This window comes from Pyxicephalus adspersus, chromosome 2 (genome assembly GCF_032062135.1).
Source record: "Pyxicephalus adspersus chromosome 2, UCB_Pads_2.0, whole genome shotgun sequence".
Classification (NCBI taxonomy): Eukaryota; Metazoa; Chordata; class Amphibia; order Anura; family Pyxicephalidae; genus Pyxicephalus; species Pyxicephalus adspersus.
Genome location: NC_092859.1, coordinates 14,483,826 through 14,587,552, shown reverse-complemented (window position 1 = coordinate 14,587,552; position 103,727 = coordinate 14,483,826). Strand labels below are relative to the sequence as shown.

The 103,727-nt window shown below is 40.5% G+C and overlaps 4 protein-coding genes across 10 annotated transcripts; 2 read left to right on the top strand and 2 right to left on the bottom strand.

Moving 5' to 3' along the window:
• The first annotated feature begins 3,442 nt into the window (after positions 1 to 3,442).
• On the top strand, positions 3,443 to 15,106 carry PPAN (peter pan homolog). The gene is made up of 12 exons (XM_072399629.1): positions 3,443 to 3,531; positions 4,521 to 4,691; positions 6,146 to 6,247; positions 6,645 to 6,695; positions 7,671 to 7,841; positions 9,142 to 9,218; positions 10,653 to 10,760; positions 11,647 to 11,770; positions 11,848 to 11,926; positions 12,805 to 12,934; positions 13,481 to 13,641; positions 14,613 to 15,106. The coding sequence occupies exons 1-12, from the start codon at positions 3,517 to 3,519 to the stop codon at positions 14,999 to 15,001; spliced, it is 1,578 nt and encodes a 525-aa protein (XP_072255730.1). The 5' UTR covers positions 3,443 to 3,516; the 3' UTR covers positions 15,002 to 15,106.
• A 4,082-nt stretch (positions 15,107 to 19,188) lies between these two features.
• On the top strand, positions 19,189 to 49,340 carry P2RY11 (purinergic receptor P2Y11). 7 transcript variants are annotated; one of them, XM_072399634.1, is made up of 3 exons: positions 32,599 to 32,820; positions 40,568 to 40,653; positions 47,700 to 49,340. In XM_072399634.1, exon 3 carries the CDS (start codon positions 47,747 to 47,749, stop codon positions 48,686 to 48,688), a length of 942 nt encoding a protein of 313 aa, XP_072255735.1. In that variant the 5' UTR covers positions 32,599 to 32,820; positions 40,568 to 40,653; positions 47,700 to 47,746; the 3' UTR covers positions 48,689 to 49,340. The 7 variants fall into 7 exon arrangements, with proteins under 7 accessions (XP_072255733.1, XP_072255734.1, XP_072255735.1 ...); XM_072399632.1 differs by lacking the exons at positions 32,599 to 32,820; positions 40,568 to 40,653 and adding an exon at positions 19,189 to 19,307; XM_072399633.1 differs by lacking the exons at positions 32,599 to 32,820; positions 40,568 to 40,653 and adding an exon at positions 19,525 to 20,185.
• Positions 49,341 to 52,940: 3,600 nt separating this feature from the next.
• EIF3G (eukaryotic translation initiation factor 3 subunit G) lies at positions 52,941 to 63,855 on the bottom strand. The gene is made up of 10 exons (XM_072399628.1): positions 63,720 to 63,855; positions 59,022 to 59,116; positions 58,846 to 58,934; positions 57,536 to 57,595; positions 56,622 to 56,726; positions 55,716 to 55,908; positions 55,515 to 55,622; positions 54,194 to 54,330; positions 53,840 to 53,946; positions 52,941 to 53,042 (listed from the first exon to the last, which is right to left on the bottom strand). The coding sequence occupies exons 1-10, from the start codon at positions 63,737 to 63,739 to the stop codon at positions 53,027 to 53,029; spliced, it is 930 nt and encodes a 309-aa protein (XP_072255729.1). The 5' UTR covers positions 63,740 to 63,855; the 3' UTR covers positions 52,941 to 53,026.
• A 1,890-nt stretch (positions 63,856 to 65,745) lies between these two features.
• DNMT1 (DNA methyltransferase 1) lies at positions 65,746 to 90,048 on the bottom strand. Its single transcript, XM_072399627.1, has 34 exons — positions 89,633 to 90,048; positions 83,967 to 84,009; positions 82,726 to 82,833; positions 81,513 to 81,714; positions 81,176 to 81,248; positions 80,423 to 80,510; positions 80,176 to 80,222; positions 79,532 to 79,580; positions 79,350 to 79,433; positions 78,670 to 78,779; positions 78,462 to 78,580; positions 78,239 to 78,331; positions 77,687 to 77,838; positions 77,422 to 77,609; positions 76,741 to 76,918; positions 75,883 to 75,980; positions 75,633 to 75,783; positions 74,872 to 74,987; positions 73,837 to 74,038; positions 73,582 to 73,715; positions 73,282 to 73,455; positions 72,950 to 73,174; positions 72,616 to 72,808; positions 72,306 to 72,396; positions 72,107 to 72,226; positions 70,793 to 71,075; positions 70,566 to 70,707; positions 69,633 to 69,799; positions 69,078 to 69,255; positions 68,348 to 68,543; positions 68,075 to 68,238; positions 67,372 to 67,488; positions 66,605 to 66,695; positions 65,746 to 66,049 (listed from the first exon to the last, which is right to left on the bottom strand). Exons 1-34 carry the CDS (start codon positions 89,680 to 89,682, stop codon positions 66,015 to 66,017), a joined length of 4,461 nt encoding a protein of 1,486 aa, XP_072255728.1. The 5' UTR covers positions 89,683 to 90,048; the 3' UTR covers positions 65,746 to 66,014.
• Between the last annotated feature and the right edge of the window lie 13,679 nt (positions 90,049 to 103,727).

The following is a 103,727-nucleotide window of genomic DNA, read 5'->3' as shown; positions in this document are numbered from 1 at the left end:
GCTGTTCTGTATACAAAATGTGTAATGTTATAATGTTACCTAATAAGAGTGGTGTTGATGATGATGATTTTGTCAGTAGAAGACATAGATTATAGGGACATATTGGATAATCAATTGGAGGATTTATTAAAAAAAGAGATAGGGAACCCCAAAACTAGACATTAAGGAGCTCAAAAATAGTATCAATGTTTGGGGTTTTTTATGCTCCTACATGCTATACAATGGAGGTAAAAACATTAGTGTTTAACCTTGTCCTATATGTATTGACACCCATCATGACACATTTAGAAAACATTGTCCAGAGATGGATTAGATGCACCCTTATAATAAAACTTACCAACACCCTTAGATTTCTTACATACTGAACCTTAATAACAAAGTGATTCTGTAAAGGGCCACCTTATATATCTGTACATCACCTGAACTTGCTAACACAGATTTCTAAAATTAGTCATATACTATTTGTTTTTCTCCTAATGTTATTTTAAATATCTATCCCAATTTCAATCAAATAAAATCAATGCTTGTGGTTAACAATAACAATTTTATGAATGATGGACTTGTTGGATCTTCAAACACTACAACAAATATTTTCACCATTACATCTCGTTGAAAAATCGATTGTGACACAATAGGCCTGAATTATTAAAGCTCTCCAAGACTGGAGAAGGACGATCATGGGAGAACATGGGTAATTAAGCATACCTGGAATGGATTTCTGAAAAATCATTCACTATTCGCTTATTTCTGTTTTCAGATGTTTTTAATCCTGAACCAGATTCATTCCAGGTTTGTTGTGTCACCCAGTTTCACCCATAATAGTCTATCATCAATCTTTGAGAGTTTTAAAAAATCAGTCTCAAAACAGGTTTACTAAAAGCATAAAGACTGCTCACTTATGAAGGTGAATTATCTCTGTGCAAGGAAACCTAATATGAAGTACAAATTATGAGGTGGAAATTTGCTTAAGCCAAACTTTCACAAAAAAAATCCCTCCATCCCTCCACAAACTGGCCCCTGTTAGTGCCGTGCCTTCTTCCTTCTTTCAGGCACAAATGGAACAGTGGGCAGGGCCATCTTTTCTATATTTTGGTTTCTTGTCATATAACCCAAACTCGCACTGCTCAGGCGCCAATTTGGGCAACGTGCTTCGTGCAAATGTAAAAAATAAAGTGCCAATCTCGTTGCGCATGCGTAACATTGAGCACTTTTTTTACGTTATGGGAAAGACCCTGATGATGCATGCCTGATTTCAGCATGCTCAGAGGGAGCAGCCTTAGGTTCTTGGGATATTTGACAAATGTATCCCAGAAGGCTGCTGGTTTCCTCTTCAATCTTTATGGAAGATTTTTAAAAAAAGGGTTTAAATAGTCTAAAAAATTAAATTTGTTTCAATACATAAAAGGGATACCCACTCTTTACGATGTTAAAAATGTCATAATAAGTCTGCTTTAACAAAAATACCCAATCATGTACAAGTAAATATAAAAAATGGGATTTTTCCCACATAATTGGATGGTTGAAGTCACAGAATAATAATTCACTTTTGGAAAATCAGCCCCAAAATGTACAGACCAGAAAAACCCTTACCAGATCATTTCTTGATTCACATTTTACCCAAATATTGATTGTAAATATGAATAATTTGATATATGTTTTTCATTGTGTCTCCAACAAAGATTCCTCCAGAGGTTGCTAGAGATTCCCAAGGCAGTTTGAGGCTCCCAGGTCAGCTCAAGTGACCCCCCCCCCTGATGATCTTTTTGGCTATCTGTAAGGATGACATTTTATCCTACTGACCACCAAACTAATGTACTGTAATACAGTAATTATAGGAGTGCCTTGAAGACGTGAAATTTATTTCAAGGGTTCACCTATGTTAAAAATGTCAAGAAACAGTGATTAAACGTTAAATCGTTTAAACAATTGAATATATTGCTTGGTGTATGGCCACCCGACTCACCGTCTCTAGGAAAGCAGGAAGGAACCGAATGTGAGCTGAGCCAGTCCATTGGGAGAATGAAACCAGAAACAGGTGCGGGTCCTGCTGCTGTCAGATGATGGAGTGATTCCTGGGTGATATCGGGTTCTCTTGCCAGATTAGTTAATCCTACAAGAAAAAAACACAATATATAAAATTTTTGCCCAGCATTCGCCCGTTTTGCACGTAGGATTTTTTAAGACTAATAGGTGAACGTAGTGTGAAGTGAAAACACTGACACATTCATAAGCTGCATACACACATTCAAATAATGTCACTAAAAATGATCTTTCGTGATCATTTCTAACAACAAAATAATAACAGATGAACAAAGAAATTTGTAAACACAGTTCTGTTTCATAGAGCGGGAGAACGAGTGAGCGGCACCCCACTGTGTTCTTCTCCATTGACTGGTATTGCGGTCATTGACTATTGGTAGCTCATGGATTCTTTAGGACGGATCCATAAACAACGCCGGGCAACCTTTATACACATCAGATTCTGGCCTGAGATGAGCCCGACCATTCGTATCGGGGGAGAATCATCTGACATATGTACACAGCCTTAGGGCTCTATTTATAAACCAGGGAATCTGACATTCCCTGGTGGGAATCAATTGCTGCCATTGAAACTTATGGCCTTTGAAGATTCATACACGGGAAAGTTTGAGGGAATGTCTGATTCCCTGTTTTATAGAGTTTGTTCTTCCTGGAAACATTTGTGAAGAACAAAACAAAGCTCCTGTCAATCCCTGGTAGGGTTACCACCTAACGATAAAAAAGAATGTAAAATAAGTTGCAACCAATATTAATATTAGGACATTGAGGCTGTTTCAGTCCCACAGTGAGCATCTGCATTTTGTTGTGGGCTTACCCACAAGTTGGGAACCATGTCTTTGCATGTGGCGTGCACGGATGGTTCACCGATGTTTGGTTTGCAGCTCTCGGGTGCACAGCTGCAGTTTGCTGGGTGCCTGGGGCCTGCCAACTTTGCAGTACAAAGACTTTAGGTGTAAACAGGCCCTAAGGGAGGTGAGCAGAGGGGTTGTGCTCACTAGTGCATTGGGGGTAAGGTACAAGACAAAGCCAGGTGTGTTGGGTTGCCATTTATTCCCTATGACACCCCAAACACACCTTACCAGTGCACTTCATGCATTGCGTTTCAGGTGCAATGGGCTGCCCAAATTCATGGCTATTAAACTCAGGACATGGCAACTCATGTACACGGCCATAGTGTAAACAGGCCTCTAAATCCAAGATGGCAGATCTTTTAACATTTAGTATGTCCCATTTTGTAATAACTAAACTCATGAATATGACTGTCCAACCGGTCAGCCGCCATGCCCATCACTACATGAACAGTGCCTGACATTTGCCACAGCTCAGTGACATTTCTATAGTACTCCACTAGGCGGAACTGAATGGCACCGGAACTGAAGACTCGGGATTAGCGGACAGCTTTCTGCGTGTCGCACCAAAGCGGAAGTGTGTGTGTTGCCGCACGTGGGTAGAAGTTGGAGCGGCGCAGCGGATAACATGGGGAAGGATAAGGTGAGATGTGGGAAGAATTGTGTTAGGAGCGGCGTGGGAAGACAGATTTAGGGGGTGATTTATGTAGGAAAGGGTGGAGGTGACATTAGTTGGGGTTTCTGCTGTACTTAGTGAAAGGAATTAGATGGGGTAGCTGCTGTGTGTAATAGAAGAGATTGTCATCAGTTGGGGTCTCTGTGGAGAAGGGAGGGGGACATTAGTGGGGGTCTGTTCTATATGCAGTAGAGGGGTAATGGTAATGGGGTCTCTGCTATATGTAGAAGAGGGTAATAATAATTAGTTTCTGCTATATGTAATGAAAGGAGGGTAACATTATTCCAGAACTCTGCTGTGTGCAGTGAGGGGGGGGGGGGTCATTATTTGAGGTCTGTAATTTGTGTGGGGGAGGGGGTAGATGACATTAGTCGGGGTCTCTGTTGTATTGGAGTGGGGGAGATATTAGTTGGGGTTTCTAGTGGAAGGGAGAAGATGTCATCATTGGGGTCCCTTACCTCTGTGAACTCATGCATTATCTTCTCATACTGTATAGTAATTGTACATATAAAGGTGGCCACACACCTTACAACCTGGCTGTACAATCTCCATCAGACTTCTCAGCATATTAGAATCATTTGAGGTAGATTTTTATGGAGTGTTCACAATCGTATCCTCATCCAATCCTCATACAAAGGTTCTTCACATGCGATAATATAAATGACCAATGGCAGAAAAATCAGTCAGCAGAGCTGAGAATCTTCTGTGTTTATTTCCTTTGATAAATAATTGTTTCACACCTTTATATACAATGGCTCTAATTAGACTCATTTACATTATTTCTATATTAACTGACACGTGCAGCTGCATTTTTCTAGTGGATTCACTGCTATTATTTTGTTCACCTGCATAGGGGAGATTTTGTAGGAATTGTCAGTGGATCTATATCTCTACTGTATAATGTTTTCTGGAGTACAGAAGGTAATTTGTGTCATTGCTTTGTGTTTCTTCTCCAGACAAAGAATCAGAAGAAGTTGCGGGCAACAGCCAACCACAATGCAGAGGAAGATTATTCCACTGTCCCCCACTCCTTTGTCTTCCATCGCGGTCAGATTGGAAAGAACGTGCAGCAGCTGATCTTAGATGTCCGTCGGGCAATGGAGCCATTCACAGCCACCTCTCTCAAGGTAACAAACCCTATAGGTATACATGTGCAGTGTTCTCCCCAGATGGGAGACCCAACTTTTCAGTAACCATTTAAAAGCAGTCTGGTGGTTACTGAGAAGTGTCAGGTGGCACACCCGGCTAAAAGGCCAAAGGGAAGAACACTGCCATGTGTACGGTTTGTGCTTTGGGTTGCTGGCTTTTTTTGTTTCTTTTTGTGATCATTATATATTGAAGTTTTATCTGTCATTACAGAGTCAGATGTTCATGTACATAGGCCTGTATTATGAACATGTGAAGTGAATTGTCTGCACAATAAACCTGTGTGAGAAGCACTTTTTTAAGCCCTGTACAGGTGTCCAATCAACATCCGAGGGTTGTTGCTGAAAACAATCTTTCTTGATCATTTCCATTGATAGGTGATTTAATCACCACTCTACTCACAGCAGTGTTCTGTTCTATAGAGTGGGGAGGAAGAGCGAGCAGTACCCCCCTGTGCTGTCCTCCATAGGAGTGAACAGTTGTCATTCCCAAAAAGTCATTCATCATTCCACCATAGTGGATTGATCAACAACGCCGGGAGACCACTGTACACATGTCAGATTTTCGTGCAAGAGGAGTACAACGGTTTGTCTCGGGCAAAAATCATTTGGCATGTGTACTTGGTCTTACTGTGTCTACCTTTTTACAGCTGTCCAGATAAGAAACCCACCTTTTTTTTTTTTAATCTAATGGCCATTTTTATAATACCAAATTTATCAAATATCGTTTGGATTTCTTACGGTGACGATCATTCCTTCAATTGCTCTGCTGCTTTTATACTAAAGCAGTAATCAGAAACTCCATTTACTTGATTGGAGACATTAATCGCCCTTTTTAAAAATTGCCTGCCCGGTCCATTCCTGTTTTCCCACCAGAAACAGCCGGGTGGTTATTGAAAAGTGCCAAGTGGTGCACACGGCTGAAACAGGCTGGAGAGAACGCTACATTCACTTTCATTGGTGATGATCAATTTAAAAAAAAAATCAGAGCATTGTAAACACAATCAATCAAATTGTTTAACTCTTTCTGGAGTTCTGTAAAGTGAATATTACTCAATTGATGATCAGATTAGCTGATTGCCACTTTTATAACCCTTATGTGCAAAATTACCGGGGTTTTTTGGGAGATCGGCATTGCTAGCTAAAAAAATAGGCCTCATTAACATACATTTTGAGAAAGAGTAGAAAAAACACTATTGTTTGCACTTCTAAACAAGAAACATAATGTTCATATGTAAAGTCCAAATATATTCTCCCCCCCTATGCTCTTATATAATTACACATAGGAACAGGACATAGAAGAATGTTACACCCTGATAACATTTACATCATGCAAATCATTCACACTTGTATCTAAAAATCATTAAAGAAATGGTAATGGTTAGACTTGTAACGTGTCTTTATGAAAATCCTGAACATTATGAATTGTGTTCTAGGTTCGAAAGAATAATAGCCTGAAAGATTTTGTCGCTGTGGCCGGCCCCCTAGGAGTCACACATTTCCTGATCTTCAGCAAGACAGAAACCTATGTCAACTTTGTAAGTATTGTATTATAAGTATGTTTTCAGCTGTTTGTTTTGGGTCCTGTTTCATAGGTTCTATATATGATATGACAGTGAACTGTAAAGCGCATATTGATGGAAAGCGCTTCTGGACAGGGTCCTCTCCTCCTGTGTCACTGTCTGTATCTGTCAGTCATTAGCATCCCCTAATGTACAGAACTGTGTAATATGTTGGCGCTATATAAATCCTGTTTAATAATCATAATAATAATATGTCAGTGCTTTATAAATGCATGTTGATAATAACATTTTCCTTTGTTATATCTAAAATTTATGTGAAACACAACATGTTATCCCTGTGTATGAGTTCTAGTTATGGTTGTAGATTGTTCTAATTACTATTATCTTTTTTTTTTTTCTTTTTTTCTTTAAGAAATTTGTCCGTTTGCCTAGAGGACCCACACTGCATTTCAAAGTGAACCAGGTGAGTGCCAAAGCTACATTCTACCTCATCCTATATGAATGAGAGGGATAAAATGGTGGGGAGGGGAATGGAAGTTTAGGTTCTCCACATTGACTCTAATGGGATCTCATAACTGGGCTTGGTGTAATATTTAAGTTTCTAAATCTCAGTCATGTAAAAAATGGTTCAAAGGAAGCTGCAGGCTCAAAACAAACAGGCTCAACAACAATATAGACAAAATCTTCATCTCTTCTTCTGGTGTTTGGGGAAAAAGAACAAAAAAACTTCCTGCTAGGGACTAAGCTGCTGTAGCCCATAGATCTGTAATTTATGATCAATGGTTACACTTTCTAAATGTTTAAAGTTTATCTGGAAGCTGTTGTTGATGTTTCTTAGCTTTGCATGTTTAAATATCTGATGTCCTAGAGATCCATGATTGTTTGTTTATTTTGTGCAGAGTTCATTTTTTGGTAGGAATAGTCAGCATCTGTGCTAAATGGCTATTAAAATAAAGGTTTACTATAAATTAATAATAATAATAAATTGCTTTGTTGTTTTTGTTCTGCTTTACAAACAAAAAGCTTAAACCAAACAAGTGAGGAGCATTGTGCGCAGCATGATCACATTGATAGGATTATCTAAATCCAAGAATAAATATGTATTATATTGCAGCTTGCCAGTCTTTGGAAGTAATTGTCTTTTTGCAGTCTAAATATTTTTCAATGTAATGGAAAATACTTTTAAAACCTGCTGAAAATGTAGAATTCATCATCTATTTTGTTTGATTGGCAGGATCTGACCCACACTGTATGACCTAGGAGGAAGAATTTACACTCCCCTGTCTCATTCAGTTGTGTGTATTGTGATTAGATCTAAATGGGGCAATTCGTAAAGCAGTACATAGCTGAGCAGAGGTGGTACAGAGTGGCACCATCAATTTACCTCTCCCAGCAGAAATCAGATCTCTCTGTAATATATATTTCTCTCGTTTGGCAGTACTCGTTGGTGAAGGATGTCATCTCCTCTCTAAAGCGACATCGGATGCACGAGGAGCAGTTTTCTCACCCACCTCTGCTGGTGCTCAACAATTTTGGCACACAGGGAATGCACGTGAAGGTGATGGCCACCATGTTCCAGAACATGTTCCCTTCCATTAATGTTCATAAGGTAAGAGCATCTCTGGAAGAATATGAATTCCAAGCAGTAAATATAATGACGCTTAGACTACCTACACACGTTAGATGATTCTTGTCCAATTATCACTCCAGGGCTAGTATTGGACGAGATAAGATCTGGTGTGTTTACAGCACTCATCAACGTCATTCATGGATATGTCCTGGCAGATCCACGAACAATTGTAATACAAGTGAAGGGGAAAGAGCGCAGCAAGGTACTGCTCTGTTGTTCTCCCCCCTCTATAGAGCAGCTGTATGTACAGCACTCATTTATGTGCAGTCTTGTCGTTGGATCGGATTGTTTCCAATGACAAAAATCTAACGTGTACACAGCCTTAGACCTAAAAAAGAAAGCCAGGAAAAATGCTAAACACACAGATGAAATATTTAAAAATATTTTATAATTCATTACCATTAATTAGTGCAGAAACACTCCTAAATTATTTGGTTATGAGAAATATGGATACCACCAATACTTATTATCTACCTGGCACTGGCTTTTAAGCATTTCAGGTTACTGACTTCTGAACTAGTTTTAGGAGCCATCATCAATGGCTGCCTTCATGTCTCTCTCATTTGAAACATTTACTTTGTCCAAATTTTGGTTTTGGCCAGAACAGTAGGCAGAAACTCTTTCGGATGTCAATGATGACAGTATAGTCTTCTGAGGGTTTCCCATGAACCTTTGCTTAGTAAACGCTCTGAGACATCCATTCTTTCCTGGCTTGGTTGATCTACATTGAATAGTTAGTTGCTGTGAACATCCAGTGCTTATTAAATTAAATCTTTCATTCTCACTAAAGTATAAAAAGCATAAATGAATGCAGTCACATATTTTTAGTTTAATACTGCCTATTATAGAGGATATGAAAACATTGACCTACCCAAGTTCAAACAATACAAAAAAAGGAGTTCTTAAGCAGTCATGTCATGTATGTTGATGTTAGCCTTTGGTAATCACCTGTTACAGTAGAGAAAAGTCAGGTCACCTGGCTAACTGGCTGTGTTGTTCATCACAAACTAGATGGACAGAAATACTATATATCTGCAGTATTCTCCCCAGAATTTTTTTAAGCTTGGTGGGAAGAAACTGAAAGCAGGTGGCAACCCCTTGGTACACCTGCTGGTTGTTGACTCCCAAAAGTGGCCCTCATTCTCAGGTAGTCATGACTATATATATGTGTGTAAATAAATATATATATATATATATATATATATATATATATATATGGGCACCTTTCATTTCCTAATTGATGTTTATTCACATGTTATTTTTTTTTTCCCCCACTTAGGTCAACCTGAATACAATTCGTAGATGCATTCTTATTAACTATAACGAGGACACCCAGACGCTGGACTTCAGACATTAGTAAGTGCTTGCAGATCTTTTCTTTGCAATTTAGACAATAGTTAATAGTCCGGTCGGGGGTTTGCTCTTAAGATTAATAATCTACAAGACATGCTCAGGCACCTAACACTTTTACGTGGTGGAAGAAAGAGTCCTGAGCAAGTCTTGAAATCCAAATTCTATATTAGTATTCTTCCCAGGAATTTTTAAGCTGGGTAGCAGCCTCTGTATCGTTAACCAGCTTTTAGTAACCATCAAAAGCAACCAGATGTTTACTGAAAAGAAGCTGGGGAGAACACTGTATATGATCAAACCTCTGACCAGTCTCGTGGAGGAAAGAGAGGCATGTTGCTCATACACAGAAGTAATGGTAGTTGCTTTTCACTCCCAATGGCTAAACAAAGTCTAAGTGCAGACTTTGCATTGGGAAAACGGGTTCATATAAAACTAAATTATTACATATGTGAAAACTGCATTTTTTTTCCAGTGAAATACTCAAAGCGAACCATAACCATCATTAAAAAACATAAAATAATTTTGCTGTCCTCTTCTTGAACAAAGCCAAGGTGGCGACTCCTATACATGGCTTTCTATGTAGTTTTTTTACTAATGTGAGGAGAGCTCATCTAGTGACCTAATGTACTTCTAAGCCTTTTTTAATTGTAGTGATCAAAACAGATTTGCTTTACTTGTTTTGTTAGAGGTGCAGTGTCTAGTGTCAAGCTATAGGGGGTGCAGTTGTGTAAGCCTAGATTGGCTCTGTTTTCTATAGGAGTTTTGTATGAAGATCTGATATCTTCCCATTTGCACTCCTTTATTATTAATATTATTATTATTACCGGTAATAAAAATATTATTATTAAACAGTACTTATATGACGCCAACATAATATGCAGCGCTGTACATTAAATATGGATTGCAAATGACAGACAAATATAAACAGTGATGCAGGAGGAGAGGACCCTGTCCAACATTATTAGAACTCAGTGGCTGTCTGCTGACTTATGTTTATTTTTATAATGTACAGAAGTTACTGTAGAGAATGATGGTCCACTATTATTAATAATATTAGTAAACATTATTTTTATAGCGCCAACATATTACGCAGCACTGTACATTTAATAGGGATCAGCAAACTGACAAAGTTATATCCATTTGTTTAAATGAGTGGATTTGTGTTGACATGCGCTGTGCCCTGCAGTAAGCACCAAACTGCACGGAGGCAATGAATTGGATGGACTGCTGTGGAACGCAGGGCATTTCTTTGTCTCCATTGAAAAGATCTTCTTCCACTTCTTGTGTGGTCACTAGGACAGGCAGTGAGGGGAATCTCTTCAAGTGGAATGAATAATATAAATCCCTGTGTGTTTTCTATTATTGTGGAAGGAGTTAGAACTATACCTTATTGCATTTTGTACACCTAAAACTGAGATAAGCTTTCTTTTGTTTCTGCAGCAGTGTAAAGGTGGTTCCAGTAGGAATGAGCAAAGGTGTAAAGAAGCTTCTTCAGGAGAAGTTCCCCAATATGAGCCGCTGGGAAGACATCAGTGAGCTGCTGGTCAAGTGAGTATATGACGAGGCAAAGTATCTCCGTGTTCTGGGATTGATTCCAATGCTTGTAGAGCATGCATTCTTCAACTTTTTTTCCAGATAAAATTACCATTATCAAATAGTATTAAAGTCATTAGCAGATCCCAGGCAACCCCTACTACAACTAATGGGAAAAAAATGCCCCCTACACTGGTAATGGTGGTACGAATGCCTCCCATACAAACAGCTTAGCAGTTTATTGGTGTCCTTCAGCTGTGGCAGGAGCAACAACAGATGAGAGGTCAATCAGCCACAGCTTAAAGAACCCCTCAGAACCCTAAATGAGAAGAGCAGAGAGCCACTGGTTGTGTTTAGGGTAGTGATGGAATGTCTTTAAACTCCCTAACAACTTTGATAAATTTGTAACCATAAATAACAAATTTTATTTGTTAGTAAAATTAAAGGGGAAGTAAAGTTAGATGGTTAAAGTTGTTTCTACATTGAGGTAGGTGAGAATTTCATTGTCGGACAATAGCAGACCCCTATAGTAAAAAATATAAAAGCAGTTGTCTCCCCAGTAATTGTTTGAAACTGGGTGGGAAGAAGATGTAGTTGGTGGCTGCCTCTGTATTGTGACCGAATTCTTTAGTAACACCCCCCCCCCCAGTACTGAAAAGTGTCAGGTGGTGCATCCGGCTAAAAGGGTCTGGGGAGATCACTGTTATGGCGAGATATGGGCAAGTTCAAATAATACAATATAACAAAAATATATCAAAAAGTGATGAAGTGTAATTACCCATGGGAACATGCTTTTATTATCTTAGTGACGTAGGGTTACTATAAACTGTTTGTTCACTGCTAAACAGAAAGCTGCAAAGTACCTCCAACTAACAGACATTTAAAAACTTTTACCCTTCAGAGGAGCCAACCTCTCAGAGAGCGAAGCGGAGCAGGATGGAGACCACAACATCACAGAGTTGCCCCAGGCCTACGCTGGCAGAGGCAACATGAAGTCCCAGCAGAGTGCTGTGCGTCTGACGGAGGTCAGTCTTATTAAAGTTAATTGTCTTTTTTTCTTCTAGTAAAGTACCTGTTTGTGATAACTGTCCTCTTTCCACAGATTGGACCACGCATGACGCTACAGTTGGTTAAGATAGAAGAAGGCTTAAGTGACGGCAAAGTCCTGTATCACAACTTTAGTAAGTTAGAGGTGTCACCCTAGTACTGAAATTAATTTGGGTTTTTAGAAAAGGATTGAATATGTAGAAATGGCAACAGCCTATCTAAAATTATCTTATGTCAGTCAATTGTTTAGTTTAGTATTGCCATGTACAGTCAATGTTTAAACCAGACACTTATGTCTTTCTCTAATGCTGCCGAGGAGATTTCCTATCACTTCCTGTGACACCTGAAAAAGTGCATATGTCACTCACAGTGCACATATTACTGGGACAGGAGGACAAGAGCTCAATATTAATGAAAAGTGTATAGCGTCAACATATTATGCAGTGCTGTACATTAAATAGGGGTTGCAAATGACACAGTGACACAGGAGGAAGAGAGGACCCTGCCCTGAAGAGCTTACCTTCTAGGAGGTGGAAGAAGTCTCACACAATAGGAGGGGAGATATGGAGTGATTGCAAATAGTGAGGGTTTTAAGAGACCGGAGAAGACGGTTAGGCAAGTTTGGGAAAAAATGGCTTTTGAGTGCTCTTTTAAATGAGCAGAACGTAGGAGCATGCTGAATAGTGTGAGGAAGACGTATGTAACATTTTTCGAATAATCTCAAACTTGTATATTCTGAAGACACCATATACCTCCTTAGCCTATTAGATACGGGTCATCCCCTAACGTAAACTTCCTCTTTGACTATAGGAATTCAAATGCCAATAACTACCAATTGTAACCCCATGAATCCATCAGGCTCCCGCACAGCATCTCATAGCAGGGCCGCTTTCCAATCTGATGATTCCAATCTGAATGTTGTAGAATTGTCTTGCCTTTTCCTCACAAATGCCATTCTTCATTGTTGGCTTCTTTCATATATATGACAGATATTTTGTGGCTTTCTTTTCAGTTAAAAAAACAGAGGAGGAGATTAAGGCAATGTTGGAGCGCAAAGAAAAGAAGCTGAAGCTAAAGAATGAGCGGAAGCAGAAACAGGAGCAGAATGTGCTGAAGAAAAATCAGCAGAAGGAAGAGAATAAGTATGTCATCCATAGATAGGGAGGCCACTGGTTTGTTGTAAAACACATAAGCACAACACTGTCACTAATGCTGCAGATGATTCTTCCTAATGTTAAATATTAGAATCTAGTAAATGGCAAGGTACACCTGAACTGAGCAAAACCCCAGAATATTCACAATTGGCAGAAATGTTATTTTGCTTTGTTAAACTTCCACAGAAAACTAAGTAATTAGACAGTGGAAGGTTTTATATTGTCTGGGCTCTACTTCATAGCACAAATTTTTGTATCAAGCTGTACTCCATAGCATTGCTTTGTTAAAAGATAAATCCTGCCTATGGTTACTTTGTCATGTAGAGCAGCTATACAATTTGCTAAGAACATTTGTGAGTTCAGCCAGCCATCAGCTCTGGTGTCACAGTATGGTCTGCCTACAATAAACAGGAATCTACTTGGTTTCTTATAATGTACTCTGCACTGTCTTACTGAATGCAGACAGTATTGTATGTACATGGAGGTGGCTGACCACGCAGTGTGATATGGCTACTGACAAGTTATTTCGCACAGGAAGCGCAGTTTGGCTGGTATGAAGCGGAAGACAGGTGATGGCGAAGAGGACAGCGAGGTGGAGGATCCTGGAATGTCAGGTGAACAAGATCCAGCTGACATATCAGAAGACGACGATGCCGAATATTACAGACAGCAAGTTGGGGAAGAGCCAGATCAAGGTACCGTATTCCTTAGGGCTGTATTGCATTCTTCTCTCTTGCTGAAGGCTTTCTGTGGTTTTATTATACACCAGACTTTAGTATAAGTCCCTTTCTGTAATGATATTTTGCTCTTAAAGGTAATTTGTCAGTCTTTAAGACTATTGGTTGTAAATCATTTACATGATCTGAATGTTTCATTTGAGATCTCTTTGATCCCCGGAGAATTGAGCAGTTTAAGGATAAAAACCATAATGGTTTATTCATTGTCCAGTCTGCTGACAGGGATTTATTTCTCCTTGCTTGAGTTATGGTCCCTTGTCTGTGGGACCCTAGATGACTGATCTGAGGTTTGTTATATGCCACATTCCATTTCTGACTGCTCAGCTCTCTGCAATATGATTCCACTAATTCATTCAGAGAAAAAAAACAGATTCTATCCTATGCAATAAGGAATATATATCCCAAAAACAGTTATTTAGCTTATTGCATGATGTTACAAGTCCTTCTTTTCCAGCAATGCTTTATCCTTTCTCTTCAGTTTAATATTGCAGAACTACTCTGAGCCCAGGAAGTGGGTTCAGTTATGCTGGGTGTCCTACAGCCTAGAAAGGGCTGCCATTGTCTACTGCAAGCAATGCTGCAGAATACCTGAACAACATCTGTTCAGTTTTTTTTCTCCAAAGGGAGGAGATGAGAATGAAATGTAACTAAAAGATTAGGCTGATTGTAGAACTGCAGTTTTTTTTTTGTACTGTTTGTAACACAGTTCAGTCTCAAGTCCAAAAATGTCAATATGAAAAATGGGAAAAATGCATGGTATGAACTTTGTTAGGCTGAATAGACAAAAAATGTAACACTGAAAGAACTATTTATGAACAATAAAAATAAATTATTGAATGATAAAATTATAACTTTACTGAATAGGAAATAATAGTTTGTAAACACTATAAGGATTGAGAAGTGACTGCTTTTATCTATCCATCTTTCAGACTTGTTTCTCCATGGAAAAAGGAAGCCTTTTGCCGGTGGGAAGTTTGGACCTCCCAGAAAGAAGTTTAAAGGACCCCCCAATAAAAAGCAGGACTCTGGTCCTCAGGGTGGACATCACAAAGGCAAATTCTCCTTACAAGACAAGAAAAAATTCCAGAAAGGACAGTCACCCCGACCTGGAAATAAGGAACATAGGTTTCATAAAAACAAGGAAGGGAAAGCAGCACACCACAAAAACCCCTCTGCTCAGAGCAAGAAGGGCTTCAAGAAGCAAGGGGGGTTTGGCCCTAAGGGCACAAAGATGGGGAAGCACGGAAAAACGAACATCAAGCATAAAATGGGAGGGCCAAAAGGAAAGGCGTTTAAACAGAAGAAAAAGTCACATTAATTGGACAATTGTTCAGACATCTTCTGTAAATATGTGTAATTATCACCTAGATATCCAACTATGGTATGTTTGCCAACTAAATAAAATATATTTCCTTTTCATAAATCGTATTTGAAATATCTCTACAACAAGAGGGAGAAACATAGTCTAACAAAGATGGACATGAAATTTGTGGCTTCTGGAGGTTTATTGTTGTATTCTATATACCTAGGTTTTACCTTCTTCCCCTCTCCTGTCAAAACTTACTAAATCTGGAAAGATGTTTTTCTTTATCATAGTGCACACTCCTAATATTTAAACCAAACCCTACAGTGTGTATATAAAGCTGAACATATCTTCAGTCTTGCACAGTTGTACCAGTTCCTGTACTGAAATGGCTTGAAGCCGTGCGTTGGAATCTTCAGTAAGTCAGATGTAGCTTGGCCTATTTCCTGACTGATGTCCAGCATTATCTGTGCCTCTCCTCTCCAGTTTAACTGTCCCTAGCCCACCTTTTTCATTCACCAGATTTCAGTTCTTCAAACTATGAAGGTTTAGCATAATATGTGAGCGTTACATAGGGCATTCTGCCTACAAATACAGCTTGTCTGCTCCAATCTGACACACATCCATCAATTAATCTTGGTATTTGCATAACGTCTACCCAAAGCCATCCCACTGCTTGCATCATTGTAAAGAGATCTTGGGAGAGGTGTTGAAGCGGGGGGGAGTGATAATTCAATAGGAAGCTATGTATAAAAAAGAAAAACCTTGTCCCTCCCTCCAAACAGCCATGATCCATCTGCATTCCAGAAGAAGCATATATGCCCAGTGGTGACATCTAAAATAATAGCTTGTTGATTGGAGTGGAAGAACCTAGGAAATACAAATATAAACTTTGTCTAGGCTAAACCACATACTTGCCAGCACTGAAACTCTTAAGACCTAAAATGTGTGCCTTACACCAATGCTTCATCTGCATGCAAGTTTTTCATACAATAGAAACACATTAAAAGTACAAAAAAAGTTATTTAGTTTTTTCTTTTCCTAAGTTTACCAGATAAAATCCTGAGATGTGAGCATCTCTAGACCTGGGGTGAAAATCTTGAGTTTAATAACGCACAGCTATAAAGATGTTGCTGGACAAAATGATCTTTCACCCAGTAAATAACTTCATAAAACCTATACATCGTACAGCCCAGTTGGGAGCTGCATGGGGACCTGTGCAACTTTTCTATTGGGAAGTAACCACAATAATCTATTTCTAAGTGTCCATCAATTCAACTTGTAAGTCAGTTACTGTTTATGTCTAGTTCTTTTGCAATGCAACATTTCTACTACTCTGCATTTTGCTACTCCATTATGTTCTTTAAAAAATCACTGTGAAGGGATATCATGCTACATCTCTTTAGATGTGTGGGCAAGTGTTTCCACCTTACAGCGAAACACGTATCAGGTGGTAGAAAGGAAATACCATGTTGTTACAGGTAAAAAATCTTTCACTTCCTCTTATGTTATTCTTCAAAAGAATACATTTACAAAGCAATATTATGTGTGTAATATATACAAAATTGCATATATTTTCTTATACAATTGTACCTATAGTATTACTTTTCAGGAAGCCTTCCTAAATAAGTATCTCTTTCTTCTCAGAATCTGGTGATGCCTCCTATCGGAAGAAGGCTTCTGTAGGAATTATAGAATGTACTCTCATTATCTTGGGATGCTCACAATCCATATGCATAAGTAAAGCTAGGTACACACTTACAATAGTTCTTGCCCGATAATCAGCTCAGGACCGATTTCCGGTGAGAATCTAAGTGTGTACAGCGCTGGCGGCTCCACAGACAATGAACGACAAACGATCGTAATGCAAGGGAAGGGGTAGAGCGCCCAGCAGGGTGCCACTCCGTCGCTCCCCCTTCCATAGAGCAGAACGGTGATGTATGTACAGTACTCATTCATGCACCCTGCAGTGCTTAGTCGTTGGAAAGGATTGTGAAAGGTCCTTTCCAACGACTATAATTGGTAGTGTGTACGTGCCTTATGTTTGTGAAGGTTACCTCCTTTCTAGAGATCAAGATAAGTGCTAACCTCCCAAGATTACTATTCCAACAACAATAACAAAAAAAATTGGCATTTCTATGTATTCTATATATTTACATAATTTTTGGACTAAACTTGCATAGGACAAAGGGTTTCTTCCATAGAAAAATATAAGTCCATAACCCACTTGAAGAAGCCTGTGCTAGACAGTTCTATTACAAAAGTTGTTGACCTGTAACTCACATGATGTGTGGACAATTATTAAAGTAAACTGGAAAAAGAAGTCTCGCTTCTTGATGCATTTCGCCCTTGAAGAAGCTCTTCTGGGGATACACACTTATGTTTTTCAATGGAAGAAACCCTTAGTCCCATATATGTTTAATACAAACATTTTTGTAAGATCGTATTCATCAATAGATTGCCTCCCTTCATTTAGGAGCTTACCAAGAAATAAACTCACTCATTGTTTTGTCAATGATATCCGTCTATAACCCTGAAAGGACTTCTTTAAGTGTGAAATGTGTTTTTTGCTATCACATTCAGTGTGTAAAACACAATCAATCTGAATATTCAGCACTCTTGTTCTCACTCAGTCAAGAAGCTCTGTATTGCTAAAGATACAAATGAGCAGTGTAATGGAATAAATAAATGGAGATTTTGTATTCTAAAGTTACACCTGTAAACTTGGATCAAGATTTCCAAGCACTGTTCACATTCAGGTTTCAAAACCTAAATTTGATCTAATGCTAAAACAAAGTTTAACAAAAAAGAAGTGAGGTAATACAATGAGTGAGTTTATTTGTTGCTATATATATTCATTTATACGCTCTTACATACATAGGTAGGAGCCACTCATCACGGCTTTATATGTTTCACCTGCTGGGTGCGTGACATTATATTTATGGGTTCTAAAATGATGGGAAAGGTAAGAACTGATAGTCCATGTGATGAGTAAGGAATATCTCAGTTTCCGACGCATTTCACCATTTTATTCAGGGAAGTAATAGAGACATGAGGCCAATAGCGTATCCAATGATTGGTAGATCAGATTTATGAAGGGAATTCCTGTTCAGTTTTTCAGCATTTCATGTAGTGATTGCATTAGAGAAGTCCTTAACACCAAAAGGAATCAGACTGATTCACTTATTCCTTCTTTTCTTTTTAATATGCTGGTGGTGTTTACTACACAGCTAAGCTATTGATATAGCAAATATTAGGGGTTCATGGCAAACTGGAGCTAGAAGGGGCTCTTCCTGATAGTTACTATAGAGTATAATGCTGTGTTATTGCACAAATGTTACACACACACACACACACAAATAAATAATATCCTCCAAGTGATACTAAGTAGTGCATAGCGGTCAGCCACATAAATGATCAATATTGAGAAGATTTCTATATTTGAACTGATTATGCACAATCCGGTTAGTGTATGGCCAGCTTAAGTGAGAATGAGTCTTTTGGACATGCCCATATACCTTAAATCAATGTTAGAGGTGAGAAAATCAAATAAAATCATGGTGGCATCATAATTTTGAGTTTGCATATATTTAAATACATAATTGTTATTATTAAACTCAATTTATAAAGCACCAACATATTTCTTGGTGCTGAACATTAAAAGGCGTTTGCAAATGACAGACAGATACAATAATGAGGCAGGAGGAGGAGAGAACTCTGCCCAGAAGAACTTATAATGTAACTTTTCTTTCTAATAATAAAAGTTTCTGAGATCATTGATGTTGTGGCCCTTGCAGCAGAAGAATTTTTTTATGTCTTATTAACTGTGAGTCTATTGTGGCTCGAATTGCCATCAAATGTTGAATATAATGGTGCCTGTTTGGAAATTTCTTTTGTCCTCCATTGCACGGTAATCACAGACGGTCTCATTCTAATAACAGAACGAATAAATCGATTCCACCATTTTTGGCAATACTGGCTGTCCAAAGTAGTGAACTTTTCACAGCTCTATGAGAAAATTGATATCTTGTCTTAAAGTTTCCTGTTTGGTATAAGTCCCTGGCAGGATTTAATTGCAAGATAATTATTTTTTTCTGTAGAATACCAGTCGCAGCTGTAATCATCCCATCAGTCACATGTGATTACTGTTACTAAATATGTAACCACTTTGTACCCGGATGGTTCCTCTTTCTGGAGGATCCGTTTACTTTAGGACAGTTGCTTACTAACCACATCAGGGCTTGGTGTCTGGGCACAGTACAAGCTTCTTATTCTTAAAAACCTGGAGGGTGCTCATTGATAGCATGAGCTCAGCATGAAGGTAAGTCATTGCAGACAATTTTCTGTTGGCATTTATTTACAACTGAATCTGGCTGTGGTTTGAAATTAAATGAATTGTTTTAATTGAAGCTGAGCACCTTAAAAGTACCCTCAAACCTCCCTCTCCTCCTCCTATATAGTGTCCCTAGGCACTTATAATACCTTTGATCCTGTGCAATGTAATATCTTCCTTGTGATGTCATTACAGAGGCTGCAGAACAACCATTCCTGAGGAGTGCAAAGTTTCTGCCGGTCTCTGTGATTAGTCAGAGGCAAGGGGCATCTTAGTGCAAGGAAGATAGGGACCGGGGCCCCTACTTCTCCTACAGCTTATCTCTAGTGCCATACAGGGCTCTTATACTCGAGTACCAGACTGTATGACTGTGAATGTATCAAAATTTACATACACCTGCTGTCCACACCTTGTCTGTTATGCAAATACAACAACAATGTAACTTTATGGAAAAGCCTGGTAGTGCAGAGACCTATCAGTTAGGGTCCAAGAATCGTAGTGGTCTTATAACTGACCAGAGCCAGACTTGACAGAATAGCAGGGTGTCCAGAGAGGAGGAAAGCTGGGTATTTGGGGCTCCCACTTTATTTTTGCTCAGGTCCCATTTTTTTCTAAAACTGTGATAGTGATCAGGCAGGTGTTTTTTTTTCAGAAAGGGACAGGCGATGTCCCTGGCAAAAAAAAACTTGACCTACTTATACCCAAAAATCCTGGCTTTCCTTGTATGTGCTGGGAATGAATGAATGAACGCCAACACACCAGCACAGTAGTTACATCATCTCAACCTAGCCAATCAAAATGGACAAAGATCATTTTCAGGACGATGAAGATGAAGATGGTGGCGCCCTGCAACAGAACAGGGGCAGGTGAATATTTTGAATTTAGTTCTGCTTTAATCATTTTGATCTGTCCATATTGTACTGGTTCTGACAAGTGTAGAAGATCCTTGTTAGGAATTTACGTATAGCAATCCATCAGCAACCCATTTATTCTTATGTTCAAAGTCATAATTCATAGCCTGGCATGTGTGCTACCAAATCCTTCCATCCTAATGGTCAAAGCTGGGAGGGGCCACACTTCTAATCTCTAAAGGTATAAATAGGATGAGATCAACCAAAAAATTGGTGGCAAACCATTTGGCTATTGGAAAAGAAAGTGGTGGACATCGGTGCCGAACTGACTTGGGGCACCTGTTGGCTGAAGAGGGTCCTGGGCCTTTGTTGAATGGCACACTTCCCAGCATGGGTCCCATTTAATTGGGAGTAAGTTCCATGTTATTCCATCCTACCCTAGAAGCGGGATAAATACTGTTTTTGTACTAAAGGATTGTATCAATTTTTATTTTCAATCCTTCTTCCAATGTCTGCTTTTGTAAGGTTTGTGTTTTGAAACTTCCTGTAACTTTGGGCATTGCCCCAATAGAGATAATAAATATACAATTATTACAAACTCACAAATCTATGTATCCTTTCTTGATAAAAGGGGCCCCTGTGCCACCTAAATGTCTTTAGGTTCAGAACTCCAGTAAAGCTGCACTGGAACCTGGATTAGCTGACTTTCCATGTCTACAGTCTGATTATGATGCCAGCGTTGTTGCACAGCCCAACAATCAGTGTGCTTGCCGAAAATAGCTGGTCAGGGGAAGTTTTTCTGCACCCTTTGAAAAAAAAAAGCCAAGCCAGGCAATACCAATGTTAAGTGTCGCTTTATAACTTAACCTCTCCTGGCACACGTAACGCATGCTGCCTGGTTCCTCTCTTTCTTCATATCTGTGTTTTTCTACAAAAAAGGAACCACAAATCACCTAAAGGAAACCCAATCACTAAAATCTCACCCTGTTTGGGATCGTTTTAAATCTGCAGCTTTTGTTAATAAGAACATCTGGTGATCCTGCAACAAGGGATCTTCAAGCATTTCCTGTAATGGGGTGACAACTGTCTCCCAATTATATTCCTGCATTGTAACATTATCACATGCAGCCCCCATAGAGAATTTAGATTGTGGTGTTGGCAAAGTGCACAGCAATGGTCCGACATGAAACTAGTCTACAGCATTGGCCTGCATTCAGCATCTCCAGTCTTGGAGAGCTTTAATTAATCAAGACCTATGGCAGATTTACCTGCTAAAAGCAACCCCTATGGGGCTGGGATGTACAAGCTCCCCTCCTCTAATGGCACTTCCACTTTTTTTTTACATTCTTTCTTATTGGGTGTGTTGGAATGCCCTGACTTTGATGCATGCCCATGGGAGTTACCCCATCCCAGCACACAACTGTATGTATGGTGAAGATGTAAATGTGGACGAGTTTGGGATAGATGTCATGGTAGTACAATTGTTTTTGGCGGGCCCAGTAAAGGACTGATTGTATTGGCTAAATATTACAATAGGTTTGGTTTTCTGCTAGCCACCCAGAATGCCCATATTGTAATCCACTATTTAAAAAAATTACCAAGTTTATGGGACTGGTGGAGCAATAGATGAATAATTTTGAGATTTTTCTTTTTGTTGCTTTATTTAGCTGCAATTCTCTACTTTCTCCTCCTTTTCAACCAGACTTAGTTCTAGATAATGTTCAAATGATTCTTTAACTTTATGTTCTGAAATCTCAATAGATTCATTGTGCTACCGGACCTACTATGCACAACCCGATTTTCTTCTATAACTTTGTACTTTTTCAGTTGTTTTGTTATGCTTCATAGGCTTTTCTTCTGTAAGATGACTGCCTTGTTTGTATTGTAATATTGTGTTAATAAAACAGATTTAATCTTATTGTAACTAGACAGGAACTAGGCAGTCATCTGACTTATATTCTGGGCAGATAGCACTTTTATAATGCTTCCTCTGGGCCAGGATGAAGAATCAAGGATGGCGCGGGACGGAATCGAGGCCAGATGTGGGTAGATCCAGGCATGATTCCGCTTTAAAGCAGAACTTAACCTTGTGATACTCACCTGTCCCTATTCCATTATGAATGCCACCATCTTCTCCCTCGTTCCAATCTTCACTCATGAAAAAACATTGATCTGCATTCAGTCCCAGCCCTCGCATGCTCAGCTCAACAAATTTTGCCGGAAGAGCTGGCAATCAGACAGGTAAGAAAACATATTTCAGAAGGGACATCACCTATCCTTTTCTGCACCAAAGCCCTTCCTGATGCCACATTTTTCCAGTTGAACTTTAGTTCCACTTTTAATTTAGTGGTGCCGAAGCAAAAGCAGCGCAATAATTTAAAGAGTGAACTCTAACAATGTTGCATGCAATAAAAGCATGGCTGATAGTTACCCAGCCTGTTGATTTATGCAGATTTATTTTTAGAAATGTATTAATACAAAATCATCATCAGCCCTAAAAAGGATTGGGATGATTGTGTTCAACAATAGGAACCAATAGACACAACTGTGGCTGGAAAGCTGTAGTAGAATCATTAGGGAGAAGCAGGTTTAGCAGACAGCATTGCATAAATATTAAGGTCGCTTTTGCTTTACCCTTGCGTAGTAGTTGCAGATGGAAAAGTACTTTTACTCTAAATATTTATTGATACTTTGTGATTGCTGTAGCTGTACCTGTGGTTCACATTGCACAAAACAATCACTTATTATGTAGAATTGCTTAAAGCGTTTGTTCCTTGATCTTGCATCATGCTTGTAGACTAAAAAATAGAAGTTAAAGACTTCTCGTAGGAAGAGGAAGTGCAGGCCTACTTGTAAGTAGTAATTACATCACTATAAATCTAGGGTCAGGATGAAAACAAAACACCAAAGCCAATCAATTTAAACAGGTAGGGGAATAAAAAAACAATTATCTCTATATGGAACATTTATATATTTATCCTGGGTGATCATATCCCTCCTTATACTTCTCAAGGGAGAATAGATTCAGTTCAGCTAATCTCTCCTCATAGCTGGGCTCCTCCATTCCTTTTATTAGTTTAGTTGCTCTTCTCTGAACTTCCTCCAATTTTGCAATGTCCTTTTTGTGAATTGGTGTAGATATCAAACATGGTGGGATTGCTCTGCTGATCTTTGTTACCGACAAAGGCGTTTTCTTGCGTTCAGATCACTTGGGTGCTTACTCTGATTTCAATGTTTAGTTTTTGAATTAGAACGCTTGGCATCACTTGTGGGCACAATACAGCTTCTTGTTTTCATGACTCTATGTACACCGTCCTGCCAAAACTTTCCACCAGCCATGATCTGCTGCATTGCACAAATACCTAGTGGTGGTGTTATTGGTTCTAAACATATGTAATGAAACCGAAAGGATTATTTGATTATTTAATTTGCATGATGGGGTGATGCAAAGAGCAGGTATGTCTCCATAGCACAGAAAATGTATTACAGCAGGATCACCAGATGAAAATTAAGAAAAAAAGATAACATTGCAAACACATCTTAGAAATGGATAGGCTTCAATATATTACATATTTCTGTGTGTAGATACAGTATATCCTAATGGCTTATTTGTAGTTTGGCTTAGTAGTAGTTAGTTACTTACCTACTGCTCCATTTGGCTGCTGAGAATGAAATGAAATAGCCTGTTCTTCCACGAATGGAGGAGTGTTTGACTTAATAGGCCTGATTTCATAAAGCTCTCCAAAGCTAGAGAGGATACACTTTTATCAGTAAAGCTGGGTGATCCAGCAAACCCAAAATGGATTTCTTAAATGTCATTTTCTATCTGCTAGCAAATGTCTTGAAGCAAGGACTAGATCTATTTCAGGTTTGCTGGATCACCCAGCTTCACTAATAAAAGTGTATCCTCTCCAGCCTTGGAGAGCTTTAGGAAATCAACAATCCATTGTGAGAGAGATAGTACCCGGCTGGCTAGATCTATCACTTTGACATTGGGATGGAGCATCCCCACCCCTATTCCTCAGTTTGGTCTGTACCCAATGGAGATGTAGGTATTTCGATCAGCCTTTCTCAACCTTTTTACCCGTAGGGAAACCTTAAAATAATTTTCAAGCCTTGAGGATCCCTCAAAATTATTTTATTGAGGGGTCAGTGGGAAAGAAAGCATCTTAAATTGGAGGCCAATGCAAAAAATGCCCCCTACAGTGGTGGCTATCTCCTTATATCACCTAAAAACATCATAAGAGTCGTGCAGCTGGCTTTACCAAATAGTGTTTGCTCCAGAACTCTACTGGTATCATGAAATTGGATTTACTGATTTTGAATCTTCTTTAGAAGGGAGATCTTTGAGTTTGTCTTTGAATCTTTGGTAATTTTTGCATCACACATGGATACATCTCTGTTATGTTCTATGTAATTATTGGGAAGAAAATGAAAAAAAATGAAAAAGGTGCACTATGCTCATGCAAGAATGTACTTTTATTATTATCTGTTAATATATCAGGAGATGTATCCACGTGTGGTACAAACAATACCAAAAACTCAAATATCTCCCTTCCAAAGAAGACTCTAACTCTCAATAAGGGTTCCATAGAATCTCAGGGTACCTCCAGAGCTTCCTAGGGGTTCCTTGAACTGAGACTGTTTGACCTCCCATTGGTGATGACGGCATAGTTCTGGGGCCATCACCACTTGGTACAGCAAGCTGCATACCATATTGATGTTTTTAGTGTATATTATTATTATTATTATTATTATTATTAAACAGGATTTATATAGCGCCAACATATTACGCAGCGCTGTACATTAAATAGGGATTGCAAATGACAGACTAATACAGACAGTGATACAGGAGGAGAGGACCCTGCCCCGAAGAGCTTACAATCTAGTATATAAAAGAGATATCCCCCTCTGTATGGTGGAATTCTTTACACTGGTCACCCATTTAGGAGTTTTTATTTCCCACGGATCCCCCAAGGATTTGAATTTAGCAGGGGTTCCCTGGGGACTGAAAATTGTTGTGCTTTTGTAGCTATACGGGAACACCTCCGAAAGCTGCTAACCTAATAAGTATGAGAATCCCCATCATGCTTTCAAATATCAGTTCTGAATCAAGGCTGAAACCATGGTTTATGTGGAAAATTATCTTAAGCCATGTGTATCCACAAGCTAGTTTTGCAGCAATATCAGGGCCACAATGCAGAATACTAACCACTATACAATGATGGTGCCAGGCAAGTCAGGCATTGAACCTACAATCTTCTGATCCGTAGTCAGACATAATATTCATTACACCACTGGCTCTGTGGTTTACCCTCTTCTGCAAGCACGTACAAAAGCCAGATCCATAATATGTACCACATTCTCTAAAATGATATTTTTGTTAATCTGCCTTTTCCTGGCTAAACTTCTTGTTTGTGTCCACTGAATATAAGTATTTCTGCCACCACGATATGGTACCATCTATGCCTGACTTACTAGTGCAAGCAGCACCTCAGGAACAATTCCCACTGCTCAGAGCATGTTCCCTATTTGAACCCTGAACTCTTACTGTTTAGGAAAAGTTCCCTTATGGAACTCAGAACTCCTTGGGAGAGTACTTTCCTTCATGTGCCAAAAATATCAGTGCTAGCTTCCTTTGGGAAAATCTCCTAAGCCATTGGCTTCCAAAAGCAAAACGAAATCCTTGGCCCTTGTAGTCTAGCCCAGTGTCTACGGTAAATCTGTACCATTGGGTCCTAACCTCCTCTGAAGAAGCCCGGATGGCACATAAGGAATGGACACATATGTACTTGGATATGTAACAGAGACTTATTTCTAAAACCTGCAATAGGACCACTATGAACAGACCCTTTATATCACAGGGCCATAGTTATCAATATTGGTTGTTGAACATATATTTATGTTAGTAACACATGTATGTTGTATATGACACATGTACAATTCATCAACTAATCTAACTGTTTAAATGCCAGAAAGCCCCCCTAAAGCTTCAGATCAGGAATACAACCTATTGATCCCGACATGCATTGTCTACATCTACCTGGGACCCAACTTACAGCCCAAGGAACACATGCAAGCCTTTGCTATGTATTATGCAGTCTTTGGACCCCGTACTCTGCAGTGGCAGTGAAGGCAATGATTTGGAATAAGAAACATCAGTGAATTCTTCTAGCCTCAGATAACATATCCCTAATCTCTCATGGTCTTCTGCAGCTTTGATGCTTTGATCTTGACTCATGCATCATTTACACATCTTATCACTTTCTGTCTATAGCTCTGTACACATGTTGGACTTCTGTATCTGGAAACAATCTTTTGTCATTGTAGAGACAGTGCTGTTTTATGTAAAGTGGAGGGTGGAGAACAAGCGAGTGGCACCCCGCTGTGATGTCCATCATAGGAAAGATAGGTCCATACTGGTAATTTATTGATCACCCACGACAGATCAGTGAAATACATTAGGGGACAGTGTGCACATGCTACATTTTTATCCAAGATGATCACAATTATTCATCATCTAGCATGTGCACATAGCCTGTCACAGCGGTGAATGAAACATACAGAGGTTGATTCTCAGATGATACGAATGGTCTTGCTCATTGAACGAGAATCTTAAAAAAGTACAGAAGTTGCCCAACTTCATTCCTGGATTGATCAGGGCAGATCCATGAATGACCAAAGGGGAATGACCTTTATATAATTCTACTAGATTGTAAGCTCTTCGGGGCAGGGTCCTCTCCTCCTGTATCACTGTCTGTATTAGTCTGTCATTTGCAACCCCTATTTATTGTACAGTGCTGCGTAATATGTTGGCGCTATAAAAATCCTGTTTATTAATAATAATCACTGTATGTATCAGTCTGTCATTTGCAATCCCTATTTAATGTACAGCGCTGCGTAATATGTTGGCGCTATATAAATCCTGTTTATTAATAATAATAATATTAATAATATTAATAATATAAGTCAAGGGAGGAGAGCACAGCGAGGTGCTGCTCTCTCGTTCTCCCCTCCCCATAGAACAGAACGCGCTGATGTACAAGTTAAATTTGTTTATTTGTCACTCTTCATTGCTGGAAATGATTCCAGCATCAAAAATTACACATGTATATGCAGCCTAATTCCCAGAATGGAACACAGAGTAAAAAAATCCTAACATCAATTCTAACCCCTCATCCACAGCTGGAAAAAAAAAATTGGGTATATAGGAAAATATTGTTTCTTCAAACAACATAAAAACATAAAAAAAGTTATGCAAAATTCTAACTCTGAAGTAAAACAAAACCCAAGAACAAAACTATATTGTAGTTTACCAGTCCTTGGGTGTGGTAGCTGGATTATCTTATTTTTCGTTTCTGCGAGTACAGTAAATACCTGTTGATCCTTACAATAAATATTCTCTTGTGATAATAATATGCGAGCCAAAAATGATATAAATACATGTGTCATAAATACAATATTCTTCTTTTTACTGAATAGTAGGAAACAGAAAAACAGTTACCAACAAGTGAGGATAATAAATTGTATATTTATGCAGGAAACTACTGGAGACTTATCTACAAAGTTTTAAGTATCGGGGAACTTTTACATTTTTTCACCAGAGCGAAAGTTCATATCGGCTCATGTTTGGTCAGACAGTTTATTTTGGAAGTTCGCAAGGAGAACATTTTATCTTGGACACCATCACCACCATCCACAGTCCTAAAAACATTTTAGTAGGATGTTTTACAAAAAAGGAAATGAGAGGCATAAGGAGAAGGAAATGTGTGTTATGTTCTTCAAGTTTCTTGATGTATTACATGTCAGCACCAAGTTTTCTGTTATGTCATGGAAGTGGTATGTACTGACTGCAAAGATGTTCAAAAATAATCATGCCTTTTGGCACTCGGCCATCATAAAGTACGAACATGTTCTCAGTAATCATGTTTTCAAGCTTAATTCCAGTTTTTACAAAATATATATAAATGGGCCAACAGTTCGTAAAATAAAAAGCAGGGCTCAAATCTAATTTGCCGCAGATTCACCATCCAGTGCTGGTTGTCCTGCAGCTTGAAGGATGCCCAGTGTCATTTTCTCCACTATGAGCCCAAGGTGTCAAGGGCTCAGCCCCAGGGGAAGCATCAAAGCACATCATTATATTAAAGTTTTAAAGTAAAGATAACAAAGGACTGTTGATCCAGGGAACATCCAATTGCCTCATGAGATCAGGAAGGAATGTTTTTCCCCTGTTGGTGCAAATTGTAGAAGGGTTTTTTTCTTTGCCTTCCTCTGGATCAACTATGTCCATAGGGTTTTATATCTGGGATGTGTTTATTTCCCTAGTGGTTGAACTTGATGGACCTTTGTCTTTTTTCAACTTAACTATGTATCTATATGTTACCATTTAATGATGGGAGAGTAAAGGACCTGCTAAAGTGTAAAAAATATTTTTCATTTGGCAAATTTAATATAGCCCCCCCTGACATCCAAAGCAATTGGGTGATAATACTACATTCAGGGGCTTTGCAAATAAGTCAGAGATCAGCAATACCCTACACTTTAAATTCTTTTTTTTTCTAGGGCATGGTCCCGTGGGTTATCCAGACACCCCTGCAATTATGGCGACAATCAAACCCCAAATACTATAAAATTCTGTCTTTCCTATTGACTGACAATTTGGAACATGCAAGAGAAAGCCAGAATTTAGATTTACAAAGAATATAGTAATCCTGATCATCGCTATTTGTTTAATGTCACTTACCGTATTTTTCGCCGTATAAGACGCACTTTTTCTCCCCCAAAACTTGGGGGGGGGGAAGGGGGTGCGTCTTATACGGCAAATGCCGTTTTAAAAAGTAATTAAAACAACATACTCACCCGATACCCCGATCCTGCGTGCGTCTCGTCTCCTCTCCTTGATGCTGGCTGCAGCGCGTCTCCTCCTCCAGTCTCCTCCTTCCTGCAGAGCACAGCGAGAAGCCGGCACACACGCCCCCGAGAAGCACGGAACCCGGAAGCACGCTGGAAACAAGCTGATCACTGCCCTAACGGAGTTCCCCGACGGGTACCGTACCAATAAGTGAAGAAGGGGAATTTAAATTGGCACAGGGTGATCAGAAGGGGAATTTACATTGGCACAGGGTGATCAGAAGGGGAATTTAAATTGGCACAGGGTGATCAGAAGGGGAATTTAAGTTGGCACAGAGTGATCAGAAGGGGAATTTAAGTTGGCACAGAGTGATCAGAAGGGATTGGCACAGAGTGATCAGAAGGGGAATAGTACAGTATTTGGTTCAGAATCTTTTTTTTTCTAGATTTTCCTCCTTTAAAATTGGGTGCGTCTTATATGCCGGAGCGTCCTTTACGGCAAAAAATACGGTAGATATATTATATTAATAAGGTCCTCTGTATATCAGGGAATACGATGGGAGATCCTGGAGTCTTCAGGTGGAGTCCATTTTTTGCCTTTTCTTTGCTTGCATGGTGTGACTGTACAAGAAATGATCTAAGTATGCCATTTAAATTATGTGGCTGGATTTAGACTTTGGAGTATCAATATAAAGTTTATGTGCATACTTTGGAGTGTCAAATAGAACTGCAGTGAGAAGAAGATGAACAGTAAGGGTCTTTGCAGACCTTCAGTGTAATGTCAGATGGTAAATTGCTGGTAAGTTAAAGGCAACGACCATGGAGCAAATCTCCAAGAAACAACCAAAAGTAACATTACACTGCTTCATACAGCTGCATGCAAAGAATGGTTCCCAGCCTCCCCCATTCACTTGACTGGGGTTGAGCCCATGGCAGAACATTGCAGCTCATTGCAGGTCAGAAATGGCCCTGAGGTATAACTCCTGCAGCACAGTGATGCTGTCACTTGTACATTTACAAGGTATTAACTGGGTTTGTAAAGTTATTCAAAGCCCCAGGTGTATTTCTAGCATTTGGATTATAATGAATATAGCTAGATAAATGTTCTGGATGTGAATAAATGTTCTCCATCAAAATAAAAAGAATCAGCTGTTGGATTATATTTGCATGGTGTGACTGTACATAAAATATTCTAAATTTGCCATTTAAATTCTGTGGCTAGATTTAGACTTTGGAGTATCATTATAAAGTTTGTGTGCATGACTTTGTGTACAGGATCACATGTGCTGTATGCAGATGGATTCATTACAATTCTGATGTGGAGTGCAAAGAACTCAAGAGACAGCAAACATGAAACCCATAGAAAATGTTGTGCACATTTGTGCAGGATTGTTCTGTAATATATTTGCAAATGCAGTATGTCCTGCAAAACCCCACTACCTGTCACCCCTATCAGCCACCACTATACCTGTGTGACCCCTAAGCAGGCATTTTGTCATTGTTTTTGCCATATACCCAAATGTTTGATTGGGCCCAGAATAGCAAACAGATGGCCTGGGTTTGACTGCCTTCATACTCTGCATCTAACATATCCCCAAAATGGACAGATTGCAGTGCAGGATGATGACAGAAGTGTGGGCTGCTCTGGGAAGCATAGGGGTACGTCATCACACTAGCAGTATAGGAATACAGGGAGAGTCAAAAGTGAGAAACCACCAGGGTGGAAGTGAGTGTGTAGCTCAGGGAATAGGCATTGGAGGTACAATATCCAGGGGGCTGACCACCAGTGTCCCCTGCAACATTAACCTTTAATACCCCACACACACTGGTTCTGTCCATCATCATTGACAAAGGCGCATGTTTTTCTTCCCAGTGGAGTCTGTTCTGTTCAGTCAGATCTGCTCTGAGGATTCTGTTACAGAGGTCTGCACTGGGGGTCTTTCATTGAAGGGTCTGTTACATATCTAACTGTCTGTGGTCTGCCATACATATCTAACATTATGAGTAATATTAAAAGCTGCACTGGGGCTCCCTTACTGAGGTTTGCATTAGGGGTCTGGTATAAAGATCTGCACAGGGGGTCTCTTAATGATCAGGGGTCTGTTACTCAGGTATGCATTGGGGGTCTGTAATGGAGGTTGTAGAAGCTGTCCATTAGGGATCTGTCACTAAGGCCTGCACTTGGGTTCTGTTCATAAGGTCTACTCTGGGGACCTGCACCTGAGGTCTACACTGTGGGTGTGTTACTGAGGTCTGCATGAAGGTCTGTTACTAAGTTCTACATAGGGGGCTGTTACTGGAGTCTGCACTAGCAGGTGTTTCTGAGGTCTGCATGGGGGTCTACTTTTAAGGGCTGCATGGAGGTCTGTTACTGCTGGGTCCACAGTGAGGGGTCGCTTACTGAGATCTGCATTGGGGGTTTGTTACTGAGCTTTATATTGGGGGTCTGTTACAGTGACCTACACTCCTCGGGTTCTGTTCTTGAGGTTCTACATTACAGGTCTGTTATTGAAGTCTATTAGGTGTACTAAGGGGTCTGAACTGGGGGGTCTATCACTAAAGTCTGCCTCAGGAGTCTGTTATTGTGAGGTCTGTAGTGGGAGATGTATCACAGGACTGGGGGTCTGATGCTATTCAGCACTGTTTTAGCTATACCCATATGTTGGTGTGGTGCATTATACACGCTGCATTATCAATTCTTTTAGCGATCCCTGCAAGTTTAAAGTTGGGAGGTTTGCTCTTTGTCCAATCACAGGCTTAAGGCAAGTTGGTGATCAAACTGGAATGCTTCACTATATTGGAAGAAACAAGGTCCCCATACACCAACAATGTCAAATATTTTAGCAAGTAAGATATAAATTGCGTGTTTAGCTGTTCAATAGTAGGTAACAACTTTTGAGTTCCATTGAGATGGAAAATACATTTTATATTGAGAGATAAAAAACATTTTCTTACTTCAATAAACCACACAGGGAATGCATTGAGAAATACACATTTTACATACCGCCTAAAATCCATCATTGTAATTATCTCCTCCAGATGCCAATAATTTAATTTGGAGTGAGGGGTGTGGGGGCATCCTGTGTGAAAACTCTAAATGTATTTCATTCACCCCCCTGGCTGTTTTCAAGAAATAAGTGAGTTCATGTCATGCAATGTTTGTGGTGTGGTCAGCACACTTCTGAAAAGGGACGCATTAAAGCCTAAAATATCCAGCCCGATGACGCTTCCCTGCCACACCCCATTTTGCAGAGCATAAAAAATAAATATGATTGGGTAAATGGATGAGTGTTTTTTTTTTCAAAATTGCATTTACTTTATTTTAGCTTTTTAAAAGAACCAACTGAAGAATTTATAAGCTGCATGAAGGTTTAGTGCAAAATAACACTTGTAAGGATTTATATTATAATGGAGGAGTATATATCCACCCATGAAGAGGGACAACCGAGAAGGACAGAGACACTCGGATCTGAAAGAGGGACAAGTTGGGAAATATAAGATAGGGATATACATATGTGCTCCAGGTCTGATTGCTATTTTTGAAATTTTTTTAAAATCTGGTCTTTATTGCAGAAAGGGACAAGCAAATTCTGCACTTACCTGTCAATACTTACCTGTCCAATCGCTATTTTCTTCACCTTGTGCATATTCTTCTGGCATGTGCAGCTCAACGTAGAATGCCGTAATGTGCCCGGTCTACTGGGTTCTGATTGAACTTTATCAACCCCGCCAATCATTATGGTCAAAAAGTGGAAGCAGCAAAGAAAAGAAGATGGTGGTGACCCAAAAAATGGGCCCAGGTGAGTGTATTTATGAATTTTAACCTGGCAGGTAAGGTTATTGTATTACAGAGGGGACATCACCTGCCCCTTCTGCAATATAGGACCTGTCTGATTTTGTTTTTATTCACTTAGAGTTTAGGTGATTTATTGTACAGTGCTCCGTATTATGTTGGTGCTTTAGAAAACATATTACAATATTTGGCAAGGAAGAAATAGGCAGGACGGAAGAAATAAATGGTTAGAATCTATGGCTATTCGTTCTTCATCATGCAGAGGAATTATTATTATTATTACACAGTATTTATATAGCGCACTAGCTGTCCCTTAAAGTGGCTCACAATCTAATGTCCCTACTATAGTCATGTTTTTCATAAAGTCCAAGATTAATATATTTTTGGGGGAAGCCAATTAACCAAACTGCATGTTTTTGGAATGTAGGAGGAAACCCACACATAGACAACCTGCAAACTCCATGCAGATATTGCCCTGGCCGAGATTTGAACCTGGGACCTAGTGCTGTAAAAGCCAAAGAATTTACCTCCGAGCCACAATTTTCACCATTATCATTGCACCTAAGACAAAAAATGATGCTGTGCTTTATATATATTTATATTTTTTATATTTTATATTTTTTTGCATTTTTCTGCCTCCTTTTGACTTAATAAATTTTGACTCACAATAGAATAGACTCTCTGCTCCTTTTTCTCTTACCCAGCTGTTTTTTTTTTCTGCCACCTTTCAGGGACATCTGGTTTGTGTAAGGAGATATGATGTTGGGGGTAGGAAGCTAAGTAAACATTGCTAGGGGGATGGGGCCCTAGGGAGTAAAATATGCCAGGAATTCACCCCCCCCCCCCCTTACCGGTGATGTCTCCATTGATCCTCTTCTATAAAGTAGCCCCTCTTCTTCTAATCCAAGCTAAATAGGAACAAATGAACCCATGGAGGGGTGCATGACCCATGCCAAGTAATGATGGACCCGATCAGTCGCAGTGCGCAGCCTCTACAGAAACATTTCTTCTGTGCTGCAAAATAAAATGCAAAGCATAGAATAAAGAAGGGTTTATGTCCTGACAAATCTTTTATTGCTGTGTAAGGCAGGGAAGGGTTAGATTCCCCAGCAGGTTGTTTTCTGATGTGGGCAGCATGGTGGCCTTTGCAGCGCTAGGTCCCGGGTTCGAATCTCGGCCAGTTGCATGGAGTTCGCAGTTTCTCCCCGTGTCTGCGTGGCTTTCCTCCCACTTCCCAAAAAACATGCAGTAAAATTAATTGGCTTCCCCTCAAAAAAAATACATTAATGACATATGACTATGGTAGGGACATTAGATTGTGAGCTCCTTTCAGGGACAGCTAGTGACATGACTATGGACTTTGTACAGCACTGTGTAATATGATGGTGCTATATAAATACTGCATATTAATAATGTCTAAATGCCTAAAATCTTGTTAGGGAGATTTACCTTCCATTCCTGTCCCAAAGAAAGAGGAAGAGGAAATTTCTCTGTATCATTCAAGGAGTTTGTCCCTGGAATATGTCTCCCCATTGGAGGATTTTTCCCCTTACCTATTGCTCTGACAACTTCAAATGATGGATTTTCCATTTTTCTCTTAGTATCACCAAGAAATATATAGGAGATGAATCTCAAACCTCAATAAAACATGACAGAAGGACTAACTTCTTCCTCCTATTTATCAAAAACTAAAAAAAAAAACTGCTAAATACACAGATAAAATACATAGAGAACTGTTTTACCTGCATTTTTATTTCTGCATGTCCAGTCCTGAGATTAGCACAACTCTGCTACAAAGTCCTGTCTGGCAAGGTAAGAGACCTGATTTGTCTCTGCTGCAGATAGGTGACATTTATAGGTCTTGTCCCTCCCCCAGCCTGTGACTGGACAATGGAAGGAGAAGCAGAAGACTTTGTGAGCTCATCTGTTACCATGTTCTCTTCACCTATTATTAATATTAAACACTATTTATAGCGCCAACATATTACGCAGCGCTGTGTATTTTAAATAGGAGTTGCAAATGACGGATACTGACAGTGACACAGGAGGAGGAGAGCACCCTGCCCTGAAGAGCTTACAATCTATGAGATGAGTAGGAGAGGGAGATATGTAATGGTGATTGAGTAGTAAGGGTTTTAGGAGATAGAAGACAACACAATGGCACCCAATTCATGAGAATGTCTTTCACTTCCTGTCCCTGTGACACCCATACAGGAAAAGGAAGAAGCAATGTTACTGCCATAGAAAGGAATAGTCAGCAATAAAATCTTTCTGAAGTGTCCCTGCCAAGTTTTCATTTCTATGTCCATGTTGGGAGAATCTTTCCTTATTGGTGACAGTGTGAGAAATAAAAACCAATGCTTCAACCTTTCTCCATTGTATGCAAATAAAATAAAAGTTTTGGCATACATTTACTGTGATCCTGTGCAAGAAAAAGGGGTGATTATTTCCTCTATTCATGGAGGTGCTGATTGCTATTTGGGGTTCATTTTGGTCCTGCACTCATCACCATGAAAATAAGGATCATCTGGAATCTGGTGATTTGGAAAGTGATCATCAAAGTAAATTATATGATTATCCCTTCTTTATCAATAGGCCCCTGAATGTGCAAAGACATCACATGATCATTATTAGATCATGGGGAATAAACTAAAAAGTCGATGGGGCATCCGAAGTCTGTGGGATTGGACAAGGCAATTGTGTGCAATTCTTTTTAATTATCATTATCATAATTGTGTGGAAACAGAACTTCTAGGAGTGAGAAGGAGTAATGCATGTATCAGTGCACAGTAACATGCGTTATGCAGGCTGGTGCAACACGATGCTATTTAACCTTTTTAGTGCACTTATATGTACTCTGATGAAAATGCTGCATGCACCTTGTGAATTAGGCTACATACACACCTGCAATAATTGTCATTGGAAAGGATCTTTCACGATCCTTTCCAACGACTGCACGATGAATGAACGAGCGCTGTACATACAGCATAGTTCTGCTCTATAGAGAAAGGAGAATGACTGAGCGGCACCCCGCTGTGCTCTCTCCCCTTCACTTGTATTACGATCATTCGTCATCCATGGATCAGCCAGGACAGTCGTTCGGACAATGGATGAGGAGCATGTACGCACGCCAAATTTCACGTCTACTATCGCCAATTATCAGACGAGAACCATTGCACGTGTGTACCCAGCCTTAGGCAGGCCACTCCAATGAATGCAATATCCTAAAACTGTGCACCCTAATGCGCCCCATTGTGCACGCCACCCCAGAGCCATTGTGTGAATAGGTCCATGTGTAGTTGGTGGCATGCGAAGCTCTGTAGATCTTTTGTAAAACTTAAGGTGTTTCCATGTCTGACCTTCACAAAGTTAATAATAAAGAGTTCATTTATACACAGTGCATGGAGCCATGCAAATCACTCCATTCACCCTGAGGCCAAAAGTGCATAGAGATATTGTCCCATGTGGTGCCAGCACTCTCCATTGATGTCAGTGTGCAGATTTCCTGGGGAATGAGATTAGTCTGGGGAGGAGGACAGCTCTGAGAAATGGTGCTGGGAGGGGTGGGAATCACACTAATACACAAAGAGGTGGAGGAAGGCAGACAGATTCTTACAGGACTGACTGGAGGAGAGAGGGGAACAACTGGTGGCCTTGGGGTTAGTAACATGTGTGATATTGTACATGGAATTGTGCGGTTGGTTCTGCTGGGAAAACTTTACTCAACAAAGAGAAACTTAAAGTGAAGCTTTATACTGAGAAGTGATGGAAGCTGCCATTGCTGAACTCTCCTGCACAATGCTGATTGCCTGGATGTAAGGCTGAGCTATTGCTTTCTGTAGTTGCTGCCACACACAGGAAACAAGCAGATGGCTGACAAATATCTGAACATCTGAGCTGTATATTCTGGCTGGGTGGATCACATTAGTGGCAAGTATTAATGGATCAGAACACCAACCAGGCAAGGTGTGTATTATAGTACTTTACATAATACCTTAGTGACAGGTCCACTTTATAAAAGCAACAAAACTGAATGCATGAAGTCAGCTTTGCAAATTTCAAACAGGTTACCATAGGTTACTGCACCGATGGCTGCAAGGACAGACATTGGGATTAGAGATTTCTCCTTAATCAGGTGTGTCCCTGGAATTGTCTCTGACTTCCAAATCTATATATTAAAAGTTCTTTTCTTCTTTGTTTCCCCCCTCTCTCTCTCTCTTCTTTCCTTCTTCTCTCTTTTCTTTCTTGCCCTCTCTATCACTTCATTTTCTCTCTCTCGCCTCTCTCTTATCTCCTCTTTTCTCTATCTCTCTCTCTTCTTTCCCTCCTTCTCTCTCTCCCCTCCATCTCTCTCTCCTCTCTCTCTCCTCTCTCTCTCTCTCTCTCTCCCCTCCATCTCTCTCCTCTCTCCCCTCCCCCTCTCTCTCCCCTCCCTCTCTCTCTCTCCCCTCTCTCCTCTCTCTCTCCCCTCTCTCCTCTCTCTCTCCGTGTTCTCTCTTTCTCTCTCTCTTCTTTCCCTCCTTCTCTCTTTCCCCTGTCTCTCTCCCCTCCATCTCTCTCTCCTCTCTCTCTCCTCTCGCTCTCTCTCTCCCCTCCCTCTCTCTCCTCTCTCTCTCTCTCTCTCTCTCTCTCGTCTCTCTCCTCTCTCACTCCGTGTTCTCTCTCTCTCTCTCTCTCCCCTCCCTCTCTCTCCTCTCTATCTCTCTCCTCTCTTCTTTCTTTCTCTCTCTCCCCCCTCTGCAGAGTATACAATCTTGTGTGACTATTCTGTGTACAATCTATAGCTGACAATACATGTCTATACAACTACAAATTGCTGGAGTGCCATAAGCAGCTGCATTGGATGATGAAGCCGCCTCTAGCTGTAACATTTGTTCAGCCACCAAGCTACAGATCAGGGGAAGCGGAGTAATAGAATGGAATAAGAGTTGGGACAGAGTACTGGTGCCATTATCAGAGGAAGGGTCCAATTAGGGCCCAAATGGCAGATTTACCAGGGGTGGTTTTCATTGGTTGACATTTTGGAAATGATTTGTGAATGATAATAACATGTTAAAGCTTATATTGAATGTTGCGGTTGGTTTTACATGTGAAGGGGAGAGAGCACAGCGGGGTGCCGCTCTCTCGTTCTCCCCCTCTCCTCTCCATAGAGCAGAATGGTTCTGTATGTACATCGCCTGTTCATGCATCGAGCAGTCTTTTGTCGTAACAACAAAACTCTAACGTGTACACAGCCTTACAAGAATTCATAATCCAGCAGTCAGTTTATGTTTTGCTGTCCGGCCATTTGTTTGGTAGTGATGGTGAGCAGGATGCACACATGGCTTATCCTGGGTTAGAGAAGAGTGAATAGCAATCAGATAAGATTGTGAATCCACTCAATGTCTTTCAAGCTGAGATCTAATAAGCAGGGATAGTCAATGAGATGCAAACTTTCACTTTTGCGTGCAAATAACACTGACTTGAATTAGAGCCACTCAGACTCTGCATACAGAAGTGTTATTTCCATACAAAACTCACATTTTCTGCAAATCTTTAAGCATCTGTATGGATGACTAAAGAAATTGTCCCTGGAAATTATATTTTGTGATTATTTCAGGTGACTGATGAATGTATGAGCACTGTACACATTGTGTCATTCTGTTCTATAGAGAGGACAAGCAAGCAGCACCGTTCTTAGAAGTGGACAGCGGTTGTTCCTGATTGGTTGTTTTATCAATCTGCTGGGGTGGATTGATGAATGACTGCTGTACATATGTCAGATTTTCAATCCGAGGGCGATTGTTCATTTTGGATGATGATTATTTCATGTGTGTACATGGATTTAAATGCCAACAGTTATCATTAACATAACTGTTTCTTGTCTATGGTGAGTAAGCACTCTTTTAGCTCCATTAAAGCTAAGCTTGTTACCAATCTGAAACAAAATGTACAAAATTAAGCCTTTGGGTAGGACGGTAGCTTATTCATTTTAATGTAAGTACTTCAGCTGGCAATTCATGTGGTTGACTTTTTGAAAGTCAGTATTTGCATAGTTATGCTTGCCTCCTATGTGACTGCAATTGGGGGTCTATTTAAAAGCAGTGAATCTGACATTCATAGTTATGGTGAAAAAGAAATAGGTCCATCAAGTGCAAGCACTAGGGAAATAAACATATCCCAAATATAAAACCTATAAGACATAGTTTATCCAGAGGAAGGCAAAATAAAACACTAATTCAATTATATCCTACAGGGGAATAAATTCCTTCCTGATCCCATGAGGCAATCAGATGTTCCCTTGATCAACAGTCTCTGTTATCTTTACTTTAAAGCAGGGGTCGGCAAACTCCAGTCTTTAGGCCAGATATGGCCTAGCCGGTAGTTCGTTCCGGCCTAACACCCCCCTTGCCAATCCGGCCTAATGCCGGCCGGCAACCCGTGGCTCCAGAGCATTAGAGCATTAGAAACTACTGGAGCCGCCGGAGCTCCAGAGCCTCTGGAGCTCTGGTGCCGCCTCCTTGCTGTTGCTCCCCTATTTACCGTGGCCCATGTTGATACTTTTGCCGCCGCGGTAAATAGGGAAGGCTCCCTGAAGGGAAATCACTCTCCTCTGCAATGCATACGGAGGAGAAAGATTTCACTTCAGAGGGCGTTCCTAGTGGGGGGGGGGGGGACTCAGAGTCCGGCCTAGTGTGCTCCCGCCCACCCCTAAAAAAAGTTTTCCGACCCCTGCTTTAAAGCTTTAATCCCCAGTTATGTTCTGAGAATCTTCCAAATCCATTCTTTTATCTCCTAGATTGTAAGCTCTTCTGGGCAGGGTGCTCTCCTCCTCCTGTGTCACTGTCTGTATCTGTCATTTGCAACCCCTATTTAATGTACAGCGCTGTGTAATGTTGGCGCTATATAAGTACTGTTTATTATTAATAATAATAATAATAATAATAATAATAATAATAATAATTGGTAGTATTTGATTCTCCACCAGGAAATGTTTCGGTGAATGTCCTATTCACTGCTTTAGACCTTGGTGGTTGGTCATTCAGACATCATACATATTCACTTGATATGTTATAAAGGTTAAGAGTTAAGTTTTTGTTTTTTTAAATAATTAAATGCACATTTTTCAATACTGCAAGTCTTTGTAGGTGAAATCTATCTGTATGTACGGAAACTTTTATAACCCCTGAACAGTAGAGTACAGGAGGAGGAAGCCATGGTCGATGCTGGGCTTTGTTCATATGGACACCAATACAGGACACTTACCCTGAAATTCTGAAGCCAAAGGAATACTGAGTAGGATGCATCATCCACATTTTGCACAGGCGATGCAAAATTAGCAATGTGTTCAGATAAGTTGTTTAGAAGTTTTTTTTCCTGCTTCCTACTAAATAAACAGGAAGCTTCCCAGAATAAGATCAAAGAGCTGCTGCTGGGCAATAGAAATGCTACTAAAAAAGCCAACCACTACACTTATAATGTGTTGGTGACTTTTTGGCAATGGTCATTTTTTTTCTATTTCTGAGTCTAAACATAACCTTATAGTGCACGGGATTAGTGTGTTAACCACATAAGTGGCTGAAATAATAATATATTAAATACTTAAAAATGTAAAATGTGGTTTCCCCACAGCTTACACTTTGGTTTCCCCGGCACTGCACGGCAACCTTTTCACTCCTGAGTTTGCCTGCTGAACCTGATAAGAATCCTGGTAATTTTGTAATTAGAATCTCTAACAATGTTATCAGCTTTTCACTTCTCTTCTTTCTCCCCAGGACATTGAGATAAGCAGATTAGGGAGTGTTTGTAGTCCAAGTGATGAGAGAAGGCTGGATAACACTGCACCTCCATAGGTGGAACTGTAAGGATTATTTTAAACTTGTCTTGCCTGTTTTTTTTCTGTGTTTAGGAGTGGAATTACCCCACAATCTTTGTATTGGAGATGGCAATTGTATATTACCCTGAATGATATAATGGGGGACCAAATGGATTGCTTTGTAAGGGGATAGACCTGGGTTTAACTCCTCTGGTGGACAGGACAGAGGAGACCCTGGGACTTCCAGATAGACGATGCCAAGTGTCTCCTGATAGGAACCCTTGGTCTGACTAGAGGGCCTGGAAGAGCTGAAGCCATGGTGTTTCTTCCCCCTTGGGTGGCAGGAGCTGGTCTTATAATTAGTTCTTGTAGGCAATTTTTAAACCTTATCCAATGTGTTATGCTCTAAGCACATTTTTATTCTCATTGTGTCATTATGTGTGTTGTTTCTTACTGTTCAAGTAACAGAGGGTGCAGGTAACTTTGGGGCCTGCCCTGAAGTTTTGGGGGAATTTATTGGCCCTATGGTCAGTTGTTCGCCTTTAGCTGAAGACCTTCTGAGAACTTCCAACCTAGTACTCGTTGGACTGGTTCGGGGGGGTCCGAGAGCATTGGAATCCACCAGCTTTTGACCACTTAGGTCAAGTGGACCTAGACCCTTGTCTGACGCATTATGCTCCTGGGGATCAGGGCAGTGAGGCTCTTGCTCTCTAGAGTTGGACCAGAAGCACACTAGAGCTCACCTTTTGTTCATCAGGATTTTTGTTTCAGTAGCATGCACTGCCAAAATCTGTTCCTATCAGTTCTGGGTGAAGAAACCCAGGTGCATTTGAGTGTGGAGGGGTGCCTGTGGTCAGTACTGCTTGGATTAAAAGGCTGGAGTATGGGAGGTTGCAGAGGATGATCTCTCATCTCCATCGGCTGATGGGGACAGGTACTGCCTGGTCTGGCTGAGGGGCCAGTAGATAGAAGTTTGCAGTGATAGTACTCCTGGTTTGGGTAGTCCAGGAGTGCTTTGTATACATGTGGACTGGGTTGCACACAACATCTGCCTCTTGGACCGGGCCTTTTGGCCAGACCAGATGATTTTTTATTTCCAGCCAAACGATAAGCTGCTGTCTTACACTTTGCACTTATTTAGGCACTTTTTCATGTTATGTTTGTCCACTTCAATATGCATTAAGCAGAAGAAGAGTAAAGTGCTTGTCCTTCCAGACCTGAGCCTGAAAGTCTAGTAATAGTCATTTGTCTGTCCTAATTCTTACGATCTTCCTTCTGGAAAACACGTTCCAGTTACCAAGGAGAATTTGACTCCAAAATATTCTGGCCACTTGGATTCGGCTGAGTGGGCCAAGTATTGGAAGATGGAACCCTACTTGAAGCATTACTCCCCTGGAGTTTAGGTAACGAGGCCATGGTCTCTTTAGGAACCTAGTGCATGTTTTGTGTGGTTCACTGGTTGCACCAGGTGTTTGTTTTAGATTCACAGATGTGCTTCACGCACAACGGACCTTTATTTTCATTGTTCAGGGGGGGACTACAGCACTGGGGATGGGGTTATTATTATTAGGGGTTGCAAATGACAGACGAATACAGACAGTGACACAGGAGAAGAGGACCCTGCCCCGAAGAGCCTAGGGTTGATAAAGAACTGTACCTGATATGATGGGGGACCAGGTGGATCGCTCCGTAAGGGATTACACCTGAGTTTATCTCCTCCAGTGAAGAGGGCATGGGTCATCAAAGGAGTCCAGCGACTCTGGACAAAGAACCATGCCATAATTTCAAGGACAACACTTGCAAACGTGTTGACCTGTGATGAAGTTTGCAACTAATGCAACCCCTACATACCAAAATTGCCACCCTTTACCCCTCTTCATTCTATGAAAGGTACCCAGACCAGTGATCTGCATTTGTCTATAGGTTTCTGGCCCAGGTGTAACTGTGGCGGCCATCTGTGGAATTTATGAGCATGTAAAGTACATATTCCTATATGTGAACGTTTTCTCCGGAGCTCTCAGGAAAAAGAAAAATGTTAAAACCGAAGCGGTAAAATTGAAACTTATTCTGCTTAGTATTTTTTTCATCTTTAGGTTTACCAACAACTATGCAATGTAGTGAGTGTTAGAATGGAAATGGTGGCAAGGAACCCAGCACGGGTCTGGCAGTTTGTAATGTAGTGATATGTAGCCCTGTGACATTTCAGCAAACATTGGAAAGGTGCTTGGCCACTGCCTTCTACCTTCAGAGAGAACCTGGGGGTTGTTTACAGAGATAATGTCATTGCTTTTACATGGATTATATTATCACGTAAAATTAGTATGTATTAAGTATAATGGGCACCATTGGCAGCTCCGGTGAACCCAACTTTTGTTACCTTGATGAGTTTAAGAATCGTAACAGTTTGACAGATTACAAGTAATCCCTGTGCCCCTTTAATTTGGATCTTACATTCCCTTTATGTGCTAGCCCCCCATTACTGAATACAAAAAGTGGGTAGGGTGATCCAAAATAAATGGGAATTCTGTCCCCTTTAACATCGCTAGTGCTTACTTAGAAAAGAAATAAAATTGGCACACCTCAGGCTACAGCAAATTTTCTTGCTTCTTTTATATTATTGGGGGACATTTGAGAATCTTTGAGATGCTGGAGAAGACTTTACAGAGCGGTCCGACTCTCCCATCATCAATACAAGATCTTGGTAAAACAACATACAACTCTGGTTAGAAATAAATGTTGTGACATTGCATAAGCTAATTAAAACAATACCAAGGCAAATGCGTGCCATAATCAAAGCTAAATGTGGCCCCCCGAAATACTAGAAGGCCGGTTGCAATGATAGACAAATACCAGGTGCTCAATAAAAAAACAGAACAGTGTGCAACTGAAAGTTCACTTACTTTTTTTTTGTATTTCATAACCCGAAGGCAGATCTAAAACCAGAAGGTGTGACTGATTAGCAGGCTATGCTGTTATGTAAAGGTGTGACTTTTTACATCTTGACATAACGGAACTCACATGCTGCCTCTGATATAACTTCACATTTGTATGACTCAATCAGCAGCACAAAGTGTGCACAAGAAGCTGATCAGCCAAGGGTATTCTCAGAGCTTTGCACTGCTTAGGATTTTTGGTAGCGGTGTCTCGGGGCTGTGGGATTTTGGTGAGAGATTGGCAGATTTTAGCACTGCTTAGGAGCAGAACTGGGTGAGTATAATATGAAAGTGTTATGTTTAGTGATATTTATTATAATATTGGGGCAAGAATAGATTGTTTTTGCTGCTGAAGTTAACCATCCTACTGGAATACTGAATCTCTGAAAAAACAAAAATGTGATTTACAAAGCAAGTTTCCAGTTCTTGGATGGGCTAGTTTTCAAATTTTAGAACATTTTCCAAGTACAGAAGTACCTGTTGATCTTTTCAGATTTACAGGATCATTGTGACTCCATCAGAGCAGCTACCAATCCCATCTTTTTCTATGTAATGGAGATGTACAAGGGGGTGACATGTATGAAGTCCAGGAAGGTAATGGTATAGTTTGCAGGATTGCCTGGTAAAAAAATAAAAATAATGCATTTGCCCATCTAAGAAATAGAAAGCTGCAATATATGTCATTTTTTTAGATACAATTAAGGACCACATGGGTTTCATTTTGCATGTAGATCTCTATTACATTTTCCACCAGTTAGAACCAATCTAATCTTTTCAGTTCATGTTCAGTTAGGTAAATCTCAAGCTTCGTACAGGTGTCCAATGGACTTCAGAAAATTCCCAACAATGGACCAACAGTTTGATCACAAAAAAAAGCTATAGTAAGGTCAGTTATGATCACAGTGTCTAAGGCAGCCTTTCTCAACCAATTTTTAATTTTTTTTTATTTTTTAAAAGCAACCAACAATAAAATACAATACAGAAAAATAAATGCTAACATAGGACACTAAACCAGCAAATCGCATATTACAGAGCATATGAGAAGCACTAACATATTGAGTACCGGCCGACACATATCATCACAAACAGTATCAAACAGTTTGGTACAAAAGGAAGTGACCCTCAACCAATTTAACATAGGGGAACTTGTGCAAAACTTTTCAGGGAAGCCTAGCTATAATTACTATATCCATATTCAGTAGGAAGAATGCCTTTGAAGAATGACGTTGCAGGCCAAAAACATTGAGAAACATTGATCTAAGGACTGATTGAATTGGTTAAGTTAGTTGAGTGCAATGTGCAGCAGCCCCAAGTGTGCAACCTTAAGGCTGGATACACACGTGCAATAATTGTCGTTAGAAAAAGAACGACTAACAGATCAACGAATATGCACGATTATTTTCAACGATTGTATTGCGCACAATTCTGTACATGCTGTAACGATACGATCGTTCATATATAATCCAACATGATACGATCGTTCATATATAACGTACACGCTGGATACAATCATTTGAACGATGCATGAAGTGACATGTACAGGAGAAAGTGTACCACAGAACAATCCACGATCACTGAACGACTGTACACACAATAGATAGCGAACGATCATCACCCCTGCCTGGACGGTCGTTCGTTTCCAGTGACATTACTCATTAATGGGCGTCGTTGGTCAGTTTTTGTGCGCTTTTTTTGTTAACAATTATCAGACAAACGGTCGTTAGTCATTTGTTTCCAATGATATTTATTGCACGTGTGTACGTACCCTTAGTTCTATACCACCTATCAGCTCAACAATGTTGTCCGAATCTTTCTGTATGTCAAATATTGTTAAGGCGTCATTTTGTTAAACTTTTTTTACTGAATCTAAAATTTTAGGTTATAGTTTGTTGCCAATGCTTTTGTTCTGCTCAGTAATTATTTCGTAAAGTTTAGTCTTTGGCATCCTATTACATATATAAGAAGTCTGTCCATACTGTATGTAGGTAGATATAGCAAAAGCCCTGGACCACCAAGCTACATATGGCTTGTTGTAAGTATATTTATATATATATATTTGTATATATTGTATCAGCATACAATAAAAAATACATTGGGGGTCCCCTGTAAACTTTTAAGTTAACCGGCATGCCTGAACCTATCCATTTCAACTACTAATTGAGAAAATTTTTGGTTGCATACATGTGGAAGTCATACTACGGCATGAAGTCTCCTCTAATAAGAGTTCCCATTTACCGGGCAAATACAGCAATGGACACATAGGACCAGATTTAGCTCCCAAAGGCTGGAGAGGATACACTTTCATCGGTGAAGCTGGGTGATCCAGCAAACCTGGAATGGATTTCCTAAAAGTAATTTGCTATTTATTAGAAAATGTTTCCAATCCTGGATTCTAGGTTTGCTGGATCACCCAGCATCACTGGTGAAAGCGTATCTGCTCCACCCTTGGAGAGCTTTAATAAATCAGGCCCATAGAGCTCATTTGGACCCAACCAGGGGGAAATGACCAGTTGGTGCAGACACACACTGGATGCCTCCAGCTGCCTTTTAAAGGTGATATCATGGCTTTTGGTGGGCTTCTGTATCTCCAGGACATCACCTTTAATGGCAGCTGTCTTCTAGTGTGTCTGCACCAAATGGTCATCATAAATGGAGCAGTCTGTATTCTGTAATATGGGTGGTCTGCTCCTTGGACCATGTTCACCACAGGAAATGTTTCATATACTACTCGGGCATTTAGACAACTGAACAATGGTCCTAGCTGTCATTGACAGGATGTCCTGTGAGTAATCTAACTTACAGGAAACTGGTTTTAGTTGGCCTGGCAGTGCCAGACAGGGAATTGCATGCAAATTTAGGATGTGAATATAGTGTAGGCACTCCGTTATATTTTTAAAGGAATTCTGCATTGTCCTATTCATTAAAGCTATTTTGCCTCTTGAAACAAGTGTAAGGTAAGTCTTTACAACTCCTTTTATATAACAGATGCCTTTTTCACCTTGTTTTTTGTGCTGGCCCAATGTGACTATTGTGGGAAATTGGATGATGAACATCCATTAAATGTTGGGGGCCATTGTCACGCAAGAAACCCATAGATACATAGTACTGATATCATTCTTTAAAGTTTGCATCTGTGCCAGCCATGATCTCTGTTGGCCTTTGAAGTTTAAACAATCTGCATAAAATGATCATTGGTAGAGAAGATCTAATTATATATTTCCACAGTCAGTGGATTGATGAGTCTCATTATTGATCACTGTCTTATCAATGGTCAGAAAATTTCCCACCTTCTCTTGTTTTGATGACAGCCCTACTTTTCAGATTTCCCTTAACTTTCTATTCTGAAAGCAAGAATGTCCAGGCCTGGAAGTATAAATGATTCTCTCAAATGAGACCAAAGAGAAGAAAACCTCATAAATGTTCTAACCATTACCCAGTCTGTCCAAGACTAGAAGAAGATTTATGACTTGGCTTCTTCTGCAAAGTCAAAAAATAAAGTTTTTTTGAGTGTTGCCTTTATTGGAGATGATCTTTCAGAAAAAAGTGCCATTATATACATTGCATTGGTGGATCTGCAATGTATTAGGTCGGTGTTTCTTAACCAGGGTTCCATGGAACCAAAAGATTCTTTCAGAGGTTTCTAGGGGCTCCTTAAACAATTTGTGCATCTTAGATCAGTTTATTGGAAACCAATGATCTATTTGGCTATCTGCAAGAGTGACATTTTTACCAATGGTCAGCAATGTAAGAGGCATTCTATTGACCACCACACTAATATCCCGTGATCTGTGTGTATAGCAAATATAGCAGGGGTTCCTTGAAGACCCAAAATAATTTCAAGAGTTCCCCAAGGTAAAAAGCTCAGTAAAGGCTGAATTAGAGCATGTAATGGTCATGTAATAATAATAAACATGTAATAGTCAATTATTTATTGTTTTTATTTTGGTTTCCTGACGGTAAATTAATAATCAGATTATTGACCAGATTGATTGGTTGAGCACAAAGTTGGCTCTTGTATATCAGGATTTAGGTAGAGATTTTAGATTTTAGGCTCCCGGGGCACTGACTAACGTGAATGATTCTACGTATTCTGTAGAGATATGAGCAATATAATAGAATAAATTGTATTCCAGTAACAGGTATTTCTCTTTATTTCAGGTCTCACCACTAACGAACCAGATTTTCATTCGGTGGAGCATTAATCCATGGCGAATATCAGCTGTAACTTTTCCTTTGATTATGTTCAAAAGACCTACCTGGCCCCGGTATATACGGTGGAGTTTGTTATAGCCATCTTAGGAAATGGTTTTGCCATCTGGTTGCTGGGGCCAAAAGCATCCAAAAACCGTCATGCTGGAATTATCTTCTCTCTCAACCTGGCTGTGAGTGACTTGGCCTACGCCTTGTCCCTGCCTCTCCTTGTGGCCTACTATTCAATGGATAAAAACTGGATCTTTGGTACTGCCCTTTGTAAAGTAGAACGATTTCTATTTCACTGTAATCTTTACGGAAGCATCTTTTTCATAACTTGCATTAGCGTCAATCGCTGCATTGGAGTTGTGTACCCATTTTATGCTAGGGGTAGGGTGGAGAGTAAACATGCCAAGCTGGCAAGTGTGGTCGTGTGGCTTATAGTTGCCGCCATTTCTTGTCCGGTGTTTAAATTCTCAACAATCAAGGTAGATAAACTCAAGAAAGAGTGCTTAGGAACAGCAATAGATAGCGAACTGAAGCCATACTTTCCATATAGCCTGTTTCTTGCTGGATTTGGCTGTGGCCTTCCATTTCTCATCACTTTCATATCTTATATGGGGATTGCACGAGCTGTATGGAAAAGTCACGGACTGGAATCAAAGGAAAAGCGGAAAGTGGTGACCATGGTCGTGGTGGTGGTGGCACTGTACTGCATCTCCTTCTTGCCCTACCACATCTTTAGAAACCTCAACCTTGCAAGCAGAATGTGGCCAAAGAATTGCAAGAACTCCGGCTTTTTACATTCTGCTTTTCAAATCACCCGAGGGCTGGTGGCACTGAACCCTTGTATCCACCCGTTACTGTACACTTCCGTTATGGACAACGTAAGGGCAAAACTTGGCTGCTGCAAAAAACAGGAAGAAGAGAAACCACCTGAGAGTATTCGACTTTGATCTGCACGGCGATTGCACTAAACCAGTATTAAGAGTATAAAAATAAAAGGGAGCCTGGCAAGTCTAAAGGAAGGAGTCTTGTAAGGAAATGAACCCAGACAATAAAGATTACATCATAGGCATCTGTGTCTAAGGAGACATAAAAGAATTTTATGGAAAAAGTGACTGTGGTGCAACCAACCAAAACTTTCTACATCACATAAAGTGGAAGTTCATTTCCCCGCTTTCTTAAGCTCTTGCTGAAGTGAAATTGAGATTTTCCTATGCAACCAACGAGCTCACTTTATAGCTCCCCTTTGGGGCGTCTTTTTTGTTGACCTGTATGATGTAAAAGTTCAATGTGTAAACTCTTGGAGGATCTGGTTGGGGTTTACCTGTGATGGTGCCTGGGGCTGCATCATGGGAGGTATAGGAGAGAGTCTCCATACTGAAAATAATGAATATTTTCCATCATTGTAGCAGGCAAACCACTGGAGACTATGAAGAACTCACTGGTGGGTTACAATGAAGCGCGCCAATGACTTACTCTGCTTGGATAAGATGCGGGTTTATATTAGGCTTATCTTACTATGTTCAGGATGAGCGGACAGACAATACCTTGTAATGTTTTGTGATTTTAAAGAAAGTGAAAAAATAAAAAAATCTAAGTATACCTGGTCTAACCCTTTTCTAAAAATGGCAATGTCTGCCATTTTTTAAGTTACACTATATGGCCTACATTTTGGGTCTGATTTATTAAAGCTCCCCAAGACTGGAGATGATAGACAATTATGGGAGAAAATGGGAGATGTAGCCAACCTGGAATGAATCTGGTTTAGGATTGAAAACATTTGCAACTAGTAGCAAATGACTTTTTAGGAAAACAATTCCAAGTTTGCTGAATCAACCAGGTCCTCCCACGAAGTCATCTTCTCTAGTCTTGGAGAGCTTTAATATATCAGACCCCATTGTTTTTTAACACCTGAACATTACACCTATATGAGCTTGTGGGATGTCCCATTCCATTTCAAACCTATCATTCCTTCCCCCTTTGCATCTACAACAGACCTCCCTTTACTGGAAAACATCCCACAAGAGTTTGAAGTGTTTTTTTTGAATTTGTACTAATTTAGCCAAAAGAAAGTAAAGTGATTCCCTACTAGAGGTGTTATTATTCCTCCCTGCCACAGGTGGTGCTAGGTCTTTTCTTAGAAGGGTGGGTTTTCCAAGGTACGGTGAGTAACACTGGAGGGGCCGTCGTTTTGGTTCTGTTTAGGAATGTGAGAAGGGGGTAAGATTTGTGATTCTGGTGTTAAAAGAAGGGCACCGCTATGTAGAAGTTTTGGTAATCCAGCTTGGTTTGTGTGCCGTGTTCCAAAGTCCTTTTGGAGAAGATGTAATTGGTTCCTAAACTTTTTTTAGGAATTTGAATTTTAATAAATAATTCCTTTTATTTATTCATTGGCTTGAACATTCCTCTCCTATTGGGAACTATCAAATAACCCAATGGTGAAGGCATGGAATGTGTCATAGTGGTCTGGGGATTCTGCCCAGGCCATGAAGAGTCTGTGTGGACTATAACACCCTCCGTGCATAATCCAACTTCTTCCTGAAGAAAGTGGAAGCTGGACAACTAATAAGCACATTTCAAGAATTTCCTTGAACATGTGGGCCACTTAATGGCTGACTCCGGGGTAATGACAAAACTATCTTGAAGTGGTGCTTCCCGTGCCAGCAGAGAGTCAAATGCTAATTTTTTATCTATGGCACCAGTACAAAAACAGTGTAAGGTTATCCTAGTGCAGTGATGGGTGAGGAAGGAAGGGACTCTGCTTTATAAGGATAACCTTGTCACTTCCCTAAAGTTAAGCTTTCAGTTCCTCAACAACAAGCTCCTCAGACCAAATCTTTTTACACGGGCAAATTCATGCCTGATCAGAAAAGGAATTTCCACAAACTCATGCCACAAGATATAAACAAGTGTCTAAAATAACTTTATACAATGGAGCATCAACAATACCGAGCACTGAAAACTAATGACTTAGTATGTCCCATTTTCTATCATCTTTGTATTATGCCCCAACTGTCCAGTGCCCCATTATTTTGACCTTACTTTTTAGTAACCATCTGAAAATAGATGGTTACTAAAAAGTGCTGGGTGGTGCGCCCAGCTAAAAGGGGCTAGAGAGAACACTGGATACCACTGTGTCTGTACGTAACCTAATGCTTACCCCGTCTAAACGTGCAGTTGGAGGTTTTTATCACCCTTGATTAGCAAATCTGCCTAGGTTTGCTTTACAATAGGTTCAGATAATCTTGTTTTCTACAGTGGGAAGAGAATGCTTTTACTGAATTTGACTTATATACATTTTTTTTTTCAAATGAAATGCAACTACAAACAAAAAACATCCTTAGAAGTTGCACTTGAGCACACCAGAAACTAAAATCCCATTTATTTTGTTAATCATGCAGCAAAAAAATCCCAATTGCTACAGGCAGGAGAAAATCTAAAACACTACCCTCAAACTGAATTTAAAGAACAAAACAGAAGCAAGGAGCTGAAACAGATTCTAGCGCTAATAATGTATTCAGGAGAAACTGATCTGTGCCTCTCCCCCTTAACCCTTTGTATTATAGGGGCTGGATTATCTAAAGTTCCTTTATTTGGCTCTTAGCCTGCTGGTCATGGTTTTAAGGATATACAGTAAGTTGGTGGACATTTTCTTCAGAAGAGCTACTGCAAACCAAAACCTCACCTTAAGGTATTACAGCATGTTAATAAACAACAACAAAAAAAAAGACTGCACCATACTCATGAATTTTACATGTATATAGGGAATGAAGGTTTACCAAGCACTATTTACATGAACAGACTCGGTCTAGGCAGACTTGATTGTTTAAAGTCAGCAATCTAAAAAAAAGCACTGGCTTTTCACTAAAAACCACCCACCTTCAGGGGAACTTCTGACATCTCCAAGCTAAGCACTTTGTACTTTTTCAAGGTAATTCTGCACCTTATCCCCATACCATGTCCCCATATGAAAGAATCTGACTGTAATCTGCATGCCTGGGGTCTCATTTCTCTCCTGTACTCCTTGTTTCCTGGACCTAACGCCCCCCCACCCCCACCTATGTCTCCATTTGGGGAAGACTTAAAAACATCATTCTCCATGGATATAATACAACAAATATGGTCACCTCCAGAAGTCTTGCTGGCCCAATGTGAGCACCTAAGGAACAAGCTGCAAATTCTATTAAGGTGGTATCTGGTTCCCACCAAGCCCTCCACATTCTTTCCTAATTGTTACCCTCTGTTTCTACAGGTGGCCCCATCCTGGCTCATCTTATATAAATGGTGGCAATGCCCAATTGTGTCCACTTCTTGGTCTAAAGTTTGCGGCCTCATAGCTGCATTATTCCCCTGATCACTTGTATAAGCTTCCCCAAAAGACCCGCACTGTTGTGTAGGAAAAACGAACTTGTCAACTTTGCGACACCATGCCTAAGTTCACTTCCATCTGGTCGCCTTGGGTGGAAAAGTTCCTGCCACCTTCGTTTACTTAGCGCTTGTTAACAATTTAAACTTTAGGAATCATCTTTCAATACCCCTTGCCACCCATTTTGTGAGCCATCCTTGCCTATCACATCCTGACTACCTTTGCACTTGGTGGCCACCCATAGCATTTCCCTAAAAGGGTGCAGCACCTCCCCTTTCATTCTTGATAACCGAATGGGAGTGCAGAGCCTCCCAGCCTTTTTTCCACTAAGGGGAAAGAGATGCCAATATCACTCATGCTCAGTGAGATTGGTTCTCTTTTTTTCACCTTTACAGCAGCTACGTCACCTGATCTCGCAGATGCGCAGTGCAAGATCGGGTGACGTAGCAAGAAGACAATGGAAGAGAAGATTGAAGATGGCGGTGCCAGACGCTTCCTCCGCACTTGGACGAAGATGAATTCTAGGATGACGCGGGACCGGATCAAGGGAGGGTCCAGCGCCAAGGGACTGGCTTGGGGAGCAATTAAAAAGCAGGCAGTTTTCACCTTCCTTTTGTTTGCAGCATGCAGTCTGCCAGGAAACTAGGGGGGGGGGGGGGGGGGTACCAGCAGGAAGTGTGGGCAGACCCAGGTTCTCTGAGCCCCTGGCTGCCCTACCCAAACCACTGAGATTAGATCAGCGCTGAGGATTGCATAACTGACTTAACCACCTGATCTGGTTTACTGAAAGAGTAAAAAGCAGAAGTAAAACGTGTGGACAGAAATAAAAGCTCTGATTTGATGTTCAAATATTTTATTAGCATTAAGGAGACATAAGAAATAGTTTCCATTTTGCAATCATGTGGTGTAGATTTTTTTCTGCTCAGTTGGTTGAGGGCCTGCAGGGAAAAGAAAGAAAAAAAAGTGTATTTAAGAAAAGCTTTTATGGTTAGGAGTCATTTTCAATTTTTACAAGTTTTGTTATTTATGTGTTTTAAAGTTTTGGTGAAGAATTACAGCAGCAACTGACATTTCTGGGAACTTTCTGTACATTACCAATGTACACCTCAAGGGGGGCCCATATGGAAATAAAATTTTTGACAGACTGAAATGAACAGAATTGTGATTTAAATATATATATATATATATATATATATATATATATATATATATATATATATATATATATATTTTACATGGAGTTACCCTGAAGTATAAATGCTGATGTATATTACTTACACTCAGAACTACATAGAAAGGTTTGAAAAGGTCTTTAGCGTGACTTTTCACCTGTTGTTAACCAATGTGGCAATGTCACAAGGTACATCAGTAGAGTGCGTTTCATTTCATTTTAAGTCACAAAATGAGTTTTCAATCAGCGGAAGAGGAACAGACACATAGAACTGGTAAGGTGTGTGGTTTCTTGAACGTACAAGGTTTCTTTCTGATCATTCTCCTGATAATATGCTTGTCCCTCTTTAGTGTCTTTTATGCTTCCCATGGCCCAATAAAATTACGTGCTTTACTGTGCTGGTGAACCTTGTGCCACTTAGTTCTTTTATTTTCAGCTGACAAATGCCTATTCTCAGTTTAGTCTAGACACAGAAAGGGATTTTCAGGAGTCAGCAGATCCGCCTAATATCCTATTGCAGTTTCGATTTAACCCTTGATTGCAAGTTGTGAAAAGAGAACTTACTTGGCCCATTCCACATTCAAAATAAGGTGATCATAACCAAAGCCAGAAACACCAGCAATGGCCCGGGCGGCATCTTCTCTGCGATGGAAGCTGATAAAGGCAAATCCCTGGGGAGAGAAGAAACAATAGTAATGAATCAGAAGAAAGCCAGATCTCTACGTCCTCGGAAACTATGTCCTCTTACAGTAACTCACAATGAAAGCGTGAAGATAATTTGGTTGCTATGGGCAAAGAGAGCAGCAAAGACATGATATCGAGATTGGATGGGCAGTAGGTGGGCTGGCCATAAATCTCAGTTAATATCACATCATGGGTAATGGATAAATATAGAATATTCTCCATAGGGTTGGTTACCTTGGATTGCCCGGTGGTCTTGTCTTTAGCCAGGTAGATTCGAGAGATGGATCCAAATGGTCTGAAGAGCTCTTGCAGGTCAGTTTCTCGTGTATCTTCAGATAAGTTAGTGACACGAATTGTAGCATTGTCATCAGCTGTGGGAAAGAAGAGTTTGTTAGAGAATGGGAGTGAAATGGTACTTTTTTTACCCAACCTGAGCTAACTCTGGGGATGAGCATTTACACCCTATAATAATAAGGGCTAAGGCAGATGGTTAGAGAGTGGTTGGGCCGTGACCCAGCCACCCTATGTGAACAAGTGTACAAACTGTAAACAGGAGGGGGGCAACAAACTAAATTCCAAAGATTATATTAGAGTATGATACTATTAGGAACTGAAAATAGCAGGTGACTGGGTGTTATGTTGACCACTGGCTTTTACACATTGACAGTCACTAACAAAAAAAAGTGCAACCTTTTTAATGAGTAAAAGATGTTCTCCAGAGCTTCCAGCACATTTTTCTATTTGTGGTTGGTGCAAATACTAGGCAATATCATATGCTGGGATAACAAAAACTTGCATGGGTGAGAGGTATACTATTCCAACCCAAGCCAAGTGCTCCAGACCTGGAACATGACCAAGTAAATTTAAAAACATGGTAACCAAGGGGAGAGCTAAGATCACAGCACTGAAGAGGAAGTATGCCATAATGTGTAAATATACCGTGCATACTTTCCCATTATAACAGATAGCTCCCTTGGGGGCTCAAACAGAGCAATCAGAATGATGGTTTCATTCTGGTTTCTGATCAGTACCTTAAAGAGTAAGAAGATCAGAAAAGACCAAAAAAAGATGATTTAAAATATTAAAGCAGCTTGGTCAGTATGACAGCCAGGTATATACTAGCATTTTTCAGCAATTGCACTAGGGACCTAAAACACAAACATGCCAGGTGTCTGCTGTTCACACTGACTGCAGGTCAGAGAATCAACTTAAATTAACCGAGTTACCCTAAATGACACAAGTACATTATTAAATTTAGGTTTCTGAATCTCACTTGTTACCAGTCTTTAGCAGTGCCTGTACGTTAAAGCTGAGGTTGAAAGAATGAGAAGCAGCACAAGGAGTTAGTTGTGGTCCATTGCTCATGCGCTAACAAAGAACATGCCAATAGGAGATCTGAGCAGAGTGAAAGACAGGTGTACTTCTCAGTCTTCTGCTGCTCCTTCCATTGTCCAGACAGGAGCTGGTGGAGGGACAAGAATCCTACAGCCCATTTTACACCAAGGTTGTCCATTTAATGCATACACATGAAGCCATGTGTTACCCGGGACCTTACCTCTACGGTTAGGTTGCATGGACTCTCCTCTTCGGCTTCCTCCATCTCTCAAACTTGGCGGAACATATTTTCCTGTCTTGCTAACAGGAGCCTGAGCTGGTTCCGGTTCTGTGAAAAAAGTAAATTCCAGAATCAGCTTAAAGATGCTTCTATTAAATCTGCTTCATTATTTCCAGCCATTTATTAACTGACAGTACTCACCGGCCCCTGGAGCTTTCTCTTTGTCTGCTGAGGACAGACCAAGCTGCTCAGCCAGCTCTTTCTGCATGGGACCCAGAGTGTCTTTGTATGGACACCTTGTGGTCCAATGGTCCCCTTTACAAATTCTACAAGACACAATCTTCTGACCCTTCAGCTTGTTCATGGGGTCTTCCTCCTCCTGGTTATTCAGATCCTGGAAGATTAACAGATTGATGAGTATACATTCACACAGCCAGACTAATTGGATTCTATGCATGCGTCTACTATACAACCTAACCAGGTCATTTCAGTAAATGTGTGCCATGCATATACCCAACCTTCTAGATCATAAAGCTGGGTCTACACTGAGTTTTTTAAAAGCCACATGTAAACGTTCCTATTGGGTTTATATGCACTTTTTTTTAACATTTTGAAGCTTGCCTTTAAAATGCTGGAAAACGCCTATGCTGTGTTTAAAAACGCAAGAAGATGTCCCATTAAAGTCAATGGAAGGGTTTACCTGCGTTTTTGGGTGTTTTCCAGCTTTAACTCAGTGTTTACATTTTTTAAAAGTTGCAAGCAACGTTTAGGATAGGGCTAATAAATGTGCCTCAAGGAAACGCCCTGGAATGCATGGGGATTTCAAACATGGGTTTTAAAAGCTTCAGGTTAAACGCTGGGAAAAACGTCCGTGTAGACTAAGCCTAAAAGTAAACATGTGCCCTGCATGACCCAACCTTCTACACCAATACAGGAAACCTATTCTGAGAAAAGTAGGCCACCGTTCCTAAATCTTGCTTTCACTGATTGAATGCTGTATTTTGGACCAGTAACACGCATCTTGTCACTAGCTGTACTGTATCTGTGCGGAAGGTGTTGTCACCCTAACCCGAATTTGCACTACAAACTTCAAAATGGGTATCTCACCTCCTTGTTTGTAATAAAGGTCATCAGTACATCATCACTGACTGTTGTAGTGGCCACATTTGGTCCAGGAGGGTCAAATTCAGAATTTCCAAATTTTTTCCAGTTCTGAAAAAAAAAAAAAAAAAAGCAGAAATACAATTACATCATTTACTGTACAGGACAAAAAAACTTTAAGAGAACTTTTACTTTAATATTTAGGTGTGTCAGTCATCTCTGTGTCCCCATCTACAGCCTGGGAGTTAGGGATCTCTCTGCCCTTGAAACTGAAGGAAGTTACAAGCAGTCACGTGCCCACTGAATCAGAATACCAAACATAAAAACACAAATCCTTCTATTTCACACTATATCAGTATTAGAAGCAGCCATATTGTATCGATAAATCATATCCTGTTCAGAGGTAGAGCTGCAAATGTATCCTCTTTGTACATCAAAGAAGCATTCACCACACAGGCACACTTCCTCCTGGCTTAGGTAAACTTTAAACCAGTCTGTTTACCCCATTAAGGAGTTTACAGTTTAACCTTTGGTTTAAGGAGAAAATTGTATTAGAATGTGTAGTATTTGATATTGGGTTTACAAATACTTTAAACTGACCCTGAACTTTGCCCATAAGGGGCAGAAATGTGCTGCACATACTCTTCCCCACCGCTGAGTGACCGTACTGGGCAATCTCCGAGTAAAGCTTGCTTTTTTTGAACATATACAGGCGTATCGCATGTAACAGATCGTTAATTATATTGCTTTTTCTAGCTGGCCCTGTAGATTTATTCGGCATGAGCTATCCAAGTACTACTGGAACAGTTCAAATACAAACTCAAGTACAAATTTTAGTTTTTATGTCTCAGCTTTTATAAAGCAGATCTTGCTCCTGAGATATTTCCAGCCACACCAGATGACTACGGTGATCGTCTTACCTTTCTTCTGGCCACTACTTTGGAAGCTTTGAGGGTTTCAATCTTGAAAGTGCGCACAATCTGCAAAAAAACAAGTACAGATTTAGTGAAATCTAATCAGAGTTGCATCTTCCATTGCAGAAGATACAAGTTTAGATTTCCTGCAGACTGTCACACAGTGGCCCTGTTTAACTTGTATTTGGTGCACAATGTTTGGGACATGGGTCTTGCAGTTTGGGTGCAGGATGAAAGATGTACGGAGTCATTTAGAAACTCAAATGTGCTGATTTATGAAGTGAAACATTTCTCTAACACTTTATGCTTGTTTTATGTCCTATTCTTCACTAAGCCTAAAACAAACCCTCACTGACCCCTGCTGGCAATGTTCACAATTGCATCCTCAAAATTCACAGCAAAGGCACTGAATTTGTTCAGTCTCCTTTTCATTCTCCTAGCAATGATTCAGCAGCTCAGCTTAACCTTCCAGAATTAACATAGATTCCCCCTGCTGCTTCCTTGCAGTACTTCTAGTTTGTGTACACATTATAAATAATAAGGATGGTAGTTGCCCACATCTCTGGGAGTTGAGCTACTCCGCGAACAACTGGAAAAGGTGGAAACTCTAAGATCCGATTTGCAACCTGAACCGTACAAACTGGGTTCTGTTCTCTCTCATCACAAGTATTCCATACAGTAGACACCCTGCTGAAAATTATGAAACTTTTGTCCACCTTACTAATGGCATTCATTTTAATTTGGCCTCAGAAAACAAAAAAGGAACACATTTGCTCAGCCACCAATTTACTCATCGATAGACTTTTTTTTATTTTACCATGCTGTGAATGCACAGCCTCTAAAAGTATAGGGAAGAAGATGATGGTAAAGCGGGGCATACAAATTGATGGTAAAGGGGTACAGGGACAGGTCCTGTGGCTGAGGCTGGGGGCGCCAGATGTAGTGTTAGAGCAGAATAGAGTCATACGATTACAGGGGGTTGGTGGAGGAGAGAGTGAAAAGCCAATGCTAGCTTTGAGCTATGGAATCAGAGGCTGAGAGGTTAAGGAAGGGTGCCGATATCCCCAATACAGGGACCAATAAATGAGTACAAAAGAAGAAAGCATGCTTTGTTCTTCTAATAAGGAAAAGGGGCCAATAAATTAAGTTAAAATGTATTATTAATAATAATGATAATAATATAAAAAAGGCGGTGTAGGAAAGGAGTGAACAATATTCCCGTCCCTGGTCTGCACAGCACACAGTTATTTCTCATCGCTTGGTTCCCCAAAATACCGATACCTCCCCCTGACATCCCACACGAGCCAAGCACTCACCTTAATTTTCTTATCATTTTCATCCAGCTTGTACTCTGTGATAGTCTTTATGTTTCCATTGATAACCTCCCGTGGGGTGTCCAGGACATCTAAAGAACATAAAAAAGTGGAATGTTAATAATGGAATTGCCAGCATCACAGTATTCTATGTCTATATAACTTCTGCTCATACTCACAGCCATGATCCTTAACGATAGCTGGACAAGCTGGACTTAAGGGTTCCACATCTTCTCCTTCTTCCTCCACCTGATCAGCCCAGCTGGGCTTGGAACTGTGATATGAAAAAGAATCATTTAGAAGAAACCACTTACAAGAGATAAACCAGATTCAAGCAGATATCTCCCTTCCTATAACGGAGTTATGTAGCCAACTCCAGCATATTGCAAAAGCATAAATTCAAATAAAGAAGACTAAAACAGGGTTTATATTTGGCAATTAAAAATAAACTGTATGCACAGTAAAAGGGAATTCCGCAATCTAAAATATACAGTGTTGGTGGCAGTCCCTATATTATGAATTAACTCATTAATAACCACCTTAAAACAGCTGGGTGATGTGCCCAGCTAAAAGGGGCTGGGGAGAACACTAACATAAATCATATAAAATTAGTAATAGGTCCAGAGCCTGTTAATACATCATGGGCTATAGGAGCTTCTCCTATACATAGCTTTCCTATGGTAAAAGAAAAAGGAGTAACGTCTCCTACCCGACACATTTCACCACAAGGCTTCCTCAGGGGTATGTTCAGACTGTTAGTAGTGTCAATGGAACAAAGGGTAGCTTAGTTTTGTAATTAGGAAGGATGTTTGCCATAGGGCACCCTGAACATTCTGAAAAGTGGGTGTAAGCAGATCCAGTCCTTGTTACTCCCAGTGGAGAAAAGTCCTTTGATTGAGACTGCTTAGTGTCAGAGTGGAAGAGATTCCAGCCAGATCCCTGGCTTAATTTACAGATTTAGCTTATATAGGAACAGTGGGTTAGTGACGCTTCAAGCAGCTTTGGTGAAGCTATTAAAAAAATGTCAGTCCAGAATGGGAAAGTTAAACACGGATCTTAATGGGAGTGATGACTATCACACGCTTCTTGCAGGCTTCTATAGGCTTTAACCAAGCTTTAGGTATGGCTGAAGCCTACCAGATAAAGTTACAATCAGCAGTCCCAGAACTGTCATTCAGCGGCACTTTATAGAATTCCTCCCTCTGCAGATAGACAAAAGGAGCTAGGCCATCACGGACAGTAATTCAATTCGGCCAGAAGAGGAGAGAGCTATGATATTCAAGAAAGTAGGGTGCTGTACTGGGAAGCTGAAGTGGTCAAATTTTCTAGCAAGTTTGGAGACACATTACAAACAAGTTAAAAAGAAAAATAATAAATCTTCCGAAGCTTAGAATATTTTTGAAAGAGTTTACCAAACTCACTCCAAGCTTGCTCTGCGTATTGCTCAAATGGGGAACAAATATGGCTCCTCCTTCATGCTCTTCTGTCAGCATTTGTAATTCCCGCTATCATAATCACCATAATCTTCTGTTACAGCTTCTTATCTCTCCCAGCCATTCACAACTGCTTCTCTCTCGCCTGGAACACTCATTGCCAAGGGACAAGAACTATAACAGCAAACCAGAGCCAGGGAGGTCCAACTCCTTTCCTGCCTGACTGCGATGGCCAAGGAGAGATCAGAAGGTAAATGTCACTAATAACGCAGAGAGAGGAGGTTGCACCATCTCTTATTATATTTTGGGGAACTTTGTTGGTGCTGACATTTGGAGCACGGATAATTATGAAAAACCAAAGAGCCAGGGATCTCATGATTGGTGAACCAACAGCTAAAAAAGTATTTGTGGGGGCAAAAAGCCTCATATTTCATTTTTTGTAGGAGTCATCTAAAATGCCTGGATTGTTGGCATCCCAGGTCTTATTTTGCAGGACAACTCACAACAACCGGGATAAATAGTTCTCTTCTACCAGCAGGGACAGGGTGAGGTTTGTGATGAGGGGCGCTATAGTCGTTTGACTTAGGTGTAGTTGAGTCATTTGGCTTTGGGTGGAAACCCTTCCATGAAGATCCCTTCTTCTGGGCCGTAGATGGGTGCACCAGGGTACCAATGGCTAATGCCAACTCTGGGATAAGAAGGCCCTGCACATTTTATGGTTTCTAAGTGAATCAGGTTTGAAGAATTTCCCATCTGCTGCATTTCTGGCCCTCAAACTTGGACATGGTATCTAGAATGGTTGCCTTTGGTCAAGTTTTTTTTATTTTGGCAACTTTTTTTTATTAATATAGATGTCCTTTGCCCATTTTTGCCCAGACAAACTTTCTATTTAAGTCAATGTTCATGGGTTAACCTACACAGAGTACATATACTGCATGTGTGAAGATTACAGCAGCAGTCACTGGTAATTAACATACTGTAAATCATTACCCCAGCTTTACCAATCACCCCATCATCCCCAGTACTACTACACCCATCACAGCTACTTCTATCATCCTCCATACTACCCCAATAAACCCCACACATTACCACCCACATAATCTCTCTCCAGGCCCTTTAAGCTGGGCGCACCACCCGGCACTTTTCAGTAAGCACCTGGCTGTTTTTGGGTGGGTCACAATACAGGGGCCAACCACCCACCTACAATTTCTTGCCAACCAACTTGGGTTAAACACTGTACAAAATACTATGGTTGTCATCATATCCTCCACTACCAGTCCACCATTTTCATTATACCTACTTCTACCATCACCAGTACTACTGCACCCATCATAGCTACATCCTCAAAACTACACTACCTGTCAATACTATCCACTCATTACCACCAATGCAATCGGCTGGCAATTCTAATTACTACTGTTCCCATCATCCTCATCGTCACAAAGCTCTATCACTCCTGTATTGGGGACATCGGCACACTTCCTTATTACCTCCAACAACAATCACCACTCCATCTGCCCCAACCATTACCGGACTTTTCATTCTGAAGTTTTAACAAAATAGCCGGCCAGTCAAATTGTCCTTCCTAGATCAACCATCCAGGTAACTACCTAACCGTAAGGAGTTGGGCTTTTAATAGGTTAGCTTCTGCTTCAGAGTGAGCACTAGGGAAGGGAGAGGAGGGGGTGGGGTTAAACAACTAGAGGGGCAATTTAGGTCAAACACCAGACAAAGAGTTTTAAGATTTAATAAACTTTAGACGCCAGGACAGAAAAGGTTTAGAATGGACATGGAGAGAAGGAATTGGGTACAGACAGGAAGAGGGAAAGGTCAGAAGGATGGGAATTTAGTACAGGAGGTGGGACATCTCAACAGCACCTTCGGAACCCATCCCTACTGTCCCCATAATCACCACTACTACTGTACTATTACCCCCATCATCCTTATCACTTCTGTACCCATCACCACTACTACCCTCATCAGTTCTGTACCCATAACTTTTACCTACCACTCTCACCATCCTCATCATTTAAACTAACAACCATGACAACCCCAACGCTACCATCTGTATCACTACTAATTACCCATAATGAACTAATCACCACCCTCCCCCCTTCATCAGTGTTACCTACCACTAGTGCACAAATCACTACCACCATCTATTCCATTACCAAGCATCAAATCAAAGCACCATAAAAAAAAAACCCTACACTCCTCATCACTCCAATATCTACCACTGTTACCTACAGCTAATGTACTTATTACCACCAGCCCTCCATTTCCATACCTATTACTACCTCACATCCTCACCACTTTGGTATCATCACCTATAACTAGTAACCCCCCCCCCCCCATCCTTATCACCTATAACTAGAACTCCCCACCTATTATTAATAATAATATACAGGATTTATATAGCTCCAACATATTACACAGTGCTGTACATTAAATAGGGGTTGCAAATGACAGACAGATACAGACCGTGATACAGGACGAGAGGACCCTGCCCCAAAGAGCTTACAATCTAGTAGGTGGGGGAATTTACACACAATAGGAGGGGAGATATGTAGTGGTGAAAGTATTGAGTGTTACAAAAGACAGAAGACTGGTCAGCAAGTTTGAAAAAATGGGTTTTGAGAGCTCTTTTAAATGAACAGAAAGTAGAGCAAGCCAAATAGGATGAGGAGACCATTCCAGAGAGTGGGGGCAGCTCTAGAAAAGTCTTGGAGCCATGAGTGTGATGCGGTTATGAGTGAGGAAGTCATTAGTAGGTCATTGGAGGAGCAGAGAGAGCGGCAGAGGGAATATTTTTCTATCAGGTCAGAAATGTAAGTGGGACAATAACTGTGTAGGGATTTGAAGGCAAAGCACAGGAGCTTGAATTTGATTCTAAGGTGAAATGGAAGCCAATGGAGAGAACTACAAAGAGATACAGCAGAAGAGGAGCGGAGGGAAGGATGGATGAGTCTGGCTGCAGCATTCATGATAGATTGTAGAGGAGAGAGTCGGGTTAGTGGAATACCAGCGAGGAGGATGTTACAGTAGTCCAGACGAGAGATGATAAGAGCGTGTACAAGGAGTTTGGTGGTCTCTGAGGACAGGTAGGGGCGGATTTTGGAGATGTTGTGTAGGTGAAAGTGACCTATAACTGGTCCCCCCCCATATCATACTGAGGTTATGGATCCCATAACCTCAGTACATATTACTACCCCCATCATTCTCATAGTTCCTGTACATATCACTACCACCCCAGCATTCCCTCATAGCACCATTCCGCCACGTCTCATCCCAGAGCTGGGAGCCGCCACCACATCCAGCTGTCTCCCTTATGACACCAAGCTCACCCTCTGTATCTCCTTCGCCGCCCTCCCAGTTCTTATACCTTTACCATCACCTGCCCTAGTGCTACCCAGCTTTGCACAGCCCCCTTCCCGGTGTACTCACTCGTAGTCCCCGGTAGGCATGTTTCTGGCTCTCGTGATGGCGCCGCCGGAAGCTAAAGAGAAAATGCAGGCAAGACACACAGCACACGAGAAGCAGCCGGACGTAACGAAACACTTCCGGCGACGTTCTATCCACAAATCTTGGTGATGTGGGAAGACTTAGTCGCGTGCAGTTATGGGATGTCTGGGCTTGTCTTAGAGGGATTCCCTGCATTGTGTTACCATAGCAACTTGTAGGGAGACCTCAGCTGCTGGGGAATGTAAATCTCAAAATGTCACAAAGCCAACTTTTCTAAGTCATTTCCAGGGACATTAAGTTAAGTTGCAGTTTATGAAGTCACAGTCAGCTGTATTATTGTTCTCATAAAGCAGAATAACATACTAACAAGAGGGAAGAAAACGGCTTGCAGCAAATGCAACTTAACATGGGGAGATGTTCAAACTCCATGCAGATAGCAGGATTCAGGCCTGGGACCCTGGACCTTCAAGGTCATAGTTCTACAAAATATGGCCAGATTTTTTTTTATTACTAACTAGATCAGTGCCTAACTCTTCATCAAATGGTGTGAGTCATGTGCTCTGGCCCAGTATCATGCTGGAAGTCATTTCTAGTTAGACTTTCAGACATTAAGCTTGGCATTCCCAAAGCACACTATGGTACGACCCAGAAGATTTGATAACTGGAACTACCCAAATTCTAAACCATTCCCACCACCACCCTTCACAGTTGGTATAAAGCTTTTCTTCTGAAGAGCTGTCAGCCCAAACATAAATAAAAGAACTAAAGCAAAGCAGTCGTTCCCTGACAGGCACAGCAGAAGAAAATTGGTGCAAACTCTTTGGCTAACATTGTTAAATATTCACCTGCAGATCTGACATTCTGGGCTTTCTTAAAGCAGATCTATACTCATAGTAAATCATTAGCAGCCAGGTTCTTTATTGTAAAGGGGCATAGAACCATGCTTAATCTTTTAATATACAATATGTGAGCACAGCACAGGAATCTGGCAGAACCATCTGCTGGCAATGAAAGACTTCCTGTGCACATGTATACAAGTTACATCAAACCAGCCTGAACAATCAAGGCTAATGAACCTGAATGAGAAGGTGAAGACGCCGACATGCAAAATGGCGACTAAACGTACCCAACTTATTTTTAGAACAGACATTCCCTGTCCCTTCTGAAATAAAGAACCGCTACGCCTGCAATCAAGCAGTTTGCTAAGGAAAGGACACCCAATTTGATGTGCAAAATATCCCCATGGCAGTAAAAAGGTTATAAAGTTTACCTGCATACTCAAGGAGCGTCTTATTATTGGCTCCTAATCTGGAACACTCAGTCCAACTCTAACACTACATTGTGAAATGTAAAATTTGACCTTGTGCAACTTGTTCTTTCAATATAGAGGACATGACCTGCAGTTGTTGCTTAACCCATTTACTCCCAAAATACTTTTACATCATGTACATTATCACCTCAAAAAAAACTGTATATTGCAGAGACTCATAAATTTCATTAGGGCATGCAATAAAGCATTTGTGGGTACTTCCATTATTTTCTGAAGTTGAGCAACAGGCAGGGCCATGGAACGTTTTATAGTTGATCCAACCCTAAAATAGTTTACTGGTCTGTTATGGGGACAGAATTGTTTACCTAGTGATCCTGCCACTAACGTCACCCTAGGGTGACCACACTATGGTTTTTCATGGGGATGCAGTAATCCTTACCCTAGTAAAAGTAGTTAGGACTACAGAACCTCCCCCACAATGTTGGAATAGTTGACTAAAGAGAACTATGAATAAGGATAAAGTGATAACTGGCCACCACAACCCTTCTGTGCATTTGGCTAAAATCATCTCACGGGATCTCAGTCAGGATTACAAGTTTAACCTGAAATTCCGTCAGCAATTAACATTCAGTTTTATAGATTTTAGATTCCTGAAGGAATGTTAAAGGTTTAGTGTATGGAGTACAAGACTCTAAATCACCTTTCGTGACCTGAATAAGGTGATACCACCCAAAGTACTAAAATACAAGACGTTTTTTTTATTTGAAATATTACAACATATAAAACCTACATATTATGTTCAATGAGTACAAAGTGGATAAAATGCATTACAGTGAATAAAATCCAATGGTCTTTAAAAACAGTTTATCAAAAAACACATTTTATCGCCTTGAAAGCTGATCTGGCGAATGGGATTCTGAACAAGGTTGATGTTTGCAGTGAACAGATGTAAAGACTTTATACGGATGGAGCTTGAAGTGCTGTCGAGGTAGCGGGCTGGACGATTGTTAATCCATTTCCATCTTCTCCTGCTTTACAAATTCTGCCAGAAAAAGGAAAATACAAAAATTATCCAATACATCAAAAAGCCAGAAATTCCACACTTGATGACTGCTGCTAATAGTATTTATATAGCCCACAAGCAAAAATAAGTTATGCCAATGCCAATCTCTACCAATGATGCTCAGACAGTCTGAGTTCAGCGCTTTAAAGCACCATCATGGAATAATAATCCAGATCAGAGGGGTATTGACATCTCCCTATTTAATGTACAGCACTGTGTAATATGTTGGCACTATCTAAATCCCATTTATTATTAGGTTCCTATTAGTGGAGTCCATAGACATAGACAACTTGGTCTGATCATCAGTTACCAATGAAGGATGCCTGTCAAAGCAACTTTTAGCACAGATTACTGTGCAGGGGAATACTGATATATAGACACTAGGAGGGGTAAAGTAATTGAACCTTATTGTAGTGTATATGGGCATGGAGTCTAGACAGGCTAATGCTATGAGGGCTAGAGCAATCATAATTAGGATGCAATGTGATGGGTTGGAATTTAATCTACAAGCAGCAAACTTGGTAACATACAAACCTGTTTCTTTCTCTTTGAGCGTTGACAGGACACAGGCCTTTATCTCTAAACCAATGGCTTTTGATAGTGGAGGAGGTACAGCATTGCCAACCTGAAAAAAAAAAAAATGGTTGCGGCACATGATCATTGTAAAGCACAACCTTTCACAGTTCAATAAAATTGTAAGTATTTTACTAGTTGGCAAGTAATGCATACAAACATGACTGCAGTAAGGAACAAAAAAAAAAAAACTTGGTACTTTAACTTTTCATATAGCCAGTTCATTGCAGTGCTGTAAAGTTTCATAAAGAAACTCCCCTCCAAAGTTTTATCAGTGCAAAAAGCACAGGTATTGTAAAGCTTTGAACACAAGTGAGCACCAATATGACTACCACCCAAACTTCATTAAATGCAACACCCGTAACCCTTTAACATAACTTATTAACCATATGTAATACTGTATATTTGGTTTCTGAATCAGAAGGTTGGGTAACGGGCAGTATTTGGGGCAAATGATGTGTCCTGAATATGCTTGCCAATAGGAGGTGAGTAAAGAAGTTACTTAAGTCTGTTGCTGGATCATTCACTGCAGCACAAACAGGTCCGGTCACTGTGCTGAATGTGCCAATAGACTGAAAAATCCTTTGGTAGCTCCATATATAAACATTTGTTTTAACATTTGCCAGCTTTAAGCTTTAAAAGGTCTTGCTTCTTCATTGCACAGTTTTAAGCAGCTTCTTGCAGCTAGCACATTGATAGCCAAACAGGACTTGTACAGTCGCACTGACCTGTCTGTGTTTATCCAAGACGTTTCCGAAGAATCTGTAGGTGTCTGGAAAACCTTGAGACCGCGCACATTCCCTTACACTGACCACACGGTGCTGCTCTGGGTGAAGAACACGGCCCTGGAGGAGATACAAGTTAAATAAATGACATGAAATGTGTAAAAAGTTTGTGAGTTACACATTTTAAAAACTTCAATCTATTAGGCAAATGTCCAAATTCAGGGAACAGTCCCTTCAATCCAGTTACCTTTTACAGTAAAACTAAGTGCAGACATTTTCTAGTTTAGAGAGCAGAGAGGGCTGCAAACAAAAAGAGCAGTTAGGTTCCCATTGTAGTAAAGTAACAAAACATTCACATTCTCACCTTCCACGTCACACCAATTCTTATTATAATCTGGTCACATTCACATGCATAAAAAATTCATTTACATATATTGGGTCAGTCTATTTGGAGAAGTTACTCACATCTCTAGTGTGGGAGTGTTGTGCATGTTAGTATGTACACAAAGGAGTCACTCTAAGCACCACCATTCATTGGGGGGGGGGGGGGAGATAAAAACTTGAGATTCCTTTGAACATACAATTTAGTTCATTTACATATTAAAAACACACATCAGCATTCCAGTTAAACCTCTTACCACACAAAGGTCAAGTTTTTAGGTAATACAGACTAGGATGTGGTTTTGCACAATATTGGGTTTCTCACCTGCTTGCCCATGGGCTCAGGGTTAGTAACTGTAGTGCTGAAGAAGCCATCCCACTCCAGTCTGCCATAAAGACCGGCCCAGTGATTGTGCCTGTTCCCTGTGTGTGGCAGACACCAGGGAATAAGTGTGTTGAACTGTCGGTCTGCTGGATCGCATGATTTACCTGAGGGAAGAAATTTAAATAAATGGCAAGGTCAAAGATGCTGTCCGAGGCAGATTTTGTAGTAAGGCTTAAATAGTAATCGTGTGAAAATGCATGAATTAATGACTACCTTCAGCACAGGAACAGACACCCCTGAGTGCACCAGTGCTACTGCGGCCATTCTTCTTGTCGGTGTGAGTGTAACGCAGCTTCCGTGTAGTTGTACCATCTGATAAGCGAACTTCAATGTTTGGTAGATCTCGCCAGTCAGAGCCAGGAGCAAGAGGTATGTGTCTCATTCTGGCAGCCACCAAGGCGCTCATATCCTGCAAAACCAAGAGGTTACCAATATGCTGGGAACATGCATTTTTACACTAAGTTAAACATGGTCTTAAGCAGTATTAACAATGAACCTGCTCAATAAGCACTGAAGCCAATCCTGCAGATATGCAGGCACCACAATTTTAAAAACAATCCCCACAGAATCATGGTTTGAACCTAGGAAAGGATTACACAACCTTAAATTCACTAAAAAGATGTAGTATTGACAGCAGCGAGGGATGAAAAAGCCAAGGTGATCTATAAGGAGTAGGCAGGACTCCCGTAAAAACTTTATTACCCAGTGCAGCAGTATCAATACCTTAGGACTGTTTTATGGTTCACACAAAAGATGCCAAATTGCTGATGGTCTGAAAATCAGATATCCGATGTATAAGAAAATTTGGCACATCCCTGGGTGCAATCAAGTGATTTAAGCATGATTAACAATGCAGATAGCGGCCTTTAGAACGTCTATAAATTTCCACAAGGTAACCAAAATTCAATGAAGGAAAAACAACCAAGTTATAGGGTTCAATCACCTTACATATGTGATCCCTGAGGATAGGCTGATACTGGGAGCCCCGAATTTGCCTCTGGAACCAGGACTGGGGTTCACCGTTGTACGAGATCTCAAGAGCAGATGCTCCATTGCGGATTTCTGGAAGGTCTGACATTGAATCCCTCACTGTGATTGTTCTGAAGAGGCTGGAGTTTGTCCTGCAACAACATTTCATATTCACAGTTAAAGATGATGGTATGTCATCAACATTTGGATCTAACAGTTCAAGAATGAGAAAGGTGCACCAAGTCACTAGCAGTTAATAGGAAAATGTCTAAAAGGATGAAACATAGGTGTAGTTCTGTTCTCAGGGTTTAGGGACAAGGCAATTTTGTTATTACTTGAACAAGTAACGGCAAAAAAAAATTTAAATGCTCTTGTGCAGTGGGGAAGTTTCCTTTAGCAACCACTTGAAAGCCCTATATGGGGCTCCAAATTAGGATAAAGAAGCCGAATAAAGATACAACAGAAAAAACAAGAGTGAATCCTAAAATAGTTAAACACCAAACAAGTATACAATCCTCATATTACTCACCTTGTGATGTTGCTCACATATTTCTTTTCATCTATAACAACATTCAGCTGACAGGCACGAGGTGCAAAGACGTGCAGTGGCTCAGGGAACATAGGCAGCTTCTCACCTGGGGCAGCAGCAAGTACAATGGCTCTTCTACGTGTCTGAGGCACACCATACTGACCAGCCTACAAGTACATGGTGGACATAAGTTCCATTGCAAAAGAGTTGTCAACAGGAGCAGTTTACATTTTTAGGAAAATATGGAAAGCCCATAACACTTTACACTACCTACCACTTTCCAATTAATTCCAACACAAAATACCCAGTGAATTTAGAGTTGGAGATTCAGTCACACTTTCACCTGACCCATCAGTGTGGAGGTCTAGCAAGCACGGAACAATGGAAGAAGTCACATGCTACTTTCTTGAAATATGTGCACTTGCAACAATAAACAGTAAATCTTTGCTCTTCTTCCAGGACCTTCTGCCTATGTCACCAGATCTTGCACTGTGCAGGTGTGAGATTGGGTGATGAAGATGAGGAAAAAGACTGCCGATCTCACTGTGCATGCATTAGATCGGCAATGTTTTTTCCCCGCAATTAATGAAAGGGCTGTGCAGAAAGAGCAGCCAAGAGCCTCCAAGGATACATGATGTAGGTAACCTGGGAGGCTTGGCAATCAAGACAGAAAGGGGGGTTGGTGAAATCCTTTAAAAAATAAAATCAAAAATATTATTTTTTCTTTAAAGAGGGTTGTCCACCCTTTTATGTGGACTCAATTTTGAGTTTAGTCTGCTTTAAAGAAACCCTGTCATTTTGTGCTAAAAGTGTGCTTCAAAATGTCGAGACAGTAAGGAACGGCACACACAAAAAAAAAAAAAAAAAAAAAAAAAAAAAAAAAAATATATGACCGAGCATAAGTTTTTACACAAAAGCCAGAACAAAACTTACCTGGAGCACTCCAAAAGTACATTGGTAACCCATTCGTACAAGACACCGCAGAGTCAGTTTGAGCACCATAGAGCTTTTAAAAGACACAAAGTTCCTGACGTTTTCAAGCAGAAAGTATTTAGGCCTATAATAGTCACAATAGCTGCAAGAAAACACATTCTGTTAGTATTGTTAGATCTACCCACTGAGGGTTCTATATTGCACTACTTTCTATCAGAGTTACTCACCTGAGATAGGAAACCACAAGGGAATTCTTGAACTTGGAATAGGTTCTGGAGTTAAACCTGTTCATACCACTGAAACCTTGACAAGGTGGGCCACCACACAGCATTTCTACATCTCCCTTCTGGGGCAGCCTTTGGCCCAGAGAGTTTGTCTTCTCCCCTGCCATTACCAGCTTCAGCAGAACGTTACAGTCTTCAGTAAACACTGTTGTGCCAGGATTGTTTAACCTGAAGGCTTGGGCAGCTGGTTCCCACATTTCTATGGCCCACACCGTCTCAGAAATACCTGTAGGAAATTGGACAAGTGAACCCATTATCTGCTGCAATCAAGTTGGAAAACTGCAAAATCACATATTTAGTTTTTTACAGTGGGGAAGGATTGGAGTCATGTCAGTTTAAGGCCTCTAGAGATTTTAGGGTATAAAAATAAACAATGCAGTTAGAAACTATGACACCCAGTTTTGTAACTGTTCACATTGGGATAAAAGCAAGGATCATATTTAGGAAAACAACTAACAGGGGTGCAAATCCTTCTGCACTATTCTAGCTAGACACACAAGTACAAACCAGAGCAGGAAATAGTACAAGTACAAACCAGAGCAGGGGTTTATTAATAAACAGGGTTTACATAGTGCCAACAAATACTATGCAGCTCTGTACATTAAATAGGGGTTGCAAATGACAAAAAAATACTGACAGTGACACAGGAGAGGACTTTGCCCTGAAGAGCTTACAATCTAGTAGGGGCTTAAGCATTAATGGCCATTTTGCAGTGAAAAAGTTGTATTCAAAAACATTTGAGTAAATGTAGTATCCAAAGCTGAAAAAAAACCTCAAACTTTTGTACAACAATCAACTCCTCCTGGGCTTAGACTGCCACTTGAAAGATGAGGTATGAAGTACAAGCATCCAGAAGGGTTTATCCTAAAACTTGGCTCCTAGCTTAACAGCTGCAATGATCACATGAGCATTGACAAAGGAATATGTTCAAACAGAAACAGTCAAATCATTGCCTTTGACTAAACACATACTAGCCAAACATTTTTTGCCAGTTGCTGAATAAAGCCAAAGATTGCTGGTGCTTTTCAGGTCAAGTTGGCAAAGCAGTTCTTTGTTTGAACTGAATAAAATGATCAGGTAGCAAAAAAGTGTATTGCTTCCCAACAATGCATGCAAGTTTAATTTTTACTTACAGTATACTCTACCAGCCAGTGTATCCCTATTACTGAGCCCTTTCAGTTACTTGGTAGGCCATTATGACTACCATTGGCTATTCTTTGAGTAAACAAATTACAGAACACTAGGTATTACCCTTACCTGCTTGATGAAAACCTTCTGACAATCCTCCACAGCCCGAGAATACATCCAGCGTTTGGAGTCTAGGCAGCTCATCCACTGGTTTTCGTTCAGACTGAGCAGAAGACATTTTTCCCTTTCCTAAGAATAAAGCAAGTTAGGACAAAAGCCGCAGCCAGATTATAGTATACTTGGAAAAAGAAACGAATGCCATAAGTACCTTTACCCTTGCCTTTTCCTTTCCCCTTGATCATGGAACTACGAGCATGATTAGGTGGGTCTTCAAAGCTTTTACTTTTTGCACTGTATGCCTGGAAACAAAGATCAAAAAGAAAATTTAAAATAAAAGCTTCTTATATTCCATATGGCCGGGTCTGAAAATTGGTCAAGCACCCCCTCCACCACAAACTTAAAAACTTTTACTTTGCATCTTCCCCATAACCACAGAGCTTACATCCTGAAAATTCGTATCCAGCACCCATCATTTACAGAACCTAGATTGCTACAAACCCAGTGATTTTTAAACTTACCTCCAAGAAGTAGAACCTGTCTACACCACCATCAGAGTACTCCTGAATAGATTCAGTCAAATCTTCTCCATATTCTATTGTACAACGGCCCTGGACATCTTTAAAGTCTACTACCGCCTCTTCATCACTCCAGTACACCAAGTTTATGTCTGCATGATAGCTTGCTTTAGTACCTTTATGAGTATTTTCTGGCCTGAAAAATAAAAAAAATTCAGATTACAAATTCTCTCATTTAGCATATTTACATTTGCCTGGGCAACAGAATGCTTCTGGAAATGCTCACAGGAGTACCGATAGGAACTTGAAGAAAAGTTAGTCCCATTTATAAACCGACCTGTAAAACTTATAAACTCGCAGCTTGATATCCGACTCATTGGGTTTGCCGTTGCTTTTCTTGTTGCAGTAAATCTCCTTAATTCGGCCCAGTCTATACGGCTCTGGGGCATCCAAGTTGCTGCCTTTAATATAGTCAGATGATTTGCGGTAATATTCTGGATAGAGCTCTTCATCCACATCGTCCTTTTTATGAGAACGCTTTACAGGACTGCTCAGTTTAACACTAGAAAAGCAAAAGACAACCTACTTTTTTTAGGATTCTTTAACTGCAGAGCTTCAAAACTAAATATTGTGGCTACAGTTAGTAACTGCTGATAGGAATACAAATACCTGAATGTGAAGGCATCAGGCAGGAGAAACACACCATCACCAATCTTGTACTGCACACCATTTTTTGCAGCCAAACTGTAGCAGACTTTACCGTCAAAGTCATCAGCAATGTCAAAGACTTTAGGAATCTCCCTCTGTCTTATTTCTGCTAGCCTGGCACAGCTGGTACAGAATCTGCAAACATTAAAAAATATAGAAAAAAAAAGTGTCAATTAACAGGTTTTAAACTGGATTAAAAGGGTAGGAACAGCAAGCAACTGAAATAAAAAAAAGTTGTACTACAGGAAAGCAAAGACTCACTTGTACTTGTTTTCTTCTGTTGGTTGTAGTTTTGGTGGCGACTCAAAGCGAGCATATTCTGGGTCATACCACAACTGGTAGAAATATGATTTGCCATCATCTTCAACCACATTTTTATCATGGTCCAGTCCACCCTAGAAGACATTCAAGAGAATTTAGCCAAAGATTAACAAAGCGGAGGTAAAAAAAACAAAACAAAAACAAGCCTCACCCCCACGATACCAAGCTACCCATCAGAACACAAGACTAGCTCACCTCCATAAACCAGTCCTCTGATGGGGCTTTGTAGACTACATTGACCTTTCCATGGATAAAGGAAAGCTGCATGTCCTCACACTCATCCACAATGAAGAGCTCCAAGGGATCAGATGTGGCACCAAGAACTGTGTCTGAGCCTAGGCAGAACCAGTGTGCATGGAACATGGGTCCATTCATATCTTCCCACATAGAAGTGATTCTGAAAAAGGGGACAAACATTAGAGAACAGCAAACACCCAAAAAGACAGATTGAAGACCTGGCCAAATTCCACCTGTACAAGTCAAAACATTTTCTGGCTTCTCTAAAGGTGAGCAAGCCAGTAGATAACGCCAGTCCCTGAAGCGAATATGCAGATTGGCATGAGCTAAACGCAGAACTTGTTACATATAGGCTAGACATTAAATACCGTTTTAAAGCACAACAAAACAGTGGCAACAGTCCCGATCATTTACAAGGGGAGTTAACCCCCCCCAGCATTCTAATACTGTCTGTATTTCCACACAAAAAGCATTACTTTTTTTGCATGAAAATTTTACATTGTAGGCTATAATTCACTGAAATATAATATATTAATTAAATTTAATAACCTTTAAATAAAAAAACAGAAACGTTTAAAAAATTAGTGAAACATATTATACTGGCCACTGTACAGTTATATTACAATTATATGAAGATTTCCTTGTATTGGACCCAATACAGCTATTTTTGTATCAAAAATCCAATACAAAACGTTTTGAATTTCTGCCAACCCTCCCACACCGATGTTCTAAGGAAAGCCCCGAGATAGTCTCCGCGGCTGCAGACCAGAAGAGAAGGAAGTGTCCTCAGGACCTGTAGGGACCAGCAGGATGCCAATAGAGCAAGGTTTTTTTTTTTTAACGTTTTAAGTGCCACCGAGTGACTCAGGATTATGGCTCTTTGCATGGAAAATCCACCCCGAGTCACTCTGGATTAGTGCTGGGGGGGGGGGGGGGTTAAACAAAGCATTAAGGGCTACACTACCAGTAATAAGATAAATAGAACATACAAACCTTGCTAAATACAGGGGTTCTGTGGGATTATCTGGACTCACAGATACACAATCTCCAACTTCAAGGATTTCATCGTCAATAGACACTTTCAGATAGTATTCCTTCTTCCCTTCAACCTTAAAATAGAAAGATCCATTTTAGATTACATACAATCCTAAAGGGATGTCAAAAGAAAGCCAACTTAGACATAGCTGGTGGATGGCTTCAGCAAAAAGTAACTGTCGATGACTGCATCTATTCATTGTGTAGACCAGTGTTTCCCCAACCTTTCCTAAATCGTGGCATATATTTTACATTAGAAAAATCCCACGGAACACCACTAAACAAAAATGTCACAGATTAGCTACCTGCTGCCATCTAGTGGAAGAGTACTTCTTTGTTCTGCCTATCACTATACATTGCTGGTATAGCCAAATGAAGACAAATTGGTGTGAAAATTATTTATTTACTGCAAATAATTAACCAACATTGGATAATTTCTCACGGTACACCTGAAGATCTCATGGCACACTAGTGTGCCGCGGCACAGTGGTTGAAAATCACTGGTGTAGACAGCCTTGGGCAAGTGTAGAAGTCCAATTCATCATTCATTCTTTGACATACATTGCTGTATAAGCGCAGCAGCTCAGTTAAATAATGGTGGACAACATCCATCATGAATACTTTGTATAACCTATTTATATTTAAAAAAAAAAAAAAAAAAAAAAAAAAAAAAAACACAAACACACACACACACACACACACACACTCAGATTCATTACCTTGACTGGATCACCTCGCCAAGAAATTCTGTTTTTCTTCTCCTGCTTCTTTTTCCTTCCCTGAAGGATCTTTTTAGGAGACGGCATTTCTGGGATGTTATCATCCAACTCTTCATCTTCATCAGCTTCTTTAACAGCCAAATTAGGACATCTGTGACAACCAAGAGTGAGATAGTTAAAGAAATGAATATATAACATATCTACCTCCATCCTCCCCACCCTGAACAAGCTACCAAGCTATAAAGTTTACCTTCTTTGCAGACAGGCCTGCTTACTACGACCACTTCCACCAAACTTTAACATATCCTGGCAGGCTTTGCATTGACCACAGTCTGGCTGCTGACAAACCTGTGAAGAGATTTTTGTTAGGTCAAAACAAATGAATGAAGTGTACAAAACTGGCACTGCAGTTTGTCACAATGTCTCTTATGGGTAAAACAAGTCAGATTGACACAAATCTAAATAAAATTCTCACATTACAGAGGGATATCCATAGTTCTTAAAAGTCAAAAAGATACAAAGCACGCAATCCAAAAGCATGACATGCTTTTATATAGACTTGTCGTGGACTAAAGCCTGCTGTATCTGGTACATTGGATTGTTCCCACCTTGCAATTCTCCATGTGCACAGCTTAAATATTACTAAAGACTGTTCTTCCAACCTGGCTGTATCAAGCCGAATAAATCCTGTTTGTGCATCCTGAACTTATGTTTAAATCAAGTTTAGCAGCAGAACTCTTATTTTCTATTTTGAACACCCTGTTAACCTAACCTTGTCATAAGAATTTATGACAAAGAATAGGGCAAACTATGCTCACATTAAACAATGTAATCAATACTTCTCCAGTCAAGTAAACTCATGGCAGACATTGCACACTGGGCAGGGTAAACAAATTAAACAGATTTACTGAACCAGCTTTTACTCAAATCACATTTCCAACATCACAATCAACTGTGCATATACCTGGAATATGCTGGCTTCTAGTACGTTTACTTCCTTAGTAGTTATACTTTGCGTCTTTAACCCATCTAACTATTACACTATCAAGGGTAGGGTAGAAGCTTTTAGTTGAGAACCTTTCACCAATTTAGCTTTTGCAGTACTTACCTCACAAACACCGCAACGCCTCCGTTTACTGTTCTCCTTATCGTCATTATTCTCAATCTGTTCTGAGAAAAACGTGTCGAAGATCTCATACACCAGTCTGGTGGTTGTGGCTTTTGTGGGCCCTTTATCCTTGGTGATTTTTGTAGGATGTCTAATCGCTTGCTTTCTCACAGCACGCCTGCAGAGGAACATTATAAAAGTCAATTCAGTCAGTAGGGAGCCACTGATGCTTTTAAATATAGAAACCAAAAAGAACCAGAACACCCAAACATCCTGGCACTGCCTTACGTCCCAAGGAAGTCACTAGTCTCAGAGACTACTTGAGCAGTAATATTGAGGGCCACAGGGGCAGATTGTAATAGAAACTGCAAGTTTTACTAAAAAGAAGAGGCCTTGTTGAAGATTTAGTAGCCCAAGATGAATAATCTTTTGGGAAGATGTTAAAAGCTAAAGCAAACACACTAAACAGTGTTAAGGTCAGCAAAGACTTTGCAGTGCAAGTTTCAGATTTACATTTTCCAGGCCCTGACAACCCCCAGGCATGTATCTAAAGCACAGTGATTACATAGTTTTTGAAGTCTGGTTTAAAAAGGAGTTACAAATAGGAAAACCCTTTAAAAATGTTTTGCAAGGTCCAATATATTTCCTTCTTAGGGTTACCACATAAACCGAAGTACTGACCTTTTACCCAGAGTAACACCAGCCAACTTGATAAGATCCCTCATACATGGAGTTATGATTATTGGCTGCTCGTCACTGTCTGCAGCATCATCATAACTTTCTACTTGCTCCACAACAAACTGTGCATGTCTCAAAAGAGAGTCTTCTGTAAAGCGGTTGAAGTTCAAACCAGCTGGTGGTACAGTTGTCTGAAACCAAGAAAAAATATTTTTGGATGCCCATAGTGATTTACATCAAGTTTGTTGATTTAGCAACTGTGACTCACTTCTATTCTGTTCAGTAAATCTTCATAGGTTGCATCCGGATTTTTCTGGAGAAATTCTACTACAATCTTACTCATGTAGATCTTCTCCTGCATCAGAGCAAAGATTTGACTATACTCCTCACTGGAATCCATCAGGAAGTAGTCAGCAAAGGCTAAAACAGAAAATAAAAGAGGCCACTTAAAAGCATGAAAAGTTGACTGTTTACATTCATACAACTATAGCCAATAGAACAGACATTAACAGTGACTGATGCAGATGCACAGAGCTCATGCAGGTTACACACATGCCTGTAAGATCAACGTATCCAGCAAGCCAAGAACTAAAAGAGTCATGAAATAAAATATCTGAAAATCATTCATTTTTATAGCAGTCACTTTCTTACACCAAATGCATACACCATCAAATTTGCATTAGAAGCACCAAAAGAACCACAATGGAATGTTGTGATGAACATTCCTAATGTGCAGATATTAGGAATAAAGGGGCAATCAGAAATATAATTGAGATGTAGAAAAAATGCTGCAATTAAAATATACTTTATAGAACCTTACCTGTTGTGAAGCCAATTAAAGCTTTTTCTCCTCCATCAAAGCCAGTTAGCCACCAGGCATTAATGGGACCCAACTTCTTTGCCCTTACTCCACCTGTCAAAGAAGACATTGATATAATAAATTTTTTTTTTTTTTTTTTTAAATCGTGCAGTACTCTTAAATAGCACAGGATCCAATATTTAAAAGAGCTTACCAAATCATTTAGCACCCAAAGAACACTTACCATCCAGAGAGGGGTTGTCATCATATATCGGTTTTACAACACCACTGAAATACAGCTCAACATTCTTCTCAATCAAACCAGAGTCAAATGGACACAAGTGTCCCCTCTTGTCATAAATGCTGCAAGACAAGACCAATATTTAACCCTTGCAACATGGAGCAGCAGGTAATTACTATAAAATGAAACTTCTAAAGCCAGATACACCTACCTGAAACTTGTAACTCTGTGCTGAGGGAGGTCCTCATAGCTTTCAAAGCCATCTTCATTGGAATCAAACAATGACAGGCGCTCATCAGTCAACATTTCTGGCTCTTCCAACTTTGGAAGGTGGGTGAAAAAGAAAGGGAATGCCATGAGCAAAACATACCAATTGGGTCAACTACAGTACATGCAATAGTTCTTGTGCATAAAACTGGTCTACAGTTGATTATGTGGACTAAGATTACAGAGGCAAAGAAAACTGCAGGAATAAACTATTGACAGCCAAAACATTTGCCTGAATAAAAAGGCTGTAAGGACAGACAACACAGACATTTAATACAAAATCAAAAGGTCATTTCTAACTAACAATTTTAGAAAACCAAATATAAAAATATTTATCGCAATGACAGAATAATTCCAGTGTTCAACCCTGAAATTGTGGTAGCCCCTGTATTGTGACCAACTCTTCAGTAACCACTTAAAAACAGCCAAGTGGTGTACCCAGCTAAAAGGGGCTGGGGAGAACAATGCATTCCAAGCTTGCAAGATAGGCTCTTCCAAGTTAGTCACAAAGCAAGGAGAATAGCAATTATTTCAATGCCAACTCCAAAAAAAAAAACCATCAAATATCACACTACAAATCAAGGTTTGAAAGTGCCAATACCAGACCAAACCATTTCTACTTACAGCATCATCTGGATCTCCTTGAAAAAACTTGAGATCGGGATCATCCATGTACTGTCGGCAGTCAACACATTTTGGAGGAGGGGTCTGCAGAAGAGAAACATGCATTTTACTAAAAACGCAACTTATGGGGAAAAAGGAGGCTATAGGCAGAGGAGAAAAAAAAAGCCAGCACAGAAACTTACCTTTGGCATTTGTGCAGGTTTTGTCTTGGGAGTTTCTGATTTCACTGGTCTAAAAATTAAAAGGCAATTTTTACAACACCTACTTATGTAAAAAAAAGCAAACCATTTCTTGCTACTTGTTTCTAGTATGGATGATACAAGCCTAACCAGAATGAAAAACTGCACAGCAGTCAGGACCACCCCGCTGGGAGAGCATACCGGCCAGGGAAGTGGGTGGATTCTGGCATCATGACATCACTATTGGGGAAGTTTACTGGCGGTCTGGAGCTGGTAAATTTAGTGGTCCAAGGGTCCGAAAAGGTTGGCGACTGCTGATCTATACAACTATATTGCTTTCATGAGAACATGGAAGCACCTCAGATATGAACCAGTCTAGCTGGGTCAGGTGCAACACGTGCACAGAATTCCTGTTGCGAGAACTACAGACAACGTTAGGTGTTCTAAACCAGTAGATTTTACAGAGCTGTGCACCCTAGTACACAAGCTGTGCCTCCTGTGTATTTTATGTGCTGTAGTCAAAGTGTCAAACTATAACTCAGAAAAACTGTTCATATTTATAAAGCTATCCTTTTTATAATGCTGGTATGGTTTCTAAAATTTGCAGTGTTGATAAAAAAAAAAAAAAAAAAAAAAAAAAAGCTTACCCAACTTCATCGCTGGGTTCAACTTTTAGCCTCTTCTCCACTTGCTCCTAGAGAAAAGATTAACAATGAAGACAAATACCAGGGGGAATTAAAACACATTCACCCTCTCCCAATTTAAAGTTTAGTATACCCTTCTTTTAAAAGTAAAACCCAAGTAAATTGCTTTTCTTCAAAATCAGATCTGAAGCAGCAGCAAGTTAAAAATTTATTTTATTTTTTTTAAGAGGCAGTTGTATGGTTTCTTTACCTTTTCTTCTGTTTCCTCTACTTCAGGAGAAGCTTCAGGCTCAATTTTGACATCACCATTCACATCATTAGATTTACGCTTGTTAGAGCTGTGTGTAATGAAAAAAGCATTAGTACAATCTACAGACCAGTAAAATGAATTTTCAAAAAGTAATGGTATTGTGTGTCAGTGTTATTGTAGTAAGGAAAAACAGATACCTTTCTGCATATATTGTATAATGAACAAATACTGTAGTTCATTATATATAGTTAAAAATATTTGAAGTTCACAAAATTTCCATTTATATAGCATAAAAAAGCAAAACATCCTCCAACTATATTCATGTTTTATATTTCTTTACAGGATTAGAACTTGCTGGATGCAGACCATACTTGCCACAGTCTTAGTTCACACAACCTTACAACCCCCCACATATTGAATATCCATCACATATGCTTCACTTTTGTATCTTCCATCCACCACAGCCTTCCAGCAGGTGACTGCAATACAAGATGTGAACTGCCTGGACACCCCCCCTGCTTGTTTCCCCACCATAGGCATCAGGCAGCCTTGGCAGCCACTAGGACGCAATGTAATTGGCTTGCGAGCCATACTGTGAATTACTGCACAATAATAGTATCCAGACTTCCAATTCACAGATTGGAGATTGTAAAGTGTAAGATGACATGTGCTCAGCTTAAGCAGTTCTAAAACCAAAGTTTCTATTTGCAAATACTCCAAGTTGTAGAAGTGATGTATAAAAGTTATACTAACCTTTTGGAAAACATTGACATGATTGTGGGCTGTTTGCTTGCACTTTTAGCAGAACGTGACCGGCCAGGAGATTCTGTAGCAAGAAAATAAAGTTATAACTATTAAAAAAAATCTAGAAAGTAGATTGTGAGGTACACTGGCATGCTTTTCCATCACACATCTGAAAAGAAACAGATCATGCAGGTAGCGACAACCATAAGGTGTTCATTTCAGAGTACAAGCAACAAAGGACTCATGCAACAAGTACTGCCACTGTGTCCAGTTTATTAATACTGTACAATTGTTCCCAACAGTTTAATGAGAATGGAGTAAAGCCATAATATATACTAACACTCACTTTTTGTCTCCCCATTTGTCTTGCTTTTCCTGCCTCTACGGCCTTTTGTACCAGGCGTTGCCGTTTCCTTCATTTCCACATCTTCGTCTTCACTGTCACAAGTGCCATTTGGAGAACATCCATTAGTATCTCCGTTTACTGCTCCGTTTTTTAATCCAAACTCCTTCTGCAACAAGGCTTTCACTTTTGTTAAATATCTTTCCTGATAAAAAAAAAAAAAAAAAAAAAAAAGGGGAGGACAAGTTCAAGACTTCAGAAAAAAATAAATCTAGCTTAAACAGGGACTTCAGCACACAAAAAAGCTAGCATAATCCACTGGCAGCAACTATTCTGCAGTATTACTTAGACCTAGCTACTACACAAAAAAGCCAGCATCTGACAAGTTACAGCAAACACATTAGGAACCTATACTGTTTAGTGCACAGTCAGAGGGGTCAATAGCTAGAAATAACCATAACACACCTCCTGACCCACTCTCCATTTGACTGCCAGCCCATGATGTATGTCAATTCACAGCATTAAGGCAAGCTCATGGATGAAATAAATGTGGTTTCAATGTAAAGTATAGCTCCCACGTGGATTGTACATGTAATTTGGAGAGAAACTGCAACAACCTAGGCAACAGAAGCTCTCCCCATGTACCAACTACAAACTACACTGAGGAGCCTATACTATCTGTTCCTCAATTCTCGTCAAACACAAATTTGGAAGCAGAATGATTGAGCATAAACGTGTTTAAATAATGCTTTAAAGTGTAACCAAGTTCTAATTTAAAAAGTTGGCATTAGGCAGGGATTTATAGCAGAATGGGACAGGCGATTTCACTTCCTTCTGCAATAAGTATCCTTAGCTGCTCAACTACCATTCGTCCACAAGTTGTTTGTTCCCAGAAAACCCGGCACATCCCAGTTTCTCCTGTGGGTGCCAGGACTGAATGAACTCCTGCACAGGAGTTACATCATTTGGGCCCAGACAGTCAGTCAATGATGGCCAAAGATTAGAATATAGAAGAGAAAGATTGAACAAGGACAGGTTAGCATCCCCTGGCTTAGTTCCATTGTAAGACTAAACAAACCCAAAGTGATCCTAGGCTCATGGTCAGTGAAACTTAAAGGAATTGTGACACTGTGCCAGATCCCACAAAGACAATATCCATGGTAAAATGTCAGTAGGTTTCTGGTCAATGAGTGGTCTTACCAGAGCAGGTACATACCTCTGACAGCTCATCTTTGTTCAGCTTGGTCTCCAAATCAGTCAGTTTCTCTTTAGCATCTGCTTCCAGGTAATCTGCCACCAAATTCAGCTTCTTTTCTATACATTCCTAAGAAAACAAAGCAGAACAGATTATAGAAGTGGACCAATATACAGATCCTGTGTTTTAGGTGCTGGTGGCTGAAGATCAGAACCAGTCCAATGCCCCATCAGCTGAATAATCCCATAAAACACAAGATATAAAGGGTTAAAGGGCATGAACACAGAATCATCAAGGTTGATGCATCAAAGTCAAGATTCCAATTTATGGCATCTTAAAACAGTAGTGCCTTGCAATTATTATGACCACCACAATGAAATTACAGTAGTAGAAGACAACCCGACACTGCAACATACCATCTGCCATGCTGTAAAGCATTTTTCCACAAGCTAAGGCACACTGCTCACCTATTCAAAATGAATGGTCTACCTTAACGCAACAAAGGGAATGAGGCCCTAAAGTTACAATGTACAGTCAAAGCAAGGTGGACTAGGAAACATTTTCCTCCGTTTTCAGCTGAGTGGCAACATACCGCACAGGGTCTCACCTGGTAAAAACCATACAAATGGAATGCATGTTTGTTTTTTTAAATTTAGAGCATAGTTATTAATTTTTATATAAAAAAAAATAACTAAAGGGTTAATTATTGTTATTTGTATTAGTTGCCAGTGAGCAGAATGCTCCCCTGTACAGTGATGGCCAGTATGCCACTTTTAGACAACTAAGGAAGTCCTTGGTTTCATGCAGCTGCAGAACTATGCAGTGACCATCTTATGGGAAGTCAATTGGCCACAGCTCCCAGATTCCTTGCAAGCTTCTGGAGGAATCCTATGGTTCCACAGGACTCTGGTGGAGAATGGCTGCTTTAGCAGTTGCCAAATGCTGGTCTGCAAGAAAATTTTGGTGGGTCAGCAAAGTGTGTGTGTCAGAGCCGTGGACCATGTTCACCATACGGAACGCAGGCTCAGGAAAGTGGGCCCACTCTCCCATCACAGGCTCAGATTTGCGATGGGAGAGTGGGTGGGTTCTGGCATCATTATGGGGGAAGTTTTTTCCCCTTTGAGTGACACCTTGTTTCAAGCGCAGGCACGGTCTGGAGCTGGTAAATTTAGTGGCCCGTGAGTCCGAAAAGGTTGGCGACCACTGCTTTAGCTATCAAACTGATCTACTAAACAATCATAAGTTGAACAGAACAGTCATACCTTTTCAGTTAACCCATCTTGTTCTTTATCCAATGCCTTTAGCCTAAGGGAAAACAAAAAAAGTTATTGCCGAGCTTGGTAGACATTCTTCAATGCAGTTAAACACCTCTTGCAGAACTAAGGAAACACTAGAAACCACCCATTATTCCAGCTGGTCCACACTTTAGGTGGGCTGCAGATATAAGCACTTTAATGCAAAAAGAAAGTTTGCTAGTGTGTATTGTAGCATTCAAAAGATCAGTTCAGAAGTTGAGCTGCTAAAATTTTGTCTTTAGGACAACTGCTATTGTTGCTATTAGGAACCAAAAAAACCTGAGCGCTTATGTTTTGTATATTTTAATTGTGTTGATGTTGCCCCACTTTCAGAGCCGCTGTGTAAAACCGAATGGCAGGCAGCTCTGTGCACACTGTGGTTAACCAGATTTGCACATGGCTACAGTTCAAAGCATCAAAACAAAGTGCATGGCCAAAAGAGATTTATTGGTTTTTGGAACTATGCGCCTTCTGCCACTTGCAAAAAAAGTTCCCATTTGGAAAGTTTGGGATCATGATTGAGCCTGCAGCAGCACTCTGTGGGTCTGAAATGGCCCTAAATATTTTCAAGTTATTAAAAACCAAAGTTCCACTTGGTTACATTGTTGTTGTAAAATGCTTTACAAAACACTAACCAATGCATATGAGGATTTGTAGTGAAATATCCTTAACAAGAACACATGCAAACAGCTCCTGAGCATTTTCAGAGTGTGTACACATGAGCAATTATTATTATTATTATTATTATACAGGATTTATATAGCGCCAACATATTATGCAGCGCTGTACATTAAATAGGGATTGCAAATGACAGACTAATACAGACAGTGATACAGGAGGAGAGGTCCCTGCCCCGAAGAGCTTACAATCTAGTAGGTGGGGGAATTTCACACACAAAGGATGTGAGATATGTAGTGTGGGAAGTAGTGATGGTTTCAAATGACAGAAGAAGCCGGGTAGGCAAGTTTGAAAAAATGGGTTTTGAGTGCTCTTTTAAATGAGCAGAAAATAGGAGCAAGCCGAATAGGACGAGGAAGACCATTCCAGAGAGTTGGAGCAGCTCTAGAGAAGTCTTGTATCCGTGCGTGTGATGAGGTTATGAGTGAGGAAGTCATTAGTAGATCATTGGAGGAGCAGAGAGAGCGGCTGGGGGAGTATTTGTTAACCATGTCAGAAATGTAAGTGGGACAATAACTGTGGAGGGATTTGAAGGCAAAGCACAGGAGCTTAAATTTGATTCTAAGGTGAAATGGAAGCCAATGGAGAGAACTACAAAGAGATGCAGCAGAAGAGGAGCGGAGCGAAGGATGGATGAGTCTGGCTGCAGCATTCATAATATATTGTAGAGGAGAGAGTCGGGTTAGTGGAATACCAGCGAGAAGGATGTTACAGTAGTCCAGACGAGAAGTGATAAGAGCATGTACAAGGAGTTTGGTGGTCTCAGGGGACAGGTAGGGGAGGATTTTGGAGATGTTGCGTAGGTGAAAGTGACAGGACCTGGAAATGTTCTGAATATGGGGGGTAAATGAGAGGGCCGAGTCAAAGGTGACACCAAGACAACGTGCCTGAGGGGAGGGCCGAATAACAGTGTTGTTAACAGTTAGATAAATGTCAGGGGGGGATTTGGAATTTGAGGGGGGGATGATGATGAGTTCTGTTTTATCCAGGTTGAGTTTCAGGAATCGGTCAGACATCCATGATGAGATGGCTGACAGGCAGCATGAGACCTTATCCAGGACTGAGGGAGACAGCATGTGTTTCAACACATTAAGTTCTGTGTTCATTACAATCAAAGCAACAGGTATACAATAATGCTACCTTTCCGAGGATCAAATCTGTATATCTTTACCCTTCTACTGCTCAATTCAGTTGTCATGAGCAAAAGAAATTCCATGAGCAAATAAAGATTTCTCCACAAATGGCTACTTCCATTCTTCAAAAGGCCAAATGGTCATTTAAATGGGAAATGTAAGCCACAAGTGTGCTAGCCTTTTGGTTTCTGTGGTTTGCATTGCTCCACTTTCATCCAACTTTCATGTTGTGAATGGGTACATGGCATCCTCCCTTACAATGCAGGGCTGTCTGATGGCATTGTCAGAGATGGCCACACTGGCTGCCACCGGGGCTACAGGTGTCAAAGAGGGGAAGCAAAGGAATAAAGCTAATTACATCACCTCCATTACATGGAAGTTTCTTCTGAAAATTAAACCTAAAGCTTCGCACATATAGGCAGCACAATTGGCTCAGAGGTTAGCCTTTGTAGCACGAGGGTTCAAGTCTCAAGCAGGACAAAAACTTCATATTTATTTTCTACCTGTGTTTGTGCCTTTCCTCCCACATCTAAAAAATATGCAGTTGGTTATTTGGCTTTACCCTAGTCAAAAAACAACTATGGTAGAGACTTTAGATTGTAAGCTCCTCTGAAGCGCAGTTACACAGCTATTGACTTTGTAAAGTGCCATGAACCATGTAAGTGCTATTTTAATAAAAGGTCATAATAAAGCTTCAAGTCACCTATGGCTTACAAGCCATTCAGAAATCAGGTAGGTTGGTTAGAAAACACTTTCCCCTATTCTACTCCTAAACGCACAGCAACTTCATGGCCAATGTCAACATTAATAGTGATTACTCAGTCCTACGGTCACCCACAGGACGATGGTTTCCAATACCACACTGCACATTTATGTTCTAGTCCACATTTACAGGACCAAAAGACACAACCTGGGAATATCCCCACTATATAAGCCAGTTATAGCAAAGTAGTGTTCTCCCCATCTCCTTTTAGCTGGGCGCACCACCTATTTTTTTTGGGTGGTTACTGGGGTGTTGGGGCTACCATCCACCTACAGCTTCTTTTCACTCATTTCTGGGTAGAATACTGCAGAGGCATCCATTCATATTCCACTAGGGGCCACAGAATCTAAACATCATAAACTAAACCTTGATAGAAATCTGCCAACTGGGTCTCCCCTTCATATATACCCTCAGATATGGTTATTACCCTTGTGGGCACCAAGATATTCTAATATAATGAAGGCTGGAACATCGGTTCAGCTTCTGCCTTAGTGCACTTATTGTTCCAATGACAATCCATCAAACTATAGAATAGTAATAAAAAGTAACATGTGAGACTTCTCCATGTCTAATCTGTGTACTTTAGACTGATATTGTTTACTAATTCATTTTATTTATTTATGTAACACATGAATGTTATTTACAAAGTCATGTGAAAAACAGATCAATGGCGCCATAATATAGTTCATGTTTTGACGTGAATACGGGGTTGTAGGCACCACAGATCTGTTCTTCCCAGCACTATTTTTGCCAGGCACTGGCACTTATCAGTAGCTGTCAGTGGAAGGCTGGGCAGTCTGCTTCATAATCTGCAGATCTATACTCTTATCTTTTCATCACTATCTTTTCCACTGCAAAAGAAGTCATTCAGTATTTATATAGAGCCAACAAATTACGCAGCACTGTACAAAGTCCATAGTCATGTCACTAACTGTCCCTCAAAGGAGCTCACAATCCAATGTCCCTACCATAGTCATATGTCATTATCACAGTCTAAGGTCAACTTTGGGGGAAGCCAATACACCTAACTGCATGTTTTATTGGAAGCTGCCCACACCTAATAAAAACTTGCTCTTATAGCCTAAACCTTGCAGCAAAGCTGATTATTGAATCAAATGGTTACTTTTTTGGTCTTACTTTAGGTCCTAGGAGATGTTTTTTTTAGCTGCTACAAGAATTGTTTGCCACCTTAGCCATTCCTGTTGACTTGGTCATAATACAAAGAAAATAAAAAATATAAAAAAGGACATACTCCCTAAGAGGTATTATAAAGTTAAAGTAAAGTAGAGGGGGCAAAAGAAAGCTGACAATTATAGGGATTAGTGGAGACCTAAGGCACAAACTAGAACACTAGTTGCTCTGCCTACTTTTTGACCATTTGGCTGAATATTTTTAGCAATATCCTTACATTTGTATATTCATTGAACCTACATTGTGGTAGTTCTTTTTCCTTAAGATAATACCCTCCACAGACAATGGGTTTCTCATGGGGCACAGACAGCCTGTTGGTCCAAATTTCACTTCTAAGATACCAGCAAGTAGCCATGCCAAGACTCAATCTTTGTACTGCCAGTTTATCTTGTACCAAAACCTTTGCCCAAAATGCAGACTAAGCGCCACCCATCAATTGTTTGCCGACATTGGACAGCTAGATAAGGAAGGGTGAAGAAGGGAGAAGAGTATCTCGACCGAAAGTTCACACCCAATGTACAACCTAAGAAGCAAAATGGCTTTACATGGACACAAGAATAAGTTTTACCCTTAGAGTCTGGCATTCTAGGCAAAGCTGCCCATGCCACCAGAACAGTAATGATGGCTGTGGTGCACACCGATAGATCGGACACTGATGTCACTGAACATGTAGATTTGGAAAAGCAAATAAATCTATTATCAAAGTAGCAGATCATGTTCCGCGTCATCCATCTTCACCTTTTCTTTCTGGTGGTTCTTCCTACGTCACCCGACACAGGCCCGCGATTGGGTGAAGTAGGTTGAAAAAAAAACTTGCCAATTTCACTGTGCATGATCGGCAAATTTTCTCTTTTCACGAAAAGGCTCCTCCTCGGGCATGAACAGAAGGAGCAACCAGGAGACTCCCGGGGTGACGTAGGTATTCCGGGAGGCTTTGCTCTCCCATTCAATCTAGGAGGTCGGTGCTGCACCCCTTTTTCAAAAAAACAAAACATTCTTACTTAACATAAATGGCTTGCCAACCCTTTTATGTAAAGTGAAATTTTTGAGTTTAGATTCACCTTAAGGGGTATCCTCATCAAAGATTTACCCCCACCTCTCGTGCCAAAACTTTGTCTCTCTTATTAAAAAGAATCACCAGGACAAATCAAGGGGAATTATAGTGACAGAAGGTCTTAAACCTTGGATACAAAAACAGTTGGCCTTGATATAGGTGCAGTGTGCATTCACCCCTAGTGAACATTGCTGCAGCAATTAGGTGGAGGGGCCACGGGCCACAATGACACAGAAGTCTGGAGGCTGCAGAAACCTTTGAGAGGTCAATAGGATTGGTCAAGTCTGTGGGGGAGAAAGGGTGCCTGTCAAAGCACATGGAAAGTAGGATGCAGATTTTTTTATTTGGGGGGAGGGGGGTCCACCAGCCAACCTATGAATAAGTCAAGCAACATTTTTGGGGGGAGGTTGCTGACTGATACAGTAAAAAGGCAAACTGTCTTTTGGAGATGAGAGAAACAAGCCAGAGGGCTGTCACTGGCCATGACACAGGTAAGGCAGGCTGACATTATTGGGGGGGCAGCTGCAAAACAATACCAGCCTACAGGGTGGGTATGATATACTTCAACACATATGCCAAGTTTTCCTTGCAGTGGGTAAGGTGGGGGAACCCTCAGAGCCACCTGCAACCTCTATGGAAGGTAAGTGGCCCCCAGATTCAAACACAGACAGTACCATCAGTCATGTTGTGTGATTGCCAGTACCAGCCCTGCCAATGCTGATCACAGCGCCCCCTATAGGGTCACATGGCACCTACACCCATATTACCCCACCATGACATCACCGGACCTGTGACGTCACTCCCCGGCACTTACCGCTTCCTGACATCAGCAGGCAGGGCAGGAGAGGCGGCTTGGGCCGGCATGGCTCCGGGGGTCCACGGATAAAATCACCAGGGTGAAGGGGCTGCAGATAAAATCTCTCCCTGTGCTGCTGAGAGCTGTATAAAAACCGCGGGAAGTACACACTTCCCGCCAACACAACAACCGGGTGAAAAGCGAGGGAGGGAGCGAGTGGAACCGGAGCACGGGACACTGAGGAAATAACCGAGAGCGGCCAATAAGAGCAAACAACCGGACACAGAAACACCCGGCACCACGCGACCGCCTCAGCTTTTCAAATGGCCCCGGGATCACGTGACTCCGCCCCTCCGCAATCTCCCGCGCTTTGTTTTTACGCGCGAAGGAAGAGGAGGAAAAAAAATTGTGAATGACAGGCTGACGTGAGGACAGGGGGCGCAACTCTGAGCCCGGTCCGCCCTCTTTGCGGGGAGATTTACATGGCGGGAGGGCGTGTTTACAGGGGGAGAATATTCATGTCACCGCCTACTTCTCCCGGTCTATTATAGCTGGCGGCGGGTGTGACGTCAGGTTTAAAGGTCAGAGTGGCGGGAAAGACGCGCAGACGCAGTGAGAGTGTCTGGATGTTGTGCCACGCCCCCTCTGGTGACGTCGCTGGGCTGGTTGCTATGTGACAGACTTGTTCTCTCACAGACTTGTCATGTTGAGGTCAGGGTCTGTGTGCAGGGTCTTCAGTGCTGCTTTCACCCCATTGTATTGTTTTCATTTGTGGGAACATACCAGACCATGGGGACAAGTCTAGAGTATCTGTTCTTAGCAGTGGTCAGGAGACATTTTTTTTACAGCCGCCCCGACTCTCTGGAATGGTCGTCCTAGTTCTAATCGGCTTGCGACTACTTTTCATACTCAAAGCCCATCTTTTCAGACTTGCCTAGTCGTCTTTTTCTGTCTCTTAAACCCTGACTAGTTACCCTCCATTGTATTGTGTGATACTTCCCCCACCTCCTAGATTGTAAGCTCTTCTGGGCAGGGTCCTCTCCTCCTCGTGTCATTGTCTGTATCTGTCATTCGTAGCCCCTTTTTTATGTACAGTGTTGCGTAATATGTTGGTGCTATATAAATAACTATATTAGTGGTGGTGGATCAGTACTGCCTGACAGGATGCTGGACCTTACAGGAAGTGATACAAGGGGCAGGATTCAAGCTCAACTCCTCTAGAGAAGGGCCTGGCTGAGGCCACAGGCCGCCCCGAGAAGGAGCTCCTAGACCAACGGTGTCCAAACTTTTAGCAAAAAAGGCCAGATTTGGTGAGGTGAAAATGTGTGGGGGCCAACCATTCAGCACTACTTAGGGTTAGTGTGGGCGTGGTCCACCCACCAGGGTGACGTGAGGGATTCCCTGTGCACAGAGTCCGGTGTGAGTGTGGGCTTTGTGCAGCGCACGTTCTTGGAATAAGAGTGGGCGTGGTTCATGCGGATCCCGCACAGAACTTGCCCACTATAATGATGCGTGGGATTCCATATATACACACATGGGGACTCCCGTCCTGCCGATTATACCCGCCGAGTAGCGGGCCGATAATTGCAAGGCGGTTGATCAACCCTAATGAAATATAGCTTTTTTGTACGTGTTTATTTTTTACTGTGTTTAACAGTGCTGGCGGGCCACTTATTACACTGGAGAACAATTTTAAACAAATTTTTTTTTTCTCGTAAGTGCCTAAACAACCCTGATTCATTTTGTTATATCTGTGGCAGTTTCACCATTTCCAGTCAAAGGGTGAACATCAGCACATTTGTAGGGCAAGCCTATTTGGCATATTTCAAAGGTAAACTTGGTGATCAAGATAAGTCTTGGACTCCTCATAAGGTGTGCAGTGTGTCGAGGGTTTACAGATGTGGACAAAGGGAACATGTGATAAGATGCCATTTGGTATACCTATGGTTTGGCGAGAGCCAGGAGATGATTTCAGTGACTGTTACTTTTGTATAGTGAAAACTTCAGGATATAACAAGAAAAATAAATGTAACAAGAGTATCCTAGTCTACCATCGGCTATACACCCAGTGGCTCATTCAGATGAAATCCAAGTGTTGGTTTTCCTTACACTACCCTCTCTTGAAGAACATGAATATGGTGAGGAACTAGGTGACAACAATGATAAAGAGTTTGAAATTGAAGAGAACTCTGTTTGTAAGGGATTTGATCAGCATGAGAAACTGACAGTGGCTTTGTGTATTGCCATACCATACCTGTTTTTTAATGGAGGAATTAGAAATTCCAATCTGTAACTCAACTGAATAGTGACTATTCATCGATAGCTCAAAGCGGAGCTTAAAGTGTGTCCTCCTTCACAATGGCAATATATTTGGGTCAGTACCAATTGACCATTCAGTTTCTCTTTGTGAAGAATATGCAGACATAAAGAGAGTCAAGCTGTCCAAAGCCATTGTCAAGGACTTGGAAATACACAAGCCAATAATTACACAGAAATTATCCAGAAACTCTAGGAGAGCTACAAAATGCTTGGTTGCAATATGAGCATCAAGCTGCATTTTCTGCAAAGCCATCTTACTAACTTCCCGGAAAACCTTGGTGCAGTCAGTGATGAGCAAGGTGAACGATTCCACCAAGATTTGAAGGACGGTATCAAGGTAGAAGGGATGTACATATGATGGCTGACTATTGTTAGAGCATCCGGAATGATTTTCCTAACACTGAACACTCCAGGAAAAGCTTTAAACATAATTTTTTATCTTAACTGCTTAGCCGATTAATTTTCAAATGTTTTACTGTAAAATGTCATAGAATAACAATAAATCCCTTGTATGAACAAAATAAATTTCAACAGTACATTCAAGTGATTATTTCATTATTTTTTTCATTGTATGTAAAATTTTTATGTTTTTTGACACAAATGGAGGGTACCCTTTATCGTAAAAACTGGATGTGATAGCAAAAAACTGGGGTCATTTCTGGATTTACCACCCAAAAATTAGAAAAAACAAGTGTAAGATCTAACTCAACAAAAAAAATGCTTTCCCCAGTGTTATTGATTTTATGACAGAGCCTGCGGGCCGGTGGAAATGTGAACACGGGCCACAATTGGCCCCCGGCCAGACTTTGGACATGTCTGTCCTAGACAAACTCTTCTGGGGATAGAGAACCCGACGACCTCTCCAAGGGGCATGGAAGCGCTGAAGCCGCTGTGATTTGTCCCTTCTGGGAGTGGCACCTGAAAATCACAATGGGTTTGGTCACCCCAACATGTTTTCCTAGTACCTGGCCCATTTCACTTTGGCTGTACAACGCCTTATTGTAGGGCTGGCTGCAGCTAGTATTTAATGCACCATAGTGGACCAGGCTGGTATGAATGGTTCTCCTTTGGATTTAAAATTTATCCACAGAGGGCCCTCATGCTACAGCAGTGTCCTGATGTGATAAGCAGATGATAGATGTAAGGGATCTCACCACTCTCATGGATAGCCTTACCTCCATTTCCATATGCCTCCAAACTTCTTGAGCACCTTGTTTATAAAGACCAACTATCTGAACACCAACTATTTCCTTGGCTCTCTCCAGTTTTGTTTTTGAGCTGCACATTCCACTGAATCAGCCCTTATTAAAGTGGCCAACAATCTCCACAGAGCTAATTCCAAAGGCAACTTTTCCCTCCTCCTTCTCCTTGATCTTTCCTCTGCTTTTGACACTGTTGATCACCCCCTTCTAGTAAAAATAATGCAATTAATTGGTATCAGTGGCACTGTTCTCTCTTGGTTTGCTTCCTATCTGTCTGACCGCTCCTTTCAAGATTCTTTCAATGGTAATTCCTCCTCTTCCACTCTTCTCCCTGTTGGTGTTCCCAAGGGTCAGTCCTTGGACCGGTTCTTTTCTCTCTGTACACTCTTCCCTTGGTGGTCTCATAACGTCTTATACATGCTCTTATCTCTCATCTGGACTACTGTAACACCCTCCTCACTAACCTGGTTTTCTCCTCTACAATCTGAATGCTGCAGCCAGACTCATCTATCCTTCCCACTGCTCTTCTTCTGCTGCATCTCTTTGCAGTTCTCCTCATTGGCTTCCATTTCACCTTAGAATTCTCTGACTTCCTCACTCATAACCTCATCACACGCATGGCTCCAAGACTTTTCTAGAGCTGCCCCAACTCCCTGGAATAGTCTTCCTCATCCTACTCAGCTTGCTTCTACTTTCTGCTTCTTTAAAAGAGCACTCAGAACACATCTTTTCAAAATTGCCTACCCATCTTCTTCTGTCTTTTGAAACCATCACTACTTCCCATCACTCCATACCTCCCCTCTTATTGTGTGATACTTCCACCTTCTAGATTGTAAGGTCCTCGGAGCCGGATTCTCTCCTCGTCCTGCATCACTGTCTGTATCTGTCTGTCATTTGCAACCCCTATTTATTGTACAGCGCTGGGTAATATGTTGGCGCTATATAAATCCTGTTTATTATTATTATTATTATTATTAATAATAATAATTCTACTTCATGACATATCAGGGGGATGCACTCCAATGGCTAAGGCGTATTACATCAATCTTGTGATCACTAAAGAAGGGTGATGTGTTGATGGTGGTAATCTCCTTTTGTAATTGCAATGAAGCTCATTGTTTCAATATCTTGCACTGCTAATTTTAATTCAAGCGCCTCATTCTTGTCTGTAAGGCTGGGTTCAGACCTGTTTCGAGATAAAGAAATCCCCCATGTTTCCTTTGGCTTGGAACCTTACCAAATTCTTAGTCCCTTGCATCTCAGCATTGGCTCTTAAAGTGTTTGAAGATTTGACAGCGGGCGGCTCTGAGTGGTCCTTTTACCACTCACTGTCACCCCCATTTTTTTCTATGGTGTTGCCATAGGTAGGTGCTACATGTAGCGTCTTCCCCAAGGCAGCAGTTCACAGAGGAAGCGGTAACCTCACCTCAGTCTTATGGCTTTAGACTAAGCAGATGGGGCTTTGCGAAACCCGTTAGTTAACACTTCCATCCTGTCTACAGATATGCCCATTCCCTGGTAAAGAATGCTTCAGCTTCCTGTGCTTTAAAGCAGAATAATTTGGAGAATTTGATGATGCCATCTTTCTTATCTTCCTCCTGCTGAAGAAAATCTTCAACTATCTTGATTGACCATTCCGAGGTGACCTGGATGGGCACACATAGGGGGAAACCCGGATTGCCAGGTTTTCCTGGCAACCTAAGCTGGTGCTGGGCGTGCATCTCAAACTTCGGCCATCCTGATTGGCCGGGATCATGCACAGAGCACATTCAGTCCCAGCATCCACAAGGGAATACACAGCAATGATATTGCATTCTGGGTCTTTCTGATGTTCATTGAAAGCAAAGTCATTCCAAATCTGTGACACCAAAGTTTTACAACCAGAGATAGCCAGGCAACTAGCTATCTAGCCAGGCAAAAGAGGGCAAAGGGCCAATGGCAGCTGCTACACCTTTCTTCAGTGTTTCTCAACTAGAATTCTGTGGAACCCCAGGATTCCTCCAGAGGTTGCTAGGGGTTTCTTGAGCAGTTTGTGCCTCTCAGGTCAGTTTACCTGATCCCAATGGCTATCTATAAGGGTGACATTCTTCCCACTGGCAAGCAGTGTAAGAGGAATTCTTCCCACTGACCACTATACTAATGTACTGTGAGCTGTGAATGTAGTAACAATAGCAGGGGATTCCTCGTGTTAGAAATGTCAACAAATGTTCCCCCTGTTATTAATACAGCAGAGCTAGAATATGGATTTATTACTTTTTCATTAAGTAGGGAGAGATGTAGCTGCTATGGGTATTGCTGTCTGTACTCCCTACTAGTTGGTTTTCACCTATTGGAGGCATAGAGAAAAATCCCCAACTTGATGGGTAAGTTTAGGGTTGATTCTCTGTATTCCTCCCCCTCTTATAATAAAGGCCGTCAGATCAAAAACACAAGTCTTCCCAATGTGATAGGACAGCAATAAAAACCTCACACTTCCTATCTGTAGCCTGCAGTACTTCTTTTCTGCCATTAGATGTCCTCATCATCGGCCTTCATCATTCAACCCACTTCCTGTGATCCCAGGTTTTCAATTACCCACCAGCTAGGAGCAATATTATCATGCACTCAGGTCTTACAGTACTCCTGGACTAAATATTGGATTAGATGATGCTGGACATGACATGACACAGGATTCTGAAGGCTTCAAGAGAAGGACATACAGACTGAATTTGTTACGTGTCTGTGTGTGTGTTTAAAATGAGGGTTGGGAGAGTAGGAGATATAATAAAAAAGGGGAGAGGGGTAAGAAGAAGAGTAAGGCAGGGTTTTTATCTGTGGTGCATTTATAGAGTTCACCACTAGATGACGATCTAGATATATTCTTGAAATGGTTTTGGAAACTGTAGATATTATCTTTCTGTAAATATTTAATTTAGTCTTCCTGGCACAACATTAATAACGTTCCTTAGTGTCTACAAATGGTATTTCATTTTTATATAATTGTGAGCAATTAGTCCCCTGGGTTTCTGTCTAAACTTCAGAGTTCTACATAATAATTCTGTTATCCACTGATCTACTACACTTCTGATGTATTTAGTTTTGTTTTTTTTCACTCAATTTTTATGTTTTCTTTGCAGCCTGGAAGCCGGAAGTGGTTAAAGTGTATCTAAATTGGAAAATGAAACTGTTGTGTATTGCTACCTAAAAGTGCTTACATGAGGCTTTTTTTATTACATTTTTTGGTAAGTACAGAAAAAAGCTACTGATCGTGCAATATATTCTGTGCCCTTGTCAGGTTCTGTGCCCTGAACTAGAAGCATAAAGCAATGTTATATTTCTTTTGTAAACTACTACTCTTTATATTCCCCGTAATGGAGATACATGTTTGAAGCCTTGCCTACCCTGTTTCCCCGATTATAAGGCACTCTCTTATATTTTTTGAAATGCCAAAATATGCCCTGGGTCTTATTTTCAGGGGATGTCTTATTTTTCCATGAAGAAGACTACAGTACAAGACACACACGCTGCAGCCAGCATAAAGGACACACATGCAGGATCAGAGTGTCTTATTTTAATTATTTTTTTAAAAATCAGGGGTGGCTTACTTAATGGGGATGTCCTAAAATCGGGGAAACACGGTAGGTGGCAACTATGGCTTCATCCTATTAAGAAATTATTTTTATTACCCTTGAACAAGAAGTGTGTTATTCACAGGATTATCAGGCAAGGTCGGATTTCCCAGAAAAGGCCACTCAAGTCATGGTCCTGGGCAGCATGACCACTGCAGGGAGCACTTGGACCTCACTTGGACCTCCCAACTGCACTGTTTTGGCAGAGACAGACTGTACAGTGATACTTCCCCTAACGAGCGGCCCTGCTAACAAATTTGTCGGCCAACTAATTTTTTTTCCACCGTTTATGGGACTTGGTTAACAAATATAGACTCAGCTAACGAATTAAAAAAAAAATTAAAGTATGTTGGAAAAGTGAGAGATAGACATTATAGATTTTATACAGTAACTGACACCACGCTGCTTAATATTATGTTGAGACAAACATCTGACCTAATTGCATATATTAAAATACTGTGCCTTTTACCTGCTGTTACTGGGGGAAGCTGTTCATCCTAGCCTTTGGTGAGTTTATGAACATTGATATTCTGTTTTCTTTTTTTTAAACTTATCTTTAATTTGTGGGCAGCATCCAGAATGAAATAAATGATTTTCTATAGAAACCTATAGGAAACCACGTTTCGGCTAACAAATGTGATTCTGGAACAAATTATCTTTGTTAGCCGAGGTATCACTGTATTTCTGTCAACTAGGAGCTGCTGTACCTACCAGTCTTGAACTCTGTGACACAGGGAACCTTCTGTCTAGATGCCAACAGATGATCACTGGTAAATGAACTGAGTTTCTCTCTTTCCTTTCTTTCTTCTCTCTCTCTCTCTCCTGCAGCAAATGTGACATTAAGCAAATCGTCAGTTCAGGTTAATCCTCCTGGTGCATGTGTTTTATTGGGGGTAATGATTAACCACCCATGAAAGTTTGGTGAATGTCACATTTACTACATTATATATATACCCTATAACCTTTTTAATCTTTATTTTAGATACACATGGAATATGGATCAGCTTGTATGTAAGATATGTACACTAAAAGTAAGTAGAAGTGTTTGTAGAATAAACATCAATAAAACAGAATAATAAACTCCAGCAAATACAGGGCATTTCCATGTTTACAACACTGCCTCTCACACACTGTATCAACACATTTTTTATAGAAATCTGTATTTTCAGACAAACTTCATCTGCATACAGACCACCCTGAGTAATGCATGAAGATGAGACTAAATGACTAAAAGGGCAGAAAGCAAATAGCAGAATAGGGAAGGCGAATACTGAACAGATGGGGAGAAGAGGTCTGAATGATCCTTGTAGTCCATTAGATAGGAAATGAGCCGAGCTCAGTATACTGGCTGCAACTTCTAATGCTTATTGTGTGAAAGTTATAGTGTGCAGGAAAATTCAAAAAATCACTTTCAGCACAAGACTTTACTATAGTGAGGAAAAAAAAAGATGGGGTTTAACCTTAACCAGTTCTAGACTTTGGGTGTCGTGTTATATGTTACACACACCGTAACAACGTTGCACACCCTGTGCATGTCCCCTACTGCCACTTGCCCACTGCATTTGCCTGGCAATCCTGGTTCTCATATTGATAGGCAGGCCATATCCTCAGATCAGAACAACGGGCTCAGCAAAACAAATAAAGCCTCTTAATGGTGTTTTAAAAGCTAATACGATAATATTAATAATATGAAATCTTTAATCTGCATATATTCTTACTTAAATAAACCATTTATTCCAAACCATTTAATTTGTATTAAAAGGTTTTGCTATTTACCGCACCCCCTCCCACTAATTTTTTTTAATTTACTGTAATCCACTCCTTCCCATCTTCTCTCCTTAGTTTATTTGTATTTGTTTTTAACCATTCATATTTAAACTTCTTTCCTAATTCTGTGTCATTCCCAGGTTGTCCACTGAGCTGCACTGTTGCACAGGAATAACATTGCACGTTTGCCAGCAAGAAGTGGGGGATTATTAAGGTTTGGACTTGCTTTTTAGGGACAGTTTTACTGTTATGGGCCATTACATTACACAACCATATTATACAATGTCTATTTATGGTATTCAGTGATAATATATTTCTACCACTGCAGGGAAACATCCATATGCATCACTGTACTCTTTTATATGGTACTTCACTCTATTGCAGATGAATAGTGCTCTCCTAAAGCTGGATTACTGATAATTAATGATTAATCAAACATTATTATTGTTATTAAAATTATTATTAGTAATTAACATTATTTATTTAGCGCCAACATATTACACGTTGTACAATAAATAGGGGTTGCAAATGACAGACGGATACAGACAGTGACACAGGAGGAGAGGACCCTGCCCCAAAGAGCTTACACTTTAAGAGAGGGGGTAACAGCATACAATGAATGACAAATGCCCCTATGTTACCGGGAAAAGTGCCTTCCTTTCACACAGGCAGTGGCGGTTGTAGCCAACAATGGGCTCCTGTGCAGAACCGACTTGGGATCCCTGTGGGGGGCCCTTGTGGCTGAGGTGGGTACTGGGCCCTAGCTCAGCAGCACACTGTACACCTCCCTATGTCCACCCCTGCACATGGGCTTCCAGTAGAGATTACAAATGGCAATTTGAAGCAAAACATAAAATACAAAAAGTCACCAAAATGTAGAGAGAGGCCTTTGGCAGAAGAGACATGTAAAGTCTTATTTTCCAAAAAACCTTTATCCCTTCTCTGATGGCTTTTTGTTTTTTGCTTACACACATGCTGTATATGATCAGGGATTGGCTTTTTTTCTGATTGCTATGGGTTACTTCTTATTATTTTTCTTCTATCAACTTGTTTCATCAATTGCTACAGTAACAGCAACAAAAAACAACAGGGTTGGTGTCAGAAAAATGAAATGTGGTTGTGTAAGAGCTGGATGTGGTTTTCACACAGTTCTCTATAAAGGTATCTTAGATACCAAAAAATGCATTTATTCTTCATCACCCACGGACATCTTCTGTCCATCACACTTTGTGATGCAGGACTGTGATATGGAAGTTCTCTAGTTTGCGCCATCTGAATTCTAAAAAATATTTACAGTAAAATATTACCAATAGCTAACTCTGTAAAAAAAAAAGTACAGGAATCCATGACAACCAATCAGAAGCAATCCATGCATTTATGTCTTTTTATATGTGTAACTGTATTTTGGCAACAGATGTCTATAATTGTCCTGTTGTTACAGCAGTCACCAGGAAGTAGATGTTTTTGGCAGAGAAGACATGCAAAGTCTTTTTTGCAAAAAAATCTTTTCTCTGGATCCTGGTTGTTTCTTGTTTTTGCATGCGCACTACACTACATGCGTATGGGGCACTACTGAAAACATACTTATATGCCGAGGACAATGTAACTCCTGTGTACATGCAGGAGGTACATCATTAGTGGCCACACAATGGTCAAAGAGGATAGCGGTGGACCTGGCAAAGATGGCAGCTTTGGACAATGCAGCGATCACAGGTTTCTGGACCTGTCATCTGTGCAGGGTGCTTAGAAAAAGGTAAGTGTGCTGTATTTAGCAAATATGCTGTAGATACTTTCCAGTTATGGCAAAAGCTTAGCCACACCAATAAAAGTTTAGTTCCATTTCGAGTCCAGGTCTGGACTTAACATTAAATTAAAGCAGAACTAAACTCCCCTCACTCCCTCTGCAACACCGGCACCTTCACCCAGTTCTTTATTGGGTTCAAGATCTTTGCCCAGAGTCCTGGTCTGGACTTAACATAGTATTAAAGAAGAATTACATTCACTTCCCCTCACTACCTCTGTAGCACTGACATGTTCACCCAGTCCTTTTCTGTATTTGGGATCTTTGCCCAACTTGATTGACCAAGCCGTAATGACATTAGCAATCCTTAGCGTGTCAGTTCGTTCCTTCCAATACCAAAGTGTGCCAAGAAGTACATGCGCAGCACAATATACATATTAGAGAGGATTTTTAACAAGTAGATAAGTGTGTTTTACTGCAGAAGAGATGTAGCATGTCTCTTCTGCAACCATAAACCTTCCCTAAATTGCCTATGCAATTTTTATTTCTAGATTTATTTCTGCTTAGGTCTAGGTGTGAAATTTAAGACCTAAAGGAAGAGACGGGAATAGCTTGAGGCCAATTGGTAAGCCTATCTTTCCAGCTTTGTTTCAGCTTGCTTCCACTCACACTTTCTAGCAGTACTTCTTCCACACTAATATGTGTATCAGTTACCTTCCCCTGGATCCCATAGTGAAAACCAGGCTTCATTGAAAGTATATAAATACATAACTGCTTCATTACAAACACTGCAAACGTTCTATCAAGCTTTATCTCATATTTGTGTCCTGTTCTGTTCTAAAGATATATAAAAGACCATTTTTTTACAGACTGCAGTCTTCTTTCCTCAGAAAAGATCCCACAAGGACTTGGACCGTGGAGCAAATTAGTTTCACACATTGGGCCTGATTTATTACAGCTCTCCAAAGCTGGAGAAGGTAGACTTTCATCAGTAAAGCTTGGTGATCCAGCAAACCTAGAATGGATCCGGTCCAGGATTGAAAACATTTACTAAAAAATAGAAAATTACTTTTAGAAAATCAGTTCCAGGTTTGCTGACTCACCCAGCTTCACTGATAAAAGTGTTTCCTCTCAAGCCTTGGAGAGCTTTAATAAATCATTCCATTGGTGACTTCAGGTCAGCACGAGTCTTAGAAGGAGGGATCTCCAATGAGACTCCAAGAGACTGAATTTCCAAGGTTGAATTAGAGCGAAGTTACTCTTTACCAATTACCTATAGCCTGTAGCCTCTCCCATTTCCAAACCTATAAATTATTTTAGTGTATTCACTTTGCTCTTTCCTTCTTTCTATTCCATAATTCTCAACCTGTCCCTGGAGCTCCTTCACAGGCTCCAACTTTTTCCAGACATGCACCAAAACTATAAAGCCTTCTTGCATGATAGGTGGGACCTCCCACTGAGGATTCTGCCACTGTATATGATAAATAGGGCTCTACACCATATGTATTGTTTCATTTTATGCCAACAAATGGTGTTGCTTCTGTGGAAGGGTGAGGTAGGGACAAGCAAGAACGAGTGTATGAATGTTGTCTTTGTTCCCGACTTTGTTCCCGACTTTTGTAATTATCTTCATGAAACTTGAAGTTATGTAACAGCTCCATGCTTGTTTGTTGTTGTTTATTATGTAATAAGCAACAGTGCGTAGATACTGTGGGTTCATTTATATCCTTCCATTGGGGAGCGTTGTGCAAATTACCATACATGAATATGTGCCTTGTGGCGCTATTCCTTTTTTTTTGGCATGGGGCATTTTGTTTATGCAGCTTCAACAGACACGCATAGCACTGCATATATGATAACTCAATACCATGTATTGTAGTGCAAAAGTGAACATTGATCAAAATAAGCCAATTATCCATTTTATAACTGGTGATGTGTGGGAGGGACATAATTCCTGAGATAAACAGGTGATTTATGGAGCGTTTTGACCTCTCCATTGTGCTGGGCAGCAGGAACCCAAACATTACCACAATGCACCTGATTTAAAAAAGCTCCCCAGGACTAGAGAAGATATGATGGGAAAACCATAAAAACAAGGAATACATTTGCCAATTATTAGCAAATGATTTTTAAGTAATTCATTTTAGGTTTGTTGGATCACCAAATTCTCCCATGATAGTATATCTTCTCTGGTCTTGGAAAACGTTTATAAATCAGGCCAATGTGTTTTAATATGTGTTAATACGTTGCAATGCCAGCATATTAAACTAAGCATCTTTGAAGCACATGCTTTACAATGCTTTATGGGTAGTGGTGCCAGAAAAAAATGGAGCTTGCCCAATTATTGGTGTTATGGTGCAATAGCAGCCCATTTACCAGAATGAACATGGTATCCTACGTTTATTAAATGCCATAGAAAATGGACAGGTTCAATAAAACCCAAACTCCTGTTTACTGATTTCCCTATATATGATGGGATAATTGAAGTGAATTTCCTCACAATTTATTATGTGAAGATTTTAAACTCTTAAAAAATCAGCTCAAAAGTCTCTATTTGTAGATGAAGAAGAACTGCAATGGGTATAAAGTGGAAGAAAGGTGCTGTGGTGGAAGCTTAAAGACCAACTAATCAGAAATATTCACTTAGCTTTCTTTTTTTTCCCCTGTCAGCAGAATTTGCCCTCAGAACACATAGACACAGAAAAACAAAACACATTGTTAGTGTAGCAAGGGAAAGTTAGCTTGTTGAATATTTGCTGCTTAGCAGTATGACAGCTTTTTACATGCGAGTAGCTGTCATGCTCATTATTTTGTTCTTCTGCAAAATAGAGGTTGGAATGTGGTGTCAAGAGATGTGTGAGAACCTTTAAAATTGAGGCTTCCATTGTAGAAAATGAAGAAAGTGCAATACATTTACCACAGAGGAATGATGTTACCTATTTTTCAACTGTGTATTTCCTGTATTTTTTATTAGGTGGTTAAGTACATTTTTTATTTAAAAATCTAATTAAAACAACATAAAAATGAATTGCACTCATGCAATCTACCATTTCCTGAACGTTTATATTTGATTTAAAAAAATGGTGCTGGCTGGTGGACTCAGTTGTCCTGTGGTTTCTTTAGATCTCCAAGGCTTTAGCAGGATCCGGCACTGGCTATGGCACTTTAACAAACTCCTTTGTCCAATGCAAAGAAATGATGTGGATCTCTTTTGTGTCATGGCATACCAGCTTCATGGTAGCATGGCAAAACTTCCTTTGAATCAGGTGCTACATCGATCAGAAGATCAAGCAGGTGTTCCTCTTTGTGGTACTATGGGAGCTCTACAGAGGAGTAGAAAGGTCTAATGCATGATGGTAATATTAAATGCAGATTTAAAAACTAAATGTAAATATACACGGTTCCTAGACCCCCAACAATAAAATTAACCCCATTCCGCTGCAACATTCAGCCTGATTTAAAACAGATCTCCAAGA

Coding starts and splice junctions, on each gene's coding strand:
- DNMT1 (XM_072399627.1), bottom strand. CDS start 89,682: ATGCCGGCCCAAGCCGCCTCTCCTGCCCTGCCTGCTGATGTCAGGAAG. Junction 81,249..81,512: donor GACAAATGGGGAGACAAAAA/GTGAGTGTTAGT, acceptor TTCTTGCTACAG/AATCTCCTGGCCGGTCACGT. Junction 72,227..72,305: donor AGGAAAAGGCAAGGGTAAAG/GTACTTATGGCA, acceptor CTTTATTCTTAG/GAAAGGGAAAAATGTCTTCT.
- P2RY11 (XM_072399632.1), top strand. CDS start 47,747: ATGGCGAATATCAGCTGTAACTTTTCCTTTGATTATGTTCAAAAGACC.
- PPAN (XM_072399629.1), top strand. Junction 7,842..9,141: donor CTTCCATTAATGTTCATAAG/GTAAGAGCATCT, acceptor TCCCCCACTTAG/GTCAACCTGAATACAATTCG. Junction 9,219..10,652: donor ACGCTGGACTTCAGACATTA/GTAAGTGCTTGC, acceptor TTGTTTCTGCAG/CAGTGTAAAGGTGGTTCCAG.
- EIF3G (XM_072399628.1), bottom strand. CDS start 63,739: ATGCCTACCGGGGACTACGA. Junction 57,596..58,845: donor AAAATGATAAGAAAATTAAG/GTGAGTGCTTGG, acceptor GTTTTTTTGCAG/ATTGTGCGCACTTTCAAGAT. Junction 53,947..54,193: donor AGACCACCGGGCAATCCAAG/GTAACCAACCCT, acceptor TTCTCTCCCCAG/GGATTTGCCTTTATCAGCTT.